This window comes from Schistocerca nitens, chromosome 1 (genome assembly GCF_023898315.1).
Source record: "Schistocerca nitens isolate TAMUIC-IGC-003100 chromosome 1, iqSchNite1.1, whole genome shotgun sequence".
Classification (NCBI taxonomy): Eukaryota; Metazoa; Arthropoda; class Insecta; order Orthoptera; family Acrididae; genus Schistocerca; species Schistocerca nitens.
In genome coordinates, this window is record NC_064614.1 from 1,264,768,019 (window position 1) to 1,264,912,197 (window position 144,179).

At 44.4% G+C, this 144,179-nt stretch overlaps 1 non-coding gene across 1 annotated transcript; it reads right to left on the minus strand.

Moving 5' to 3' along the window:
- Positions 1 to 61,757: 61,757 nt before the first annotated feature.
- Positions 61,758 to 61,832, minus strand: Trnaw-cca (transfer RNA tryptophan (anticodon CCA)). Its single transcript has one exon. It is a non-coding gene; the product is annotated as a tRNA-Trp (tRNA).
- Positions 61,833 to 144,179: the final 82,347 nt, after the last annotated feature.

Consider the following 144,179-nt stretch of genomic DNA (forward strand, 5'->3'; position numbering starts at 1 on the left):
GGTATGAGTGTGTGTGTTGTCCTTAATGTAAGTTAGTTTGAGTTAGATTAAGTAGTGTGTAAGATTAGGGACCGATGACCTCAGCAGTTTGGTCCCATAAGACCTTACCACAAAATTCCAAGTTTCCAAAGCCTGTGTTGCACAAACACACTTAGTTGCGAAACTCGTTTCTTGAAACAACAGTCCCGAACACTCTCATAACATCCAAACGGAGTAGCAGACAGTAAAGCAAAGTCCCTACGCTTGAGGAAGGGGAGGGCGAAAAACTTACAGCTATGCCACCAACGTGGCGGTCATCTTGAAAGCCACCATATTGGATTTAACTCGAAAATTGTTAATGGGAAGGTAGTCCTGTGACAAAGCAGACAGACAGAGAATTTCACCAGAAAAACGATGAGACTGTTGTTTTGAACATAGCTTCATTCATTCCCGAGTTACAACCAGTTACGTGTGGCAGTAGTGATACAGTCGGCAGCGTGAGTGTTACTTACCGAAAAGTCATTAAGGCGACGTTAAACACTCGCAAGAGAACACCAACTGTCACAGGAATGGTTCAATATGCTATCCATTATGTGGAAGTGTTAATGCTATCTTCTGAATCCATTCCTGATGCACTTTGACCACCACATCCGGCTGAATCTGACCACGCGCATCAACAATGAGCTAGTTAAGATGAACCAGATCGCATACTTTCACGGTACAAACCAGTGCTCTGACGTGACCCCACAGATGGAAGTCCAAAGGAGTTAAATCTGGTGCATATGGTGGATACTCCACTGCACCCCTACAACTAATCCACTTTTGAGAAAACTGCACATCCATGTATGCCCACACACAGTGTCCATAATCCAGTGTGGCACCATCGTGTTGGAGGAATTCCAGAAATGCCCCATCTTCCGTTTGCAGCGAAGGAAACACCTTTTCATCCAACAACCTCAGATAAAGATTGGCTGTTAGTGGTTCTTCAATTAAAAAAAAAAACGGTCCCACCACTTGGGTACGCCACACGCTACACCAGACCATCACTTTCGGCGAACCAATCATTTTAGACATCTGTGACTCAATTTGTTCACCTCACCACAGATAAAAAAACTGGCTTCATGACTGAACAGTACCCGGTAGGGAAAACGAGGGTTTATCTGCAGTTGTTGAATCACCCATTCTGCAAATTGTACCTGACGATCTAGGTCATCCTCATACAGGTATTGGAGCAGTTGAATTTTGAATGGGTGCAATTAGTTATCGGAAGAAAATCGCAGAATTGAGGTACGGCTAACCCCACATTTTTGCGACTGAAGGCCAGCGCTCCATTGCGGACTCTTGCTAAATGATACCAGCGCACTAACTGTTCTTACTTGCGGATTGTGGTCTTCCAAATTCCGGTTTTTCTGCGACGCAACCTGTTGCCCGGAATTTTGGCAAAAGTTTGGCTATTGCACTGTGAGAAACGGTTTGTGTGGTCGGGTGGTGACTGTTGTGAACCTCAGCAATGAGCTGTGTGTTTCGTTCTCCTGACATAAAGATTATTTCGATGCATTCTTCTTGTGTTAATGGCATTTTCGTGTCCTATAAATGAGAAAACAACGATAAAACAAGAGCATAAGTAAATATTACTTAACTTTTAAACGCATGTAACATGTTAGGCACGAGATTTGCCCTTTGCACTTTCAAAACATCATTTGATACCTTTTCGGTACGCTCACGGTGCTGAGCGTATCTCTGGCTGCCACACATAATTGGCTATACTCGAGAAAGGGTAAAGCTGTGTTCAAAATTACAACGTCATCGTTTTTCTGGTGAAGTTCTCTGCCTGTCCAATTACAAATTTTCGAGTTGAATCCAAGATGGCAGTTTTCAAGATGGCCGCCATGTTGGTGACATAGCCTATAAGCTTTTTCCCCTCCCCTTTCTCATGTGTAGGGACTTCGTTCTGCTGTTTGCTATTCCACTTGAGTTTTATGAGTGTGTTTCCGGACTTTTGGACCACCCTGTAGTTTCATGAATGATTGCTTCGACGGTGACGTCGGTGTACACGTCAGTTTCGGCATTTTTTTTTTTTTTCAGCGCCGAAGCACGAATTCGTCTGTGAAATGGTTCAAATGGCTCTGAGCACTATGGGACTTAACATCTGTGGTCATCAGTACCCCAGAACTTAGAACTACTTAAACCTAACTAACCTAAGGACATCACACACATCACCAGAATTTTTCAAATGCAGAGTCGGATCTTCATTAACCTTTGATGTATTTTTTCTTACAGAGTGTATCGTCAGTTCTTCAATGCTCATACCATTAATATTTGTCTCATGTGCAGTTTGTTCACATAATGATTAGCATTAACGTCTCACAAGCGTCTAGCGTAACTGGCAAGAAACCAACAACGTTTCCCATTTCCTCTGTGTCGGCTTTATTGAAACGTCACCTAAGCTTAAAACGGAGGCAACCAATAGTTTTAGGTCGTGAATACTGGAACGGCCCGAAACGTTTCACCAACGACTTTCGTCACGGCGGGCCGCGCATGCGCGTTTGTCGGGAGCACAGTTTCGAAATTGTGGAAACTATAGTGGATACAGGCGTAAGAAGTTCGCTGACAGTTCACTGCACCGTTGCCAGCTTTCAACTGTGAAGAGCCAACGGCCGGAGGCGAAATCAGCAGCCACATACAGAGCTGTGACAACACTGAGGTCGTGACTCAGAGACGTTTACAAAACTGTATTACATCCCTGATTGAGGCATGCCTACGACGATGCCGCGCCCAACTCACTGCGACTCTCAAGGATCAACTTACGCCGACTCAGCTATAGGCTATATATAGGACGCGGTGCTCAGAATGCGCAAACTGAACAATCACACTTTAACTGTAACACATGATCTCTCTGGCGAGATCCACTATATGACCGAAATATCCGGACGCCAATCGGTGGACATTAATAAGAAATTCTTCCATCCTTGGCGTTTATCGTGGCTTAATGTCTGCTGGGGGCACTTAACAATAAGGTGTTTGAATGTCTGTGAAGGAATAGCACAGTATTTTTTTTTTTTTTCAAGAGCATAAAAAATCGAAGATAGTGATGTTGGACGCTGGGAAGAGGAAGATTTAGAGTTTAACGTCCTGCCGACAGTGAGGTCAATATAGATGGTTGGGCCGTGGGTCTAATCCAAGTCGACACTCTAACTCATCCCATAGTTATTCCGTTGCGTTCAGGTTGGCACTCCGGGCAGAACAGTCCATTTCAGGAATGTTATTATCTAAAAACCATTGCATTATGATGGGGGTGCATTGTCCTGCTGATACAAACATACAGACTCCGAACTGTTTCTCTACTGTACGCAGTACACAGTGCTGTTGAAAGTACTTGTATCCATCTTCATTCTGCGTTTTATTAGGCGGACTAAGGTTCAAAATGGCTCTGAGCACTATGGGACTTAACATCGATGGTCATCAGTCGCGGACTAAGGGGAGCACACCCAAACCACGAGAAACACACCAACATCGTAACAGCACCTATTCCGTACCTAATTGTTAGTACTACACATGATGGCAGGTAACGTACTCCAGGTATTCGCCAAATCCAAACCCTTTCGTCGGATTACCACAGTGTATAACGTGATTCATCACTCCAAAGCATTCGTTTTCAGTGATCTACTGTCCATCAGCGTTGCTGTTTACATCACTCCACATGTCACTTAGCACTCACTAGCTACGGAATGTATAGGTTACAAGGATCAGCTCCACTACTGTACCACATTATTTTTAACCCCCTCACTGGCATTGCTGGAACTTGACTGTTGGTAGTGGTGGCTCTGAGCCCTATGGGACTTAACATGTGAGGTCATCAGTCCCCTAGAACTTAGAAGTACTTAAACCTAACTAACCTAAGGACATCACACACATCCATGCCCGAGGCAGGATTCGAACCTGCGACCGTAGCGGTCGCGCAGTTCCAGATTGAAGCGCCTAGAACCGCTCGGCCACCAGCGGCCGGGACTGTTCGTAGTACTTTGGAGTTCATAAGTGATGCCTTCCACTGATTTCATGAGGTTATTTACAACCGCCCTCCGCAGTGCTCGTCGGTCCATGTCTGTCTGTACACGAAGTCAGCCTTGTCTTGGTTTACACTCCACAATCACATCAGCAACATTCTAGTTGGACAGCGTTGGAAGGATTGAAAGGTCAACATACACTCGTCAAAAAAGTTTTGCATCACGTCGGTTCCGAGAGTTCCGGAACCTGTACAGAAAATTGGAATAGAGATCAACATAAACATCATTTCCGCTGTTTTTATTGCTCATGAAAACCACACATTGCATGTTGAACCACCATACAGTGAGACCTTCAGAGGTGGTGGTCCAGATGGCTGTATACACCGGTACCTCTAATACCCAGTAGCACGTCCTCTTGCATTGATGCATGCCTTTAGTCGTCGTGGCATCAAGGCACTGTTGGTCCAGATTGTCCCACTCCTCAACGGCGGTTCAAATGGTTCAAATGGCTCTGAGCACTATGGGACTTAACATCTATGGTCATCAGTCCCCTAGAACTTAGAACTACTTAAACCTAACTAACCTAAGGACAGCACACAACACCCAGTCATCACGAGGCAGAGAAAATTCCTGACCCCGCCGGGAATCCAACCCGGGAACCCGGGCGTGGGAAGCGAGAACGCTACCGCACGACCACGAGCTGCGGACAATGTTGGGAAATAACCGTAAAATAGATAACAGATGTAGAACATGTGACGTCACTAGGTGCTGTACCCCGCCGACCATGCAGCGTTTGAACCTATCCGTCTGTCGCACCTGATCACCCCAACCCGAGTCAAGTATTCACGTCGGGTCAGTGGCTCTGGGGCGCACGTGCGCGACTTCAGCGCAGAGAAGTCAGAGTTCGAGTTTTTTTGTCTGGTAGGCAGTATTTTTTCTTATTGCGTTAGACAATTATGTGTTACCGCTGAGATAAGATTTATTACTTTACTTACCGATCTCGCGGCCTCCGCTGGATTATTGCAAGGTACAGTACAATGAAAACTTACAGTGCTGCACCACAAGTAATTGAGTATAGGCTTCCGAATTGCGTCGTTACCAGTAAATGACCTATGTTTTCTTTACTAAATAATTCCTTAAAAAAAAAAGAATGGACGAACCGTACGAAACACAAAATAAGAATAGTTTTTACATGGTTACAGCGAGGACTATTGTTTTGTAACTCCTACGTTTACAAGTGATTACATTTACAAAAGCTGTTCGAAACGTGCACCGTTTGCTCTGATGTAAGTATTGCGTTGTTCAGTCATCCACTCACGCCCAAGGCCAACCGCTGTAGGTGCGACGAGATACACCATCTAGTGTCATCATATGTTAAAAATTTCTCATCCATTTTCGGGGTATTTGCCGACATTTGCGATTCTGTGAGTCTTGTATATTAAATTACTTGTCTCACCGTCATCCACTTCACTTCGGGGGATTTAAACATTGATAAGAGTCACCCTGTATATTAGAAAAATGTCGTATTACTGCCCCGAGGCCGGCCGTTGGCGCCGAGCGGTTCTAGGCACTTCAGTCTGGAACCGCGCGACCACTACGGTCGGAGGTTCGAATCCTGCCTCGGGCATGGATGTGTGTAATGTCCTTAGGTTAGTTAGGTTTAAGTAGTTCTAAGTTCTAGGGGACTGATGACCTCAGATGTTAAGTCCCATAGTGCTCAGCGCCATTTGAACCATTTTTGAACTGCCCTGAGCTGCGGTAAAACTCCTTATTGACACAACCAGTTTCGATCGACGGACCATCATCAAGTTCATAAAAGTATTCACAACTTAATGTTAAGAGGAATATAAAATCACTATCGTGAAATGAAAAAAAAACCATGTGTCAGACACTGTTGCCACATCGTAATATAATTTACATCGTCAGTCTATAAAAACTGTGCAAGGTAATGTACTCATTCATGTTACAAGGATAATCAGCGTGAACTCTGTCTACAGATGAATAAAATCTGGTCGGTTTTCAAGACGCGTCAATTCGAATAAAATTCCCGAGCACGTCAGGAGCAAAACCACAGACTGTCAGGACTGTTTTCTTTATTTTTTTTCTTTTCTTTTTGTGGTAGGTGTAGAGCGAACTAACTGTCGTAGTGTAGGGGTAAAACCATTGCAATGACATCATTGTATTACAAATTGAAGGTGTAGCGGTGGGACCACCATAGTAAGGTGGGAGTTCAAGGTTGCCATTAAGAAGTGACACAACTACGTAGCTAGTTATCATGGTGGCGGCATTAATAATTTCTCATGGTAAGTGTCCGTATCAAATCTGATACATTATTAGTGGCTGTACCAGGGCTACTGTTAGCTGTAGTGCCAATCTGATTCGTGGAGGATGGTGACAGCAACAGGGTGGCGGTGCCAGAACAGGAGTAGTCGTGGTGCCAATGTGTTGCAAACCACCCACCGTGTCGCGCAGGACATCCACCTTGTCGCAGAATCGCCTTGCTTGCTCTCCAATGGACGTATTTAGAGGGACCATGGTTGTCTACTCATGTAGGGTAAAAATCCTCGTGAGTGGAGGGGCATGCAGGCTCCATCGACGCACCTTTCTCTGGATGCGCTGGAGGGTCTGCTTCCAGGAGGCACGAACACAGCCCACACAGTGGAATCATAGGTGAGGAAATGGTGGAAAACCATTTGGTACTGGTGGGGTTGGAGTCTAAGTTCAGGTCCTTGCTGGTGAACAGCGCGCGCGTACATGCTTTTATCAGTTTCAGCCCCTTTCTGGTGACATCGTCCACATGTGGACGGAAAAGCAGTTTGTTATCCACCTGGACTCCTAGGTATTTACTATCCAATAACCCAGGAGCCTGCAATAACGATGTTGTGTTGGAGGATAGTGGGCCGTTTGGTGAAGTAGATCGCCATAGTTTTGGCGGCGTTGAGGGCAATCTTCTTTGAACGACTCGTCCAGCTGCCTCTACCGGTCGGTGTTTCCGCCGGTCGTATAGAGCGCCCTATTTTCAGTGTATTGCACCAGGTGGCAGTGTGTGATGACTGGCAGAGGATGGTAGACAACATAGAGCCTTGGGGTACCCACCGACATGTGATGTATGCTCGAGCATTTTCCTTGCCAAGTAACCAGGAAGGTCCTATCATGGAGAAAATAATCTACGATCTTGATATAGATGTCCGGTATGGTCGTCTGTGTCAGCATTTTGTACACGAGATTTTCCTGTCAAATCCTGTCTTAAGTGCTAGGCAGGTCCAGGAAAACTGCTGGTGATGACAAGGTGGAGTTAAGGTCCTTGCTGACAAGTTCTGTGATCCTAAGAACTTGTAGTTCGGCCGATAGTTGGGAAGTGAAACCGAAATGTTCTGGACGAAATGTCCCAGCTGCCGCCAGAGGCTGGGAAAAACGGTGGAGGATCAAAGATTTCAAGACCTTCGCCATGGTATTCAAAACGCTAATGAGTCTGTTGTTGGTAGGGACCATAAGATCCTTCAAGGTCTTGAGGATTGCAGTCATTTTGGCCTGCATCCCTGTGGTGGGAAAAGGCCCATTGTGGGACAGTAGTTCAGAATGCTGGTGAATAAGAGTAATGGCTTGCATGGAAGCCAACAGAGGTGTTCGTTTAAGATCCATCTGAGTGTGTAACGTCCGCTTAATGTCTTTTCGGTACGTAACTTTCACGCTGCCAAGCGTATCACCTCTGTCACACATATATGGTTATAATTCGGGAATGAATGAATCTATGTTCACAACAACAACGCCATCATTTCTCTGGTGAAATTGTCTGCTGTCTGCTGTGCCACATGACTACCTTCCCATAGGAAATTTTCGAGTTGAGTCTAAGATGGCGACTTTAAAGATGGCCGTCATGTCGGTGACAAAACCTGCAGTTTTTCCCCCTCCCCTTCCTCGAGTGTAGGGACCTCGTTTTACTGTTTGCTAGTCCGTTTAGATTTTATGAGAGTGTTCCGGACTTTTAGGCCACCTGTACTTTCAAGACACGAGTTTAGAAACTCAGTGTCTCCGTGCAAGCTAGGCTTTATTTTGCCTCTTGGCTCATTTCATTTCCTTGGCAAGAGTGTAGTACGCTCCATACTATACCAGAAGGTCTGGAGAGCTGCCGGAAACACGTAGAGGGGCAGGAGTCGAAGTCGCCTCCACAGTCGGGAGAAATCGGCAAACATCGGAGCCTTCGGAAAGATAGCAAATTTGCTTCAGCACTCGCTCCCCCACCATCGAAAGCCTATACTACCATAGCGAAGAAGTTGCAACAAATCGATTGTTGAACATTGGCGAACTGCGCAGACAGCAGGACAGTGAACAGAGGGCGCTGTTGCCAGATGAAGAACGTTAGCGATAGAAATCTCGTTCAATACTAGTACAACTCATCGATAGTTATGTCTGTCTGAGCTCTTATCTAATACTTGGTACAAAATCGTCGGTGAACAATCACAACTGACTCACATTTGGCGAATTCAAGAACACAAAACCACACATCGCTCCGTTCCAAGCTATGATCTGACACTGCAGCTACTTATTGGTCCGCTCCGCACCTAAACCACAGCACGTATTACAAATAGTAAGTTAGAGAGATGCTCTATCGTCCACTGACGTGTGTCATTTTTCTGTATGTCCTGTAATTTTCAGGCAGTATTCTTCTGAATTTCTCCTTACGAAGAAGTCTGTAGAAACGTTTCATTTGAATATACAATGTGAGGGACTGTCGGTCATTCTTGAGTAATCCTCCGCTTAACACTGTTTGATTGTAAGAAAACCATTACTTTGCACCTCATTCCTACAGAGTTTATGTGGTTCAGATATCAGTCCAAACATCTTAACATTCTCGAAAGCTGATTTCTCTCTGCAAGAGAACGCAGCAATAGTTGCAATATCTTTTTACTCTGTGTAACTCATACGCGACTCTGTGCTAACTGACCAGATCAAAAGACTGATTAGTCCATTACTACAAAGCATTAAAATTCTTTGGTAGTGCAGAGCTGTCGTCTTAAGCGCTCTAAGCCACATCGAACACAAGCGAACGTGTAGCAGCGAATGGGAATTCTATCCCCTGAAATCGCTAGGCGAGCGTGAGCAGACTGCTATTCACTTCACAGTCTACTATCTTGTCTGCTGTTGTTGTTGTTGTCAGTATGAATTACGTGAGCGACGGAGTTGTCCGACGAGAATGTAACGTTGCTGACAGAGGAATGCATATACCATATGTACTCCTGAAATCCAAGAGATTCACAGCACAAATGCCGGAGGAAAAGAAACGTGATGGGTAGAAAATTCCAGAAGCACTCAAAGGTCCTACTGGGGATATAAGAAAGATAGTAAATTCTTTAAACGCTTGCATCAAGCAGGAACGGAGTGAACAAGACCAAACTCTGCAACGAAAAGCAAGAGCACAATAAATTCCCTTGAAAGTAAAAAAGTGCGAATATGAAATTATTATGTTGATTAAAACTAAAAATATACGAAAGACTGGAACATTCTCGTTGTTTACGTTAAATAGTATCTTGTAATTACGTGGCTGACAGCAAAGTAAAGTCGTACGGCATGAATGGCTTGGAGATCCCGAAGGCCAGGTTCAGCCACCTAATTGTAGAGGTTTTCCCTATCCTTCGCGCCGGCAGGCACCTTTCCTTCGCGTACTATGAGATCTGTGTGCGTACGTGTATGTATCACTATTATGACAGTGCATTTTGACGATAAATAATAATAATTTACCTCGAATCACGTTGTCTGCCCTCCAACAAACAGTATAGCAGATTTTATCAAGTAGCCCGCGTGACAGGTCGTATGTGTATTTCACATTTCACCACTCAATAAATCTTCCTTGTATATGCTTCGATAAAGTCCTTGAAGTACTACACAAATGCCACTGGAGGCATTAGAAACTATCTAATATACAAGGTGGTCAGAAATTGTCAGAAGTGGTTTAAGGGTTTTGCAGTCTACACTACTGGCCATTAAAATTGCTACATCACGAAGATGACGTGCTACAGACGCGAAATTTAACCGACAGGAAGAAGATGCTGTGATATGCAAATGATTAGCTTTTCAGAGCATTCACACAAGGTTGGCGCCGGTGGCGACACCTACAGCGTGCTGACATGAGGAAAGTTTCCAACCGATTTCTCATACACCAACAGCAGTTGATCGGTGTTGCCTAGTGAAACGTTGTTGTGATGCCTCGTGTAAGGAGGAGATAAACGTACAATCACGTTACCGACTTTGATAAAGGTTGGATCGTAGCCTATCGCGATTGCGGTTTATCGTATCGAGACATTGCTGCTCGCGTTGGTCGAGATCCAATGACTGTTAGCAGAATATGGAATCGGTGTGTTGAGGAGGGTAATACGGAACGCAGTGCTGGATCCCAACGGCCTCGTATCACTAGCAGTCGAGATGATAGGCATCTTATCCGCATGGCTGTAACGGATCGTGCAGCCACGTCTCGATCCTTGGGTTAACAGATGGGGACGTTTGCAAGACAACAACCATCTGCACGAACAGTTCGACGACGTTTGCAGCAGCATGGACTATCAGCTCGGAGACCATGGCTGCGGTTACCCTTGACGCACCATCACAGACAGGAGAGCCTGTGATGGTGTACTCAAAGGGGAACCTGGGTCCACGAATGGCAAAATGTCATTTTTTCGGATGAATCCAGGTTCTGTTTACGGCATCATGATGGTCGCATCCGTGTTTGGCGACATCGCGGTGAACGCACATTGGAAGCGTGTATTCGTCATCGCCATACTGGCGTATCACCGGGCGTGATGGTATGGGGTGCCATTGGTTGCACGTCTCGGTCACCTCTTGTTCGCATTGACAGCACTTTGAACAGTGGAAGCTACATTTCAGATGTGTTACGACCCGTGGCTCTGCCCTTCATTCGATCCCTGCAAAACCCTACATTGCAGCCGGATAATGCACGACCGCATGTTGCAGGTCATGTACGGGCCTTTCTGGATACAGAAAATGTTCGACTGCTGCCCTGGCCAGCACATTCTTCAGATTTCTCACCAATTAAAAACGTCTGGTCAATGGTGGCCGAGCAACTGGCTCGTTACAATACGCTAGTCACTACTCTTGATGAATTGTGGTATCGTGTTGAAGCTGCATAGGCAGCTGAACCTGTACACGCCATCCAAGCTTTGTTTGACTCAATGTCCAGGCGTATCAAGGCTGTTATTACGGCCGGAGGTGGTTGTTCTGAGTACTGATTTCTCAGGATCTATGCACCCAAATTGCGTGAAAATGTATTATATCTCAGTTCTAGTATAATATATTTGTCCAATGAATACCCGTTTATCATATGCATTTCTTCTTGGTGTATTAATGGCCAGTAGTGTAGGTTGTGGTCAGAAATAATATTTATGAAAAAGAATAGATTCTTTGCCCTGTTTCCGAGTTAATTAGCGCTGTAGTTAGCCAATCAGGCCGTTACGCGAGCAAATTCAAGCATCTCGACAGAGACGGTGTTACCATACGTGTTGATCGTTTGGTTTCCCAAAACCAAACAAGAGTGCGATCCAAAGATTGGACGTGGAACGTTAGCAAGAATCGAACCCGAACCATAACCTGAGCAGTCTCGTGCGCTATCATCTATGCTATGAGAACAACTGACACTAATTCTATCCGACGGCCCGCTTTAATGTGCGCAGTAAACGGCCTGATTGGCTAACTTCAATGCTAATTGATTCAAATGGCTCTGAGCACTATGGGACTCAACTTCTGAGGTCATCAGTCCCCTAGAACTACTGAAACCTAACTAACCTATGGACATCACACACACCCATGCCCAAGGCAGGATTCGAACCTGCGACAGTAGCGGTCGCGCGGTTCCAGACTGTAGCGTCTAGAACCGCTCGGCCACTCCGGCCGGCTCAATGCTAATTAACTCGGAAAGGTGCAACGTATCGAATTCTTTTCTAAATAATTATTTCTGCGGAAAACCTACCCTGCAATAACCTTACAAGATTTTCAGACTCTTTTCTAGCCGCCCCATATACGAGGTACTGAAATTCGAAACAATCATTAACGTAAAAACTGGTTGCTAGTAACCGGAGTTTAAATGCTGCTAACTTTCTTCAGATTATTTTCTTCTACTGTAATTAGTATTATGCTTTCAAATTTCTGCCTCAGTTGAATGATAAGCTAGTGAAATGCACCTACCGATATATGTGAAAAGTTTTGAACTGATACTATGGAAAGCGGGAGCTGCAATTCAGTCTTTAAGTGCACTACATCCACGCATTCCACGTTAACGTACAAATTGAGACACATAAATTCTTCCTTTCGCAATTTGTGAAAAACATAGCGTTCGCGACGCAAAATGATCCTACCTGAATACCAAAGTTTTGCATTTTGTTTCTAATTATATACTGTTGTGCCTTGTAGCGGTCCGTGCACGATAGTGCGCGGTAGAAATATGTTCAGAAAAAGTAGTGCGCGAAAATGCTATTTATGGGTGGTCATGTCTCGGACCCCATTGATCACAGAGGTAAGGAGCTAGGTGTTTTGGATACCCCTTGGCCTAGAGACCGTTTGTATACCTGTGGGAAGAATGGGCATACTGCAGCTATTCTATGGTACAGGATCAAAATTTAAACTCTACACACTTCCTCCAGCCTAAGCAATGGGTTGGGTAAAGGGTTAGACTTAAACAGCTTATAAAAGCAATATTTGTTCATGGGCAATTCCTGAAAAAAAATATCCGAAATACCAAGATTTTTGGGTGCGAAAACTGGAGATGGCCATTTTTATACTTTCTTTCACGGTGGATGGTCGGAAACGTTACCATATTTTCTTGAGATGATGTTCTTGGAAAACTTAGAAGCTTTTTTCGATATCATTGCCCGTTACTAAGGTCCAGAGGTTCAATGTTGTAATACTCATGCAGTAAAATATGCACGTAATATCCGGTCTCAGGTACGAGTGTTGTTTTAACTAGCGTTGTGGACACGAGGAAAGGGTTCTGGAGTCATCGCAGGGGTTCAGAGATCACAAAAATATGTTTTTAGTAATCATTTTTACATCATTAAAACCTTATGACGCGCTGTCTCTGTATCATGGGCACTTCACGCTTATACAGGCTGTCTTGACTGTGTAATTATCCGATGGCGCCGCTTGGCGGGGCAAGCACCTTGAAAAAGTTTTGCTAATACGAAATTGTTTGTGCTTGCAAATCAAATATTGGATTGTTATATATAGTGTAGATGTAGCCTAAAAAGTTGTTCATTGTTGTGTAAAGTAGCGTGAAGTGAACTTAATGCTGGATGGGAGACGATTTGGTGTTAACCGTATATTATGCGTACTTATTTGTTGTTGATACGCGTCAAAGTATGTAAATGTGTCGAGGTTATATAAATAAACTGTCAAAACTTTACTGACCTACAGCAGAATGGGTCTTATATAATCAGCAGGGAAAAGTAGGGAACTAGCTGGAAAATGCTCCTGTTGGAGCACAAAAATATTTTGGCTTTCAAACATATTCGAGCGTTTTTGTGCTGAAACAGAGTAGTAGATAGACAGCGACAGTGGAAGAGAGAGGGGACAGTGCCAGTGGGAGAGGAAAAGAGGAAGCAGTGTTGGTGGGAAAGAAAAAGAGGAAGAGAAACAGAGATGGATGAAGACAATTGCAGTGCGAGCCAAAGAGAGAGGAGATAGTGATGGCCAGTGACAGACAGTGGAACTAAAGAGAAAGAAAGAGAAACCGATAGAGATAGAAGCAGTGGGAGCAAAAGAGAGAGCAGACAATGGAAACGAAAAAGAGAGAAGAGTGGAGACCATACATAGCCATGGGGTAGGGGGGGGGGAGGGGAAGTGTCCGGAATCCCTCAGAATTTCAACAAGAAAAAATTAGCCCACTTTCTCCCACCCCCTATGCTAACGTATTTGAGTTTCCCAATATAGGGGCCAAAACCCCGAGTAAACCATCTCCAAGGACATGAGTGGAGAGTGGTTGAACACAAAGACAGCGGACTGTGAACGAGAAAGAAAGAGGCCGTAGCAATGAGAGAGGAAAAGAGTGGGACAAAGGCAATGGAAGTGGGACAGAGAGACAATGAAAGTGGCAGAGAAGGAGACAGTGGTAAGAAAGAGCGAGAAAAAGGAGCAAGACAGTAACAGTGGGAGAAACAGATAGGAGGAAGGGCCAATGGCAGAAAAATGAGACAGTGGGGGAGAGACATATATCGATAGTGGCAGTGGGAGGAAGACGAGCGTGAAGGCCTCACTACAAAGAGAGATTGATAAAACGATTTAGAATGTTCTGTGTTAAAAAAAAAAAGCCCGAATATGTTCGCATACCAAAATTTTTTATGAGTACTGAGGCATTTGGTTCCTCCCTTTCTGTCAGTGTCTTTTAAAGAGGAGCATATTCGCCTGTTTTTTGTGGAGCATTTTCCAAATAGTACCTGTTATTGGCGCAAAAAAAAAAAAACTCAGCGTTCGTAGGTTACGTTCATTATCTCGTGTTGTCTTGCGCTCCATCTAGTGTAAACGCTTGTTCGCAGATACAAGCGAATGGTAGTGAATACTGGCGAATCGTTTGCACATGTGCATTCGTTTGTATTTGCTTTCATTCGCGCTGGTGTAAAGGGGGGCACTTATACTACTAAACAAAACAATTTACGACTGAGAGTATGCGCCGCAAAGAGAACCAGTCGTTGCGGCAGGTCAGGTGCTTCGTTGCGAGTCGTCTGTAGCTGTTATTTGTGGGTGCGCCCCGCTGCGGGTATAATGCTGTTATAGCTTACAGCGAGAGTGCGTCGGAGGCCAGACTTCACAGCGGGCAGTCTTTTGAAGTAGTTTCAGGTTGGGCAAAGCATCCTTCGCGTGTGTGAAGTGCGCCACAGATCCCATTGTTTGGATTGGTTCAAATGCCTCTGAGCACTATGGGACTCAACATCTTAGGTCATAAGTCCCCTAGAACGTAGAACTACTTAAACCTAACTAACCCAAGGACATCACACACACCCATGCCCGAGGCAGGATTCGAACCCGCGACCGTAGCAGTCCCGCGGTTCCGGACTGCAGCGCCAGAACCGCTAGACCACCGCGGCCTGCCATTGTTAGGAAATCGGATCGAGTGCAGCGATCCCGTGAGATATTCGTGCGCACGCTGCCCGGAATAGTGACACAAGTTCACTCAAAACACTGTTATACTGCGAAGGGTGAAAGGAATGTAATTTAATTCGGCACGCGTTATTTAATCCCACTTTAAATGATTTCCAGTAGCCTTAATGCAGTTTATCATTCTTTAAAAACACTCATCGACGATTTTTTTCTGCTGCATCCAGTTGCCTTACATTCCACCAGAAACTACGTCACCTGGCAATCACCATCACACCTATGGAGCCGATACGTGGAAAGAGGCTAAGTTCACACGTTTCGACCTACGTTTGGCAAAATTGTCAACATGGAACGATGTTCGATGCTGATCTTAGAGAGAGAGAGAGAGAGCCTTATAATCACAAAGATTTAGATAAGACATTGTTCTGCGCACTGTTTCTCAGTGACAGTGTTTTGGGAGCAGAGAACAAGACGGTAGAAAATTCCGCTCGCAAAAAGAAAACTATAGGATTAACCTTTTAGGATTCCGTTCCCAACACCTAAAACTGGAACCGTTATAGGATAACTTCGTTGTCTGTCTGTCAGTCCGACTGTTCAAGACTCTTTTTCTTGCAACACATAGGCGTGTCAAGTTGAAATTTATGTCACATAGTAAGATCTACGGTCTTTTGGCGATGTAAAAATGCGTAGCTTATAAGTCAGTGGAATCAAAAGGTACGGACATTTATGTTACTATTTTAATGCCCCTACACTCACTCACTCATAATCCATAGTGTACTTTCCCTTGACGTAGCAAGATGCAAGAAGCGAGTAAAGAAAAAAAAATGGGAATTTGTAATTACACGACACAAAAAATAACTTTTTTCGTTTGTTATCACACTGCCTGTCTGTCCGTACGTCTGTTACGACCCCTTTTTCTCTGGAACGGCTAGACATAAGTTGAAATTTGTGTCACATACTGAGGTCTACGGTGCCTGGAGATCTAATAAACGTTAGCTTCTAAGTCAGTGCAGTCAAAAGATACAGCCAATTGTGTCACATATTTTGATACTCGCAAACTCACACATCAAATCCTATAGGGTACTTTCCGAGATCTACACTATTGGCCACTAAAATTTCTAAACCAGGAAGAAATGCAGATGATAAACGGGTATTCATTGGACAAATATATTACACTAGAACTGACATGTGATTACATTTTCACGCAATTTTGGTGCACACATCCTGAGAAATCAGTACCCAGAACAACCACCTCTGGCCGTAATAACGGCCTTGATACGCCTGGGCATTGAGTCAGACAGAGCTTGGATGACGTGCACAGGTACAGTTGCCCATGCAGCTTCAACACGATGCCACAGTTCATCAAGAGTAGTGACTGGCGTAATGTGACGACCCAGTTGCTCGTTCACCATTGACCAGACGTTTACAGAGCTTGGATGGCGTGTACAGGTACAGCTGCCCATGCAACTTCAACACGATACCACAGTTCATCAAGAGTAGTGACTGGCGTATTGTGACGAGACAGTTGCTCGGTCACCATTGACCAGACGTTTTCAATTGGTGAGAGATCTGGAGCATGTGCTGGCCAGCGCAGCAGTCGAACATTTTCTGTAACCAGAAAGGCCCGTACAGGACCTGCAACATGCGGTCGTGCATTATCCTGCTGCAATGTAGGGTTTTGCAGGGATCGAATGAAGGGTAGAGCCACGGGTCGTCACATCTGAAATGTAATATCCACTGTTCAAAGTGTCGTTAATGCTAACAAGAGGTGACCGAGACGTGTAACCAATGGCACCACATACCATCACGCCCGGTGATACACCAGTATGGCGATGACGAATACACCCTTCCAATGTGCGTTCACCGCGATGACGCCAAACACGAATGCGACTATCATGATGCTGTAAACAGAACCTGGATTCATCCGAAAAAATGACGTTTTGCCATTCGTGCACCCAGGTTCGTCGTTGAGTACACCATCTCAGGCGCTCCTGTCTGTGATGTAGCATCAAGAGTAACCGCAGGCATGGTCTCCGAGCTGATAGTTCATGCTGCTGCAAACGTCGTCGAACTGTTCGTGCAGACGTTTGTTGCCTTGCAAACGTTCCCATCAGCTGACTCAGGGATCGAGACGTGGCTGCACAATCCGTTACAGCCATGCGGATAAGATGCCTGTCATCTTGACTGCTAGTGATACGAGGCCATTGGGATCCAGAATGGCGTTCCATATTACCTTCCTGAACCCTTCGATTCCATATTCTGCTAACCGTCATTGGATCTCAACCAATGCGAGCAGCTATGTCGCGATACGATGAACCGCAATCGCGATAGGCTACAATCCGACCTTTATCAAAGTCGGAAACGTGATGGTACGCATTTCTCCTCCTTACACAAGGCATCACAACAACGTTTCACCAAGGAACGCCGGTCAACTGCTGTTTTGGGTATGAGAAATGGGTTGGAAATTTTTCTCATGTCAGCACGCTGTAGGTGCCGCCACCGGCGCCAACATTGTTTGAATGCTCTGGAAAGCTAATCATTTGTATATCACAGCATCTTCTTCCTGAAGATTAAATTTCGTTAAAGTTAAATTTCGCGTCTGTAGCACTTCATCTTCGTGGTGTAGCAATTTTAATGGCCAGTGGTGTAGAATCGTGAAATATCGTAAGAAAGGCTTCACGGTACAAGTAAAGCAAACGAATCAGAAAATGGTTAATCTGTAATTATATCACAGGAAAAAATTTCTTTTGTCATTTGATAACCGACTTCATACCTGAAACTAAAACATTTTAGAAAGTGTTGGAATCTCTGAGACCGATATCTTTCCAGTATCAACGTCGATTAGAGGCAAAAATCGTCGAATTTCCTGGATTCCCGTAATGTATGAACTGCAGAGTAATATACATTATTAAGTTCGTATGGAACACAAAGTGCGCGAATCCTACTCGCCCCTGGCCAGTTTCTTATTATTGCGATTTTGTACTGCGACAAATTCAATTCTGTCTTCAGAACTCCGCTTAGTTACGCACGAAACACCTGTTCACTTGTTCCAGTGAGCAATCTTCACACCATTCAAGCCATACTGTACTGCTGAAGAATGTTATGAACTCGTGTTGTAGACAAACTCAAGGATTTGGCCATCTGGCAGAATGATACAAATCGGCCTTTCTTCATTTATGATTCTGTCGAACCTTATGGGCAGGAAACAACCAAAATCGGCTGCAAACATTTTACTTCCTTTACATGGCCGCTACTATTGCTGGTCTACCGTCAACGATCATTTGTAAACATTAAGAATGCGAAAATATTTTGTTGACGCCGACGTACATAGGGAGAAACGATCATCGTAATAAAATAAGGAAAATGAGAGCTCTAACGGAAAAATATAGGTGTTTTTCCGTGCGCTGTTCGAGAGTGGAACAGCAGAGAGTTGTTGTGAAGGCGGTTCGATTAACCCTCTGCCAGACAATTAAGTGTGAAATTGTGATTTGCAGGGTAGCCATGCAGATGCAGATCACACACCCACCCACACACACACACACTGGCACACATTAAAGCGCCAAAGAAACTGGTATAGGCATGCGTATTCAAATATAGAGATATTTAAACAGGAAGAATGCGGCGTTGTGGTCGGCAACGCCTATATAGGACAACAAATGTCTGTGCATTTGTTAGATCGGTTACTGCCGCTACAATGGCAGGTTATCAAGATTTAAGTGAGTTTGACCACTGCCTTTCCCGTAGTGGTAACACGGGTTCCCGTCAGATCACGTCAGTTAAGCGCTGTCGGGCTGCGCTAACACTTGGGTGGGTGACCATCCGGTTTGCCAAGCACCGGTGGCAAGTAGGGTGCACTCAGCCTTTGTGAGGCAATCTGAGGAGCTACTTGATTGTGAAGTAGCGGCTCCGGTCTCGTAAGATGACATACGGCGGGGAGTGCGGTGTGCTGACCACATGCTCTCCAAATCCGCATCCAGCGACGCCTGTGGGCGAAGATGACACGGCGGCCGGTCGGTGCCGTTGCGCCTTCCGAGGCCTGTTCGGGTGGAATTTCCTTCTGAACGTGGAGTTATAGTCGGCGCACGAGCGATGGGACACAGCTCGTAGCGATGAAGTGGAGATTTTCCCGTACGATCATATCACGAGTGTATCGTAAATATCAGGAATCCGGTAAAACATCAAATCTCTGACATCGCTGCCGCCGGAAAAAGATCCTACAAGAACGGGACCAACGACGACTGAACGACTGAAGAGAATCGTTCAACGTGACAGAAGTGCAACCCTTCCGCAAACTGCTGCAGATTTCAATACTGGATCGTCAACAAGTGTCAGCGTGCAAAACATTCAACGAAACATCATCGATATGGGTTATCGGAGTGGAAGACCCACTCGTATACCCTTGATGACAGCACGATACCAAGCTTTACGCCTCGCCTGGGCCCATCAACCACGACACTGGACACCTGATGACTGGAAACATGTTGCCTTGTCGGACGAGCCTCGTTTCAAATTGTATCGAGCGTATAGACAACCACATGAACCAATGGATCCTGCATGTTAGCAGCGGAGTGTTCAAGTTGCTAGAGGCGTTGTAATGGTGTGGTGTGTGTGCAGTTGGACTGATATGGGACCACTGATACGTCTAGATACGACTCTGACAGGTGACATGTACGTAAGCATCCTGTTTGATCATCTCCACCCACTCATATCCATTGTGCATTCCGACGGACTAGGACAATTCCAGTAGGACAATGCGACACCCCACAGTCCAGAATTTCTACAGAGTGGCTCCAGGACACTCATCTGAATTTAAACACTTCTGCTGGTCACCAAACTTCCCAGACATGAACATTATTGAACGTATCTGGGATGCCTTGCAACGGTCTGTTCAGAAGAGATCTCCGCCCCTCGTACTCTTAATGATTTACTGATAGTCCTCCAGGAATCTTGGTGTCAGTTCCCTCCAGCACTACTGCAGACATTCGTCGAGTCCATGTCACGTCACATTGTGGCACTTCTGCGTGTTCGCCGGGGCCATCCACGATATTAGGCAGGTGCGCCAGTGTCTTTGGCTCTTCAGTGTATATATAGGGTGTGCTATTTATCTTGCCCACCCTTAATAACTGTTTGTCCAGATGCAAATTACAAAATGTTTCAAGCAAATGTTCTTAAGCCGTCAGGGGGACATCGATAGGCATGTATGCCTTCGTTGTAGCTTTTCTTTTTACTAAGATATGAACAGCGGTATGATTTTTTTAAATGGCACCCTGTATTTTTATTCGGTACTTCATTTCCTCTTCTAAACACCTATTTAAAAATGTATCACAGTGTACCATTCACTGAAACACAACGTTATTAATTACATAATACAACACTGACTTTGAGCTTGGCATCACAAACTCGTCCATTTGCTGGAGTTGTCAGAAAACAAATAAAAACCAAGTAAAAACGTAACATAAAATTGACTTTGACTCTCCTCCATTGCCCAGGAGTAGAACATTCGAAGATGCTCAAAGTGGTGTCCCTGGACACCGATACACTAGTGCATTCACTGAATGACAGAATTATTTACTGCTTCTAGTGTTGCCTGCTGAAGAGAATTACAAGCAAGTACAATTCGTTCCTGCATGTCCTCTGGAGTTGTTGGAATATCGCGAGAGACAACGTCTTTAATGCATCCCCAAAGAAAAAAGTCGAGAGGATTTAAATCACGAGACCTAGCAGGCCAAGCAACTGTTCCTCCTCGCCCGCATCTCGTGGTCGTGCGGTAGCGTTCTCGCTTCCCACACCCGAGTTCCCGGGTTCGATTCCCGGCGGGGTCAGGGATTTTCTCTGCCTCGTGATGGCTGGGTGTTGTGTGATGTCCTTAGGTTAGTTAGGTTGAAGTAGTTCTAAGTTCTAGGGGACTGATGACCATAGCTGTTAAGTCCCATAGTGCTCAGAGCCATTTTTTTTGTTCCTCCTCGACCAATCTATCTGGCAGGATACCTTCGATTCAGAACACGACGTGCACGCAAGGCATTTTGTGCTGGACATGCATCGTGTTGGTACCACATAAGCATTCTGGTTCTTAGCGGCACTTCATCCAGAAGAGGAGGAAGAATTCGTCTGAGAAAGTGGGCGTACGCTGTGCCGTTTAGACTACCATTGATGAAATATGGGCCAATAATTGTAGTACCAAGCATCCCACACCAACGTTAACTCTCCACTGACGCTGGTGTTCCTCCTGTCTAAGGCACAAGTGTGGCCTTGCACGTCGAGCGAGCAGGTTGTCGTTAACTTCCGCCTGTGCCGCAGCGCCGCTTGTGTCGAAGCTGCTCAGTCTTGTTGGTGTATCGGCCGGAGTCACATCGTAGTTGCGTAGCGGAGTTTGTTGTCGTTTTCCTCCTAGCGGCGCTGTTTTCTGCCCGCGCCATGGTGTCTGTCGAGTCTTCTAAATCTGTTCCTCGTCGAGTTACTGTTCGTTTTAGTTTTGACAAGAGTACGTCCTGTTCAACCTGGCTCCTTAGAAATTCACGATTGGTTGGCTGATGTTATCCGTGTTACACCTGATCAGGTAGATGCTGCTTACTTTGATTCTGATTTGTATGCATTCTTTGTGAGGTTCTATGATCCCGTTCAAGTAGAAAGACTTCTCTCCCGGGTTGGTTCTAAAGTGTTGTTTACACTTTGCGATGGTTCTGTTAGTCAAGTCCTCCTTGAAAATGCGGCACTCGAGTATACTGCGGATAGAATTTATAGCCTTCCTCCTGAAGTGGACAAATCATTTCTTAACACAGCGTTGCTTCCGTTTGGAGTAATACGGCATATCCGATGGGAACGCTGGTCAGCACAACATCGCTTCCAGTGTTATTATGGTTTCCGGACTGTGGACATGTGCGTTAAAAAGAATATTCCTTCCAACCTATTTGTGGTTACCGCATCCATGTTACGTATACAGGGCAAGAAGGAACTTGTTTTCTCTGTAACGAAAGCGGTCATCTTAGATCTGACTGCCCGCGCCGTACTACTGTTCTGACGTCGTCTTATCAAAACCGTCTTCCTTTAACGTTAGCAGACATAGTAACTTCGCAGTCAGCTGTCAGTCAGTCTCTAGCTTTAAGCGATGTAGGGGCAACATTACCCCTTACTCCTCACGAATTTCCATCGTTACCGATGCGTACCAGTGCGGCCTCTGTCCACGAGGGGACGACCCCTCCTGCAGCGCACGTCAAACGCCGGCGGGCTGAAGACGGTACAGATTTCGAGGACGCCCCACTCCAGTCTCGTTCTTCTGACACGGCGTTTACAGAGGGCGCACCTTCTGGCGGTAATGCGTTGTCTACTGACGTTAACTGTGATTCCAGTATTACCAGAGAGGATGTAACTGTTTCTGTTGATGTTGAAATGTGCGTTCAATCTGCGTCCCCCCCCCCCCCCCCCAGCCCTATCACCCGTCGACGTGACGGTTCCCGTGGGTTCTGTTGTTCCCGCAGAGACGTCACCTGCTGGCCAGCCTTTACAGTGTTCTAGTGCAGTACCACCCCTCCTCCACGCTGAGACGGTCGAGCAACAGGATTCTACGGGTTCTCTTCCTGATGTTCAGGAGATGCCACCCGACACCGGCAGTACATTACCTGTCACTTCTGTACCTGATGTTGCTGTTGGTCGTTCTGAGTTGTGTTCCCTGATTTCCGATAAGTGCGGTGACGATGGCTCCCCTGTCAAATCGGAGCTTGACGTACCCCCCACCCCTCCACATCAAGAGTGTATATTTTCACGGAGTGGTGTGAAACAGCGTTTTCAGACTGCCCGTGCCGCGGCGCGTCGTAAAAAGAGAAGCGAGGATTCCTCGGCGTCAGGTTGGGAGGACTAGCATTATACCTTCTTTTCCCCGCCTCCGGACGTTGGGGAGAGACGGACGTGATAGTGCTTTTTCCTGAATGTTGTTTTATTGACGTTACCTTTGTTAACGGATGCAGGCGTACACATTGCTAATCCTCAATGGCAATAGGATACGTTCCCAATTGCGGCTTGCTACCTTACGCCAGTTTATTTACGATTCCCAAGCTGATATCGTGTGTTTACTAGAGGTATTATTTGATGTTTTTTGTCTTCCTGGATATTCTATGTTTTTCAATGTCGCGCCTGAAAATTCTACCGGTATGGCTTTGCTTTATCGAGATCGAATCCCACTGACGGACTTCGAAACGCTAAATGATGGTTGCGGTGTAGGCTGTAGTTTTTATGATCTCGCCTTAATTTTTCTTTACGCTCCGTCTGGATCGGGTAGTTCATCTGATCGCGCGCGGTTCTATAAGGAAGAAGTTGTTTATTTACTCCGACGGAACCCGTGCAAGGTTTCGTTAGGGGGCGATTTTAATTGCGCTTTACGCCGTGTTGATCAGACCCCCAATTATAAATTTTGTCGTGAACTTAATGATATGGTGACGTCCTTGCATCTCCAGGATGCTTGGGTTTGCAGATATCCTACATTGGTGCGGTTTAAGTTTTTTACAGCTACTTCAAGTAGCCGACTGGACCGCTTTTATTTATCTGCCCCATATGTAGTCAGCTTCTATCGAGTGATGTAATTCCTGCAAGTTTACTAATCACTGTGCTCTTTCAATGATTTTTAACCACGTCCCGCAGCGGGTCCATCTGTCGCGTCCTTTACGGAAGCTAAACACTCTACATCTCTCGGACCCCTCTCTGGAAGGCATCATCGCAGACGTATGGCGGCGGACAACTCAGTCCCAGACGCGTTATTCCTCACTTCTCGAATGGTGTGTTACCTTTTCTAAACCCCGGATTCGAAATACCCTCAAGCATTTTAGCGCTGAAGAAGCGGCTGAAACAAGCCGCACCGGGGAATTTTATTACGCAGTCCTTCGCCATCTTTAGGGTAATGCTCGTGATGCACCCTTGAGGGTAGTCGACGTCCACCGTGTGAAGGCAAAACTTCTCCAACTCAAACGCAGGGAAATGGATGGGGTCCGACTGCGTTTCCAGCCTCGTTCAATCGTACAGGATGAGTTGACCTCTCTCTATCATCTTCTCCGGCTTCACAAGCGATCTCAAAGGACGTGTCTTTCTACCATTCGTTCTCTAGATGGGCGTGAGTAGTCCTCCCAATCTGATATCATGCGTGAACTTTGCCAGTACTACACTCCTGGATATGGAAAAAAGAACACATTGACACCGGTGTGTCAGACCCACCATACTTGCTCCGGACACTGCGAGAGGGCTGTACAAGCAATGATCACACGCACGGCACAGCGGACACACCAGGAACCGCGGTGTTGGCCGTCGAATGGCGCTAGCTGCGCAGCATTTGTGCACCGCCGCCGTCAGTGTCAGACAGTTTGCCGTGGCATACGGAGCTCCATCGCAGTCTTTAACACTGGTAGCATGCCGCGACAGCGTGGACGTGAACCGTATGTGCAGTTGACGGACTTTGAGCGAGGGCGTATAGTGGGCATGCGGGAGGCCGGGTGGACGTACCGCCGAATTGCTCAACATGTGGGGCGTGAGGTCTCCACAGTACATCGATGTTGTCGCCAGTGGTCGGCGGAAGGTGCACGTGCCCGTCGACCTGGGACCGGACCGCAGCGACGCACGGATGCACGCCAAGACCGTAGGATCCTACGCAGTGCCGTAGGGGACCGCACCGCCACCTCCCAGCAAATTAGGGACACTGTTGCTCCTGGGGTATCGGCGAGGACCATTCGCAACCGTCTCCATGAAGCTGGGCTACGGTCCCGCACACCGTTAGGCCGTCTTCCGCTCACGCCCCAACATCGTGCAGCCCGCCTCCAGTGGTGTCGCGACAGGCGTGAATGGAGGGACGAATGGAGACGTGTCGTCTTCAGCGATGAGAGTCGCTTCTGCCTTGGTGCCAATGATGGTCGTATGCGTGTTTGGCGCGGTGCAGGTGAGCGCCACAATCAGGACTGCATACGACCGAGGCACACAGGGCCAACACCCGGCATCATGGTGTGGGGAGCGATCTCCTACACTGGCCGTACACCACTAGTGATCGTCGAGGGGACACTGAATAGTGCACGGTACATCCAAACCGTCATCGAACCCATCGTTCTACCATTCCTAGACCGGCAAGGGAACTTGCTGTTCCAACAGGACAATGCACGTCCGCATGTATCCCGTGCCACCCAACGTGCTCTAGAAGGTGTAAGTCAACTACCCTGGCCAGCACGATCTCCGGATCTGTCCCCCATTGAGCATGTTTGGGACTGGATGAAGCGTCGTCTCACGCGGTCTGCACGTCCAGCACGAACGCTGGTCCAACTGAGGTGCCAGGTGGAAATGGCATGGCAAGCCGTTCCACAGGACTACATCCAGCATCTCTACGATCGTCTCCATGGGAGAATAGCAGCCTGCATTGCTGCGAAAGGTGGATATACACTGTACTAGTGCCGACATTGTGCATGCTCTGTTGCCTGTGTCTATGTGCCTGTGGTTCTGTCAGTATGATCATGTGATGTATCTGACCCCAGGAATGTGTCAATAAAGTTTCCCCTTCCTGGGACAATGAATTCACGGTGTTCTTATTTCAATTTCCAGGAGTGTATTCCGAGCTTTATGCTGAAGTGGATTCAGACGGTCCACCGTCTGTCGATTTCACATCCCTCCTTGATCGTGTTGTTACACCAGCTCTCCTGGAAGGGTTTTTCTCTGTATTCCATCACGATGATATACTTGACATTGTGGCTCGTTCTAGCTCCCACAAATCACCTGGCCCCGATGGCCTTCCCAAAGAATTTTGTATTCAGTTTTGCCGCTTAGTAGGAAAAACGATAACTTCCATGATGAAAAGTGTTCCAGGGAGGCCTTCTCCCGCCTAGCTTTAAGGTTGCTAAAATAGTCCTGATTCCCAAAAAGCTGGGACGTTTGCGTGTGGATCAGGTCCGCCCGATAACCCCCTTCAACTGTGATTATAAAATAGTGGCGCGAGCGGTCAATAGGCGACTATCTGTATTGTTGACTACCATCATGGCGAGCTATCAAAGTTGTCTTCCGGGTCGTACTCTCCTGACTCCCGTTGCTGAAAGTCGAGATTTAATTTCGATTGCTTCCACCATTCCCGTGCCAAGTGCTTTGCTTTTCATTGATTTTCACCAAGCGTTCGACCGCGTCAATCATGGATTCCTTATGCGAGTATTGACGACTGTTGGTTTTAACGATGCTGCACGACGGCTGTTTAGCTCTCTAATCAGTGGTATACGGGCGTCCATTGACGTACACTCCTGGAAATTGAAATAAGAACACCGTGAATTCATTGTCCCAGGAAGGGGAAACTTTATTGACACATTCCTGGGGTCAGATACATCACATGATCACACTGACAGAACCACAGGCACATAGACACAGGCAACAGAGCATGCACAATGTCGGCACTAGTACAGTGTATATCCACCTTTCGCAGCAATGCAGGCTGCTATTCTCCCATGGAGACGATCGTAGAGATGCTGGATGTAGTCCTGTGGAACGGCTTGCCATGCCATTTCCACCTGGCGCCTCAGTTGTACCAGCGGTCGTGCTGGACGTGCAGACCGCGTGAGACGACGCTTCATCCAGTCCCAAACATGCTCAATGGGGGACAGATCCGGAGATCTTGCTGGCCAGGGTAGTTGACTTACACCTTCTAGAGCACGTTGGGTGGCACGGGATACATGCGGACGTGCATTGTCCTGTTGGAACAGCAAGTTCCCTTGCCGGTCTAGGAATGGTAGAACGATGGGTTCGATGACGGTTTGGATGTACCGTGCACTATTCAGTGTCCCCTCGACGATCACCAGTGGTGTACGGCCAGTGTAGGAGATCGCTCCCCACACCATGATGCCGGGTGTTGGCCCTGTGTGCCTCGGTTGTATGCAGTCCTGATTGTGGCGCTCACCTGCACGGCGCCAAACACGCATACGACCATCATTGGCACCAAGGCAGAAGCGACTCTCATCGCTGAAGACGACACGTCTCCATTCGTCCCTCCATTCACGCCTGTCGCGACACCACTGGAGGCGGGCTGCACGATGTTGGGGCGTGAGCGGAAGACGGCCTAACGGTGTGCGGGACCGTAGCCCAGCTTCATGGAGACGGTTGCGAATGGTCCTCGCCGATACCCCAGGAGCAACAGTGTCCCTAATTTGCTGGGAAGTGGCGGTGCGGTCCCCTACGGCACTGCGTAGGATCCTACGGTCTTGGCGTGCATCCGTGCGTCGCTGCGGTCCGGTCCCAGGTCGACGGGCACGTGCACCTTCCGCCGACCACTGGCGACAACATCGATGTACTGTGGAGACCTCACGCCCCACATGTTGAGCAATTCGGCGGTACGTCCACCCGGCCTCCCGCATGCCCACTATACGCCCTCGCTCAAAGTCCGTCAACTGCACATACGGTTCACGTCCACGCTGTCGCGGCATGCTACCAGTGTTAAAGACTGCGATGGAGCTCCGTATGCCACGGCAAACTGTCTGACACTGACGGCGGCGGTGCACAAATGCTGCGCAGCTAGCGCCATTCGACGGCCAACACCGCGGTTCCTGGTGTGTCCGCTGTGCCGTGCGTGTGATCATTGCTTGTACAGCCCTCTCGCAGTGTCCGGAGCAAGTATGGTGGGTCTGACACACCGGTGTCAATGTGTTCTTTTTTCCATTTCCAGGAGTGTAAATGGCCGTCTTACTTTCCCCATCGAGGTGTGTCAGGGCGTCCTTCAAGGGAGTCCATTATCAATGTCGCTCTACGTGCTGTTTCAGGATCTATTATTGCGAACTATAGCTGCTCGTTTGAGTGGCTGGTCGCTGCTCGGAGAAAGGTTTACCGTTCGTCCATATAATGATGACGTTATGGTTCTTCTCCGTACCCATGATGATGTGCCACTGCTGATGGAAGTTTTGGATGCCTTTTGTCGTCTTACGGGAGCGCGGGTTAATGACCAGATATGTCGTTTACTCAGTTTGCGAGGATTTGACGCTGTTGAAATTCCATGGGCTTCGAAGGTCACCCGACACCAATCGTTGGGTGTTATAATTGACAGCTGTCCGCTAAAGATGGCTACGATAAGCTGGAATCTGTCACGGATAAGATTCAGGGTGCAATCATTGAACACGAGCGTCGCTCCCTCTCACTTCTTCATAAGGTTCGCGCCATGGAAACGTATGTGTGAAGTATGGCTTATTTGATTGGACAAATCTTTCCACTTCCTGCGATGGTGTCCCACAAGTTGCAAAGTTTAACTGGCAGGTTTATCTGGCGCCACTCTGTATTTCGCGTGCGTTACGGGGTCACGGCGCGGCCTCGTTTGTAGGGAGGTTTGGGCCTACCTGACATTCGGGTTAAGGCGTCTGCCTTATTCATCCGTCGCACCGTGTTAACGTGTCAACGCGCCCCCCCAGTCTTTTACAGCTCGCCTTTATGACTGTATCCGACCGGCGAGTTTAACACCTCCAGTAGAGACTGGTAGGATTAGTTATAAATTACGGCACGTCAGAGAATTTTTTTCTTGAGGTCAGTTATTTAGGAGTAAATATCCTTTCCCAAGCGAATCTCTCCCTAAAAATGCTGTTAAGCCGCTGGCCCGTTCCTTATAGTCCTCCCTCTGTGGAAGCCCTGTCGCCAGAAACGAACTGGAAGATTGTTTGATCTAACATCAGCCTCCCGATTTTCCCGATGGATTCGAACCTGCGACCGTAGCAGTCGCGCGGTTCCGGACTGAAGCGCCTAGAACAGCTGGGCCACCGCGGCCGGCCGCGAATTTTTCGTATTCGTCTCAGTGTAACCGATCGCTGCAATCGTTTCCATGAAACTGATACATTATCTCATCCGTTTATTTTCTGCCGTCATGACCATCGGAGATGGCTTCGCCGACAACTGGCTTTTCTCCTCAGGACGTCGGAGGCGGCTATCTCGGGGGAGACACTCGTGCGTCCCGATTCAGCTTTCTTTCCTCGATCGAAGAACAATACCGTCATGTGGCTTGTTGGCCATTATGTCCACTACGTGATGGTGATCCGTGTGCCTTTTCCCACTATATGGCCATCGCACATTGGACGTGGCTCCAGATGCCCCGTTATCGTCAACTTTTTTCTAATATGTTGTGTCTTGTTTTTCATCGCCAAGGCGTTGGATGAGTTGCGATGCCCTCCTTTTTTATTTTTGTGGACTCTTCTATGGATTTAGATGTTCCACAATGTAGAAGTGGCGGAAGAAAGAATATGTGGGAACGTTAAAATTGACGCCCCATTCCTTCCTATACGTTTTTATGATTTCACCCTTTTGTCTCTGTCGAAATGACTTTTTTTGTTTTATTTTAATTGATTGCCTTCAATAAGTGTTTTGGAAAAAACGAGAATATTTTAGTTTTTTGAAGGAATACACTGCCATTTGAGTGTATATTGAGTGTAAAGTGCAATCGGCAGTGTGATAGATTGATAAATTATTGCATTTCATAGTTGCCTGGTTAATAAAAATAATAAAAAAATAAAATAAAAATAAAAATAAAAAACCCTCCCTGGTGCCAATTTTTATTTCTCTTCTCACTTCATTAAAAATTTTGTCTGTGTCGTGGTATACACATTTATAAAAAAAAACAGAGGTAATTGTTGTGCATTCTGAACCTGTAGTCGTGTGTTCGCCTCTAACAATTTTTATTTTTTTCACATTTCGGCTAAAAAACAAAAAAAAGGTGGCTCAGATGGATAGAGCATCTGCTATTCGGGCAATTAAAAAAAAACCGGTGTAATAGCTAGCGCACTAGCCTAGTAATCTAAGACACCTGGTTTCAAGTACTACCCGTACCACAGATTTAATAATAATAAAAAAAGGCATCGTGGGTTGTCGCTGGACCAACAATGCATGTTCCTTGTATTTACCTGTCCTTTGTTAGAGAAGGAACAGTCATCAGTAGATAGAGCATTGGAGAAGAACTTAGGGTTGGCGAGCATTTGCTGCTGTGCGCACTGACAGGAATGAACACGAGTCTGGAAATCATTCCCATGCAATTTTTGTTGTAGATATACATGCTGAGGATGGAACCGGTGACGTGTAAGAATACGAAGTACACTGGTTTTAGGAATGCCAGTCTCGTGTTCAATCTGTCGTGTGCTCACATGTGGATTCATAGCAACGGAAGCGAGAACAGTAACTTCGGCAGCTTCGTCTGTCCGAGTGCTACAACGATTGCGTTATCGTGGGTTGAAACTTCCCGTTTCCTGAAGCGACGCAGCAAGACGAGAAAACATCCGTCGGGAAGGTGGGTTCTTATCAGGATATCGCTCTCTGTACAGTTCCGCTGCCTGCTTAGCATTTCGCCTACCTTCAACAACAACAACAACAACAACAACAACAAAAGAAACGTTGTGTCGATGCAGTTTGTAGGAAGGACAGCCTTTAATGTATGCCCACTCTACACAACAGTATTAAAAGGACTAAACTACTGTACTAAATGTAGCCGTACATAAGAAATGGCTCTGAGCACTATGGGACTCAACATCTTAGGTCATCAGTCCCCTAGAACTTAGAACTACTTAAACCTAACTAACCTAAGGACATCACACACATCCATGCCCGAGGCAGGATTCGAACCTGCGACCGTAGCGGTCACGCGGTTCCAGACTGTAGCGCCTAGAACCCCTCGGCCACTCCGGTCGGCCGTACATAAGAAAACAGTATTGCAATTGCTGTTCTGCTAACTTAACATTCCCCATAGACGAGTAGCATTTCTACCTTCTCCTCGTTGGTGTACATTCTACTCACACAACACTTCAACTGACGATAGTTGACGGAATGACGGGTGTGCATTCTACTTATCTTTACATCTGTCCTCTATCAACGTCAGCACGTGGATGTGTTCCATCACCCAGAGTACCTGCACTAAGCGCTGGGAGCGTCATCATCAATGTTGTGTTACGTAATTAATAACGTTGTGTTTCAGTGAATGGTACACTGTGATACATTTTTGAATAGGTCTTTAAGACAGGAAATGAATTACCGCACAAAAAATACAGGGTGCTATTGAAAAAGTCATACTGCTGTTCATATCTTTGTAAAAAACAAAGCTACGACGAAGATAACCATGCTGATTGATGTCCCCCTGACGGCTAAAGAACATTTGCTTGAAATATTTTGTAATTTGCATCTGTACAAACAGTTATTTAGGGCGGTCAAGATAAATGGGACACCCTGTACATATTTAAGTGTGTATATCTTATTTCAATTTCTCTACGAACTAATTCATATGCTGATAACCGCTCTGTCTCCCACCAAATTGTATTTGCGTTGCCTTGATTGTAGCTTCCTCTGAAGGACTGTGCTGTTCAGTGGCTTCGTTTATATGGTATCACTACCTCCATAATTTCCGTTTCTACACTTTTTAAGACGTTTCTGGTAATTCTGATTGCAATTCTCTCTCTTAAACTTTGACCTCTTGTGAAACACTGGAAACTTTACGCAAAAATATTTTTGTTACTGTCGTAGATCAAAACGCAGTATATCAATGATAATGAATTTGAAATAATTTTAGAGTGTATACTCAACCTCTGAAAATACCAGCTTATAATTAACTAATTGCGTGTGTCGCAATGGGGGAGTGCAAATGCTTCGACTGAACTCCGACGACTTGCGTGTCCCAAATATATCCTGCTCATCGAAAGGGAAGTAGTGGCCCTACAGTTTAATGTGGAATGGGAGCCACGTTTCACTTCTAGCGGCTCTTTACATAGATGAGAGGTAAAGGTAAGATTAAAGGCGGTTTGAAAATTTGCGTCACTCAGCTGGGATTCGACCTGGCGACTTCTCGGTTTTCAGACACGCTCCATACCGTCAGGCCACCAGGTTCGACTAATTCAATCTCGAAGAAAGGTTATTTAGGTCACTACCTATAACATTTTCGTGGAGTATATTAATTTAAAAAGTGCGTAATTTTACGGGCATTTTGATTCATGTATGACGTCATAAGAAGTAATTTTTTTCAAGCGATTGAATTTTCCACATCTGTCTGAAAACTGGTGCACGACAGGTTCTTGTATGTGTTTTAATTATGACTTGTAAGGCTTTTAACCCCAACTACGTCTATTATGCGCGAGTGGTGTGGAGGATATTGGGCCGGCCGCGGTGGTCTAGCGGTTCTTGCGCTGCAGTCCGGAACCGCGGGACTGCTACGGTCGCAGGTTCGAATCCTGCCTCGGGCATGGGTGTGTGTGATGTCCTTAGGTTAGTTAGGTTTAAGTAGTTCTAAGTTCTAGGGGACTTATGACCTAAGATGTTGAGTCCCATAGTGCTCAGAGCCATTTGAACCATTTTTTTGAGGATATTGGGAGGATGTAACCCCTATGTGCGACCTGTTGGTAGTTTCAATAATCTTGTAATACTGAGGGCCTTTTGTGAGGTAAGTAGTAGATGCAAGCGCCAGATTTGATATGATCTGAACGGGAAGATAAAAACAACAGTGATGCTAATCCACTATTGGCCTCACCAAAACAGGGTTTAGTCTGCGATTTCGCTCCTTGTGATACCAGTAAAGACAACCAGAACCCTTAAAGGGTAAAAGGAGACCCTTTACTAGTTCTTTATTAGACATAGCTTTTCAAAATTGATGGCCCGAATAGTCTGTGTCTTTTGATCTGCAACGTTCAACTTTGGAGGATTAGGTGTGTTGAGGTTTCATTACCCGCACCACACAGCATACAAATAGGTCCTTCTTTTTCTTTACACATCGTATGTATGTCTTTCTTAAAGTTCTCATGGCCTGTAATTAGTCCTACCATGAGTTTAGTCAGTCGCCTGTTCAAGCAGGATTACAAAACTCATCTTAAAACATGGCTTTGTCATCATTAGCTTATAATGTTTTTGTTTTTGGATCATAGTCCAATATTCTGCAGCTGCCTTCTGATCCAATTTCGTAGTTTTGATTTAATAATTGCCTCAGTGATGGTTAGGATAGGTTCCGGTCCAGCAGATAGAGTCGTCACACTTGTCCTGGCCAGCCTTTCAGCTTGTTCATTGGCACTGACCTCTGAGTGACCAGGAACCCAAGAGCAGGTTCACCCCGTTGCTTTCCCCTTAGCCTTACAAGGGGTTCATGGCGTCCTGCAACAATCTTTGGTCTTGTTGCGAGATTTCAGAGCTGCCTCGCTGTCTGAATGAATGTAGAGACTACGATCCTTTCCCGTGACCAGCTTCCCTATGAAGCTGTACCCCTACACCCTGGTCCCAGTGCCTCCGTCTGTTTTAGATCCGCCGGCCGAGGTGGCCGAGCGGTTCTAAACGGTACAGTCTGGAACCGCGCGACCGCTACTGTCGCAGGTTCGAATCCTGCCTCGGGCATGGATGTGTGTGATGTCCTTAGGTTAGTTAGGTTTAGGTAGTTCTAAGTTCTAGTGGACTGATGACCTTAGAATTAAAGTGCCATAGTGCTCAGAGCCATGGTTTTCGATCCATCAGTAAACCAGACTGTGTATTCTGCACAGTGTCTTGGTTCGTTCCTCCACTGCTGTCTAATTCCGATTGTTACACTGAATAGTTACTGAAGCAGCTGGAAGTTATTTCCCTGTATTGGTGTGGGATTCAGGATATCCTAAAGGTGTATGAGCCGTGCGTGGCTCGTGCTCCCACCATCATCTATTTTCCACCCTGTTTTTAACGTACTTCCGCCTCACTACGTTAATTTAAGTTACTACTGTCATGGAGTTGCAGCTTTGCCTGACCATTAGCAGCATTAGCAGCGCGTATCGATATTTCCCCTCTCGTAGTATCTTTGCTCGACTGCTATTACTTCCCGGTCTTTGTCTGCCGTAAGGAGTGCGCGTCGCGATATCGGGCGGCCAGTCAGTTGGAACGCATCTGGAGCGCAGTCCGGACCTGCCAGTCGGGAAGCTGCAGTGCGGCACTGGTGCAGTCGGGTTGGAGCAGCAGTGACGCCTGCGTCGACATGGCTCGCCCGACCACTGCCGCCCCGCCACGCATCACTTGAGCCGGACAACGGTCTTGCTGGATCGTCGGTCGGTCGTCCTACTGGACGACGCGTTTTGGCTCGTCGGTCGTTCAAGAGTCGGCTGTGTGTGTGTGTGTGTGTGTGGGTGGGTGGGTGTGTGCGCGTGCGCGCGCATCGACTCCCGATTTGTATTCGTGCGTGCTTAGTTGCTGTTGGGTATCGTTCAGGTCTTCGTGTAAGTGTTTGTCAGGTTGTGTGTGTGGTTGATGTGTTCGGCTTTCTGCGGGCAGTTGGTCGGTTGCTGCGGACCAGGGTAGTTATCAGCGCGCGGTGCAGTCGGCTGGGGCCGCTCGAAGCTCCTGCGCATTGTCGGAGCGTGTGTGGAGCTGTCTGATCGCTACGAGCTTCGTGGTTCACCGACCCAGGACGTCAAAGTTGAGTGGTATTTTAAGTACCCAAGCCATGTCCATTCATGCGGTGCGATTAACTATATTGGTTGACTACTATTCAAATGCACCAGTGGAATTTTCTGCCTTGACGCCGTTCGTGTTCCGGCTACCTGCCCTGGCCACTAACGTAGTTTCAAGCAGCTTTCTTTCCTCACCTGTTGTCGCTATCCAACATGGTGTGTAGTTTTGACAGCTTAACACATATTTCATTGGGGATAATCACGTTCTTAACTTTCTTGTTTGAGCTCTCGTGTACCGATTGGTGGCAAGCAAGTAGTTTTGTCGGTCGGTCCATGGCTATCCCCTGGTTGGGTTCCGACAGATAAAGTGTAGTTGGGCTCACCACCTAAGTGAACGAGGGCACACCGACCTCCCTGGAGGCTTCTGAGTGCCACTTTCTTTATTATCCTTCTCACCGGAGTTTAATTGTTTGTTTATAATCTATCATAGGCAATGATTTTAAAAAAAACCTTGCTTTTACTGGATTTTATGCATTTGGAAAACCAATTGTGGGCCTTCATCCACATAAGACCTTATTCTAAAAAAAAAATCAAAAAAAAAACCGGCTTTCTGCCTTTGAAAGGTTATGGTAATTTACACTCCTGGAAATGGAAAAAAGAACACATTGACACCGGTGTGTCAGACCCACCATACTTGCTCCGGACACTGCGAGAGGGCTGTACAAGCAATGATCACACGCACGGCACAGCGGACACACCAGGAACCGCGGTGTTGGCCGTCGAATGGCGCTAGCTGCGCAGCATTTGTGCACCGCCGCCGTCAGTGTCAGCCAGTTTGCCGTGGCATACGGAGCTCCATCACCGTCTTTAACACTGGTAGCATGCCGCGACAGCGTGGACGTGAACCGTATGTGCAGTTGACGGACTTTGAGGGAGGGCGTATAGTGGGCATGCGGGAGGCCGGGTGGACGTACCGCCGAATTGCTCAACACGTGGGGCGTGAGGTCTCCACAGTACATCGATGTTGTCGCCAGTGGTCGGCGGAAGGTGCACGTGCCCGTCGACCTGGGACCGGACCGCAGCGACGCACGGATGCACGCCAAGACCGTAGGATCCTACGCAGTGCCGTAGGGGACCGCACCGCCACTTCCCAGCAAATTAGGGACACTGTTGCTCCTGGGGTATCGGCGAGGACCATTCGCAACCGTCTCCATGAAGCTGGGCTACGGTCCCGCACACCGTTAGGCCGTCTTCCGCTCACGCCCCAACATCGTGCAGCCCGCCTCCAGTGGTGTCGCGACAGGCGTGAATGGAGGGACGAATGGAGACGTGTCGTCTTCAGCGATGAGAGTCGCTTCTGCCTTGGTGCCAATGATGGTCGTATGCGTGTTTGGCGCCGTGCAGGTGAGCGCCACAATCAGGACTGCATACGACCGAGGCACACAGGGCCAACAACCGGCATCATGGTGTGGGGAGCGATCTCCTACACTGGCCGTACACCACTGGTGATCGTCGAGGGGACACTGAATAGTGCACGGTACATCCAAACCGTCATCGAACCCATCGTTCTACCATTCCTAGACCGGCAAGGGAACTTGCTGTTCCAACAGGACAATGCACGTCCGCATGTATCCCGTGCCACCCAACGTGCTCTAGAAGGTGTAAGTCAACTACCCTGGCCAGCAAGATTTCCGGATCTGTCCCCCATTGAGCATGTTTGGGACTGGATGAAGCGTCGTCTCACGTGGTCTGCACGTCCAGCACGAACGCTGGTCCAACTGAGGCGCCAGGTGGAAATGGCATGGCAAGCCGTTCCACAGGACTACATCCAGCATCTCTACGATCGTCTCCATGGGAGAATAGCAGCCTGCATTGCTGCGAAAGGTGGATATACACTGTACTAGTGCCGACATTGTGCATGCTCTGTTGCCTGTGTCTATGTGCCTGTGGTTCTGTCAGTGTGATCATGTGATGTATCTGACCCCAGGAATGTGTCAATAAAGTTTCCCCTTCCTGCGACAATGAATTCACGGTGTTCTTATTTCAATTTCCAGGAGTGTATTTTAAAATCTGCAAAATTTTACTGTGGTCCATCAACCATTTGTATTGCATTTTGTTTATGTTTGTCTATTCACCCTTGCCTTGAGGCTCTCAGCCTACATATATATATTATTTGCAATTTTAACTGCATGTTTTATCCACTTGAGATTTATCTTGTTGCTTTAAGATTTCTTGTTTGGAGGCCTTCAGCCGTGAAGTAATTGCCTTTTGAAACTCGTAGCTCTAAAGGTTCGGCTATGTGCCGTTTTGGTTTGAAAGTGTCATTAAATTACAATAAATTTCAATTTTAAGGTGAAACTGACCCCAACCTTTCCACAATCCTAATCACCTGTTCTGTCCAGCGGGTTTAGCGGGCGTCTCAGTATACAGTTATTTCCAATTCATAGCCCATATGCTCCTACTGCTGCCTCCATTTTAACCCACGGGTGTAACGGCAACATGTCCAGTAGCAGTTGATTTGTGCTACATCTGCCATGGCATAAAGTGAAGCGCTGACACGCCAGTCGGAAACAAGAGAGCAGAGAGGGCTCTGAGCAGACGTCAGCTAACTGCACAGTGACCGACCCGTCTCTAGGACGACATCGCGACGGCAGCGGCCTGTATGCGTAGAGGACACAAGCGCCGTGCCGACTGGTCGCGGCCCACCTCTACAGAAGAATCAAGATTAGGCACTTCAAGACGAGCGACTTAGGAATTGCTTATACTGAAGGGATTTATTATTTGCATGTCACCCTTTGCCCGCACCACTTCTGTGTTATTGTCAAAGTTAACTATTGTCATTGATTCATTTCGAATAAATCTCTTTAATACGATTTGTTTGAATGTTGTCTAGCGATGCGAGAAAGCAGGTTTCCTAGACACCTCATCTTTGACAACTAGGCAGGATCTAACAACATCGGCCTGTTATGGCTAATGTAGTGGTTAATAAAAAAATAAAAAAAAAAGAAGAGAAGAAAAGAAAAAGAAAAGGTTGAAAATGTGGGAAGAAATGGTGAATAAAAAAGGGGTTTTATAATCGTAAATGACCGTGAAAAAGGGAAAGAATGAAAAGCAAATCGGACTTCGTATTATAGAAAAGCTATCGGACTTCATGATTCGGAAAAGCTATTGTTGGGGTGGTCCTTGTGGCGTTTTTGAGCAAAAGTTAAACCAATTTCCACTACAAAAATTATTGAAAAAGAACAGAGAATAACAAAATGTAACTGACAGGGGGAAATTGCGTAGCTTAGAGTTAATTCTTTACCATGTTAACATGTCTTCTTGTTTCGTGCAGCGTCCAGGTCTTCAAAAATCTCCTACTTCATTTCTGCGTGAAAATTCTGCTCCGAAATCTTGCCATAAGTTTCATTGTCCAGGAATTCCTAATGTATACCAAACCGTCTTGATATTAAATGCAATTTATTTTACGTTGCTTCCCTCCTCCAAATGTCATAACAACATCCACAATATGTCTACACATTAAAATCAGATCAAGACTAGCTAATAAGTTTTTTACGTCAGCATCAGATCACGTCTGCATTAAGCTTCCGCTCTCGAGAGACAATTAAGAAACGAATAGAAAACAAAAAAAGAGTTACAATTTTAGTATTTTCTCTGCCGTCGAGCGCTCATACCGCAGCGACGGGATATTTTTTATCTGAGGGAATGGGTGTAGCGCGGCGAAATTCAAAGTCCCGCTACGCTAACGAGTCTAGTCTCTGAGCCTTACCAAGATCCTTATCAGCCACATTCTTTTCTACTTTGTTCCAGTACACTGTAGCCCCATAAATAATCACAGGTCTTATTAAAATGGCGTATACCCAGTGCTTAGCTTTGGGGTTCAGGCCGCAGTTTCTTCCACAGGCTCCTCTACTGCTCAAAGAGTACCTTTTGCCTTGGAACATGTGTGCTTTACGTGAGGGGTCCATGCAAGTTCCGCATCCATTGTTACCCCTACGTACTTCACTACACCATTCATAGGTATAATTCAATCGGAAAGCTTAAGATTCCCGTACGTGTGCTTGATATGCTTCCTCGTAAGTGGTACTACAACAGTTTTCATTTGGCTGCCCCTCAGATCCTGTTTCCTGCACCAGTCTTGCACATTTTTAACGCACATTGTGCCATTATCCTATCACTACTGCCAAATTTGCCAACTATTACTGTGACTAAGTCGTCTGTGTATCCTTGGTACAACTAGACTCTAGTATTTAGTCCTACAACGAGTCCATTCAGTACTACATTTCAAAGTAGTTGGGACACCCTCTGGCGGTGTTACCCACCATTTTCTTTTATTCAGCATGGTGGCTTCTACCTTTCTTCTACTCAGCATGGTCTTAACCCACCTAAATATGGCGGTCTCAGTGTCATGTTCATCAGTGGTTCTAACCATGGGTTCGAAGGTCCTATTGCTAAAGGTCCCCTCGATATCCAGGAAGATACATAGTACAGTTCCCTGTAAGTGTAGAGCTTTTTCCACATCCCCAACAAAGTGATGTAGTGCTGTTTCACATGATTTGCCTGGTTCATAGGCATGTTGGTTTACATGTTGGGGAACTTAGCCTCCTTTCTCTAACTTGCACATTAATAAGTGTTCCTATTGTCTTCAAAATAAAGAAGCATAACTTGAATGACCTAGATACAATCAGTTCTCCCTGCGTTAGATATGAAAACAACCCTCACTGTCCTTCAAGTATTAACAACGATTCTTACAGTTGGGCTAACCTTAAATAGCCTGCATAGGAGTCTAAATGAGTTCTCTCGTGCTTGTTGCATTAGAGCTAGAAAGATTCCACCCAGGCCTGGTGACTTGGAACTTACTACTACCCACTGGATTTTTTTGAAATCAGTACATTCTCTAGCAGATTCCAAGTTCTCCCTTTGATTACCTGTAAACCAGCGGCTCTCAGTGACTGCATCTTGGTCTGTGATGACTTTAGGAAGACACCCAGCATCTCATTCGCTGTTCTTGTACACTCACCATCCTCCTTTCTTACAGAACCTCCTGGATTGGTTGATATTCTGGTGATAATTTTGTGAAGACTGGTGCAAGTAGCTGTACGTTCTGCTTCCTCACAAAATTCCTTCCAGGATGATAGTTTCGCCTGTTTAATCGCAAGGCTGTATGTGGCAAGTTCCTCCAGATATTTCGACCATTGACTGTTCCTTCTTGCAAGGTTGAACGGTCCTCTTACCTGCCTCCTTTGCAATTACAACTTATTGTTCCATCAACGTACATTGCTGTTTGTGCAGTTTTCTACATACGACATCATAATGGCAGGAATCCTACATTTCGTCGAAACCAGTAGGATTCCTCATCGATGTCATTACAGGTTAATTTGCAGTTACTCAAGGTGAATTGGAAATCAGGGAGATAGGATGTAGTTGTTAAATGGGTTTTGTCGGCGTGGAGTTTGAGGTACCGTAGGATGCAACAAAAGGAGAGTTTATTGAAATGGGTGTGGGGACCATCGGCAGGCTGGGAGGCTTAACTGAAGGGCAACGAAGGCATTGTTGAGCAGATGGAAGGTAGCAGGGCGTACCAGCTGTGTGCAGGAACAAGAACAGTGGGGACAAAACTGGTCCTTGGGACGCTCCTGCGCACGGATGGAAGATCAGGAATCGGGTGTGGTTGAAGCAACATAAAAGGGGGCAATATGTTTTAAAGGAAGCAATATGGTAGACGTAATTAACTAGGAGTATATACGAGGGTTGCCCAGAAAGTAATGCACTGCATTTTTTTTTCTCAGCTGAAAACAATGCTACGAATGCGAAACGTTACGTATGCACTATTTGAAGTCTCCCGAGTGATCGCGCCAAGTTTCCGTCACTTCCGACAGATGGCGTAGCTGTAGGACAGTTTGAAAATGGCGTCTGCAGGTGATGTACGTTACAAACAATGTGCCGTCATTGAATTTCTCATTGCAGAGAAAAAGCTGTGGGGAATATCCACAAACGCTTGTGAAAAGTCTATGGAGCAGGTGCTGTCGACCGAAGTACAGTTAGTCGCTGGGCACGGAGGGTGAGGTCATCAGAAGGCGGTTTGGCGGAGCTCCAAGGTTTACAGAGGTCGCGGAGACCATCCACGGCTGTCACACCTGACATGTTGCAGCGAGCTGATGTTGTTATTCGCCATTAAAATATGCCATTCGTGGCAGACATTTTGAGGACTATGAATAGGTGAGTCACACAGTGAAGCATTGGCTCCGCCACCAGAACAAGGATTGGTATAGACAGGGCATACACGCCTTTGTTTCGCATTGGAGGAAGGGCATAGAATGGGATGGAGATTACGCGGAGAAATAGGGTATGTAGATAAAACATCATTCATTCGTGTGTGTAATTCTCATTATGTTCAATGGAGAATGGTTGAAGAAAAAATGCGGTGCATTACTTTCTGGACAACCCTCGTAATTCCCTCGACCTACAGATATGTGAAAGAACTACCGTACAGACTTGGATGCAGTTTTCACTAATTGGTCGACTGACTGGAGGGGAAAGTTTTTATGCATAATTTGTTACCACCACACCACACAAGTGGTCCGCCTGTAGATACCTAGTGCTACGCCTGCGAAGCTAGTACCGATTGCTAGTTTTAAATATAGAGTGGTGACATGGGTGCTGCGAGTGAAGAAGAAGAGTAGAAGATAATGACCATTCAACTGCGTATAGGTGATTAGTGTATTGGGCCATGTGCATGCGTAGATACTAGTACATCGTCATCTTCAAGACCAAATTCTATATTGGAGGAACAAGAAGTTGTAAAAGGTGTCATTGTTGCTCTGTTTTGTGGAAATAGAATGATTCAGCTTGGAAATAAATGAATTTTAATATAAAGAAGGAATGCATGGCGGTAGCTCAGTATTATGGCTAATTTACCTTCTCATTAAATTAGGTCGCTTTCCCTTATCATTACCTGTTGTAAAGCCATCGTACAGTTGTCTCATGAATTGGTAGTGAGTATGCTATACACCAGTTGTCAAACGTGTGAAATTGCTAGCACAATATGTTTTGGGACTACGTTATCCCGTTATCAAATGCTATAAAACGACGAACCAAATCGATACATAGTAGTTCAGTACGTACTGACAACTATTTAAATATCTACAGTGATAACCCAAAACATTGCGACCACTCCCCACCGCGAGGTTGGATTCCGCCTGGTGGCGTTGCGGCCACGTGATGCGCTATGAAAAGTATGCACGCGCAGCAGAGACGGATGGGAGATCACCTTAGTGGGGATATGGGCTGCGAGCGGGGAAATCCGCTGAGATAAGCGATTTTGTCAAAGGACAGATTATTGTTACTCAAAACCTGTGAACGAGTACCTCGAAAACAGCGAAGCTAGTCGAATGTTCACGTGCTACTGTCGTCAGAACCTATGGAAAGTGGTAGAAGGGTAGTGAAACTACCAACATGCGGTAAATGGTTATACATCCACGATTCTTCACAGAACGAGGGGTTCGGAGGCTTGTATGCTCTGTAAAGAAGTTAGATAGTGATCTGTGGCATTTCAGCCGAAAGAGCACAATGCTGGTGCACGCACAAGTGTTCCGGAGCACATCGTTCATCGTACGTTGTTGAACATGCTCAGCAACAGATCGCACCTACGTGTTCTCCCCACCTACGTGCTGACTGATTGAGCGAACGACATCTTCAGTTACGATTGGAGTGTCAAAGGGACATCGGCAATGAAAACGTGTCGGGTTTTCAATGAATCACATTTTTGCTACACTAGGGCGATGGTCGTCTCTGAAAACTCCTTCATCGAGGTGAAAGACGGCTCAAAACGTGCAGCGCTTCACTGAAGCAGGCTGTTGGGAGCAGTATATGCTACGGGAGACTTTCTCCTGCGCTTGCATGCGAACCTTGGTAGTAATCGCTGACAGTTGGGAACCACCTGCATCCCTTCATGCTTCATGTCTTCCCCGACGGCGATGTCATCATTCAGCGGTGTTACTGTCCGTGTCTCGGAGCCAGAAACTTGCTACAGTGCTTTGAGGAGCATCACAGTGAACTCACGTTGATGTCTGGGCGACCAAATTGGCCTTATGTAAATCCTGTGGAACCCATATGGGTCGCTATCGGGCACCATCACCGCGTACGCAAATAGGCGTCCCCATTATTTACGCGAAATATATGACCTGCGCGTGGACATCTACTGCCACATACCTCCACAGACCTACCAACAAACGGTCGGATCCGTGATACGCAGAGTCACTGACGTATGTCGTTCCAAAGATGGAAAAAACAAGCTATTAAACAGGTGGTCATAATGTTTAAGCTCAGCACTGTACATCGACCTGCAGCACAACATACCTTAAAGCTTCTATGCCATTTGACACCGTTAAAAGTAAAAGCCAACAGCAAACATCGATAGTCAAACATAAAATTTTGCTATAACATATCACATTGGCTCCAGTATATTTAGGCCTATATCATATTGTTCGAGAGGCATTGGATGACATACTGATGAGTCAAACCATTAAGACCAGCTGCTTAATACCGTGATGGTCCACCTTTCGAACGCAGTACATTAGCGATTGTGCGTGGCATGGATTCGACAAGTCCTTCTGGAGGTGTGGCACTTGATGTGTACGCACAGGTCACGCAGTTCCCTAAAATTACAGCCGACGGTTTGTTGACGCGGAACTGGCACCCGATAGCGTCCCAGACGTTTTCCATTGGACACAGACCAGGCGAATATGGTGTCCAAGACTTGAAGGTGAGTTCACAATCGTACGCCTCAAATCACTGTAGCACAATTCTGGTCTTCTGACATGTACAGTTATCTTGCTGGAAGAGGCCATAGCCGTCTGGAAAGAGATGAAGCATACAAAGACGCTGGAGGTCCACAGTAGCGTCCAGGCTGTGCCCAGCCGACATCATCCCTTCCCTTAACATCACAGGTCCCACGGAAGCCCAGGTGAATGTCAGCAATAGCATAATACTGCCTCTACCGGTCTACGTTCGTCGTAAAATGCATGTTTTGAACAGTCGTCCCCTGGGATGGCGGCGCATCCGCACACGACCATCGACCTGCTGTAACAACAAAAAGGACTCATCTATCCACTGTCCGATCTCGATGATCCCGTGCCCTCAGCAATCATAAATGGTGATGTCGCTGCAGCAGTCCCATGTTCGTCAACGTGCGTTGAACGGTGTAATCCGCAACGCGTGTCCCTTCTCCCGCACTGTACTCTGTCGCCGGATCTGCCACAGATCACATATCCTCGTTTACAGGGCAGGCAAGACCTTGACCTCCATGTCTGTGATGAGGTGTTGGCGTCCAATACTTTGTCCTTCACTCGTGGTTTGTTGTGTCCAGAGAGGGAGATGTTAGGACACCTTACAAAAAAAGAGGTTATCTTAGGTCAGTAATGACAACCAAAGAAAGAAAGTAGCGTCTCGACCACAAGCTTAAAGCATTTCAAAGTTCGAAACTCGGCGTAAATCGCAAGGAAGTAGGAGAGAAAGCAAAATCACAATGTATTCGTGGTAATGGAAGTCTACTTCAGGTACTTCTCCAAGGCTAAGCTGCTTCTGTATCTAATTCTGAACTCGCGCCGTTACACTTAGGCTAACTGTTCCTCATAATCTACTTCTTAGCAGTGGCGGCACGCTGAGTCTAATAACTGTTCCAAGTCCTAGGCCGGCGACGAAAGACACAGGCGTAACGTCTTCGTACTACTGCAGACCTGTTCTCTCCTGGGTCCCGGGTGGATCCGTATTGATATTCTTCGCAAAGGTCGCTTTCTTCGACCGTACCATATTAGCAAGCACTCTAGAACACCTTACAAAAAGAGAGGTTGTCTTACGTCAGTCACGACAACCAACGAGAGAAAGTAGCGGCTCGGCCACAAGCTTAAAGTACTTCAAAGTACGAACTAGGCGTAAATCTCAAGAAAGCAGGACAGAAAGCAAAACCACAATATATTGGTGGTAATGGAAGTCTACTCCAGGTATTTCTCCAATGCTAAGCTAGTTCTGTAACTAACGCTGAACTCGCGCCGTTGTAACTCGGCTAACTGTTCCTCACAATCCAACTCGTAGGCAGTGGCTGATTTGATGTCTGTGTATGACTGGCATGGTTGCAGTCACGTAGGCAGTACACGTTCATTTGTGTGTACAATCAGTTCCGCAAGAAAGTATACGCCGTTATCTGTATGAAATAAAGACACTATTATATATATATATATATATATATATATATATATATATATATATATATATGTGTGTGTGTGTGTGTGTGTGTGTGTGTGTGTGTGTTTACATGAAAATACATATTATTACTAATTGCACATTTACCTAATAGCTAATCAAATCGCTACTGTTATTGATTATAGCTTAGCACTTTAGCCCTCTTTCCAGTAAATCATCCTCGCATTCGGAAGGACGACGGTTCAATCCCGCGTCCGGCCATCCTGATTTAGGTTTTCCGTGATTTCCCTAAATCACTCCAGGCAAATGCCGGGATGGTTCCTCTGAAAGGGCACGGCCGACTTCCTTCCCCATCCTTCCCTAATCCGATGAGACCGATGACCAAGCTGTCTGGTCTTCCCCAAACCAACCAACCGACCAACCAGTAAATCATCCACATTTCCAACCTCTATACAGGGTGGTCCATTGATCGTGACCGGTCCAAGTATCTCACGAAATAAGCTTCAAACGAAAAAAACTACAAAGAACGAAACTGGTCTAGCTTGATGGGGGAAACCAGATGGCGCTATGGTTGGCCCGCTAGATGGCGCTGCCATAGGTAAAACGCATATCATCTCCGTTTTTTCTTTAAATAGGAACCCCCATTTTTATTACATATTCGTGTAGTACGTAAAGAAATATGAATGTTTTAGTTGGACCACTTTTTTCGCTTTGTGATAGATGGCGCTGTAATAGTCACAAACATATGGCTCACAATTTTAGACGAACAGTTGGTAACAGGTAGGTTTTTTAATTTAAAATACAGTAAGTAGGTACGTTTGAACATTTTATTTCGGTTGTTCCAGTGTGATACATGTCCCTCTGTGAACTTATCATTTCTCAGAACGCATGCTGTTACAGCGTGATTACCTGTAAATACCACATTAATGCAATAAATGCTCAAAATGATGTCCGTCAAGCTCAATGCATTTGGCAATATGTGTAAAGGCAATCCTCTCAACAGCGAGTAGTTCGCCTTCCGTAATGTTCGCACATGCATTGACAATGCTCTGGCGCATGATGTGAGGCGTTGTCGGTGGATCACGATAGCCAATATCCTTCAACTTTCCTCACAGAAAGAAATCCGGGGACGTCAGATCCGGTGAACGTGCTTCGACGACCGATCCACCTGTCATGAAATATGCTATTCAATACCGCTTCAACCGCACGCGAGCTATGTGCCGGACATCCATCGTGTTGGAAGTACATCGCCATTCTGTGATGCAGTGAAACATCTTTTAGTAACATCGGTAGAACATTACGTAGGAAATCAGCATTGACATCGATAAAATGGGTGCCAATTATCCTTCCTCCCATAATGCCGCACCATACATTAAACTGCCAAGGTCGCTGATGTTCCACTTGTCGCAGGCATCGTGGATTTTCCGTTGCCCAATAGTGCATATTATGCTGGTTTACGTTACCTCTGTTGATGAATGACGCTTCGTCGCTAAATAGAACGCGTGTAAAAAAATCTGTCATCGTCCCGTAATTTCTCTTGTGCCCAGTGGCAGAACTGCACACGACGTTCAAAGTCGTCGCCATGCAATTCCTGGTACATCGAAATATGGTACGGGTGGAATCGATGTTGGTGTTGCATTCTCAACACCTACGTTTTTGACATTCCCGATTCTCGCGCAATTTGTCTGCTACTGATGTGCGGAATAGCCGCGATAGCAGCTAAAACACCTACTTGGGCATCATCATTTGTTGCAGGTCGTGGTTGACGTTTCACATGTGGCTGAACACCTCCTGTTTCCTTAAATATTGTACCTATCCGGCGAACAGTCCGGACACTTGGATGATGTCGTCCAGAATACCGAGCAGCATACATAGCACACGCCCGTTGGCCATTTTGATCACAATATCCATACATCAAGACGATATCGACCTTTTCCGCAACTGGTAAACGGTCCATTTTAACACGGGTAATGTATCACGAAGCAAATACCGTCAGCACTGGTGGAATGTTACGTGATACCACGTACTTATACGTTTATTACTATTACAGCGCCATCTATCACAAAGCGAAAAAAGTGGTCCAACTAAAACATTCATATTTAATTATGTACTACACGAATAAAAATGGGGATTCCTATTGTAAAAAACGCAGTTGATATCCGTTTGACCTATGGCAGCGCCATCTAGCGGGCCAACCATAGCGCCATCTGGTTTCCCCCTTCAAGCTAGACGAGTTTCGTTCTTTGTAGTTTTTTCGTTTGATGTTTATTTCGTGAGATATTTGGTCCGGTCAGTACCAATGGACCACCCTGTATATGTGTTTACATGAAAATACATGTTATTACAAATTGCACAATGACCTAATAGCTAATCCAATCGCTACTGTTATTAATTATAGCTTCGCACTTTAGTCCTGTATCCGGTAAATCATCCATGTTTCCGTCTGAACTATTTCGTAACGAATGTCTTTGAGTTTCTAAGAATTTTACCAGCAGCTCCGTATGAAAGCTTTAGTCCCTTTGTATGATTTACAAGGAACACTGTCTCGTGACGCTTCAGATATTTTGCACACATTTTAAACTGCAACCGACAAAACAAAACATTCATGTCTCACACTGTTTATGTGTATACTGCGCAAAAGCGCTTTGATTGCAGTTTTGAGACCACTATCACAGATGCCGCTGCGGACGTTACATTTAAAATTATGACGTACACTTTCTTGTGGAACTGACTGTTCGAGCCTTGTCTGTCTCTGTGCTCTGTGATGTGAGCATCTTGTTCAAACGACGTCGCAGCACTACGGCTGGTTCTGGATCCCATCTCCTAGCTGCGGCTTTAGAAAAATCACTGAGTTCGATACTTTTTCACCTCTTGCGCGATCGTGGTTGGCGACAGGTTATAAGGTCCTTCAACCATTAGATGTTTACGATAGTAGCACGTGAACAGCCGACGAGTTATACCTTTTCCGAGATGCCTGTTCCCTGGCTCTGGACGATAATCATGTACCCTTTGTCAAACCCGCTTATGTCAGTGGATAACCCATTTGCGGTCCGTACAGTCGCTAGGACGATTCCGCCATTCGTCTCCGCTGCACTTACGTACACTACTGGCCATTAAAATTGCTACACCAAGAAGAAATTCAGATGATAAACGGGTATTCATTGGACAAATATATTACACTAGAATTGACATGTGATTACATTATCACGTAATTTGGGCGCATAGATCCTGAGAAATCGCCGGCCGAAGTGGCCGTGCGGTTAAAGGCGCTGCAGTCTGGAACCGCAAGACCGCTACGGGCGCAGGTTCGAATCCTGCCTCGGGCATGGATGTTTGTGATGTCCTTAGGTTAGTTAGGTTTAACTAGTTCTAAGTTCTAGGGGACTAATGACCTCAGCAGTTCAGTCCCATAGTGCTCAGAGCCATTTGAACCATTTTTTTCCTGAGAAATCAGTACCCAGAACAACCACCTCTGGCCGTAACAACGGCCTTGATACGCCTGGGCATTGAGTCAAACAGAGCTTGGATGGCGTGTACAGGTACTGCTGCCCATGCAGCTTCAACACGATACCAGAGTTCAACAAGATTAGTGACTGGCGTATTGTGACGAGCCAGTTGCTCGGCCACCACTGACCAGACGTTTTTAATTGGTGAGAGATCTGGAGAATGTGCTGGCCAGAGCAGCAGTCGAACATTTTCTTTATCCAGAAAGGCACGTACAGGACCTGCAACATGCGGTCGTGCATTATCCTGCTGAAATGCAGTGTTTCACAAGGTTCGAATGAAGGGTAGAGCCACGGGTCGTTACAAATCTGAAATGATACGTCCACCGTTCAAAGTGCCGTCAATGCGAACAAGAGGTGACCGAGACGTGTAACCAATGGCACCCCATACCATCACGGCGGGTGATACGCCAGTATGGCTATGACGAATACACACTTCCAATGTGCGTTCACCGCGATGTCGCCAAACACGGATGCAACCATCATGATTCTGTAAATAGAACCTGGGTTCATCCGAAAAAATGACGTTTTGCCATTCGTGCAGCCAGGTTTGTCGTTGAGTACACTATCGCAGGCGCTCCTGTCTGTGATGTAGCGTCAAGAGAAACCACAGCCATGGTCTCCGAGCTCATAGTCCATGCTGCTGCAAACGTCATCCAACTGCAGATGGGTGCTGTCTTGCAAACGTCCCCATCTGTTGACTCAGGGATCAAGATGTGGCTGCACGATCCGTTACAGCAATGCGGATAAGATGCCTATCATTTCGACTGCTAGTGGTACGAGGCCGTTGGGATCCAGTCAGGCGTTCCGTATTACCCTCCTGAACCCACCGATTCCATATTCTGCTAACAGTCATTGGATCTCGACCAACGCGAGCAGCTATGTCGCGATACGATGAACCGCAATCTCGATAGGCTACAATCCGACCTTTATCAAAGTCGGAAACCTGATGGTACGCATCTCTCCTCCTGACACGAGGCATCACAACAACGTTTCACCAGGCAACGCCAGTCAACTGCTGTTTGTGTTTGAGAAATCGGTTGGAAACTTTCCGCATGTCAGCACGTTGTAGATGTCGCCACCGGCGCCAGCCTTGTGTGAATGCTCTGAGAAGCTAATAATATGCATATCACAGCATCTGCCTCCTGTCGGTTAAATTTCGTGTCTGTAGCACGTCATCTTCCTGGTGAAGCAAGTTTAATGGCCAGTAGTGTACTTTTGTTACCGCGTTACACATCTGCTAGGCCACCAGGCGGCATTCAGTCTTGCGTTGGGCGGTCGTCGTAACGTTTTGGCTCAGCAACCTATCTGTGCTAACTCAGATTGGAAGGGATGGGCGGGCTAGTTCCGTAGCCTGCAGACTGTACCCTCCATCCGTTTCCTTTCTGTTTTTCTTTTCCTTTTTTCTTATTTTTTTTTTTTTTTTTTTTTTTTTTTTGAAAGTTGGGTAGTGATTCTGGTTGGTTGGGTTAAAGAGAAAAGGGACCAAACTAGGTAGTGATTCTGCTGTTGTGTGCATACACAAACTCTGAGTATGAGATATTATTATCGTGAGTGGTAGCGAGCGAGAAGGCGTGTGACGAGAGGTCGCAGCCTGCCCTGACTCTGCTAGTAGCGCCGGAGGAAATCTTGGTATTAATCGAGAATTTTTGGTAGTTTACCTTTCTGCTGCACGTAGTTGTTGCTTGCTTGTGCACTGGAGGGATTTTATCAGATTTGAGTATGCGTACATTGAAAGTTAATATTCATATCTTTGATGTGTGCAGATACGTGATTATAGATATTGTGGAATAAATAAAATTTTTGCTAACCAAACTGTTTAACGAAAAGAAAGTCTGCGTAAAGTTTGGTGGTGTATGAATCTTCAGTTTTCAGAATATTGTAAGTTAAACATTTTTATTGATTACTTTCATATTTTACATTGCTTATGACAGCTCCTGGTCATTTAGTTTCTATAAAAATGAAGCAAAGGAATAGTTGCGTTAGTATTTGTGAGCATGCATTGCACTCTGCGTGGACTGCAGTATTACTTTTGAACTATTTTAACACATTCCTGCATACAGTGTATATAAGTAGTTGCAACGGCGAGATGAGGTAAGTTGTCTGTTGCGTGCAGGAGCCGTGTAGTATAGTTGTTAGAAGACGTTGGAGAATATTTTTAAAAAATCGCAGTCAGAAGCAAGAGAATTGATTTTTCATGATTTATAGGAAGAGTAATTAATTTATGTTTTTGTTCTTTATAAGGATATTGACAGTCCGGTAGTAGAACTTTCCCGAAAATGTTTGAATACTGATATGTCGAAATAAGGGTTTTTATAATATAATTTGTACGGCTACATATCAGATTTTATGATAACGATAATAAAGGTTTTACTAGATAGCCTTGGAATCTTTCGAGAAAAAGTATAGATAACGGTATAATTGTCAGAGACAGAGATTTGCACATTTCCGTACGTCAGGCTAATGATACGTACAATTCTTGATTGTAACACTTTGTGTTCTTATTCGTAAATACAAATGCCAAAAATCGAAAAGAAATGGTCGTGAAATTAAAAGCAACGGCATGACCGTTAAGAGTGCAATTGTAATTCCACTGATAAGCGCAGATGTGAGGGATGAGGAGTAGAAACATTACAGTGAAGACCATTTGCACAATATCGAAGAGAGCAAGGGCAGATATTTTATTTATTTATTTATTTATTTAACCTCTCTTACATCTAACCAGGCATTCTACTTATTTTACATTCATATGTTTTAGTAGGCATGTTAAACTACATCTACTACAAAACGTGAAATAAACAATTACAAAGGTACACCTGGAAAAATACATACATATAGAGTTTATATTCGTAGATCATAAGTACTGTTATAATTAGACATTATTGAAGAGACAGATTTTATATAGGAGTGCTGGCAGCAGGGAGTATGAGGGAGACTCATGGTGAAGGGAGGAGAAGAATAGAGAGACATGATGAAACATGATTAAGAAAATATAAAGGAAAAGAAGATTGCGTGGCTAATAGAGATAGATGAAGAGGAAGGCATCTCAGGAGCAAGATAGGATGCGCTAGCTTTGCTATTTGACAGATGAGAGGATTGGCCTTGTACATTAACTTTGTGGAGAACTTTATGAGGATGATAGTAGGAAATGTTTCAACTTCTTCTTGAAAGCAGCAGGAGATTGAATTTTGCGCAAGGCCAGGGGCAATTTGTTCCAGAGGCGGACGGCGGCAACTGAGAATGAGTTTGCAAAAGTTTTTGTTTTGTGAGTGGGCACAGTTAGGATACCAAATACGAGTGACTTCGTGTTTCGATTATGATGGCATGACAGGTTTTTAATCTCTGAAGCAAGGTACTGGGGTGCTTGCGCGACGAGGAGTCGGTGAAGTAGACATAGAGTGTGGTAGTCACGCAATTTGTCCGGCCGCAGCCACCCTAGCTCGGAGTATGAAGCACTAACATGATCATATCGGCGAATGTTGCAGGTGTAACGCACACAGGCATTCATGGTTAGCTCTAGCCGTCTTTTGTTTTCACTACTCATGCCTTGTTGAATCACGTCACAATAGTGGAGGTTCGGTAGAACGAGTGCTTGCACGAGCTGGCGTTTCAAGTCCTGTGGAAATATGTTCCGAAACTTTTTGAGAGCATAGAGACAAGCAGACGTCTTTCGGCACACTGCGACTGTTTTCTCCGCCCAGTTGAGATGCTCATCCAAGGTTACACCCAAGTTCTTCACTGTTTTCTGATATGGTATTGGAGTACCGTCGAGCAGAATAGGAGGTAGCCGTTCGCGGAAATCTGAACTTATTAATTTCTGATGGGCTATTAAGATTACTTGCGTATTTTTTGCATTTAGTTTAAGCCCCAGGTTTTTCGCCCATGTCACTACTGAAGACAGATCATCATTCATCTGAGCGATTGCAGTGTTTACATCTTCAGGTCTGACGCTTAGATAGAGCTGGAGGTCGTCGGCATAGAAATGATATTTACAGGAGGACAGAACCGACGAAATATCGTTGACATATAAAGAAAACAAAAGTGGTCCTAAGACTGATCCTTGTGGCACTCCCGAGGAAACATGTTTCCAGGAAGATTTTTCATTTACGCAGACAACACATTGCTGTCTGTCTTTTAAGTAGCTTTCAAACCATCTCATTGCACTATCAGTCCGCAGCTCGTGGTCGTGCGGTAGCGTTCTCGCTTCCCACGCCCGGGTTCCCGGGTTCGATTCCCGGCAGGGTCAGGGATTTTCTCTGCCTCGTGATGACTGGGTGTTGTGTGATGTCCTTAGGTTAGTTAGGTTTAAGTAGTTCTAAGTTCTAGGGGACTGATGACCATAGCTGTTAAGTCCCATAGTGCTCAGAGCCATTGCACTATCAGAGAAATTAAGCTGTTGCATTTTTCTGAGCAATATGTCAAAGTTAACAGTGTCAAAAGCTTTGCTGAAGTCCAGTAGCGTCAATATTGTTGCCTTTCGATTGTCGATGGCATATTTCAGGTCATCAGTTACTTTAATTAGAGCAGTGTTTGTGCTGTGATGTTTAACGGAAACCGGATTGAAATTTGTCATATAGGCTGAATTCATGCAAGTGTTCAGTGATTTGGTCATGAACAATATATTCAAGTGCTTTGGAAACAGCAGGCAGTATGCTAATTGGTCGGTAATCACTAGGCAGTTGCGGGTTTTCGATCTTAGGGATGTGTCGAATTATGCTTCTTTTCCATGCAGTGGGGTATATTCCGTTCACGAGGGAAAAATTAAATATGTCAGTTAAGGCAGGTACTAAGATATCGGCAACATTCTTAATCATGGTTATACCGATACTGTCTTTGCCTATTGCATCAGAAGAGATTCTCATTATTGCTTTTCTTGCCGTATTTGTTGTTACATGTTTTAGATGGAAGGTATCGTTGTTAGTTATCCTGTTTGGGGATTCTTGTGGACGGTAATTATCAGCCATGCGGGTATTCAGAGGTGCAGAGAAGAATTCATTTAATTCGTTAGCTGACACATGAAAAGTAGTTTCCGATTTTGCCTTTCCGACCCCCAAGCTACGGAGATTCTTCCATAGAGTCGTGGGCGTCAGATCGCTGCATACAAGGGAGCGAGCGTGCCTGATTTTAGCATTGCGAATGAATTGTTTCACTCTGTTCCGTACCTTTCTATATTCTTCGAAACGCTCGGATTTCGGATCTGCCTTGAAACGCCTGTGGGCTGCATCCCTAATAGTCATCATTTGACGTAATTCAGCTGTCAGCCATGGAGCAGGAGTTTTTCTTACACGGATTGTGCGCACAGGTGCATGTTTGTCATAGAGGGCAGTGAGTTTATCACCAAGTTCATTAATTTTGCCGTCGATTGTAGGTTTTCTCATAATTTATTGCCATGAGATTTCTGAGCAATCGGCTGTTAGAGTGTCAAGGTCAATACGTTTCATGTTCCTACAAGTTATGTAACGCGATTTGATCCTTGGGGGCTGCACAGAGTAGGCCAGGAATATTACATCATGTGCTGAGAGGCCAGGGGACAATGTTTGACCAACATATCTTACTTTCTCAGTCTGTTTCGTTGCGATTACGTCTATAAGAGTATGAATGTGCGCCGAATGGTGTGTAGGTTGTAATGGAAGTATGTTCATGCTATTGCAACTAAACAGTCTTCTTAGGTTTATTGCGGAGGTGGTGTCTCTTAGCAGGTCTATGTTGAAGTCACCCATTACAATAACATGTTCGTATTGACACTGAAGTGAATGTAATTCCGACTGAAAGGAACTCATTGAACTTATTTTTGGCGGCTTGTACACGACACCAGGCAAGAACTTCCGACTTTGTACATTTATTTCAATGAACATGAATTCAGCCTCATTTTCTTCAGCAGAATTTGACGTACACAAGACTTTCGCTTTGAGATCTGTTCGTATATACGCGCCGACCCCGTCACCTCGCTTTTTTTATCTGTCTACCCTAAGAAATGTGTACCCTGGAGATGAATAGATGCAGAGGATATGTGTGGTTTCAACCACGTTTCGGATAAGAGGATTACGTGGTAGTTTAGTTGGTTGAAGAGGAGGCTAAGTTCTTCGTAATGTGCAGGTAAAGACTGGATGTTGCAGTGAACTGCTAAAAGCTCTGACGCGTTCCGCTGAGCAGCTTGGAGTAGGGTGGCAGACTGGTTTGTCCCTTTGTTAGGCACTACATGCCGCGAGGGGCACTGGCCGCTGCTTCCGCCAGGTGACATAACACAGGGGTGTCCGAGATTTTGCGCGCCCTGTTTGTGACACCGCGAGTGCCGATAGAAAGGCGACTGCAAGAGATTTCCTGAGGTTGCGGGAGTATAGAAAATGGATTAGTGGTATTCGGTGCAAGGAGAATATGACAAAAATAGTGACGGCTGTGTGTCACTGTGTATCCTATGTCGTAAGAGGAGAAATGTAATTAGCGTATTTGAAACAGCTTAGGGTGGAAATAAGGGAAAGGGGAATGATTTAAGAGGCCGATGCTGCCAGCAGAGAGAAGTAAGCTTAATAGTTAATAGATTATCGCAGGAAGCTAGAATTAAATTGATAGGTACGAGAACTATCGCACAGTCAGTTTAACAGCTCAAGTTGCTGACAGGAATAATGTAGAGAAGAGTGAGAAGCAAATTACAGGATCTGTTAGATGACAATTTTGCTTAGGGCAAGCTAAAGGCACCAAAGAGACAGTTCTGACGTGCTTGGTAATAGTAGTAGGACTTAAGGGAAATCAGAACGCGTTCTTTGGATCTGTCAACGTGGAAAAAAGCGATCGACAATGTAAAATGGTGCAACATATTCGAAATTATGACAAACTGGGGAATGAGCTATGGGGAAAGACGTATAATGTATAATATGTGCAATAAGCAAGAAGGAATAATACGAATGGAAGACCAAGAATGAAATGCTCGGATCCAAAACAGTGCAAGGCAGGACAATATACACACCGAAAAAGCGACGACGAAAGTAAGATAAAGTTTCAAGAGTGGGATTAAAATTTAGTCTGAATGGACATCAGCGATAAGATTCGTTGATAACATTACTCTCCCGAGAGAAAATGAAGAAGAATTGTAGTACGTACTGAATGGAGTGAACTGTCTGATGAGAACAGAATATGGATGGAGGGTAAACAGAAGAAAGTGGCAGATGACACTAGCAATAAACTTAACACCAAAGTTGGGGACCAAGTAAGAGAATTCTACTAAACTGGAACAAAATAGCTCGTGACGGTCGATGCAAGTAGGACATAAAAAGCAGAGTAGCACGGGAAAAGATTGTACGAGTATTCCTAGCCAAAAGATGTCTACTTGTATTCATCAGCCTAAATTTGAGCAAGAAATTTCTGATTTGTGGTAATGAGTGTGTTTGAAGCGCAGATTTGTATGGTAGTGAGTAATAGACTATAGGAAACCAGAAAAGAAGAGAACTAAAATGTCACAGATGCCGTGTTACAGAAGGATATTGAAAATTAGGTGGCCTTTTGAGTTAAGTAAAGAGAAGATTCTCCGCAGAATCGGTACATACGGAAAAGACTGACAAGAAGAAGGAAAAGGATTACAGTACTTGTCTTAAAACATCAAGGAGTAATTTCATGGTACTAGAGGAAGCAGTAGCTAGTGTAAATTGTATGGGAAGCCAGAGACTGCAATACATCCAACGAATAATTTAAGACGTAGTGTGCAAGTGCTACTCTGACATAAAGAGGTTGGCACAAGAGAAGAATTCGTTGTGAAGCGTATCGAATTAGTCAGAAGAGCGACGACTCAAAAGTACAGAGACGTCTCATCATCGTGTGATGGATGCCTGGGAAACCATTCGACACCGTCCGAGGGCGTCTGAAACAATGCGACAGTGTATCAGTGTATGCTGTCCGCTGAAACAAGTGGAGGGCATTTGTTATGCATTTATGACATCAGAACATCATAAGATATATTTCCATTGCCACCGTAGACAAGGCTTTTCATTGACTGTTTTTGCATGCGTGTGAGGAATCCACTTCCAATGTTAGTAAAAGTATTTACGTATAATGCACAATATCAGTTTGAAACAGACGAGGGTAATTCCGGAACATATGACATCACTCCTCGTCCTTGAATTAAGTGTAGTCTGATACGTTCGTGAAGAATTCTTGACACAGCGAACGCATCCCATTCTTATCGTTTTTAATTAGTGTATCACGAAGATACTACACGTATGGAACTTTACTTTTGTCGCAGTATCTGTTACAAATACATGTAGTATATAAATATCGTTTCTGTCAAAGAATGTGTATCGTTTCCTTCCGAAACGCCAGTAACTCAGCTCTCACTCTTCAGACATTTTTGATCTTCTTCTCGAACGATAGGCCGCTTGGTTTTTGTTCTCTGCTGCAAAAGACGCAGGTGCTTCGAAGACCAGTTTATTTTTATCCACAGTATGTTGGAAGCGAGGTCGCAGTTGTAACATAACAATTTAAAATAATATTTCAAGTAATTTTCTCTTAAATTTCCTAGAAATACCAGCTTGACATCTACCTCAATAGTTAATTAACATTGCGGCTTTGCTAATTTCGCGAAGTCTTTTTAGCAGTATATGAGAACAGTATACAAACACAACTCGAGGGAATTCCAGCAGTTAGCTCTTTCAACTAGCCAGTAAATACGAACATATGTTAATTAACATATACATTACTAGCCACGAGCATTATCTAACTTGCGCTTCCTCGCTACGCTAGAAGACGCAACAAAATATCAGCAATGGCGGACAGAACGTTAATTCTTAGGGGGAAGGTCCGCAGTTCTTCTCACAATAATTAAATGCTACAGCAGAATCTACTTCAGTCTCACCCAAGTAGCATTCCAGCAATGAAACATCTTTAGCACTAACTTTATTAATGGATCTGAAACCACAATTTCAAATACTGCTTTTACTGGCAGCTTATACGCTGAGTCAGACAAGCAGTTAACTGCCGTCATATGCCACCAAACATGTGCGCCCAACGGAAAATTGCATTCATATAGCAGCCCTTATATTACTGATCGTCCAGGTTCATAAAACGGTTTTTATCGGTTTAATTAACAATTGCAAATTGAATGTTCTTGTTATTGAGTTGAAGTGCCGTTTTAATTAAAAACGGTTGCAATTTACGTGATACAATAAGCCCTGTAAACTGACAATTGAGCCTGGCGCATAGAGTTTGTTCTCTAGCTCAAGCACGTTCGATGTGGTTTCAGTAAATTTCTGTTCATGTCCGTATCGGATGTGTATATTTGTTGGTGTTAATTTGTTTTTTCTAGAGTGTGTTTCGATTATATAAAACACTTTTTTGACTAATTGAGACAGCATCCGACTCCAAACTCATGTCGAGATGCTACAGACTTGGCTGACGCTTCTAATTTTTCACTTTTTTTCTGAAAGTTTTTCGATGTTCGGAAACATTGAACACTGAATCTAAATTTATTCTTTTTTGCAGCAATAGTGTCACACACCCACTAATTCGTGGTTGAAATTATTTTCATACTGCAGCTTAGAAAAAAACTCATCTTTCCGTGATAGTTGCTTCAAGTTAAATATAAAGGAGTAACACTTATAAATTTCACATATGAGCCGTATGCACACTTTCGTTTGTTGGTCAAATATTTGAGGGGAACAGAAACAAGACTGCCTACAAATTACACAATGGGTCCTTGTCCGAATTTTCATAGCCAATCGAAGTGTGAGAAATTGACATATGGCATATCAAATTAATCAGCGTGAGGTATAGTTTTGCAGAAAAAAATAATTAGTTACTAGAAAGTAATCAGGGCAATTAAGAAAAATCTAATTAATGATATGAGGGAAATATAAATATTACGATCATTAACTGCTAGCTATGTAAGTGAAGTGTCAAAAAGTTCATCTCTTCCAGGCATAGTTACACTGAAGCGCCAAAGAAACTGCTTGAGGCATGCGTATTGTTCAAATGGTTCAAATGGCTCTGAGCACTATGCGACTTAACTTCTGAGGTCATCAGTGGCCTAGAATTGAGAAGTAATAAAACCTAACTAACCTAAGGACATCACACACGTCCATGCCCGAGGCAGGATTCGAACCTGCGACCGTAGCGGTCGCTCGGCTCCAGACTGTAGTGCCTAGAACCGCACGGCCACTCCGGTCGGCCATGCGTATTAAAAATACGTAGATATGTACACAGGCAGAATACGGCGCTGCTGTTGGCAACCCCTACATAAGATAGCAAGTGCTTGTCGCAGTTGTTAGATCGGTTACTGCTGCTACAATGGCAGGTTTTCAAGATTTAAGTGAGTTTGAACGTGGTGTTATAGTCGGCACATGAGCGGTGGAACACAGCATCTCCGAGGTAGCGATGAAGTGGGGATTTTCCCGTACGACAATTTCACGCGTATATCGTCAATATCAGGAATCCGGTTAAACATCAAATCTCGGTCGTCTCTGCGGCCGGAAAAAGATCCTGCAAGAACGGGACCAACGACGACTGAAGAGAATCGTTCAACGTGACAGAAGTGCAACCTTTCAACAAATTGCTGCAGATTTCAATGCTCGGCCATCAACAAGTGTCAGTGTGCGAACCATTCAACGAAACATCATCGATATGGGCTTTCGGAGCCCTAGGCCCACTCGTGTACCGCTAATGACTGCACGACACGAAGCTTTACGCCTCGCCTGGGCCCGTCAACACCGACGTTGGACTGTTGGTGACTGGAAACATATAGCCTCCTCGAACTCTTCTCGTTTCTAATTGTATCGAGCGGATGGACGTTTGCGGGTATGGAGACAACCTTATGAATACATGGACCCTGCATGTCAGCAGGGAACTGTTCAAGCTGGTGGAGGCTCTGTAATGGAGTGTGGCTTGTGCAGTTGAAATGATATGGGACCCGTGATACGTCTATATACGACTCTAACAGGTGACACGTAATTAAGCATCCTGTCCCATCACCTCCATCAATTCATCTCCGCCGCCCGCTGTGGCCGAGCGGTTCTTGGTGCTTCAGTCCGGAACCGCGCTGCTTCTACGGTCGCAGGTTTGAATCCTGCCTCGGGCATGGATGTGTGTGATGTCCTTAGGTAAGTTAGGTTTAAGTAGATCTAAGTCTAGCGGAATGATGACCTCAGATGTTAAGTCCCATAGTGCTTAGAGCCATTTGAACCATTTTGAACCATTCATCTCCGTTGTGCATTCCGACGGATTTGGGCAATTCCAGCAGGACAATGCAACACCTCCACATGTCCAGAACTGCTACAGAGTAGCTCCAGGAACACTCTTCTGGCTTTAAGCACTTCCGTTGGCCACCAAACTCCTCACACATGAACATTATTGAGCATGTTTGGGATGCCTTGCAACGTGCTATTCAGAAGAGATCTCCACTCCCTCGTACTCTTACGGCTTTATGGACAGTCCTGCCGGATTCATGGTGTCAGTTCCCTCCAGCACTACTTCAGACATTAGGGGAGTCCATTTCACGTCGTGTTGCGGCAATTCTGCATGCCCACGAAGGCCCTACGCGATACGCAGTTGTACCATGGTGTACCAGTTTCTTTGGCTCTTCAGTGTGTTTTGCGCATAAAAAGTTACACTGGCGTGTTATTTAACTGTCGAAATGTTTTCCTTCAAATAAAGTACTAAAATCAGGACAATTCGAGAACAAGAGACGCTAGGAACGCAGACGAAGTGCCAATAAAATTTTGCTCTCTGAACAAAGTATAAAAATTTTTTTAAAATGTGAAGAAAGTCAGTTATATGTTGTGTGAAATTATTTGTCTGAAAGTAAGGAAAAGCAGATTGGAGAAACATTTGATGCGCCTTTGAATAATGCTCGAAATCACTTACAGCAAATGAGGAGCTTCAAAAATTTGTGTAATCTATTTTATTCTTATTGTTGGACAAATCAGTTCACAAAACATTATACCAGTTTTATTAAAAAAATGTTTTATATAAAAATATTATCATTTCGCTATCGTTATCACAACTTTTAGTAGACTAACTCGTGTTTTGTTAAACTGTGGAATAACTTACAACCACACACGAATTCCTTCTCTACCTTTCCCTGAACTGGAGGTTGCAGATCTTTTTCTTCTGTTGTAGTGCATTCTGTTTGACTATGAAAGGACGTAACGATAGTATATTTTCTTATTTTTTCGTAAACTGAAGGTGAGGGGCTATAATTACGGTTTTAAAAGTTTTCTGTACTGACTGGAAGATCAGTTTCTATTGAAGCTATAGGCATTAAAATGCTTTTGCTAATATCTTTCATCTAATAGGCCTATGTCTGATTCCACCACGAATGGGAACGTAGGAATAACTTCGAACCACATATCCGGGAAAGGCATGCCACTCACACAAGAAAATGATAGCTTGCTCTTTGGTGAGGATAGTGTATACGAACCTAACATGTATTTCGACGTTATTACTTTCGGTATTTTACTTATTGGTTGTAGTTTAACAATTATTTTAATAACTGATCTTTCTAATTCAGATTACAGTCGGTTTCCCTTGTTGCTGTTTGCTGTTAGCGTGACGAAAGAGTATCACGTTTCTGTTACGCACAACTCATTTAAACAAAAATTACTCGAACTTTTGCCAGCACTTGAGAGTCAAACGCTTAATATACCGCAGTGTGGTGAAACGAGTTCGATTCCATTCTCTCTAATAAGCTGATTACTGTTACTAGGTCTGGTTATAGCTTGTATTATGATTGTATCGCATCACACTACAATATACAGAAACCGTTGAAATTGTAATTTTCAAAACATGCACACAAAAGCATGTAAAAATAAGACAGCAAAATGTAAGTTTACTGAAATACATTCACATAAACAGTGAGCACGTGTATTTGTGATGCTGGTCGACAAGGCTGAATCACACATGACACAGAGATATAATGCCACGTATGTAAGTGCAATGTAGTGGCTAAAACGAAATCTTAATTTACGTAACAAACCAACAAGCACAATGCGGCATGGTTGTGATTAGTATATTTAAGCCACCAGTCATGTGAAAAAATATGTACTGAAACTTCCTGGCAATTAAAACTGTGTGCCAGACCGAGACCCGAACTCTGGACCTTTGTCTTTCGCGGGCAGGTGCTCTACCAACTGAGCTACGCAAGCACGACTCACGCCCCGTCCTCACAGCTTCACTTCTGCCAGTACCTCGTCTCCTAACTTCCAAACTTTACAGATGCTCTCCTGCAAACCTTGCAGAACTCCTGAAAGAAAGGGTATTGCAGAGACATGGCTTAGCCACAGCCTGGGGAATGTTTCCAGAATGAGATTTTCACTCTGCAGCGGAGTGTACGCTGATATGAAACTTCCTGGCAGATTAAAACTGTGTGCCCGACAGAGGCTCGAACTCGGGACCTTTGCCTTTGGTGGGCAAGTGCTCTACCAACTGAGCTACCCAGGCACGACTCACGCCCGTCCTCACAGCTTCACTTCTGCCAGTACCTCGTCTCCTACCTTCCAAACTTTACAGAAGCTCTCCTGCGAACCTTGCAGAACTAGCACTCCTGAAAAAAGGATATTGCGGAGACATGGCTTAGCCACAGCCTGGGGAATGTTTCCAGAATGAGATTCTCACTCTGCAGCGGAGTGTGCGATGATATGAAACTTCCTGGCAGATTAAAACTGTGTGCCGGACCGAGGCTCGAACTCGGGACCTTTGCCTTTGGTGGGCAAGTGCTCTACCAACTGAGCTACCCAGGCACGACTCACGCCCGTCCTCACAGCTTCACTTCTGCCATTACCTCGTCTCCTACCTTCCAAACTTTACAGAAGCTCTCCTGCGAACCTTGCAGAACTAGCACTCCTGAAAAAAAGGATATTGCGGAGACATGGCTTAGCCACAGCCTGGGGAATGTTTCCAGAATGAGATTCTCATTCTGCAGCGGAGTGTGCGCTGATATGAAACTTCCTGGCAGATTAAAAGTGTGTGCCGGACTGAGCCACGAACTCGTCGGGACATTTGCCTTTCACGGGCAAGTGATCTACCAACTGAGCTACCCAAGCACGACTCACGCCCCGTCCTCACAGCTTCACTTCTGCCAGTACCTCGTCTCCTACCTTCCAAACTTTACAGAAGCTCTCCTGCAAAGCAGTTTCATATCAGCGCACACTCCGCTGCAGAGTGAAAATCTCATTCTGGAAATATGTACTATCTGATGCTTAAGTTAAGTGCTTTAATTATTAGTAAATAATAGATATTATAATTAAATTTTGCTCGAGGCATTTGAGTCTCGTTTTTATCTACGATAATGATGGAAGCTGAAGACATGAATTAAAACGTGTGCCACAGCCATGACTTGAACCAAGGTCTCCTTGACCATTTTTAAAAACAAAAACTGCATTACAAAAAAAAAAAAAAAATGAGAACTGCACAGTCTCCTTGAAATTCGAACGCGGGTTATCCGCTTCCCAGCCAGTTACTATGGTCGTTGCACTATTGTTTTTCCTTTTTTTTTAGCCCTAGCGCACTTTTTTTCTCGCCCCTGGACAGGATAGAGAAACTAAAAAAAAATCTCTATTTGCCTCCGCCACTTCTGTCCTAACAAAAAAAAAAATAAATTAATAAAATGTACCTCTTCAGGCGTTGGGACCTATCGATACCTATCCCAAAACAGCTAACCTATCATTACAAGGGTGTAGAAAAGGAAGAAAGTAGGGGCAAGAACATAGAGAGTAGCAATGAAAATGAAAGTAGGTGCGTACAGGCTTTTGTTTTTTAGTTTATTTTATTGCATTTTTGTTTCTTGCTTTTTAGTGTATATTTTTAATTTATTTTATTTATGTTTGTGCTTTTTTAATTTTTTATTTTGTATTTTTTATTTATTAATTGTTATTCATTATTTTAGTCTATGTACCAGAATTCCAGGAGTCGCCAGCGCTTTCCGATTGGCGGAACATCCAAACGTGTCTTTTCGAAATTTTAATGGAGATTCCATTTGTAGTGCGTTCAGAACATCATGTCAGCAAAGAAGAAACATGTGTCAACATCTCATGGCTTGGACATTCCAGCTGGAAGGCGGGTCATGAAAGGCGCTTCGTAGAAAATTGGAAAAGAACTGCTTGCATCTGGGGTTGCGAACAAGTGCACAGCGTCGATCATTAAGGTATGTTGAATAAACTAGTTATGATTTCGCATCGGGGCCAAAAAGGTCACGGTCCGTATGACCGCGTATCCAATTCACAGCGTTAGTTTTGCGGTGTAAACGAAACTGGTTGACCTGTTTGCCATTGACGGTGATATACCAGGTGGACTGAACGCTGGTGTCGAGATAACGGGCATGCACCACTTTCGACATACAAAGCCATATAGCCGGCCGGTGTGGCCGAGCGGTTCTGGGCGCTTCAGTCTGGAACCGCGCTGCTGCTACTGTCGCAGGTTCGAATCCTGCCTCGGGCATGGATGTGTGTGCTGTCCTTAGGTTAGTTAGGTTTAAGTAGTTCTAAGTTCTAGGGGACTGATGACCTCACACGTTACGTCCCACATTTCTCAGAGCCATTTTCAGGCTCATCGGGCAGCGAAGCCCCATGAATATTGAACTTTAAATAACATCCCGGAACAGACATAGGATCCCATCGCCATCAACATACGACGCGTGAGGGTAATCGGAACCGGGAAGACTTGTGCCACATGGGGGATGCGTGAGGCGTGGTAAACATTCACGTATTGTGCTCGCTGTACAGTGTCGAGGGATCTATGCCGGTGGGTCACAAGGCCAGCCCTGATAGTTTGGAGGAGACGTCTACTGTTGGTTGCCGCTGAACGACGGAGGTCATTAACAAAATCAATGCCCAAGCAACGGACGCTGGCGGCCACACTTAGAGGTGCGACATAGTATCTCTCAGGAAGACCCTCATCAATGAGCAGAACCTTCGATTTGGAAATGTTAAGAGAACCACCCGATGCCTCCCCATATGTCGCCACCCAAGTCAGAGCCGCGCGAACATCGTCTTCATTGCAGAGTATAGGACTAGATCGTCAGCATAGGCGGTACAACGGAAGCGGTGCCCATGCAATGCCATGTGCGCCAGGCGTTGGCGAAGCCCCTGGAGTAGGGGCTCTAATGCCAAAGCATACAGTACCGTGGAAAGTGGGCAATCCTGTCGGATAGAGCGCTCTATAGCTAGAGGCGCAGTGAGGCGACCCTTACAGAGTATTCCTGAAGTCGCCTCGCTCAAGGGCTGCATTACCACTGTTACTAAACGAGCCAGAAAACCCATGTGTTGGAGGACCGATTTCAGAAAGGTATGGTCGACACGGTCGAATGCCTGACTGAAATCAAGCGATGCTAATGGGCCAGGTAAATGTTGAAATTGCGCGAACGCGATCATGTCCCTGTAACAGCAAAGGCCGTATGGATATTGTTGTCACCGCCCAGCAAAATATGATCAAGGGAGGTGACGTATCTTGCTGCCTTCTTGAGTCTTGAGGCCAACAAATAGGTAAACATTTTCATGTCACTGTTGAATGGAGTGATGGGTCGGTACCCACAGATCCGTGATCGCCCATGTGGCTTATGGACCAGGATGATGACCCCATCAAGGAAGGTGGCTGAGATCGTCGTAGTGGGTGACATCAGTTCACGATTGATGAACGTCCAAGTAGGTACCAAAAGGTAACTAAAACACTTGTAAAATTCGATGGGGAGGCCCTCAAGTGCAGGGGACTTGTTGGCCGCTCCCTCCTTGACAGCATCTAGGACTTCATCGAAGGTCACTTGTTCCTGAAGTTCTTGAGCCACGTCCTCTGGCACGGCGTTGACAGTCAGTGCTGCTACCTCCTCAATTAAGGTCAGAGGATGTGGGACAGCGCCCGCATCTCGTGGTCATGCGGTAGCGTTCTCGCTTCCCACGCCCGGGTTCCCGGGTTCGATTCCCGGCGGGGTCAGGGATTTTCTCTGCCTCGTGATGGCTGGGTGTTGTGTGCTGTCCTTAGGTTAGTTAGGTTTAAGTAGTTCTAAGTTCTAGGGGACTTATAACCACAGCAGTTGAGTCCCATAGTGCTCAGAGCCATTTGAACCATTTTTTTGATGTGGGACAGCAGTGTACAGCCAGCATAAATGAGAATAGAAACCGTGACCAATGACGCATTGCATAGTATATCGTCGTCCTTACGTATTGGTGAGGTCGTGGATGAGAGCTCGTCAACGACGTCGGTGTTGTGTGAGAAGGTACTATTATATCGATGGCGTTTAGTGAGTATGGTCACGGGTGCAGGATCTGACAAGGGTCCCTTCCAAGCATTGTCACATGAGTGAAGTGATCTGCGCTTTAGCATGGTGCACCATAGTCTGACAGATAGGAGAGAATGCCATCGAAGTGCAGTCACAAAGCACCGCATAATGAAAGTCCACGGTGCTCACTTGCCAAGCTTTGAAGTCTTTGCCATATCCCATCAGTGCCGTGCGTAGAGCTGCTTTCGCGCAGGATAGTCACCGGGATAAGGTGGATGTGTATGCGGGGCTACATCGACGACAGAGGGCCCACGCATCCTCAACGATCCATCGGCAATCAGGGACATTCAGATGGGAAACGTTTTATTTCCACGGGCCTTGGAAGCGCCACACCTGTTGGCGGGCGAGGACGACATCGCAGATGTAGGAATTGTGGTCAGAGAAAGCCAGACGCCATACTTCGGCATGTCGAGTGTTGGCTGCAAGGGAATGTGTGAGGTATATAGGGTCGAGGCGACTGGGTGAATGCACTGTAGTATGTGAAACCTGCACGGGTGCCATGTATCAACAAGGTGAAGTCTGTCGATGATGACAGAGAGGGCCTCACATGGGGAATGATGTGGAAGTTGGTCAGCAGGTCCTTGTGTGGAGTTGAAATCGCCACCGAGGACCATTTCATCCAGGGGACCCTCAAAAAGCAACGTTACCTCGCCAGCAATGAAGGTGTGTCGGTCACGACGTCAACTGGAGCCGGACAGCCCATATACATTCAGGATGCGGAAGCCAAACAGCGTGAGAGAAATGCCTCTGACATTAGAAAGGTGCACTATATCTTCAGCAGGGAATCAAGAACGGAGGAGGATGGCGACTCCACTACCATTGTCAGAAGCATGGGAGAGCATGGGAGATGTATGCCGTGTAGCCAGTGGGGGCATAGAAATCAGCGATGATCACATCTTGGAGGAGGGCAATGTCGACATCAGCAGAATAAACGATCTGTCGGAACGCGGCCAGTTTGTGGGAAGCCCAAATGGTGGCCAGATTCATCGTCGCTATGCGGTAGTATAGTGGGCGTGCTCCCACCATTGGTACAGACGTTCTGGCAGAAATGTCCAGCCCGTGTGTAACATCCGACACAGTCACTGTAGCCGCAATCACTTGGTGGAAGGTAGGTCAGGCACCTCCAAAGCGCATTGCCTAACAGGAGTGCCACCATCGCAATCTGCTCCATTGTCGACATCATCAGACCAGGAGACTGGAACACGTGGCAAGCTACTGTCGCGCTCATCGAGGGCTAGTTGTGGTGACGCTGCTGCAGCGGGACCCAGGGACTCTCCCTCCATGGAATCCGTCGTTATTGGGTGGGATCCTTCATCAAATGGGACATCAGGAGCGGCCACTCCTGTCGGCAGGGCGCTCGAAGGTAGATCACTGTCTTGTATACAGTCCACTGCCTGTGATGCCACATTAAGAAGTGTGTCCCAGTTTAGATTCGACACTGCTGTGGCTAAGCCATGTCTCCGCAATATACTTTCTTTCAGGAGTGCTAGTTCTGCAGGGTTCGCAGGATAGCTTCTGTAAAGTTTGGAAGGTAGGAGACGAGGTACTGGCAGAAGTAAAGCTGTGAGGACGGGGCGTGAGTCGTGCTTGGGTAGCTCAGTCGGTAGAGCTCTTGCCCGCGAAAGGCAAAGGTCCCGAGTTCCAGTCTCGGTCGGGCACACAGTTTCAAACTGCCAGGAAGTTTCATAAGATCTATCGATCACCTTCTCCTAAGGTACAGGATTTCCCCATTATGACTAATGCTGGGGTTCTATTCCAATCCTGGAGAATCTCAGCAGTAGTGACGATCTGAGAAGGGGAAAGTAAGTTGGATGTGAACTGAGGTTTGTGTTGAGGGGGGCAATGAACGTCGGTAGTCTGTGCAGCAATGTTAGGTATAGTGCTGTGGTGGTGGAATGGCTAGCATTCTTGCCTGCTAAGCAAGGAGACCTGTCTTCACGAATTTTAATTAATTTCTTCAGCTTACATCATTTTCATAGAGCAATAATGACTCATTAGACAAACACAGTGAGTGCATGTACTATCTGTATGACATACTACACACCCGAAAAGCGAACAGTCGTTTGTTATCAATGACTGCACTGAAAGTCCATCACGTGTATGAACAGCTTCATACAATTACAAAAGCTATCCATCTAATTATTAACATATAGAGTGGCATGTAGGTGTAACACCGTGCATACAGCTGGATAAACAGAAATTTAAAACAAGTACACTGTCTGACAAAGAAGTGAGTCAGCCAAAAAACATGGTCAGATATCACCGTAAGTATGTACACGTACACACCATTCACAGGTATGTAAATGATTAGAGTTACTGTTCTCTCTGTGATGTACCTTTTGCATTTCTTGATTTTATGTTTTCGTTTCCTTCAAAGGCAAAGAGAAAAGGTGAAGCGGTAACCCAGCCTAGAGCCTGCGCCTACCGGCATGTATTTTTAATTTTCAAATGTTAAAAAACATAAGATGTTTTTCCTGTTCCTCGGTAAGAGGAGGGACTCGGTCTCTGTTAATGAACGAAGATAGACGTACGTTATTTCAGAGCGTAATCGACGATAGCCATTTCGGTTGAGAGAACCAGTAAAAAGCCTGTTTTTTTTTTTTTATAGAATATAGCATTATATTACCAGTGAAGCTGTTTGAGTCATTATCTCAAGTAGTACTGTAATATACAAAAATCCAAGAAGCCCACCTGTGTGCTTCGGAGTTATCACGGAGATACGATTAAAATATCATGGACACGGTCAAGATTTTGTAGGCGGATACGACGATCGGACGTAGTATTATTAATTGGTACACATAAATCTACAACAAGAGGAAGACTATTTCGTCTACGTAGAACTAATATGAAAAGATTCTTTATCCATTTACAGGCATAGCCCAGCTTATTGTGCTTATCCGACACACCGAAAAATTAATCTCATTATTTCCATGTATCTAAACATTTATTACATATTTTTTATTATATTATATCTGTGAAAGTGTGAATGGCCACCAGAGTACATTAGCACTGTTAGTGTTTAGTGTTGTATCCATGTCCGTTAGGGTATATAAGGGTCGTGAACAGAATATGATGTTTAGTGATCTCTGTGGAGGACAATGAGCTGCCGCATACTCACGTGAAACAGCTTGGAAGGGGCCTCACTGTAACCTCATAGCAGGTCTCCACCTATACAGGTGTTCGAATCGTGCAATATCCAGATTTATGAGGCATTTGGATGTGGCAGTGACCCGACATTGGACTGCATGGGAACCTGAGTGGAGGCATACTCGTTGTCAAGGTCCGTCCAGCAAGTCTGATCACCAAAGGGGAGGATCGCTGTCCAGTGCACCAGGCACACCATCACGTCAGGACTCCATGCAACGTTATGTGTCAGCCTGCACCATCGACTGGAGACTAACAGCCGCCAGGTTGTGGAATTACCATCCCGTACATAGGCTGCTGTTAAACCTGCAACGCAAACGGCTGTGTTGGGAGTGTGACCGTGACCGGAAAGCATGGACCGTTGGTGAATGGTGTCGTACAGTGTTGAGTGGCGAATCTTACTTCCTCTGTTAATCATCAGTTGTAGATGTGAGTGGTGGCGGGCCACTGGTACTTGCGTTTACAATTTCGGCAAGGTGGTCTAAACCCGCTGGGCAGAACAGGTGATTATGATTGTGGAAAGGGCCAAATAAGGTTGGGGTCAGTTTCATCTTAAAATTCTAATTTATTCTAATTTAATAACACATTTACAACCAAAACGGCACATAGCCGAACCCTTACAACTACGAGATTCAAAATGCAATTCGTTCATGGCTGAAGGCCTCCAGACAAGAAATTTTAAAAATCAACAAGTTCAAAATGCAGTTAAAATAGCAAAATAAAGTAGGTAGACAAACATAAACAAGATGCCATACAAACGGCTGAAGGCCCACAATAAAATTTTCAAGATTTAAAATAAATTACCAAAACTTTTTAAAGGCAGAAGGCCGCAGTGTTTAAGCTTGAAAGGTAGTTTCAAGAATAAGGTTCCAAGCCGCAATGTTTAAGCTTGAAAGGTAATTTTAAGAAATGGTTCAAATGGCTCTGAGCACTATGGGACTAAACATCTGTGGTCATCAGTCCCCTAGAACTTAGAACTACTTGAACCTAACTATCCTAAGGACATCACACTCATCCATGCCCGAGGCAGGATTCGAACCTGCGACCGTAGCAGTCGCGCGGTTCCGGACTGAGGGTAATTTTAAGAATAAGGTTCCAAAGCTGAAGGCCCACAATCAATTTTCCAAAATTTTTAAAAAATATAACCATAAGCCTTAAGTTTTAAGTAGCTGAAACCAGACTAAAAGAAAAGACAACACAATGGCAAAAACCTTTCAGCAAATATCCACATGCCCGAATTCAAACTTACTTACATAAAACACAGTAAAACCAAGAATGTTTTTTTTTATTGGCTATGATAGATTATAAACAGACAATTAAACACCGGTGAGAAAGACAGCAGAGACAACGGCATTCAGAAGCCTCCACGGGATCAGTCTGCTCTGGTTCACTTAGGTGAGACACGTGGTGAGCCCTGCTAAGCTTGATCCGTCGGAACCCAACCAAGGGACAGCCACAGACCAATTAAAACACAAAAAGCTACGTGATTATCCACAATCGAAAATACACTCCTGGAAATTGAAATAAGAACACCGTGAATTCATTGTCCCAGGAAGGGGAAACTTTATTGACACATTCCTGGGGTCAGATACATCACATGATCACACTGACAGAACCACAGGCACATAGACACAGGCAACAGAGCATGCACAATGTCGGCACTAGTACAGTGTATATCCACTTTTCGCAGCAATGCAGGCTGCTATTCTCCCATGGAGACAATCGTAGAGATGCTGGATGTAGTCCTGTGGAACGGCTTGCCATGCCATTTCCACCTGGCGCCTCAGTTGGACCAGCGTTCGTGCTGGACGTGCAGACCGCGTGAGACGACGCTTCATCCAGTCCCAAACATGCTCAATGGGGGACAGATCCGGAGATCTTGCTGGCCAGGGTAGTTGACTTACACCTTCTAGAGCACGTTGGGTGGCACGGGATACATGCGGACGTGCATTGTCCTGTTGGAACAGCAAGTTCCCTTGCCGGTCTAGGAATGGTAGAACGATGGGTTCGATGACGGTTTGGATGTACCGTGCACTATTCAGTGTCCCCTCGACGATCACCAGTGGTGTACGGCCAGTGTAGGAGATCGCTCCCCACACCATGATGCCGGGTGTTGGCCCTGTGTGCCTCGGTCGTATGCAGTCCTGATTGTGGCGCTCACCTGCACGGCGCCAAACACGCATACGACCATCATTGGCACCAAGGCAGAAGCGATTCTCATCGCTGAAGACGACACGTCTCCATTCGTCCCTCCATTCACGCCTGTCGCGACACCACTGGAGGCGGGCTGCACGATGTTGGGGCGTGAGCGGAAGACGGCCTAACGGTGTGCGGGACCGTAGCCCAGCTTCATGGAGACGGTTGCGAATGGTCCTCGCCGATACCCCAGGAGCAACAGTGTCCCTAATTTGCTGGGAAGTGGCGGTGCGGTCCCCTACGGCACTGCGTAGGATCCTACGGTCTTGGCGTGCATCCGTGCGTCGCTGCGGTCCGGTTCCAGGTCGACGGGCACGTGCACCTTCCGCCGACCACTGGCGGCAACATCGATGTACTGTGGAGAACTCACGCCCCACGTGTTGAGCAATTTGGCGGTACGTCCACCCGGCCTCACGCATGCCCACTATACGCCCTCGCTCAAAGTCCGTCAACTGCACATACGGTTCACGTCCACGCTGTCGCGGCATGCTACCAGTGTTAAAGACTGCGATGGAGCTCCGTATGCCACGGCAAACTGGCTGACACTGACGGCGGCGGTGCACAAATGCTGCGCAGCTAGCGCCATTCGACGGCCAACACCGCGGTTCCTGGTGTGTCCGCTGTGCCGTGCGTGTGATCATTGCTTGTACAGCCCTCTCGCAGTGTCCGGAGCAAGTATGGTGGGTCTGACACACCGGTGTCAATGTGTTCTTTTTTCCATTTCCAGGAGTGTATATATGTATTAAGCTGTCACAACTACACACCGTGTGTGACAGCGACAACAGGTGAGGAAAGGACACTGCCTGAAATTACGTTAGTGGCCAGGGCAGGTAACCCGAACACTAATGGCCACAAGGCAGAAAATTACGGTGGTGCACTTGAATTTTAGTCAACCAATATATTTAATTTCACTGCATGGCTACTAAATTTCAGCATTACAAACACTCTGTGTTGCTCACAGGAAAACCTCCCCAACAGCAAACCACCGAAACGAACCGCACAACATGAATGGACGTGGCTTGGGTACTTAAAACACCGCTCAACTTTGACGTCCTGGGTCGGTGAGCCACGAAGCTCGTAGCGATCGGACAGCTCCACACACTCTGCGACACTATGCAGGGACCGCCAGCGGACCCAGCCGACTGCACCGCACGGAGATAACTTGCCTGGTCTGCAGCAACAGTCCGACTGACCGGAGACACCCTAGCCGGAAACTATATGCACAAAACCAAAGATGGTACACGGTGCAAATATTGATACACATCGCTGCTGCGACACGTGTAAGGAAGAAGAACCACGACGTAACCGCAATAAGGCGGGAAACAAAACACAGATAGACAGCCAAGTTCACGAAAACGCATAGTTGGGAGTGAGCACGGCTCAGGGAGCTCTCACCCATTTGGGCCAAGCTCGAGGAACATTTGTAATGAATGAATTGTCACATCCAACTGCAGTCAGAGGCCCAATCAATGTTCAATAATGACTCTCAGATGTACATAGTGTTTGTTTCGTTTTGCGGAAAATAAAAACATAATGCTATGTATGGCGTTCCCTTATTGCTAAAATGCCCGCATCTCGTGGTCGTGCGGTAGTGTTCTCGCTTCCCACGCCTGGGTTCCCGGGCTCGATTCCCGGCGGGGTCAGGGACTTTCTCTGCCTCGTGATGGCTGGGTGTTGTGTGCTGTCCTTAGGTTAGTTAGGTTTAAGTAGTTCTAAGTTCTAGGGAACTGATGACCATAGATGTTAAGTCCCATAGTGCTCAGAGCCATTTGAACCAGCCATTTATTGCTAAAAACAAGGCTAGTAGACGTGACGGAATTCTAGAAAAATTTTTAAAAGTGGTAAAAGGTTTGCATTCAGTTTGTCATTAAATGTAGAAAACTCAGCTATAACCAAAAGGTTGGAAAAGCTAAGTATTCATACCGATTCCAAAGAAAGGAATTTCTAGCGTTTGTTAGAATCATCGAAGAATGGTACATACCTCAATTCCGTCCGTGGTCAGTACATCTGAGTGGTATGCAGCATATCCGGGTTCGATTCCCGGCCAGGTCAGAAATTTTCTCCGCTAGGGGACTGGGTGTTGTGTTGTCTTCATCATAATTTCATCGTCATTGACATGCAAGTCGCCCAGTGTGGCACCAAGACTTTCAACTCGGCGGCCGAAGTTCCCCAGGTGGGGAATTCGGGCCATCAGTGGGATGCGATCATTTTACCTCAGCACTAGCAGTCATGCTAAATATCCTAAGAAATAGATTTCGCCAGTGTACAGATCGAGAGATACCAGAAGAACAAGCTTGATTTCGCAAAGAAAGAGGGACCAGAGATCAAATTGCTGACATCAGATAGATTTGTAGGAGGCAAGAGAGGGCAACATTACAATAACTATTCGGGTATGTGCCATCTTTCCCACGTTTGTAAAGAGGATTTAAAATTCCTCTCGCCACGAGTCAGGAGAGTGACCTGAAGCCCAAATGACATTAAAAAGGCGAGGATGATTTCTTTACTTCGCCCTGACAGGTGCATGTGTCTCGAGTTGCAGACAGTCCAGAATATACACTCCTGGAAATGGAAAAAAGAACACATTGACACCGGTGTGTCAGACCCACCATACTTGCCCCGGACACTGCGAGAGGGCTGTACAAGCAATGATCACACGCACGGCACAGCGGACACACCAGGAACCGCGGTGTTGGCCGTCGAATGGCGCTAGCTGCGCAGCATTTGTGCACCGCCGCCGTCAGTGTCAGCCAGCTTGCCGTGGCATACGGAGCTCCATCGCAGTCTTTAACACTGGTAGCATGCCGCGACAGCGTGGACGTGAACCGTATGTGCAGTTGACGGACTTTGAGCGAGGGCGTGTAGTGGGCATGCGGGAGGCCGGGTGGACGTACCGCTGAATTGCTCAACACGTGGGGCGTGAGGTCTCCACAGTACATCGATGTTGTCGCCAGTGGTCGGCGGAAGGTGCACGTGCCCGTCGACCTGGGACCGGACCGCAGCGACGCACGGATGCACGCCAAGACCGTAGGATCCTACACAGTGCCGTAGGGGACCGCACCGCCACTTCCCAGCAAATTAGGGACACTGTTGCTCCTGGGGTATCGGCGAGGACCATTCGCAACCGTCTCCATGAAGCTGGGCTACGGTCCCGCACACCGTTAGGCCGTCTTCCGCTCACGCCCCAACATCGTGCAGCCCGCCTCCAGTGGTGTCGCGACAGGCGTGAATGGAGGGACGAATGGAGACGTGTCGTCTTCAGCGATGAGAGTCGCTTCTGCCTTGGTGCCAATGATGGTCGTATGCGTGTTTGGCGCCGTGCAGGTGAGCGCCACAATCAGGACTGCATACGACCGAGGCACACAGGGTCAACACCCGGCATCATGGTGTGGGGAGCGATCTCCTACACTGGCCGTACACCACTGGTGATCGTCGAGGGGACACTGAATAGTGCACGGTACATCCAAACCGTCATCGAACCCATCGTTCTACCATTCCTAGACCGGCAAGGGAACTTGCTGTTCCAACAGGACAATGCACGTCCGCATGTATCCCGTGCCACCCAACGTGCTCTAGAAGGTGTAAGTCAACTACCCTGGCCAGCAAGATCTCCGGATCTGTCCCCCATTGAGCATGTTTGGGACTGGATGAAGCGTCGTCTCACGCGGTCTGCACGTCCAGCACGAACGCTGGTCCAACTGAGGCGCCAGGTGGAAATGGCATGGCAAGCCGTTCCACAGGACTACATCCATCATCTCTACGATTGTCTCCATGGGAGAATAGCAGCCTGCATTGCTGCGAAAGGTGGATATACACTGTACTAGTGCCGACATTGTGCATGCTCTGTTGCCTGTGTCTATGTGCCTGTGGTTCTGTCAGTGTTATCATATGATGTATCTGACCCCATGAATGTGTCAATAAAGTTTCCCCTTCCTGGGACAATGAATTCACGGTGTTCTTATTTCAATTTTCCAGGAGTGTAGCTCCACATGGGAAAGGCGCAGTTATATTCTCCATCAGTGATGGAACGTAAGTCCCAGCAGCCACTCTGTGGAGCCAGAAAACTGGGGCCAGATGTGCGGTGGCGGTAACTGTGGCAAAATTGGCCGCCATAGTCTGAGAAATGTGTCATGGAGTGGTTTGGAGACTTCCATTTTCGATGATAGCAACCACTGGGCAACGTCCCCTTTCCCAGAAATCTTCCTTATGGACTCTCATACAACTGTAATTTTAGTGGAACAGTTTATGGTGCAGAAAAACTGTTATCATGCTCCTTTCTTGCTCTCCCTAAAAATTCGGCTACATTTCGCTCTCGTTACCCGAAAGGCTGCGAGGTTCCCTCCAGTTCGCTGGCACTTGAACCAACAAAGAGCTGCCTGCCTGAACTGGATTCCCATGTGGCATTTCCAGCTTCACCGACGAACAGTTTGCCTTTTCAGCAGGCCTGAATACTGCAGAATGGATGTTTCAGCAGCATGGTGAATCATATGGGTAATATGATCCTCCCATTCCTGGACAATGTCCTGGTGTTCAAACACAGCAAGATGGCTGTAAGGCGTCCAGTCTGCCCTATAAAGCATACTCTGTGGCGGGTGCGTTTTTGGCACCACTCTGTGGTGAATCCAAATTGGGCAGTGGTCTCTTCAGTGCATGTCAAGTCATCAACTGCTTCCATTTTGCAGTGTGCGTGAGAACTGGGGTGCGTATCAAGAGATCTATGGCAGTGAACGACCCCGAAGCAGGGCTGAAGTGCGTGTTCTGCCCCATGTTGAACAAACATGGCTATGAGGACAAGAGAACGCTCCCAGTCACTATACCCCTGGGGCAGGTGGTTGCAGAGCCTCAAAGAACATTTCGTGGATTAAAATCGTCACGCAGGATGAAGAGGTGGGGCAGCTGAGTAAGGTCAAGGAGAGCCTGTTTGTTGAACACCTCGTGTGGGGGCAGATAAAGTAAATATATTGTCAACTGATGACGCATGTGGACTGGTTGTGAAGGAGAGAAGCGTCGTTCTTCTTCTGGAGAACGTAACCATGTAGTTTCTAGCGTTAGACGATTTGAAATGTCTCTTGAACACAATGAACACTTGGGTTTACCCTGAGTTAATAGACTTAGTTCCTTCACATGTGTGCTAAAACAATTCAAGTTGCGCTGCAGTATGGAAGCCATGTTAACTGTGAAGTTTACCTCTGTCTTTCCCCTTCTTTTTCCACCATGGTGGCGAGAGTGCAATGGAGGAGCTGGGGGTCACTTGTGGGACTTGCCGGATCCCTCTGGCAAACGTCGACGTTCATACCAGCGATGTATTGCCATCGTCAGGTTCATCAGACAGAACAGGGACTGATGGTCTGATGGTCTGATGGCTTCGGAGCATATCGCTTTCATCATTTGGCCTTAATTTCCAGCTTGGGTTTTGGGGGCGGTGGCAAGACCGATGTAACAGAAATACTCTGCTGGATCTGTTCTGATGTCTGCCACGAGGATTAACTATATAAGCTGACATTATGTTCAGCAACTTTAAATGTTTCCACAATAGGAAGATTCGGCTGCGCGACCAGTGGCGGAGACTGGCTGCTTCATATAGAGCTGCAGGTAAATGTGTGTTGCTCAGTTGTCATAACCTGAGTGCTAACACGGACCTTCTAGATAGCCTGCTTCAACATCGAGGCAAATACTTGACAAAATGTGGTGGCTGAGTGGCCTTAAATTATTTCTTTGCATCAGAGCATGAGACATGTTGGCTGACTAATTTCCTGAATCCTCTTTTCGTCATCGAAGGCAGGAGAGCCCCTGCTCCAAGTCGCATGGGTATGGAAGCAATTAACACACCTGGGTGGGATACCGAATTGAAAATCTTGTTTGTGTGCCACGGCGCCATGTCCTACACATGTAGCCCAACCGTTACAAACGATAGTGGTGTGTCTGAAGCACTGGTACTTGAAGCAGCGCATAGGATTTGGGACGTAAGTTCTGACCTTAAGGCGTAGAAAATCTGCTACAATAACTCAGGCAACTTTAGCAGACTGAATGTCAGAATAGATGACGCTGACTTTTGAAGCTCACCATCAACCTTTTCTTTAAAGTCAGTACTGCGATTAGACTGATTTTTATTTGCAGTGTTAAATTTACACGATCATGATTTCGGCTTCAAAGTGCCATTACCAAGTATTGTCAGTGTTATACAGTGCCTAAGATGGCATACTGTCGTATTTAAAATACACTATTAGACACATTGTCTAAGGGTCGATATTTCTGGTAAAGCCTACTGATTTGTTTCATCGCTGAGTATACCATCAACCCTTTTCATAACGTTGTAGATTTCAGTCGTCCTTGCACATTCCAAATCCTGTTGCAGCTCTTTTGTATCAATATCCATAATGTCTCGGCATGTTACAACTCATTTAATGCTACAGTATTTAACGCAGTCTGCAGTTCACTGTTGATGTGATATTATCCAAGTAGCTTGACATTCAACAGCTTCTATACTTGGGGAGCATTCATAGTCTCCAGCAGGAGAGTACCATTCCACAGCCTCATGATTGATTTGAGTTGCCCTGGAAGTCTCTCGAGTGCTTCATCGATATAGAATGGCGACAACTTTTCAAAAGAACCTTCCACACGTTTCATGACAACAAAAACTTTAGGCCTATCTACCATAGGCTGCGTCCGTTACTTTGATTACTGCCGTTGATAATCAGAGATGACCTAGGTGGACTAGTCACATGATGCCTCTTATGCTTTAGGCAGATGCTGGGATGGTTGCTTTGAAAGGGCACAGTCGATTTCCTTCCCTATCCTTCCCTCATCCTATGGGACCGATGACCTCGCTGTTTGGTCCCATCCCCCAAATCGGTTAACCAACTAACCAGGCCTCTTAGGCTTCTGGGTGTTAATACTGTCCATGGCCAAACAGAACCACTGGGCGTAGAAAGATGTGATTTAGGTTTCATGGTGTTCCCACGAGCAGCTAGAGAAAGAAATCCTCCCAGACAGAGCCCAGTTTCCTGCATGTTCCCCAGAGGCTGCCCGTTAGTGAATTTTCATCCTCAACAGTCATTCACCTCATCAGCATGCAGAACACCTTGAGACTGAGGTTTTGTTTTTTATAGAGGTTTTACCATACTCGCTATCCGGTGTGTGGTAACTACCGAAAGAGTCTTACTTTGCTGCATGAAAAAAATGAATAAAACAAAAAAAAAAATCAGCCGGGACAGTTTCGAACAAATAGTCGACACTATCGTCTGCGGCTGAAAGAGCAGACTACAAATCATCAGACGTAGCTGAAGAAGATAACCACACACGTAAAAAAAAAAAAATCTTGCGTCACCCCAGTTCCCAGCACTCCTGCAGATAGACGTTGCCTGTGGATATTGTATCACAGACATAGTCCCTTTGACTGTTCAGAGATGTCACTAAACCCGTCCAAAGATGTAAATAACCATACATGAGCAGCGTCTATTAGACGGAGGGGAACCGCCAGCCGATCAGTTAAAGTCAGGAAGGAGATTCACGGCTCATGTTTTCTGTAGTTCAACCATGCCTAAACTGTTAATACCGTATTTTCAATACAGTTCCTTATTGTCACATAATATGAAATACGGGAGCTAATGGAACAGGTATCTAGTAAGGGAGAGAAAAGAGGAAAGAGTTACGGTAGGGTACAGGCCCAGAAGTGGGAATGAGGGAGGAGTTCTACAATAAACTTCAGTTGGTAATAGTGAATACACTGTTCAAAAATTGCAAGACGAGGACGTTACCACAAATTCCTCAGTTCTGATTATTAAGGTACCCAGTGAGCTGGAAGTTATTATTCTTATTATTTTTGTGAAAATTATTCTTTTTGTGAAATTCTCGATCTCCGTTTGACGAGCCAAGACTCATTGAGCAAATCGATGTCTCTTTTCATGATCTGCAGGCTTCAACTTCTGTGTACGTTGAATCTTGTACACATACATTTTCAAGTCTTTTGAAGGGATTTTATGCAGTGAACTTGGTGATAAATTCAATTGTTGAGCTCGTCGGCGAACCGATTTTCCGGGGCTTACGGTCACGACAGCAATGTATTTATGCCTAAGGCCTTCCCCCTCCACCCTCCGTTGGTGGAGGGGGAAGGCCATAGGCATAAATACTGGACCAGGTCCACTCGAGGAGCAGTCTCAGGTCGCACCTGATGAACGTTACGAGCTACGTGACCGAAATATCGTGCAAGTACGACGCTGATATACGGCAGAACACCCGACAACCCAAGATGTCATTAGATTGCCGGGAAAGCCTGAAGAGTTAAACCAGAGCATGTTTCTGATGTTCTTCATTCTGGCAATTTTCCACTATCTAAACAGCCTTAAATATCGGGTGATCAAAAAGTCAGTATAAATTTGAAAACTTAATAAACCACGGAATAATGTAGATAGAGAGGTAAAAATTGACACACATGATTGGAATGACATGGGGTTTTATTAGAACCTCCCCATATTGCTAGACGCGTGAAAGATCTCTTGCGCGCGTCGTTTGGTGATGATCGTGTGCTCAGCCGCCACTTTCGTCATTCTTGACCTCCCAGGTCCCCAGACCTCAGTCCGTGCGATTATTGGCTTTGGGGTTACCTCAAGTCGCAAGTGTATCGTGATCGACCGACATCTCTGGGGATGCTGAAAGACAATATCCGACGCCAATGCCTCACCATAACTCCGGATATGCTTTACAGTGCTGTTCACAACATTATTCCTCGACTACAGCTATTGTTGAGGAATGATGGTGGACATATTGAGCATTTCCTGTAAAGAACATGATATTTGCTATGTCTTACTTTGTTATGCTAATTATTGATATTCTGAACAGAAGAAGCGCCATCTGTCGGACATTTTTTGAACTTTTGTATTTTTTTGGTTCTAATAAAACCCTATGTCATTCCAAGCATGTGTGTCAATTTGTACCTCTCTATCTACATTATTCCGTGATTTATTCAGTTTTCAAATGTATACTGACTTTTTGATCGGCTGGTACAATGTGGTATGACTTCACAAACACATTAATAATGGAGTCGTGGCTTACTAATTAAACTGATGAGCCAGAACATCATGACCATTGCCCACCGTGAGGTTGATTGCCGCGTGGTTATGTTGCCGGCACGTGACGCAGTAACTAAAGAAAAAAATGGAAGTGATCGTTTGGCATTGTTGGCCGGGAGGCCCCACGCGGGGAAGTTCGGCCGTCGTATTGCAAGTCCTTTTTAGGTGACGCCACATCGGGAACTTGCGAGTCAATGACGATGAAAGTGATGATAAAGGACACACAACACCCAGTCCCCTGCCGGGAATCGAATACTGGCCCCGTGCGTAGTAGACGGTAACACTACCGCTATGCTACGGAGGCGGACAGTAAGGAAAGAATGTAAGTGGGGTTTCTGACAAAGGGCACATTGTTGTGGTGCTGTGGCTGGAAACGAGATTCTCTGAAATGGCGGAACTGGTCGCCTGTTGTCGTACTCATGTCGTGAGCACCCGTGGAAAGTAGCTGAAGGATGGAGAAATGACGGGTAGGCCGTATGATACTGGATGACCACATCCCATCACGAAACGTAAGGTAGGAGGATCCCCGGCTGTGTAATCCAGGACAGGCAGCGACCTGCGGCAGTTCTAACGATAGAATAGAATGCTGGCGCAGGCGTCGGCCGGTGTGGCCGAGCGGTTGTAGGCGCTTCAGTCCGGAACCGCGCGACCGCTACGGTCGCAGGTTGGAAACCTGTCTCGGGCATGGATGTGTGTGATGTCCTTAGGTTCGTTACGTTTCAGTAGTTCCAAGTTCTAGGGGACTGATGACCTCAGATGTTGAGTCCCATAGTGCTCAGAGCCATTTGAACCATTTTTTTGGCGCAGCCACACGTGTTTGGCCACAGATCGATCAACACGGGTCTCCACATCACACAAGTCGCACGTATTCCTGTGTTGACCCAGCGACATCGTCGGTTACTATTTCAGTGGGCTCAACATCACTGAGTTTTCACTGTGGATCGATAGAAAAATGTCGTCTGTCGAATGAATCACATTTCTTGTTACACCGGGTAGATGTTTGAGTCCTTACGAGCCAACGTACAGGCGAATAGCTGCACGAAACATGCACCACGCCACAGATGCAGGCCGGTGAAGGCAGAATTATACTATTTGGTACACTGAGTTGGGCTTCCATGGGATCTGTGGTGTTAATCGAAGCCATCATGACAGCAGTCAACTAAGTGAACACTACTGTCGACCACCCGCACCACTTTATGCTTGAAGTCTCCCCTTACAGAGATGATATCTTCCATCAGGATTACTGTCCATGTTGCAAGTACAGCTTCGTGCTACAGTGGCTTGGGGGGGGGGGGGGCATTATAATGATCTCATATTGATGTCTTGGCTAGAAAATGTGCCTGATCTGTACCCAATGGAACACATACCAGAGGCCAGCTGTATGCCCACAAACCACCATCCTTTAATTTGCAGGAATTGCTTGACCTATGCATAGACGTCTGGTGCCAAATATTTCTGAAATGCTGTCAAGGACTTACAGAATCCATGCCAAGCAGAATCTCTGTTGTACTGTGTTTGAAAAGTGGTTTATTCAGTTTTCAAATGTATACTGACTTTTTGATCACCCGGTATAAACTTATGTTAGACGAGCACTTTGTGGAGTAATTGGATGTGTAAATGAGCTAATGGATAACGTGGGAAGGTCCATGAAGCTGTGCAGGGACCATGGTGTTGTGTACAGGGAACCACTAAATGGCAGCGAAATGCAGGCGGACCTGGAAGAGCGGCAGATAATTCGCGGTCGGTGTAACGTTTAGCAGTTGAACCTCAAAGTGCATAAATAGGCAGCAAGATCCGCCTCCGTAAGGCTATACAATTGCGGAACAATCACTGGAAGCTGCCACATCCGTTAAATGTCTGGGAGTACGCGCACGGAGCGATTCAAAGTGGAACGACAGCATAAAACTAATCGCATGAAATGCAGATGCCAGACTGATATTCGTCGGACTAATCCCCAGGAAGTGTGGTCCACCCCTGAACGCTGGCGGCTAGGCGAAATGGGGGGGAGGGTGGCGGGTCGCAGGGTGCAGAGCGTAATGAGGACTGCCGTCTCCAGCCGCAGCGACATGCCACGTGCTCGGCATGTGCACGCGGCTCACGTGCTGCCAGTAATAGCGTTATCCCTCCCCCTCCCCCCGGCGCCATCTTACCACCCCGCACCCCCCGTGACGTCAGCAGACCCGCCAGACGCAGAGCCCTTCGCAGGCAGCGTCGCGTCACCTTGATCCCGCCGTGGCCTAGTTGCGCAGCCGCCGCTGCCACCGAGGTCCAATTTCGTTCTGAACGGCCTCCTGAGCTCCGTCGCCCCAGTCGTTTCCTGGAAAGAGGCCCTCTCCACTCTCCAGCAGCGCCGGCAATACTCGCCGAGCACTCGGGAACTCACAGCGCAAGCGAGCAAAGTCAGTTGTTCCGCAGGCGCCTTCAGATCTCACGAAATGCAAGGGAGGGTTACGAGCCAACACTTGTGGTTCTTCATCCTCTTCTCTCTTGATGGAATGTGCGTGTACAGGGCAGTTCAAAATGACTGTAGTGATTACAAACGACTGTAACTATTTAATACTTAGCGATACATCGATAAGAACTTCAGAGAATGAAAAAGAAAGATGAAAATTTCGATCGTTGCGCATGCCATGGCGACGCTGGAAGCCATGGAGGAAGAAGCATTTACTAGGCGTCTCAGTTTTAGCGACGAGGCGAGCTTCCACCTAAGCCTCAACGGTAAGTGGAACAGCATTCGAATATAAGGTACAGAAAAGCCTTCGTGTGCTACAAGGCATCAGCGTGGTTCACCGAAAATTAGTGTCTTGTGTGCGATCTCGGCATAAAAATTGTACGACCCAGTATTCTTCTTTGAGCTAAGTCTTTCAACAAACACTGTAAGCTGCCATTCCTTTTGAAACGGCACACGAGCCCCCAAGCAAGAGCATCAACACAGTTCATGTCCTAAAATATACCACCACTCATAAGGCGATCTGGCTTTTGAATAGTAACAGGAGATGGCAAAGCTTACGTAGAGCGCAGTGAGAGGAAGGGAAGTTAACCGGAAGTAGCGTCACCGAATGCTGCACGTGTTCATGAATTGCAAACCAGCTAGGCAAGATTCGTGCAATGACAAATATTTTGTCGTTTGCTACCTCCATTCTAACGACCTGAAAACATTCAGCTTGTGTGAAGAATGGGATGATTGTCATTACGTCGTCTCAGCGGCAGCACTACGTCATTGTTACATAACCTGAATTGTTGAAAATTCGCATGTGCAGTGTAGCCCATGAGCAAATGTAAAGCACATACGAGAAACCTGTTTCCCCGTGAAACCAACCTTACAGATCCAAACTTGGAGCGATGGGATTAGTAGATCCAGGAAGGAAACGAAAGATAATGAATTTTCGAAGTCGAGATATATGAGAAACTCAATATGATTTACAAGCAGATAACATAGATGACAAATATAATGCTTTCCATAACACATTTATGATGCTCTTTGAGAGTTGCTTTCCATAGGAACGTTCTAAACGGGGTACTAACAATAAAAGGCAGCCTGGGTGGCTGACTAGTGGAATAAAGATATCATGTAGAGCAAAGAGGGAATTATATCTAAATGTTAGAAGTGGTCACCATCAAGCTACAGTAGCCCATTACAAACAGTACTGTAAGGTGCTTAACAGTGTTATTAGGAAGGCAAAGAGTATGTGGTACGCAAATAGAATGGCTAATTCACATGATAAAATTAAAACCATATGATCAGTTGTGAAGGAAGTGTCTGGTCAGCAGCACAAGGTCGGCAACATAAAGTCAGTTCGTAGTAAAAATATTTCTGTTACTGACAAATCAGATATATGTACAGTATGCAACAATAATTTTCTGGGCAATTAAATAAAAATTTAGTTTCTGTACGGAATCATATAACTCTCTTGGCAAATGCCTTTCCGAGAGTGATCTTTGAAATACTTCTCTGTGACACAGACCGAGGGAAGATTGAGTCAATAATTAAATCACTGAAGACTAAGGACTCTCATGGATATGATGGAGTGCCTAGCAGAATATTAAAGTACTGCGCTGCACGTATTAGCCCTGTATTTAGAGATATCTGTAATTTTTCCCTTAGGAATGGTCAGTTTTCTGAATGATTAAAGTACTCAGTAGTGAAGACGCTTTATAGAAAGGGAGGAAGGGATAATGTAGACAATTTTAGACCTATTTCTATACCAGCAGTGTTTGCTAAAGTTATTGAAAAGGCTGCGTATGTAAGGATAAATGATCATTTTCTATTACACACTTTGCTATCGAATGTTAACTTCGGCTTTAGAAATCGTTTAACAACTGAAAATGCTATATTTTCTTTCCTCTGTGAGGTATTGGATAGGTTAAACAAAAGATTTAGAACGCTAGGCATATTTTTTGATTTAACTAAGGCGTTTGATGGTGTTGATCACAAAATATTCCTCCAGAAGTTGGACCACTATAGAATACGGGAAGTAGCTCACAATTGGTTCACCTCTTCCTTTAGCAATAGACAGCAAAAAGTCATTATTGACAGTGTTGAGAATGGCTGTGATGCGGGGTCTGAGTGGCGCACAGTCAAATGGGGGGTGCCTCAGGGATCAGTGTTGTGGCCACTCTGTTCCTTTCTTATATGAATGATATGCCCTGTAGTATTATGGGTAACTCTAAAATATTTCTATTTGATGATGACACTAGCTTGGTAGTAAAGGATGTTGTGTGCAAAATTGGCTCGGTTTCAAATACTGCAGTTCATGACATAAGTTCATGGCTTGTAGAAAATAAACTAACGCTAAATCACCGTAATACTAATTTTTTACAGTTTCTGTCACACAATTCAACAAAACCCGACGTTTCAATTTCACAGAATGGACATATGATTAGTGAAACTGAACAGTTCAAACTTCTATGTGTTCAGATAGATAGTAAACTGTCGTGGAAAGCCCACATTCAGGATCTTGTTCAAATACTTAATTCTGCCATTTTTACTATTCGAACAGTATATGAAGTAAGTGATCGTTTTACACTAAAATTGGTCTACTTTGCTTATTTCCATTCGCTTATGTCGTATGGTGTTATAGTTTGGGGTAACTCTTCCCATTCTAAAAGGATATTTTTGGCTAAGAAACTGGCAGTTCTGGCGATCAGTGGTGTAAGTCCGCGAACTTGTTGTCGACCCCTGTTCACTAGTATGGGTATTTTGAGATTGACCTCTCATCATATATATATATATATATATATATATATATATATATATATATATATATATATATATATATATATATATGGCCTCTCAAAAAAAAATATATATCAGCTTATTCCCAAGAATAAGCAGCTTTCACTCAGTTAATACTCGGCAGAAATGAAACCTGCATTTGGATCGGACATCCTTAACTCTTGTGCAGAAAGGTGTGCAGTATACTACTGCATACATTTTCAGTAAGCTGCCACAACAATTGAAAAATCGAAACTGAAGAGTTTCCTCATGGGTCACTCCTTCTATTCTGCCGAGGAGTTCCTTGAAAAATTAAGCTGATATATTGTACTGTTGATTGCGTTTACTTAAACTTATGGCTTGACTTTGTTTGGGTTCATAAATATTTTGTTTTCATATGTTACTACTTTTATGTTGTAATTTCATGTACTGACACGTTCCATGACCTTGGAGATTTACTCCTCAATTTGGTCCTACGGAACTTGACGTGTAGATAAAAATAAATTAAAAAATATATCAGGTTGATGCTTAAGTTTATAGCGTTTTTGTTTTCCACGTTGGATCTCCGGTTGCTACGAGTTTATTTACTGGTCGTCATTTTTATTTATAGTTCACTGCTGCTATTTGAGTTTACATATTGTCAATTTGTCATTTGGAAATTGGGAGGGAAGCTGTGGATGCTGGGAAATGGAGTGCCAATTGGAGAAATCGGAACTTTTCCCACATATTCTTCTGTCTGAGTTCAAGAGAGGGTTAGAGCAGCGGGTGCAGCCAGAAACATTTGCATCGTGTATGGGGATAATGTCACTGGACAGTGCACGACAGAAGTAGTTTTCTCGTGTACAGAGGATCGTTTTGACATTAGTGACTCTCCACGTTTAGGAGGACCTTTGGGGTTTGATGAAGATCATTTAAACGCATTCATCCACATGGCAGTGTACACGAGAACTGGTAAATGTGTTGAACTGTGATCATTCCACCATCAAGCGACATTTCCATGCAATGCGGAAGGTTCAAAAATCGGGTGTAAGGGTACCGCATACTCTAAACCAAAGTGACAGAAATCAGTGGGTGGCCATATGAGCATCTCCGCTTGCTTGTCATTAACTGACTCGTGAACAAGACGGACCATTCCTGTCCTGTACTGTTACTGGTGACGAGAAGTGGTGTTTTACGCTAATATTAGGAAAAGAAAGGAGTAGTCGAGCCCAAACAGAGGAGCAGCCCCGGCCGGCCGTAGTAGCCGAGTGGTTCTAGGCGCTTCAGTCCGGAACCGCGCGAATGCTGCGGTCGCAGGTTCGAATCCTGCCCCGGGCATGGATGTGTGTGAAGTCCATAGGTTAGTTAGGTTTAAGTAGTTCTAAGTTATAGGAGACTGATGACCACAGATGTTAAGTCCCATAGTGCTCAGAACCATTTGAACCATTGTGAAGGAGCAGCCCCGCTTACAAAGACCTGTGTACATTCACAGAAGATAGTCTTATGCATCTGGTGGAACAGCAACCGTGTGGTGCACTACTAATTGCTTCTCCGAGGTGGAACCATCGCTACTGACGTTTATTGTCAACAACTGAGACGTCTTGCAGACGCAACTCAAGAACAGTGAATGGGAAAACTAAGTAAAGTGGTGCTACTCCACGATAACCCCAGCCGGCATTCAGATAGACTGATAAAAAACACTGTACTGAATTGAATCGGGACGGCATCCGCACCCACTTTATTCACCTAATCTTGCGCTCTGAGATTTTCATCTTTTTGGCTCTCTATCGAACAACCTTTAGGAAACTTCCTTACCGGATAATAATGCGCTCCGAACGTTGCTCGACGACCTCTTCGCCTCAAAACTACATGATTTCTACAGTTGCGGAATCGAAAAGTTATCCCTGCAGACAGTCGTAAATAGTGAAAGAAAATGTATTATTGATGACAAGTCTCGGTTATGTGTATATACTACGATTATAAACGCTACCTGCTGATGCACCGACCTAGTATTTTGAGATTCAATTTATATTCTCTGAAATTAAGCAGTTATAGCCTTTTTAATATCCACTTTGCTATTTTTATTTTGAATTGCCCTGTATGCAGGTCTCCGCCAAGCGCCTTCGACAGTCCAGAAATGGTCAGTGTCTGAGGTACGCGACTCGTCCTACAGTGTCATTGAGCTGCGTTCCATTAACTGCTGCGTTCTTAGACATCCCGTCGCACATTTATGAACACTGCATGAGCAAACACTGCAAAAACGAGGCTTCCGTACGCAAATCCGGATCGGCCGCCCGTCGTCCACATCTAGAATATCTTCTTGTGTCTGTAGGTGGCAGTTCGTTACTAGTGGCTTTTTAATCATTTCTGCAGTGGCGGTGATACTCGATTTAAGAGGGTAGGAAATGCATTGCAGAAAAGGTATTAATTATTGCTTGTTTATTAAAGATAAATGCAAATAATGTAACAGTCGAACAGCTGAGCAGCTACTAACTTCTTTCCTGGAAAGAAGCGAGAAAGACAATTCCTTTAATCTTCACTTTTGAACATAAAAAAACCAGCAACAACAACAGGTAGCATTTTCTGGAGCACCAGATAGTTTCTTGTCACGAACGCGCTTGAACCACAGTCACTTTAAAGAGGACGCTTAGGCGGGATTTGTGACTTTGATTGAGGGGAATGACATGTACCAAAATTATATTAAAAGAGACCGGCCACTGTTCCCAAAAACCTATCATAAGTTAGCACTGCTGATGCGGCAGCATGCAAAACCGTGACCCGCCCAACGTAGTAAGATAATACAACCAACACGTTTGGTTCGCTAGCACAGACATACATTACTAGTCTAGCAGTACCGTATACAGCATCCCCGGTGTCACTGAAGCTGCGGTTTAGAACTGCAATATGGCGGCGAGCGCAAAGGATAAAACAGTCGTAACAAATGGAAATAAACTGATACGACAACGTTACTTTTAGAGTTTTGACATAATGGCCAATCCATGCGTCGTGTTTGGCTGTAATTTTTCGTACAACAGACGGAAGATTCAAGGAAAGGAACGTGTCTCAGTGCAAGCATAACTAGAAACATCTTACGTATTTTCGATTTTGTACTGTTGTTGTTGTACTGTATGGAAGCCTAAATAATTACATTGCAGTTTGTCATATCCAAAATACCGGCAGTTTTTAAATACTTTAGGTACATTTTAAGGGGTTTAATGATGAGTATTAACAGATGTAGCTTAATGATGTGCTCTTAACCAGTTTTGATCAATTTCGACTTTTCTTCGAGTAGTATGCTCGTTATGAAAGTGCTTCTATAAATAAAACGTGCTATTTATCGTTGATAAGAAGTATCTTTATTCATTTGTGTGTTCTTACGAAAACTGTAGGCTCCTTTAAGTGTATATATATATATGTGACTTGATCCCCTTCTCATAACACGATTCTACGAGTACACTGTATGTCTCAAATTCAACTAGTACGCAAATATTTGCTCAACTGCACAGAAACTTTTTTAATCTCCTCGTAAAGCTTACAAGACCATTTCGTTGCAGAAAATCGTGTTAGTATTATACTCAAACTTCTTGACGACGCCATCTTACCTCACCAAACGTCAGGCTTCAGTAAAAGCTTCGTCATTGCCAGTCTAGTAATGTATGTCTGTGTTCGAGCGCCAATAGCAAGCAAAGAGATATCTACTCATATGCTCATTTGTAAGATCAATGTGTAGTATGCGAGGAGGAACTCTTGAACCCCAAATATACTGTGGTAAAAAATATCCGAGAATTGCAGCTCACAATATATGTGTATTTCATCACAAAATGCATACCAATAGTTCATTTTCTAATGTATATCTAAGGGGGTAGGCGCGTTCTTGAATGGACAAATCAGCACATGGAGAAATCTAAATAATGGCCTGCCTCAGGGATCAATTATAGTCCTCATTCTGTTTAACTTGTATGTTTATGACATGTCAGATACGAACTCCATAATAATACAGTATGCAGACTACCTAGCAATAGTCTTCCAGAGTAAAGATAGTGCGCTCTTTCAGAATTTGCAGATGAATGATCTACTGTAACTGAGTGATTACTTTTATAAATTAAGATTTCCGGCTAACTGAAATAAAACTAGGGTAAATGCATTCCATATAAATAATAAAGAAGTCCAAATGAAGCTACATGCTACTTTCGACGCAAAAGAAATACTGCGTAACTACAATCCAATATATGTAGGAATATTGACATCCAAACAACAGTGCATCAAGTTATCTAAGAAACTTGGCTCACGAGTGAATCTACTTCGCAAGACTGCCGGCAACAGTTGCGCTAGAAACGCCAATAGTCTCCGTTCTTCCTTCTTGTGTAGTCTCGTGTGTGAATACTGCTCTCATGTGTAGGAAAACAGTGTTGACAGAACAAAGATTGATGAGTAGCTTAAAGAGCCATGAGAGTTATCACTGGTACTGTTCGATCTACTGCCATCTAGTGGCAACCTGTCCAAGCCAATATTGTGCCAAAAGATCTAAGGAGGAAAGTGGCTGAGATAAATTTGCTCAGCAAGATCAGTTCTCATAAGAACTTGCTATTCCACGATACCCTACAAAATACACCAATAACGCGTCTCAAAACACGCAATCCACCTTCCGTTCATTCAGGAAGTATCAGTTCTTGCAGCGTGACTTCCAAGAGACTACAACGCTGGAACGAACACCGACGCAACAACGCTCACCTCTTCAACATCCAACAAATAATGTTGAGGGATTGCAACTAACGCGCCAAATCTGGTTGAGGTTGAATCCCTTCAGGACCAGTCAAGGGAGTTGTGGTTCAATCACGAAGAAGTGGGGTTTCCGGACATCTGCTGATTCCGACTGCGGAGTGCAGGTACAAAAAATACAACACATTGTTAAGGAGTTCCCACATCGAACATTTGGAACTGATCTGAGGCCTCTGCAGCAACTGACGTTGAGTGCTCTAGACTGGTTGTCAGATTTGGACATTTCAATTTGATTGTAGATTGTTTGTGTACTTGTAAAATCATCCGATAAACGAATAATGGATGAACTTGCGGCACGATGAGCTGCAGAAGACGTTCCAGCTGGGTAAAGACTCTCACTGACAGGGCGATGTACCTGCTGCCAAAGGGTAGAGCCAGAAAACCACAGGAGGCTCAGTAGAGCAAGACAGAAAGGGAAAGACACTCCGATTAGATGAAAAAAGGAAGAATAACATTTCCTGAATGCAGGCGTTAAGGACCGAAAGAAACGACTTTCCTCACATTCACACATTCGCATACGACACAGCCATAGTCTGCAGACCCATATTCACCACTTTTGTGACAACTGGAACGCTGATGACGTGAGTACACACTCTCTGATTTTGTATTGTGTCAATCACGATGTTGTCAAAATTATGTAAAGTCGTTACTATAACATTTTTTAAGTCGGTTGTGTGACACATATACTGGATTGGTGTGTAAGTTAGTCGTGTTTTTCCTAAGTCAAACAAATGCAACAGAGACACAGAACAGAGACTTCAGCCATCCATAATAAATTATTATTCAGTATTTACAAGTCTGTCAACTCTAGGGAAACGTTTCCTAAGTTAAACGAATGCAACAGATACACATAACAGAGACTTTAGCCATCAATAATATATTCTTCTTCACTATTTACAAGTCTATCAGCTCTGGGGAAACGTTTCGATTCGGCAACTGCAGAAATCACGTAGTTTTGAGGCGAAGAATCATTGAGATATATTCGGAGCGCATTTTCATCGGAAAATAAACTCCTTAAAGTTTGTTCGATAGAGAGCGGAAAAGGTGAAAAACTGAGAGCGCAAGATCAGATGAATAAGGTCCGTGCGGAATGATTTCTCAACCCAACTTCTATATAATATTTTTGCGGGCAGGTGTTATCATGGAGTAGCATCACTTCACGCAGTTTTCCCGGTCGTTGATCTTTGCAGTATTTTCCGGGATCTTGCTTTTTTTCTAACGTTAAGAATATGAAAGATTCTAGTGACCGTAAATACTAGAACAATGCAATGAACAACTATAAATCTGTAGAGGGTCTGATTGTTGGGCTGGTGGAGATATAGAACAAATTATAACGCCCTGATATGTAAATGGGACAACGTACATACAGCAGATTTAGACCATTACCTGTTAAAGTTTTCGTATATGCTGTCCTAAGATCGTTCTGCAACTTGTCTACTGCAGAAATAATACTAGCTTTGATGTTGTTCATCATGAAATCATTTCTGGTTATGACTCCTAAAATTAGAATATGTAAGTGGTATATTTTCAGCTAGATGTGTAAATGTCGTGGAACACTATAGTTTATTGGATTATTCGGAAATGGCAGGATGAAGTACCTCGATAACCTTTTTTAAAAAAGAAAGGCAGTCAGGGCGTATAGTGGTTTATAAAACCGTGTGATGTATGAGTATGCTTTTAACAAGGAAATCAGTTACACCATAACATTGATACTGGCAGGTGTTTTCTACCCGATCTAATGGTGGAATTCAAACTTACTCCTCTGGATGATTGAAATCATTTCATCTGCTCCGGTGCTTTCTAGAGAACCAAGACTGGGATACACGCTTTATTATGCACTTGCAGCTATGACTGGCAGAAACAGTTTTTCCAGATGTGTTATGGTTCCATCACGCAAGTGTCAGCATATTTTTGTAAATCAATAACAACGGATAGCCTGCGAATCTATGATTTTTATCACATATAAAACATTTTAGTATTTTCATGGTGTATTATGATAAAATATGGGATTTGATCAACAGTCTGACACAGTTACCAGGTTATATTGATAGATGTGGGCTATAACATTCGCGTGAACCACTTCCATAGAAGCCTATTTTACTGGCAGTCCAGCGCTTGCATATGTGTATTTCTGAACAAATATATTAGACAAAGATTCATTGCGTTTTTTAAATGCTTGTCCAAATTCTAGGTCGCCTATTGCTTACAGAGGGACTTACAAACATGACTTCTGCCTTCCTGACACACACACACACACACACACACACACACACACGCACACGCACACACAACACACACATACATACTACATACACACTCCGTATGGTACAGTGTACCACTCACGAAGATGGTGGTAGAGAGGCTAGATAGGAAGATGTTCCTTTCTCCCCTCCCCCCCTCCCCACACCTTCAGTTTACATAATAATGTGTTGCGATCTGTTTGCCATTATTGCTGCAGGGTGGAGATCCCTCGATCAGAACTTACTTTATATGGCAGCAATGTCTTTTGTGGCAGAAATCAGACTGGAGAGGATTACATCTATTACAATGCAAATTCTCGGTCATTGGTGGTTTTGAGGGGCAGTGTTTGTGGCTACATCAGACACATCAGAGTTGGAGGGGTGGAGTATCCTGCAGGTGACACGTTTTTCGCTGCTGTGGTTGCAGCTCCATCTCAAGGTGCGTATTTTTTGTAGCACTGTGCTCCTCACATGTAGTACCTTTGACTGGAGACATCAGAATGTTACTACGATGTCACACATTCTAGTAAAGTAGTGATGGTTTAAAAGGGGTTTATTTACAATGTGGTGATATTTTTTTATGACTTCACAAACACATTAATAATGGAGTCGTGGCTTAACAATTGAACTGATGAGCCAAAACATAATGACCACAGGCCACCGCGAAGTTGAGTGCCGTCGGTTATGTTGCGGGCGCGTGACGCAGTAAGGAAAGAAAAAATGGAAGTGATGGTATGGTATTGTTGGCCGCGAGGCCCCATGCGGGGCAGTTCGGCCGCCGTATTGCAAGTCCTTTTTAGGTGTCGCCACATCGGCAACTTGCGAGTCAATGATGATGAAAGAGACACACAACACCCAGTCCCCTGCCTGGAATCGAACCCGGGCCCCGTCCGTAGTAGGCGGTACGCTACGGAGGGGGACAGTAAGGAAAGAATGTAAATGGAATAGGACGAGGGGGCAGTCATTATAGCGAAGATACGGGCTGCAAATTGAAACCCACTGATATAAAGGTTTTGACAAAGGGCACATTGTTGTGGCGCTGTGGCTGGAAACGAGAATCTCTGAAATGGCGGAACTGGTCGTCTGTTGTCGTACTAATGTCGTGAGCACCCGCGGACAGTAGTTGAAGGATGGAGAAATGACAGGTAGGCCGTATGGTACTGGATGGCCACGTCTCATCACAAAATATAGGGTAGGAGGGTCCCCCACTGTGTAATCCAGAACAGGAGCGACCTGTGGCAGTTCTGACGACAGAGTACAATGCTGACGCAGGCACAAGCGGTTCGGCACACATCGCTGGACATGGAGCTCCATATCTCACGAGTCCCACGTATTCCTGTGTTGACCCAACGATATCGCCCGCTTCGATTTCAGTGGGCACAACATCACTGAGTTTTCACTGTGGATCGATAGAAGAATGTCGCCTGTCGAATGAGTCATATTTCTTGTTACACCGGTAGATGAGTCCTTATAAGTCGTCATCCAGGCGAACAGCTGCACGAAACATGCACCGCGCCACAGATACAGGCAGCTGAGGCCACAATTATGCTGTAGGGCACATTGAGCTGGGCTTCCATGGAAGCTGTGGTAATAATCGAAGCCATCGTGACAGCAGTGAACTAAGTGAACACTACTGCCGACCACCCGCACCACTTAATTCTTGAAGTCTCCCCTTACGGCGATTACGTCTTCCAGCAGGATAAATATCCATGTCGCAAGTTCAGAATCGTGCTACAGTGGTTTGGGGGGGGGGGGCATTATAATGATCTCATATAGATGTCTTGCCTAGAAAATGGGCCTGATCTGGATTAAATGGAACACATACCAGAGGCCAGGTGTGTGCCCATAAAGCACCGTCCTGTAATTTGCAGGAATTGCTCGACCTCTGCGTAGACGTCTGGTGGCATATATTTCTGAAATGCTGTCAAGAACTTACAGAATCCATGCCAAGCAGAATCGCTGTTGTTGTATGTTTGAAAAGTGGAACAATACGCTATAAGCAGGTGGTCGTAATGTTTTGGCTCATAGGCGTGTATGTAAATCAGGACCACGCTGCATTGTGATTGGCTGAGGGCATCATGAAGTCGGCATAGTGTCGGGAACAGTGTGGCGGGTCTTGCGTACTCGGATAAAAGACGAGAAATGTGGAAAAATACGTATAGCTGCGGAAAACCTGATTAAAATACGAAAATTAGTGAAAAGTCCATAAGATCAAGCAAATTACCAAAAAATTTGGAAAATATGGATAAGTACTTAAATTGTGGAAGAAAGAGAATACTTACACTACTGGTCATTAAAATTGCTACACCACGAAGATGACGTGCTACAGACGCGAAATTTAACCGACAGGAAGAAGATGCTGTCATATGCAGATGATTAACTTTTCAGAGCATTCACACAAGGTTGGCGCCGGTGGCGACACCTTCAACGTGCTGACATGCGGAAAGTTTCCAACCGATTTCTCATACACAAACAGCAGTTGAACGGCGTTGCCTGGTGAAACGTTGTTGTGATGCCTTGTGTAAGGATGAAAAATGCGTACCATCACGTTTCCGACTTTGCTAAAGGTCGGATTGTAGCCTATCGCGATTCCGGTTTATCGTATCGCGACACTGCTGCTCGCGTTGGTCGAGATCCAATAACTGTTAGGAGGATATGGAATCGGTGGGTTCAGGAGGGTAATACGCAACGCCGTGCTGGATCCCAACGGCCTCGTACCACTAGCAGTCGAGATTACAGACATCTAATCCGCATGACTGTAACGGATCGTGCAGCCACGTCTCGATCCCTGAGTCAACAGATGGGGACGCTTGCAAAACGACAACCATCTGCACGAACAGCTCGACGACGTTTGCAGCAGCATGGACTATCAGCTCGGAGACCATGGCTGAGGTTACCCTTGACGCTGCATCACAGACAGCAGCGCCTGCGATGGTGTATTCAACGACGAACCTGGGTGCACGAATGGCAAAACGTCATTTTTTCGGATGAATCCAGGTTCTGTCTACAGCATCATGATGGTCGCATCCGTGTTTGACGACATCGCGGTGAACGTACATTGGAAGCATGTATTCGTCATCGCCATACTGGCGTATCACCCGGCGTGATGGAATGGGGCGCTTTGGTTACACGTCTCGGTCACCTCGTGTTCGGATTGATGGCACTTTGAACAGTGGACGTTACATTTCAGATGTGTTACGACCTGTGGCTCTATCCTTCATTCGATCCCTGCGAAACCCTACATTTCAGCAGGATAATGCACGACCGCATGTCGCAGGTCCTGTAAGGGCCTTTCCGGATACGGAAAATGTTCGACTGCTGCCCTGGCCAGCACATTCTCCAGATCTCTCAGCAATTGAAAACGTGTGGTCAATGGTGGCCGAGCAACTGGCTCGTCACAATACGTCAGTCATTACTCTTGATGAACTGTGGTATCGTGTTGAAGCTGCATGGGCAGCTGTACCTGTACATGCTATCCAAGCTCTGTTTGACTCAATGTCCAGGCGTATCAAGGCCGTTATTACGGCCAGAGGTGGTCGTTCTGGGTAGTGGTTTCTCAGGATCTATGCACCCAAATTGCGTGAAAATGTAATCACATGTCAATTCTAGTATAATATATTTGTCCAATGAATACCCGTTTATCATCTGCATTTCTTCTCGGTGTAGCAATTTTAATGGTCAGTAGTGTATATATCTGGGAGTGTGTGGTCTCTGCTGGTGCCTCGAATGATGCAATATTAAATTGTTATTGATAAATAGCCATAGTCTACAACTGAACTGATGTGACTTAATGTAATTTCTTATAACAAATATACACAGCTGCGAAGCTTGGGGATGAACTCCACACACCAAAGTGTCCCAGTTATAAAAGATGAAGATTGGGAGGACAAGGTGCTTGATCCTCAGGTGCTTGGTCCAGGGGGAGGAGACGGTTTTGCCGCCTATTTTATGTAATGTGACCATTATTGAGTTACATCACGACCTTGGATATAGCTCACACAATTGCCTAAGGTCTCTGGTGTCTCCCCAGGTTGACCTTCGTCAGTTACTGGTGGCTCCCTTGGGGAGGGGAGTGTGGGTGGTGGCAGGGGGGGTGGGCGGGGAGTAACATCGAGGAACTCAGGTGTGTAACCTGATACTGGATGTGTAACTTGACACCACAAGTGATAAGATCGTTATCTGGGCCATAAAACACCCCACTGCTCTACTACTTATTAACTGCAGCATATCGTGTCGCAAGCCTGTATTGATAACACAGCTCGTCCGCTCTCAAAACTCTGCCATCTCTCTCCTCACATCCACCTCTGCTGGCGGCACACCTACAACTGCGCAACGCTATGCGCTGTTCACATCCAACTGCCCAACACTACAATAGCAAATATTCCAACAATGCAAACTAGCCACAGACTGCACACAGCACACTCAGTGATTTTCATACAGAGCGCTACGTGGCGTTACCAACATAAAAATCTAAACAGCCTACTTACAATATCAGTGATTGTCTTCTCTTTATATTGTCATATTACGCCTCTTTAACAGAAAAAAGAACGTGTTATGTTTATTTTATATGTCGCACTCATTTTCCTCATTTTCCTTCTCTCCATTTCTATTCCTCTGTGTTTAACTGCATAAGAGTGAAAACGAGGCGAAAATAGGTAAGCTTAAGACTAACCATAGACAGTGGGAGTAGAATGAGGTTGTACCAACTTAACCTATGTGGGATAATTAAGCAAAGAGAAGTTTAGCTCCAAAGATGAACGAGGTTATCAGGTTTAGAGATGTCAGGTTGGTCACAGCCAATGATGAGCCTACCCCGTCGAGTTTGAACCAGGAACCGTTCTCCCTCTGATCCTGCCATAGTGCAGTTATCCGGCTGTCTGTAAAGGGTGAGCCGATCTTCAGGGCTTCCCACATAATGGTAAAAAGAAAGGTATTGGAATGTGCTGGTTTGTTACAGAAAACGCTAATAATTTGCCTTCCAGCATCGACATGGTCAGATAAATTTTGAGAGATGTGTTAATTGTTACTATTTTTGTGGTTTAAATGATAAAAGGGGGACTTAATCGTGACTGTACAGGCGAATGTGACCGTTCAGTTTACGCTATAATTACATTTGCAGCACGGTTGCGAAGTACTGTAAAATGTGTAAAACCTCCTGTTGTTGTTTGAATAGTATCATTTCGGTTCACGTTTGCTAAAGTGAAAGGTATATCCTTTTATGTGGGGCTTGGAAACATCCTCTTGCCACTAGTGGAGTTCTTCGGTGCTTAACAATATCTAAATTACACATTTGGGTGATTTTCTTTGCGTTGCAAGTATAATTACATGAATATGAACGGGAATATATTAGTTTTGTGGGGGAGTTTTGCTGAATATTTAGTGGTTTCTGTGTAAGAAATGTTCAGTCACATGTTCCCGCCATTCCCTATGCACTTCGTTAACTAAGTCCAAATTACGTTTTCGCGTGGTTTTGCAACGATAAAAGTTGGTCCAAGTGAGTATCATTGAGACAGTAAGAATTTTGTGTATGAAATTTTTGAATTTGTGGTTCGTTGTAAGTAATGTTCAACAATAAGTCTCCATTAATAGTGTGTTCTCGTTCACTCAACCCCCGCCACCCTCCCCCGGGGTTAGTAGTATTGCGCACTCGCCCTTCCATCCTACAATCAGTTGTGTACTTCACTGTTGTGTATTGCTATATAATAGGTAGAACGTCAGTTGAAAATTTAAATCCATTCATGTCTATACTGCCGCTGTGTGTGGGGGTTATCGGAAGGTGTGACCAACGGGCCGACGAAAAAGTTAGTCAATGTTTGTCTTGTCGGTTTGCTACAAGTGCTCAAAGGGGACAACTTTGCTTAACTTGCTCAAGTACCGCACCAGTCCCATGTGAGTGTTAGTGAGATGGCATGCTTATGGTGCTGACAGATATAATTACCAGAGCCCACTGACGAACCTCATCTGACAGTATCCTTCATTCAGCTGCAGGCTAAAATTTAACTTCGCAGAATTCCTTACCACTGATGCTGTGGACTTGAATCGTCCAATCATTCTTCAGTTTAATGTAAATGTATTTTCGTCTGTTAATTCTAAAATAAATGTGTATTCTGTAAAGGAAGACCTCCCTCACTGCAACCACCCCAAACACGTATTAATGAGGAGAGAGTAAATAAACCCGAATTATAATTACTGCTTTAATGAAGAAACCAAAGACTGTTGGAAGATATGACTAATGTCAAGAACATAAAAGGAACAGGTACATGTACGTTCCCTTTACTGTATGTGGTGTTCCTTGGTGGCTTGCGTTACCGTTGCGTTCTTTATTAATTTCAGTATCAGTTTCCATTAGGGTTATATAGACTCTCGTATCAGATAATTTAACGGCCGTTTCCATAAGAGTAAATTCAAGTTGAGCATGGAACGTAGCGATCAGTATGACAGGAGCACGTCTGTCATTGAATAACAGTCAGAATAAGCATGTAAGAAACATACGGTACGTTTTCAAGTGATGGAGCAGCAGTTCCAGTCTTATTACCATCCAAACAGTACAGTACTCAGCATGTGTAACTGAGTCGATTACTAACAGAAAATTCATTACCCTTGCGAACAAAAAATCCGTGTCTTAAATCGGGAATCCGAATAGTTTATTGTCTACCACTGGTTTTGTTTTGTGGTAGCACTTCCCGTGTTGCGCTTAACTGGTAGAACAATCTTGGAAACATTATGTGTGTCGGATGTCTTGTACATTAAGCGTAACATATTTCGTTGTAAATTGTGAGCTGTAGTTATGTATTATACAAACTTTAGCACCAACGCCTTTCCAAAATTCGTTTTCCCTCTTTGCAGTGTGGGTATAGACGTGATTAGTGCAATTGCACTCATTATCTTTTTGACGAACAGTTATTTCATTCTTCGCCATTATTCAGCAGAAAAGTGAATGAGGGCGTTAACACGAGTCAGCGAAGGAGTTAATAGTGAGTTGTGGCCGTAAATCAGGCTACGGTAAAATGATTTTTCCTTCATGAAATTTCCGGAGATTATTCTGTCAAAGTGAGTCTCGGTTGTTTGAGTGGACTTTCGTAAATGCAAGCAGACAGACAGGATAAATGCTGGTAATAGAATGGAATTGTTCGAGAGAGAAGTTACTGGACGAAATGAGAGTGCACGCGAAATGGACAGTCTGACAGGAACCGTTAATTCCAGTGCACTTAGCAGCTGCCCCATGGGACAGAATCGAACCCTGGAACGACGCCAACGCCAGCGGAAGGAAGCAGGAAGCAGACCGATGGCTCATGTCCGGAGAACCATACTGATGCGAAGCCCCTCTCTGTGACTCTAAAAACAGCAGTGGAACCGTCACGCCAACCTTCAATGTTAGCAACAGGAAAAATAAAGAAATAAGATAAAACAAAGACAGATAGGAAAATCCGGGCACAGTACGAATCTGCGGGAACTAAGAATATGTGTAAAAATTAAAGGTGTAATCATAGCGAACATTACCTTTAGAAGTTTGGAACAATAGCTTCATTCACTGCATACGTTACTTAGATACACAATCGACTATTAGGTACCACACATTGTCCTTCTATTTTTGCTTTACAGCTTATGCATCGATGTTACTGACAAGAATAGTGTATAAAGTAATAGAAAAGAAAATTTTGTATCTGTTAGGTGGTGACGAGTTTGGTTTTAAGAAAGCTAACGCCATCAGAGAGGCAGTTCGAACCTTAACGCTTTATGATGGAGGCGAGACTTAAAAAAAGAAGAAGAACAAAAAGGTCACCACACTTTAACTGGATTTATCAACATAGAAAACGCGGACGACCGTATAGAGTAGTACAAAATGTCTGAAATCTTGATAAAGGAGGATTAGAGATTAGATTAGGTTAGATTAGTACTTGTTCCATAGATCATGAATACGTCACTTCGTAATGATGTGGAACGTGTTAGGTTAATAAAAGGTGTCTATACAAGATATTACATTAGACAAAATATTAGATGACACTCAATATTTTTAAATTTTTAAATTTTTTTTTGTGGGCGTTGGGAAATTACCCACTTACTATATCCAAAAATTCATCTAAGGAGTTGAAGGAGTTGCCATTAAGAAATTATTTTAATTTCCTTTTAAATGCTATATTGCTATCTGTCAGACTTTTGATGCTATTAGGTAAGTGACCAAAGACTTTTGTGGCAGCATAATTTACCCCCTTCTGAGCCAAAGTTAGATTTAACCTAGAATAGTGAAGCTCATCCTTTCTCCTAGTGTTGTAGCCATGTACACTGCTATTACTTTTGAATTCGTTCGGATTGTTAATAACTAATTTCATAAGTGAATATATATATATATATATATATATATATATATATATATATATATATATATATATATATATATATATTGTGGGGCTACAGTGAAGATTTCTAGCTCTTGAAATAAGTGTCTGCAGGATGATCTTGGATGAGCTCCAGCAATTATTCTGATTACACGCTTTTGTGCAATGAACACTCTTTTACTCAATGATCATTTACCCCAGAATATGATGCCATACGAAAGCAGAGAATGAAAATACGCGTGGTAAGCTAATTTACTCAGATCTAGAAATTTTGAATATTGTACCTTAGCTACCGATTTCTGATCGAAGCTGTATTTATTAATGGGGTCATTCCATTTACTGTGTGGAACTGTATATACTGTGTTTTGTCAAAGTTTAACGAGAGCCCATTTGCAGAGAGCCACTTAATGATTTTCTGAAAAACATCGTTTACAATTTCACCAGTTAATTCGTGTCTGTCGGGTGTGATAGCTATACTTGTATCATCGGATATGAAATGAAGCCAGAAGGATAATATACAATATAATATGCACAAAGTAAGACATTTTCTTCTTTCGACCGGTATATCGAAGAAGCAAACACAAAAAGTAAAATGAGATTCACAATTGGAATTAAACTTCAAAGTGATAATGAACTGTCGCCTTTTCATTCTTTTATTGCTGGTATGTGTTTACCTTCTTTACTGCAATGATTGGCATTGAAAATTATTCTTTCTGGTGTTAATTTGCAATTTAGATGAATTAATTTTACTATTGTATTATGTTTCACTAATAAGATAAAATTTTGCATTGAGTTGAGAGACCTTCACTAATATTTTCTGAATTAATGAAAACGCTTGTCTTTGTTAAATGAAAACCAATTTCAAAGAACATAGTAAATTTTTCTGTCCCTCAACTTAACTTTATTATTGACCAACGTCCATGGTAGTATCGATATTTCATGCGTATATTATCTGAGACCGTTATTGTAGACAAAATTTAGTTACGAAAGTAGTTTGAATTTTATTGTTGACCTAATACACGGACAGCATCATCTAAGAAAGCAGGCACAATTTGAATTAAAACATATTAAATAATAGAGGCGCAATAACGCTCGATCTTTTCGACATCGGAGAACACGTTACAATTCTGAAAAATCAGAATAATATTGTTATTATATGGTGTGAGTATTCCTGCAAATGATAACAGCTAGATAGTTAGTTCTTTGAAACGCTATCAGTGTAGCACATGTATGTCATAAGAATTACAAATGGCGCGGGGCTGTGCGCCAAAGACTAATGAATTTCAATGACCTCAAAATAACAAACAGAAATGGAAAAATGCAGCACGTTCAGCGCCTATGTAGCAAATCCATAATACAAGTGTTTCATACAGTATGGATATAGATATAGACTGTCACTGAAAAATGTATAAAAATATACGTAAGCCGATGATTTTTCATACAGATATTACATCGCCAGATGCTACGAAAAGATATCAGTGTTACGAGTCGCTAATGACATACTCTGTGCAAGTGAAGAAGAACTACCGGGACCTCTTTACTGGAATAAACATCTAATGACCCCATCTACTGACCACAGAATATATAGTGAGAGAAAACGAAATAAAGGCGAAAGTATTGAGAAGCAGCAGAAAATCAAAATTGTGGACCCCGTAGTAAACGAAACGATGAAATTCAATTGGCTTGAAAACCAAACGGCGCTTGACAGACAAAACAGGACATAGGAAGCAGACTGAGAAAGTTAAAAGAGATCATTTCCTGCAAAGCAAAATCCGTTAAACAAAAACCAACTTTTCAGGATATCCGTCTGGGGCACAACATTAACTGAGGTTAATCATGGATTTTGATAAAACCAGAGAAGAGAGGATCGAAGCGTTTGAGTTGTGATGTAAGAAAAGCTAGTTGGAAAATAAGGGAACTAATAAACAACTACGAGGAAGGAAATATGTGAATACCAGAAATATTTAATTATACGTCGTTGGCGTTTCGACATCACAGATAATGCATAGAATATAGATCACAATATATACAATATAAAACCTTACAAACATCCAAAGTATTTGTGTAATCTGTCGGTTCTGGACTCGCCAATTGGAAGTTTTCTGGTCTATCATCGTATGATCTTGTGGGACGCTTTTCTGTGACGTGTCTGCTGGTCTGTGCTTCACTGCAGTCACATACTGAAATGGTCGATTACTCCATTTCTGTAAAAAAAAATGTCCCCATCTTCTGTCTTAGATTCAAAGTCTGTTTATCAGTGATCAAATCCCGGTGGTTTTTGGGAGCTACACGGCATACTATTACCTTATAGCGCAGTAAATTGTTGATTCCATGCGCTGGTAATGTTAAACTCAAGTTCTTAAACGATTCTTGCCGTTATTGTTGGTGGTCGTCTACAGTGTAATCTGTTATGGTATGCATCATCGTTATCTTGATGGACTGGTAAATTTTACCATCCACGATCTTTTTGTACTCGTTCATGGGAGCAATCTCGCGTTGTTGTTCAGAGTATAGAAAGTGGTTTATTACTGGTAACCACTCCGTAGTTGTTTATTTCATAACACCAGCAATCACTCTCGTGGTGATATTTAAAAGGATGTCTACTTTTTGTGCATGTGGGTTGTTTACACAAACTGTGAGACAATGTTAAGCGCCTGAGTAGACAAGACACACAACAGAAGAACGTAGAGTGGATACCAGGTCCCCGAGGTTGTACCACATAGCTTTTGGATTACAGACATACATTACTAGACTGGCAATACCTTATTCAGTATTAGTGGTATCACTGGTTTTAGAATAGCAGCATGGCGGTATACGCAAAAGAGTGTAAAGAACTGTTTATTTACTGATATAACAGTCATAAGAAATGGGGATAAACTGATATACCTACGTAACCTTTCTTCGTAATGTTAACACATGTGTTGTGTTTGGCTGTCATTTTTCGTAGAGCAGACAGAAGGTACAAGGAAAGCGACACGTCTCGATGCAAGCATTACTAGAAACGTCTTACGTGTTTCTTCTTTGTTCTGTATGTCAGTCTAAATAATTACATTACAGTTTGTCTTATCTGAAGTACCGGCAGTGTTTAAATAGTTTATCTACATTGTAAAGGGTTTAATGAATCGAGCAATTACAGGCGTAGATTAATGATGTGTTTTTAAACAGTTTTGATAAACTTCACCTTTTATTTGAACGGTTTGAGGGTTATGGAAGTGCTCCTATTTGTCGTTGATAACAAGTGTGTTTATTCATTTGATTGTCCTTACCAAGACCACAGTCTGCCTTGAACGTGTGCATTCGTAACTTTATGTTCTTCTTGTAACACAGTTCTACAATTCATGTGTTAAACTAAACTAGTACGTAAATACTTGCCCCTTTTAGGACTTCTTTAGACCGCTTCTTAAAGCTTACAAAGTCATTTCGCCTCAGAAAATCGTAGTAGCATCATACACAAACTTACTGACGCCGCCATATTACTTCACCAAATGTCAGTCTTTGCCAGTCTAGTAATGTACAATATGTCAGTATTCTGGATTATGTTGTTTCTTGTTTTCAGTTTGTCAGCTGTTTTTCTTAGACATTCTCTAAAAGAGTTTAATCAAAGGACTTCCCACGGGCACTTAAAGGTTTTATTGCAAGTGTAGTGTTTTCAAGCTGTATATTGAGTTTCCAGCTAATATATAATTCAAGTAGAAGCAGGGAACCTCCGTTTTAGTGAAGTTTGATTGGAGTCTCCATTTACGAAAGTACTTTCCCACTACATCTAGCCGCGCGGGGGTAACCACGCGGTCACCATGCCTTGCCACGGTTCACGCGGCTACCTCTGTCGGAGGTTCGAGTCCCCCTCGGGCATGGGTGTGTGTGTTGTCCTTAGCGTAAGTTAGTTTAAGTTAGATTAAGTAGTGTTTAAGCATAGGGACCGATGACGTCAACAGTTTGGTCCCATAGGAACTTACCACCACCGCCACCACTACATCTAGGTCCTCCGCTAGGATTTCCTCTGACTGTTCAGTTGAGCTACGCCTTGTTGCAAGTACCCAGTTGTCGGCGTAACCAAACCTCTTTCATTTGGTTTGTGGCACGTCTGCAATGTAGGAGCTGAAGAGAAGTGGAGCAAGGACTGTTGTTCCCCGTGGTAGACCGTCTTTTAACTTTTTTGGGGAGCTGCTGCTGGATATCGTGCATACATGGAACATTCGGTCGTTTAGCATACTGTCGATTAGTCAAGCGGAAGGTTTGCAAGAAATTATATCAAGCAGCTTGTATATCTAAATCTACATCTACATCTACATCCATACTCCTCAAGCCACCTGACGGTGTGTGGCGTGGTCTAGGTAGAAGAAGGGGTAGGTTGATATGACATATATTAAAACATCGAGCGATAACTCCCATGATACAAGAGGGAGACGTTTTGTCTGTTCCGTTTCCTTCGACAGGCTGCAATATATGCAACAAACAGCTGACCACGTTGGGTTCAAGTGCTGCCCCAGTATAGAAACACTGGCACAGGAGTAAAATTCTGGACAAGTCGCTTCAAACCAGTTCGAAGAGTGATAACGCAAAGAATTATAACATTAACATATATGTTTTTCCGTCGTTTCGTACAAACATCCCTTCAGGATTTTTACAGGGGAGAGGAATTAAAAGTAGGATAGCAGCTCTGCAGTTTCACTGGTCACTTTCAGATGTGAAAGTTCATTTGCACTTGTTGTTGTGGTCTTCAGTCCAGAGACTGGTGTGATGCAGCTCTCCATGCTTCTCTATCCTGGGCAAGCTTCTTCGTCTCCCTGTACCTACTGCAACCTACATCCTTCTGAATCTGCTTGTCTATGCATCTCTTGGTCTCCCTCTTCGATTTTTAACCTCCACGCTGCTCTCGAACACTAAATTGGTGATCCCTTGATGCCTCAGAACATGTCCTACCAACCAATCCCTTCTTCCAGTCCAGTTGTGCCACAAATTTCTCTTTTCCCCAATTCTATTCAGTACCTCCTCATTAGTTATGTGATCTATCCATCTAATCCTCAGCATTCTTCTGTAGCACCACATTTCGAAAGCTTCTATTCTCTTTTTGTCCTACCTGTTTATAGTCCATGTTTCACTTCCATACATGGTTACACTCCATACAAATACTTTCAGAAACGACTACCTGACACTTAAATCTACACTCTAAGTTAACAAATTTCTCTTCCTCAGAAACGTTTTCCTTGTCATTGCCAGTCTACATTTTATATCCTCTCTACTTCGACCATCATCAGTTATTTTGCTCCCCAAATAGCAAAACTCATCTACTACTTTAAGTGTGTCATTTCCTAATCTAATTACCTCAGCATCACCTGATTTAATTCGACTACATTCCATTATCCTCGTCTTGCTTTTGTTGATGTTCATCTTATATCCTCCTTTCAAGACACTGTCCATTCCGTTCAGCTGCTCTTCCAGGTCCTTTGCTGTCTCTGACAGAATTACAATGTCATCGGCGAACCTCAAAGTTTTTATTTCTTCTCCATGGATTTTAATTCCTACTCTGAATTTATCTTTTGTTTCATTTACTGCTTGCTCAATATACATATTGAATAACATCGGGGAGAGGCTACAACCCTGTCTCACTCCTTTCCCAACCATTGCTTACCTTTCATGCCCCTCGACGCTTATAGCTGCCATCTGGTTTCTGTACAAATTGTAAATAGCTTTTCACTCATTGTATTTGATCCCTGCAACCTTTAGAATTTGAAAGAGAGTTTTCCAGTCAACATTGTCAAAAGCTTTCTCTAAGTCTACAAATACTAGAAACGTAGGTTTGTCTTTCCTTAATCTAGCTTCTAGGATAAATCTAGGGTAAGCACTGCCTCACGTGTTCCAACATTTCTACGGAATCCAAACTGATCTTCCCCGAGGTCGGCTTCTACCAGTTTTCCATTCGTCTCTAAAGTATTCTTGTTAGTATTTTGCAGCCGTGACTTATTAAACTAATAGTTCGGTAATTTTCACATCTGTCAACAGTTGCTTTCTTTGTGATTGGAATTATTATATTCTTCTTGAAGTCTGAGGGTATTTCGCCTGTCTGATACATCTTGCTTACCTCATGGTAGACTTTTGTCAGGGCTGACTCTCCCAAGGCTACCAGTAGATCAAATGGAATGTTGTCTACTCTCGGGGCTTTGTTTCGACTTAAGTCTTACAGTGCTCTGTCAAACTCTACTCGCAGTATCGTATCTCCCATTTCATCTTCATCTACTACCTCTTCCATTTCCATAAAACTGTCTTCAAGTACATCGACCTTGTATGGAGCCTCTATATTCTCCTTCCACCTTTCTGTTTTCCCTTCTTTGCTTAGAACTGGGTTTCCATCTGAGATCTTGATATTCATACAAGTGGTTCTCTTTTCTCCAAAGGTCTCTAATTTTCCTGTAGGCAGTATCTATCTTACCCATAGTGATATATGCCTCTACATCCTTACATTTGACCTGTACCCGTCCCTGCTTAGTCATTTTGCACTTCCTGTCGATCTCATTTTTGAGATTTTTGTATTCCTTTTTGCCTCCTGCATTTACTGCGTTTTTATATTTTCTCTTTTCATCACTTATATTCAATATTTCTTCTGTTACTGAAGGATTTCTACTAGGCCTCTTCTTTTTACATACTTGATCCTCTGCTGCCTTCACTATTTCATCCCTCAAAGCTACCCATTCTTCTTCTACTCTATTTCTTTCCCCCGTACTTGTCAACGGTTTCCTAACGCTCTCTCTGAAACTCTCTACAACCTCTGGTTCTCTCAGTTTATCCAGGTCCCATCTCCTAAAATTCCCATCTTTTTGCAGTTTCTTCAGTTTTAATCTATAGTTCATAACCAATAGATTGTGGTCAGAGTCCACATCTGCCCCTGTAAATGTCTTACAGTTTCAAACCTGGTTCCAAAATCTCTGTCTTAGCATTATATTATCTATCTGAAACCTTCCAGCGTCTCCAAACCTCTTCCATGTATACATCTTCCTTTCATGATTCTTGAACCAAGTGAGCTATGATTAAGTTTGTGCAAAATTCTACCAAGCGGCTTCCTCTTCCATTCCTTACCACCATTCCATATTCACCTACTACTTTCCCTTCTCTTCCTTTTCCTACTATCGAATTCCAGTCACCCATGAATATTAAATTTTCGTCTCCCTTCACTATCTGAATAATATCTTTTATCTCATCATACATTTCATCAGTCTCTTAGTAATCTGCAGAGCTAGTTGGCATATAAACTTGTACTACTGTGGTAGGCGTGGGCTTCGTGTCTATCTTGCCTCCAATAATGCGTTCACTATGCTGTTTGTAGTACCTTACCCGCACTCCTGTTTTTTTATTCATTATTAAACCTACTCCTCCAGTACCTCTATTTGATTTTGTATTTATAATCCTGTATTCACCTGACCAGAAGTCTTGTTCCTCCTGCCACCGAACTTCACTAATTCCCACTATATCTAACTTTAACCTATCCATTTTCCTTTTTAAATTTTCTAACCTGCCTGTCCGATTAAGGGATCTGACATTCCATGCTCCGATACGTAGAACGCCAGTTTTCTTTCTCCTGATAACGACATCCTCCTGAGTAGTTCCCGCCCGGAGATCCGAATGGGGGACTATTTTACCTACGGAATATTTTACCCAAGAGGACGCCATCATCATTAACCATACAGTAGAGCCGCATGTCCTCGGGAAAAATTACGGCCGTAGTTTCCCCTTACTTTCAGCCGTTCGCAGTACCAGCACAGCAAGGCCGTTTTGGTTAATGTTACAAGGCCAGATCAGTCAGTCATCCAGACTGTTGCCCCTGCAACTACTCAAAAGGCTTCTGCCCCTCTTCAGGAACCACACGTTTGTCTGGCCTCTCAAGAGATACCCCTCCGTTGTGGTTGCACCTACGGTACTGCTATCTGTGTCGCTGAGCCTCGCAAGCCTCCCCACCGACGGCAAGGTCCATGGTTCATGGGGGGAGGGGGGAAGGCATTTACACATACGTTCTATAAAATTACACGTTGACGCAGCTGTGAACAATATTGAATCGTGTACGAGTCTTCATCTTTGAATAACTTCTACAATCTATATCCATTTGGACAAGATTATTGTGTCCAAGACTTGGTCTGCCTTTAAAACTTTAACCGTCACTTTTCTCTCCTGTAACAAATTAACTATTACTTTATGTCTCAGGGTGCATCATATCAAACTACCCTTTCATTTAGTAAAGTGGTACCACAATTTTTTTTTTCGCTTTGATTCGATCCAGTGTCTTTTTATTGGTTCTCCAAAATACCCGTATTACCTTCCGCGTTCTTCGGTAGCATTAAATTTCATAACCTTACAGTCTCTTCCTGTCCATATCGTTTGTCGTTCACGATTGACTTACACTGAAGAAAAGTACTACAGGGAAGAATTCCTAACACTTAAATTAATGTCCTGTATCTGGATATTTCTGCTGATGAGGAAAAATGTTCTTGCCATTGCCAGTTTGCATTTTACATAATCTTTTCTTCTGCCATCGCTAGTTATTTTGTAATGTAAGTAGCAAATCATTTTTATCACTTTTAGCGTCGTTTTTTTTACAATCGTATTGACCAACTAGGATCACGTTAAAAACTTCAGTTCCTCTTCTTCCTTTGTTGTTGTTCCCTATTTTTCCAGTATTCTCTCATTTTCTCTCCATGAAGTCTCTTCCTTTCTTCTATCCATGTCGTTCCCGATTTTTTATTTCTTCTGCTCTGAAAGCCTCAAAAATTTGTTACGTTATTTTTGAAACGGTTTCTTTCTGCTATTTCTGATTTTTTGATGTTGTTTATTTCTAGATCTTTCCTTACTTCTGTAATCCATGCTACTGTCGACTTCTTCTTCCAGAAATATAGGAGTATTTGTTTTCTTAGTCTATTTCCATCCATTCGGTAGACGCATCCGAAAAGGGTTAGTTTTCGTTTGGCCGTTACTTCAGATATTTTCTCTATATTTTTGTAGATCCCCTCATTATTTCTTATTTTCCAACCATCTACAGGTTTTACTGCACCCATTATTTTTCTAATAATCCTTCTCTCCAGTACCTCTACTCTGTACATCTTATAGTTCACCGTTAGGCATTCAGATTCATATAAACATTATGGTCGTACCACTGTGGTGTAGTGTCTTAGTTTTTTTTTCTAGATATACATTTCTTGTTGTAAATATTTTTGGTCCGACCATATGCTCTTTCCATTTTGTTAATTCTTACATTTATTGCAGATTTTTCTAGTCCATTCTGTTGTACAGTCCCTCCAAGATATTTAAATTTATTTACTCGCTCTATTTTACCTATTTGTGTTTCTATGAATTTTGGCGCATTTTTTATATCTGTGTTCTAGGGGACTGATGACCACAGATGTTAAGTCCCATAGTGCTTAGAGCAATTTTTTTTATATTTGTCATGAATTTTGTTTTTTTTTCAGCTGAAATTGTGAGACCAGCTCTGTTTGCTATTTTTTCCAGAAGGTTTATCTGCGTAACTGCCTCTGTCAGGCTTTCTTAAGTATTGCAAAATCATCCGCAAAAGCGAAGCAGTTTACCTTACTTCCATTTGTTTTTCTTCCCAGAGTTATTGGTTCAGTTTTGTGATTTCTTAGCTCCAAATTCCAGATCCTTAAAGATTTTTCTAGAACGCAATTAAACAGTAAAGGTGATAAACCATCACCTTGTCTATCACCAGTTTTTATTTCAAATGGCTCAGATACTTCTGCCATAAATTTGACTGTAGATATTGTACCTGTTAGCGTTTCACGAATTATATATGCTAATTTTGATTTAACACCAAATTCTCTAATGTCCTTAGCTATTGTTTCTCTGTTTATGCAATCAAATGCTTTATTGAAATCAATAAATGACACTGTTATTGGTTTGATGGTTCACATTATATGGAGAATTGTTGACTCTAAGTTAAAAATTTGTTCTGCACAGGGTCTTCCCTTTCGAAAACCACCCTGATATTCTCCCAGTTGATGTCTAAAGTATCTACCACTCTGTTCAGGAGAATTTTTGATAATATTTTGTATGCCATTGGCAGAAGTGACAGTCCTCTGTAATTATTGACATTTTGTTTGTCTCCCTTTTTATGTAGCGGGTGGATTAAAGCTGTTTTCCATTCAACTGGAATCTTTTCAGTTTTCCAAATGTTCTCAAGAAGCAGTTGTAGATTCTTCATGATTTTTGGTTCTGACCATATCAATAATTCTGCTGTAATGGAGTCTTCACCACTTGCTTTATTGTTTTTGAGTGTTTTGATGGCTTCATGAATTTCTGTCTCTTTTGGTGGGAAATATTCCTCTAGATTTTGAGGCGTCACTGGAAATTCAAATTTATCTGTTGTAACTGGACATTTTAACAGCTTTTCAAAACATTTTGCTAAAATTTCATAATTTTCTTTGTTATTTAATCCCATTTTGCCATTTTAATCCTTGTACAAATACTTGGTGCCTGATATCCTTTAAGTATGTGTTTAAAAGTTTGGTAAAAATTTCTATTATTATTTTTGGTGAAATTTTCTTCTATTAAAATAAGCAGATAATTTTCAAAGTTTCTTTTGATTTTCTGGATTATTTTTGATGTTTCTTTTGTGTGTTGTCTGAATTGTTCAAGGTCTTCCTCTTTTCTCGAACATCTCCATTTTCTCCATTTTTGAGCTCTTTGTATTAGTGCTTCCTCCCACTCCTCATTCCACCATGTCTTCTTTTTATTCTTGGCCAATTCTAAAGTTTTCTCTGCTGCTTAAGTTATCTGCATCTTGAGTTCACGCCAATCATCTTCTTTACTTGTCTCAATTTCTTCTCAAAATTTTTCTGTATTTTCTTTTGTAATATTAACTGTAGTGGTGTTGTATGTGATCACTTTCTTGGTCTCCTTTTAGCGTCTTATTTTATAATATAATACCGTACTATTTCCTGACGCAATTCCAATACACTCCATTTCCATTGTTTTATTTTTATTTATCTTCAGCTAAGTTTCTGCTACTATCCATTACGTTCGTTGGTCTTCCAAGTCCCTTGACGTTTCTAACAGAAGTATAACGTCTTCAGCAAATTTTAAGCGTTTTGTTTTTGCTCCCTTAACTTTAATTTCGTATCCAGATTCTTCGCCCGTTTCGATTACTACTAGTTTCGTGTACAGATTTAATAACTTGAGGGGTAGACTGCAATCCTGTCTTTCCTCTCCCCACTGTTTCCCATTCAAATACCTCGACTCCTCTAACTGCAATACGCTTTCTGTGCATTTTATAAATTATATTTGGCACACTGTGTTTTACCTGTTGTTGTCCGTACGGAAGGATGCTGAGATGTACCCTATACGCTGTGTGCTATGTCGGTTTTCGTGTTTTACACCAAAGGATGACTGCTTGTTTACTTCGCTAGGGGCAACTGTGTAAATGTTTAAGGTGCATAGGATGCGACAAGAGAGTGGCAGGACGTTATGGGCACACTGTATCTCCTCTGCTGGGAGCTGCACGTCTTGGAAGGCCCTAGCAGTGACTATGCGGCTGCCGCTGTAGCTCGCGGTGTTCTGGAGGTAAACAAACCCGCAGTACCGACAGTGTTACGATAACGCGACGCCCCTGGTTATGTCTTGCAGTAAAAAAATTACTGAATAATGACGAACATTGGCAAACTATAACGAGATGACCCTCTGCAGGATCATGTTCAACATGCAAACTAACCGTGTGGATGCTCATCCCATACTTTCAGAATCAATGGGAGAAGTGTTGTAACTACTGTGAACCTTTATTACGGGTCCCACGTCTCACCAGACTCCCCCTCAGGCCGTGCTGGCTGTGGTACCACTGTGCCGGAATCCTACCGCTACGCGTGAGCACCTGGGATACTGCTATCTCGGTCTGGGTTATGGCCTATTGGATATACTGGTAGTGAATTGAGGAAACTCAGTGTATTAGTAACACGGTGCATGGTCAGCCACTTCTGCAGCTGTACCATGCTGCACAAAATTTGGTTAAAACAAAATATAGTAGCTTCCTAACTCAGGAAAACATAACTGCATCTATCATGCTCCGTACAGGGACCATAAATTAGTGGACCCGTAGGAAATAGTTTACGGGAACAGGAGGCAGAGCTAGTTTACGGGAACAGGAGGCAGAGCTAATTAATATCAAGTCGGACATCGATGTGGTAAGAGAGGTATGAAGAAAGGAAGAGAATCAGGAGGAATTGCGGCCATGACGTGGAGACAGAGATCAAGGTGGGTACACAGCAGATGATATCATCAACTAATAAAATTATACATCAAATTATTTTTGCTGAAGAAGCATCTGACAGAACAGTAAGAATAGTACTAAAATATAAATAAAATATTCTCACTACAAATAGTGTAGCTACGTCTATATCTGAACAACCTCGCACTTTCATGAACCTTATATATATATGAGAAGTTGTAAAAAATGTTACACGAAAGTAACTCATACTGTAGGTTAATAATTAGCGAATGTAATACAAAGTGGATGCAAAGTCTAAAAATTACTCTTCAATAGGGAACTCCGTATTCTATACCAGGAATGATGGGAGTTTAATTCGCTGGGGAGTAACGAAGGCACAGCCTCTTAGACAAACTTCTCAGAAAATCCCAAGCAAAAAATAAACTTGAAAAGGGTTGATCGAACTTATATATGAGAATGCCTCTGTGCTATAATAAAACAAGGAAATGGTCCAATCCTACATGTCGAGACCTGTCCTGAAATTTTTCTCACATGAAAAATAGACGGAAAGAAATGCACTGCTAGAATTTTAGCTGTTAATGTCCACTTTAAGTATTTTTTTAAAGTTTTAAAGCTACTCAGTTCTGTCGCACAAATAAACGTTTGTAACAGCGGTTTCTACAGCCCCTTCCTGCCTAGCGCGAGACTCAGCGAATATGCAGGCGCAGCCGTGGCAAAAGAACGGAGCGCCATGTAGCGCTAAGTCCAAAGCGCACACACGCGAATTTTAAGTACTTGAACCCTACCAAAAATGTCTCAAGTCATTATTATTTTGAATAACTTGCAGTTCCTGTCGGCAGCTATGCTGTTGCAGATGTAATTGTTACAAAAGTGACTACAAAATCAAGCAATGTATGATGTTACCATACGTTACAGACAATTTCCATCAATCAGAACTTTATTTTGCTGGCAAGATATATTTGGAACAATTCCTGTAGCAAAATTCTTAAGGTAGTTTTTTAATAATAACAATGAAACATTTCGTCGTTTGTTCCCTGAATCTGTCACAAAAATGCCAAGTGCCTACTCGATGACGGAAACAAACATTTTCTTTAGAGCACGTACACCTGATAGAAGAAAAATTAATGCACTCAGGCAATTCATTGTACTTATTAGTGTCATTTAGACAGAATTGTGATGCAATAAGCTAAGGTCCTGGCCGTTATACATATTCTACTGAATACCAGGCATACTTGATCTAATTCGTAAAATGCGGTGATGCAAACTGACAGTGCACAAATTACTGACGTTTAACAATACTATCGGTATTTACATTTATCTGAGAATTTTCTGTGAAACCATTTCTTTATCATGAGGCTGAATCACACTATTAGTTCCAAGTGTAATCCAAAAAATATCAACAGTCTTTTTGTCGTCCTCCTAAGGAGAGAGGTGTCGTTATAGTCAGGCCAAGAGACCAACAAAAGCCAGTGAATTACTTTCTGCAACTGGTATTTAGGCTGTAATAGTGAAAATTATTCCGTGCACAAACAAGTGTCATACGGAAGCATTAAGAACTAAAGAGACGCACTTGAAGTTGTGAAATAACGGTTCCTGGAGATTTACTATGACTGTGAATGTGTAATCAGAAAATGTTTAAAGAAAATTGTATGAAGAAAATTAATATTGTGTAAACCTAACGAACCTGTTTTACTTCCGGAAACTTCAAAAGCACACCTCTATATGAGAAGTTTCCGAATCCTGTTAAAATCCTGATAATAAAATCCTTTGATAATGGAAAACAGTAAAACACTCTGAAGCTAATTTCATAAATAATGAAACAGTGTCCTGTAATTTTGCTTACAAGTAACATTCAAATCCAGTTAAATTTGCGTATAAACATGAATGAGTGGGAATATGACATTAAGTGGCATGCAAACAAAGATCGCGTACTTTAACAACTGTCAGAATCAAAGTTCCCTGCAATACGCTAACTTGAACCAATGGCAAAATAAGCTACTTATTTTTAATTGGTAGGTGTAAATAACTTCAATGACCGATGCCTCAACTTACACGTTTGGCCATATTTTGCAGTGCATCACATAAATTCTCCTGTCTAAATTACTGTATATACACATCGAAGCACACCCCTCCAAAAGACACATACAATGCATGCAACGACTAGTGCAAATTTACTAAAAAGCAAAAACAAATAAACGATGACAATAACTACGGTTAGGTGTGGGGTCAACAATCACTGAAGGTGATCAGTTATTACAATACACTACTTTTATTTACAGGGAGAAACATTAAGAGATAGTCTATTACAAAGCATAAAGCAATTAAACTGGTTACAACTGTGTTTCTAGAAGAGAGAAATGTTTTTGATTCTTATCTCTCCTGGGTCGGCGTGATGTGGTGACGGCAGTAGCAGCAGTTTGAAGTTGCTGATATGAATCCTGTAAGTTCATCCAGTCGTGTCCTTGGCATTAAAATGTCCTCTTTCCTTACATCCTGTTTCGGCTGACGGTGGTAGTAAGTGGCGTGGCATCCATTTGTCGTAGGCTGGAATTAAGTAACTGCTTATGCAGCTCCTGAAGGTCGTATTAGTTCAGCTGCAACTTTTAGGCGCGATAGTTTGGCACAGTCCACATGACGTGTTTAAATGAACACTCCATTTGCTATAACTTGTCAATTGCGAAGTTAGACAGTCCATCTGCTGTTAATATTCATGGTTCATAATAACACTGTTCCCGCGAAAACAGTCACTTACGCAACATCTCAGTTCACAGTTTCCACAATGGCAGTTAGTGTTTTAGCACACGTCACAGATTGTAGTCAAGACAATGATCGATATTAAATTCACAGTTCATGTAATGCAGCTCTAAATCGACGAGAATACTGTCTGTTCACGAGTGCATTGTCACTGCCACAAGCATCGTCCTGCAAAAAGCAACAGCGTTGGCGTAATACAACGTCCGTTTAGATTATCCATCATAAAGTCAAATTTCAAACCGGTCTAACACAAGAAAGTCCGGTATTAATATAGCGTAAACGCACACCATTACTACACGCAGTACTTGCTTCCATACCGCCATGCTTTCGCGCCAACTGCTACTGCCTGCTCACTGTTCGACCCGACAATTATCGATACCCCTCACGCTCCTCAGTTCTTACAACACTTCTGCCTACTGCATTCTGTTTCACACAATACATTTAATAAAACTGTCCGAAAGATCATCAGAAAAAGTCAAAGTCTTTACATAAGGAACTCGTATAGAAAATAGCATAGTAAACATAGTCACGCACACTTCATGTTCTCCACTATACAGGATGAGTAACTAACTATTGCCACCAAGAATAGCTCCGAAAGTATGATAGGAGCTGAAAAGTTTGTGGGACAAAAGTTGCATGGGACGACGGGGGCCATGATTGATTTTTTTGTTGCTAGTTGTGGTCGCTTCAGAGATATGAAGATCACTTTTTTTTTACATGGGATGCTATAGTTTGATACTTATTTTCTGATAGCGGCTATCGAGATGAATCCAATGGTGTGTAACAGTAAGGTCTTTGAACGTCTACGAAGGTCACAAAGGTGGCATGAAGGTCCATTTACAGAGGGTGTTCGAAGTTATGACCATTGGTATCAATGCAGTGCTGCAATCTTCTTATCATGGATTGAGTGGTATTCCATATCACTTCGGCACTTAACGAAGCACATGCTCTGACAATTCTCTCTCCTATATCTTCAGGTGTAGTTGGAATGTCTTTATAAACAATGTTTTTTACGAATCCCCACAAGAAAAATCCAGAGACGTCAATTCTGGCGAACGAGCCGGCCATGACACATCTCCTACGCTTCCTATCCAACGGTATGGGAACTCTCTCAGCAACTCATTTCTAGTCATCAGGGAAAAATGTGGCGGACACCCAACTTGCCGATACCACATTTTGTTAGGTATTTCTTCTAATAACATACCTAATGTTTCTTGCAGGAATGTGGTGTACTCCCTACCATTAAGATTTCCTTCGATGAAATAGGAGCCTATAATTCTGTACTCCAGAATCCCACACCATACATTCACCGAACACGGTTTTTGGTGTGCAACTTTCCGCAGCCAGCATGGATTTTCAGTTGCCTAATAATGCATGTTATGCAAATTAACTTTTCCATGGTTCGTGAATGTAGCCTTGTTAGTAAATATAATCAAATTAATAAAGGTGTCATCCATCTGAATCTGAAGTTGAGCCCATCGGCAGAATTCAATGCGACGCATACAATCCGTACCAGTTAATTCTTGACGGCGGCTGATATGGCAAGGATGATATTTATGGTGATACAGAATACGAACAACACTACTCTGGCTCATGCCAGATTCCCTTGCGATTTGACGCGAACTAACAGAAGGATCTCGAACCACAGTGGCGAGAGTACCAATTTCTGTTTCCTCGCTAGTAACGTTCCTTTGCCGGATATTTTTCTGCTGCGTTAAAGATCCAGTTGTTCTCAATTTATCATACACATATTTAAATGTGCGACGTGTAGGGGTGAGTACGTTAAGGATATCTTTCAGAGTATGTCTGTAGCTCTGACTGAATTTCGTTGGCATTCTCCGTAAATGAGAAGCATATCGACTTGTTCTTCGAAGGAATACATCATTCACATTCGCTTGATTGGACATTACTAGTCCTACCTTTCCTATTAGTGTTATATTGCGATACTGTCGAATGGTATTTACATGTCAATGGAACGTTAGATGGATACGCCGTATTCGGAGAATATTTATTATTTGCACGATATGCGAGAGAGAATTGTCAGAGCATATGCTTCTATAAGTGCCGAAGTGATAAGGAATACCATTCAATCCATGATAAGAAGATTGCAGCACGTCATTGATACCAATGGGCATCACTTCGAACACCTTCTGTAAATGGACGTTCATGCCACCTTTTTGACCTTCGCTGACCTCCAAAGACCGTCCTGTTACACACCATTGGATTGGACTCGATAGCGGCTATCAGAAAATAAGTACCAGACTACAGCATCCTATTTAAAAAACCAAAGTTGGCCTTCATATCTCTGACGCGACCCCCTAGCAACAAAAAGCCAACGACGTATTATGGTCCTTGTTGTCTCAAGCAACATTTGTCCCACAAACTTTTCAGGCCCTGTCATACTTTCTGAGTTGTTCTCGGTGGCAATAGTTAGTGACTCACCCTGTAAAACCAAATGAAAAATATTCTTCGTCATCAGAAGTACGTATATGGAGTACAAGGTAGTAAAAGAAAGGGGAAAGAATTATATCTCGTTATTAGCCATGGCATCACAAACTTTTCCGAGGCTATAGATACTGCGATACTGAATAGCTCAGTGGGCAGTACAGCTGAAGATGAATGGACATCTGTAGAAGGGCAATCACCTAAGTTGGAGAGAAAACCGTAGGACCAAGGAAGGCAACTACAAAGAAATCATGGGTAACAGGATTTAATTGAGCTTATCGACGAAAGAAGGAAGTATAGAAATGTTCAGGGAAATACAGGAATACAGAAATACCAGTCATTTAGGAACGAAATAAATAGGAAGTGCACGAAAGCTACTTGAAAAATCCGAAGAAATAGAAAAAGAAATGATCGTCGGAAGGACACATTCAGCATATAGAAATGTCAAAGCAAGCTTCGGTGAAATGAAAAAAACAAGGGCGGTAACATTAAGGGTGCCATGGAAATTACACTGTTAAGTGCAGAGGAGAGAACGTATAGGTGGAACGAGAACGTTGAAGGCCTTTACGATAGGTAATAATCCTCTGATAACGTGGTAGAAGAAGAAGAAGAAACTGGAGTCTACGGGGACGAGGTAGAGTATCCAGTGTTAGAACCAGTATTTGAAAGAGCTTTGAAAGGCTTAAAATGAAATACGGGGGAATGGATAGATAACATTCCATCTGAGTTCCTAAAATCATTAGGGGAATTGGAAACATAACGTCTGTTCACATTGGTGTGTGGAATGTGTGAGACTGGCGATATACCACCAGACTTTCAGGAAAATATCGTCTACACAATTCCGAAGATAGCAAGGGCCGAGAAGTGCGAGAATTATTGCACAGTCAGCTTAATGGCTCTTGCATTCATGTTGCTCAGAAGAATAATACATAGAAGATTGCAAAAGAAAATTGAGGATCTGTTAGATGATAATCAGTTTGGCTTCAGGAAAGGCAAAGGCATCAGAGAGGCAGTTCTGACGTTGAGGTTAGTGATGGATGCAAGACTGAAGAAAAAATGAAGATACATTCACTGGTTTTGTCCACCTGGAAAAAGCGTTCGACAATGTAAAATTGTGTAAGATGTTCGAAATTCTGAGAAAAATAGGGGTAAGCTATAGGGAAAGCTATAGGGAACAATTCGACTGGAAAAGCAAGAACGTAGTGCTCGGATTAAATCGGGTGTAACGCAAGAATGTAGCCTTTCGCCCATACTGCTCAATGTATACATCGAAAGAGCAGTGATAGACATAAAAGAAAGGTTCAAGAGTAGGATTAAAATTCAGGGTGATAGGATATCAACGATAAGATTCGCTGATGACATTGCTATCCACGGTGATAATGAAGATGAATTAAAGGATGTGTTGGACGTAATGGGTACAGAATATTGACTGAGAGTAAATCGAATAAAGACAAAAGTACTCGGAAGTGGCAGAAACGAGAACAGCGAGAAACTTAACATTAGAATTGGGGATCACGAAGAAAAAGAAGTTAGCGAATTCTGTTACCTAGGCAGCAAGGTAACACATGACGGATGGAGCAAGGTGAACATAAAAAGCAAACCATCACTGGCAGAAAGGGCGTTCCTGGCTAAGAGGAGACTGTTAACATCAAACATAGGTCTTAATCTGAAGAAGAAATTTCTGAGGTTGTACGTTTGGAGCACAGTATTGTCCGGTAGTGAGACACGGAGTGTGAGGAAACCAGAACAAAAGGGAATGAAAGCCTTTGAGGTGCAGTGCTATAGAAAACTGTCGAAAATTAAGTAGGCTGATAAGGTATGTAATGAGTAGGTTTTCCCCAGAATCGACGAGGAAAGGAACACACGGAGATGCTCCAAAAATGGCAATTGTGTCTGGTAAATATAATTAAATTTTCCTTGAGACAGTTTAAGTCGCAAGAAGGAGAAAATAACCTGAAGACGTGAATTGAAGTTTTTGTTAGGGAGCACCTTTAAGTAGGGCAGTCCATGCAACGGTAATACCTATACTGCTGCGGTGGTGTAATGCCTAGCATACCTGCCTAGTATGCAAGGAGACCCGAGTTAAGTTCCAGCCAAGGAGCAAATTTTCAGTCATTTTTTCAGCTCCTATCAGTATCGTTGATAAAAAAGATTATGTCAGCTTCATGATGTTTAGTTTGCAGTAAGTGCATCTGAATACCATTAGTAACTAGGCTGTAGTCCCCAAACGTAATCACAGAAATGGGAATAAAACTTCTTGGATTATGCTTTCGGTATTCCAGCTCTCGGTTGCTGCACCTTTGAGACGCAAGCCGTACTCACTATTCATCCTTATCAAGAAACACAACAGCTGTGGAAACTTGCTTCAGTAAACACAGTGCAATGAAAACCAGCTATCGCAGTGTAAGACATCGAGTATTTATACAGCCGAGCTTAAGACTGAGCACCGCATACGGCCAAGTAGCGGGAAAACATGCAAATGGCGCTCATAACCAATATTCACACCGTAACTAAGATTTATAATAAAAATTCCAAAACTGAGCTGCAGAACCACTATGGATAAATAACAGTAAAGAGATGAGTGTGACAGGATACACATTGAAAATTAAAAAGATTTAAAAGAAACAAATTTGTTTGAAGTACTAGAAAGGCGAGGGTATAGCAGCTTGCGATAGCAAGCAATTAGGCCACAAAAAGCCAAAAGTACAGTAAAATATGAAAGTATCACCGCATAATCATTAATTAAAACGATAGCCTTGTTTGGCACTTAAAATGTAAAACGCAAAAGCGTAAAAAATTTCAGAAAATTAAAAATATGACGTAAGTATATCTATAAGGAGACAAAAGCAGCTATAAAATGATCGACATTTAGAAAAATGTGGTGTACCCAAGGGGAGTGCCAGTTAAATGCACAAAAACAAGTGCTCGTGGTTACATGGTTAACATAAGCATAGGGACCTCCAACATAAAAACTGATAGAAATTCCTTCATCTAAAAACACTTAGAGTAATGTACACGAAAAAAGAAAACGATTTAAACGTAGAATAAGCAAAGCCAAACCTCGGCTAAGTAAATATTTTAAAAAGCGGCATCATAGCGTCAAATTAGTTCTGATTTTTTACTTTCTGCTGTTCGTTAAGCAGTTGTTCATTAATAGCACACGCATACTTGAGAATATGCAGTTCTCCCAGAAGGTCAAGTATCTTGCCTTTTTGGGCATAATGAAAAACCTGGAGATCATCCTGCGAGGGTGGTTCGTACTCCATTGTCTTTATATGCTTGGCAAATGCTGAATGCCCTCGTATCTGGCCTGTTTTGGTTAAAAGGTATTCATTGAATTTTGTCTTAAACTCCATTGCAATCTAGACTATGTAAATTTTTGTCAACATTACTAGAGATAGCATATCTTTCTTTATGAGGCCGTTCATCATGAATATAACTGTGCTGAGTTCTATTTTGGGATGAGAAAGCTATTAGCGCATCAAAATTTTAAAATAATTTACTCAGCTCGTATGAAAATATTCCCAAGAACGGGATTTTAACATATTTCTAATATGGGGACATGTTCATTGTTGTCAAGTTGCTATTGGCTTCTGACGTTTCCTTCCTATACAGCTTATTCACAATCTCTGGACTATATCCATCAGAAGTTGCGGTAAACCTTAAATTTTCCAGTTCTCTGTTAGTAGATAGCGTACTGAGGGGAATATCACAAAGATGGTCGATCATAGATCTAAAGAAGCTAAAGTTCTGTTGATGTAGATGACATGACGGTACATGAATGATCACGTCACTAGTTGTGGGGTTTTGGGGAATGCGAAAGCGGATTATGTTGCTTTCAAGTTGTAATTGCAAGACAAGGTAATTGAGAAGTCGTTACTGACTCTTGCGTCAAAGAAAGATTCGGATGCAAACTGTCAAATTCAACGGTTAACAATGGAATGTCTGTAACGGATCAGTTGAAAACTATAAAGATATAGTCGACAGAAAAAGTGTTTTTCGCGAAATCCAGAATTCCCATTGAAGTATTTTAGTTCCAAGGAATTAACAAAGATGTGTGAAAGACACCTGCCTAAACAATTTAAACAATTTCCTATGCTCAACCACCATTTTGTTTGTAAAACTGATAATTAAAAATGAATAATTATGTGACGTGAGCAGTTTAAATGAAGTAATAAGTTGTACAATCCCGTCTGCCATCAGACGACCATGTCCAAAAAGCTTTTCTTCAGTGATGACAATAATCTCTTCCAACGGAACATTGGTGTAAATATTTTTAATTTCGAGTGATAACAGACAACAAACGGGCGGAAAATTTTTATCTTTAAGTTGTCTAACAAGCTCATTTCTATTTTATATGGAAACTTTTTCCTTAAATACAAATGTTCTGCATAAAAGCTGTAGCAGAAACTTCGATGATGGTCCTCTAGAACTCCCAATACCGACAATTGGACGAATTGAAAGTTCTCTTCTGTGGGGTTTTTGTACTTAAGGCTGACGATTTTGAGTTCATTACACTTAATTTCAGTAAAACGTCAGGACTAATAATACTGCCACAGCATTCAAGGCAGTCAAATGCACTGCAAATATGTTCCTTCAAGTCCTGTAGGTCTCTGACCCCGGTTCTGCACACCAGATCCTTTACAAAATCCCACAGGAAGACGTGTAGTCGTGGGAGATCAAGGGATTGTGGCAACCATCTAATTGGATCATCTCGGCCAATCCACCTATCCTGAAACTTTCCATATAGAAATTGGCGGACATTTGACCCAGTGGGCTGGTATCCGATCGTGCTGGAGCTGACATCAGTTTGCAGGTCTACTACATCTGCATCTACGTGATTACTCCGCTATTCACTGTAAAGTGCCTGGCAGAGGATTCAATGGACCACCTTCATGCTGTCTCTCTGCTGTTCCAATCTCGGACGACACGCGGGAAAAACGAGCACTTAAATTTTTCCGTGCGAGCCCTGATTTCTCTTATTTTATCGTGATGATCATTTCTCCGTATGTAGGTGGGTGCCCAGAGAATCTTTTCGCAATCGGAGGAGAAAACTGGTGATTGAAATTTCATAAGATCCCGTCGCAACGAAAATCGCCTATGTTTTAATGATTGCCACTCCAATTCACGTATCATGTCTGTGACACTATCTCCCTTATTTCGCGATAATACAAAACGAGCTGCCCTTCTTTGTGCCTTCTCGATGTCATCCGTCAGTCCTACCTGATGCGGATCCTACACCGCACAGCAGTACTCTAGAATAGGGAGGACAAGCGTAGTGTAAGCAGTCTCTTTGGTAGACCTGTTGCATCTTCTAAGTGTTCTGCCAATGAATCGCAGTCATTGGTTTGCTCTATCCACAATATTATCTATGTGATCGTTCCAATTTAGGTTATTTGTAATTGTAATCCCTAAGTATTTAGTTGAATTTTCAGCTCTCAGATTTGTGTGACTTATCGCGTAATCGAAATTTAGCCCCCTGCGGGTTCGGGGGTAGGACTAGGCCCGCGGTATTCCTGTCTGTCGTAAGAGGCGACTAAAAGGAGTCTCAAACGTTTCGGCCTATATGTGATGGTCCCCTAAGGGGTTTGACCACTACAATTCAAAATTTTCTGTTAGTGCGTACCATTTGGGGAAGGACGCCTTACGTGGTGCATTATATATCCATCTTGCCCTAAGATCTGGCACATTCGTTATTGTCATCGAGTTGGACTCCCACCGAGCTTCCGGGCACATCGGCTGAAGCGTGTTCCGGGTTGCATACATTACCTCCATTGTGCACTTCCATCTTTGCCCTCGTGATATACATGGATATTCGACACCCGACGTTGGGGCACGGTAGCCAGTCCGTTGTGGTGGGGTCGTCATGTACCCTCTTGGTGGTAGCCCCCTGACTACACAGGGATCGCACTGCTGATGCCTGAGCTGCTACCTCCCCACGTGTGACGAGGAGTAGATGTTTATCCCTCTGGGGCATCAGGACTCCCGGCAAAGGAAATCCTGCCAGGTGGTCTTTGCTGTGGCTGGGTGGCGCCTGTGGGGAGAGCCCCTGGTCGGAGTGGGTGGCATCAGGGCGGATGACCCGCAATGTAGCGTGGTACATCGTCTCTCGCTGGTGAGCTTCCACCAGCAGTCTCTAAGCGATCGAGGTCTAACCTCAACAGCAAGAAATACGATCCAAGATCATTTCCCTCCCTGGCCTCCCAATGGGAGGAACGTGTGGCTAAAGAAGGCAGTGGATATTTTTCAACCCTGGTACCTCGTCTGTACGCGAGTTGATGGTGAATCATTTATGTCGACAAAACCTCAGTATTTTGTGGAGCATATAGAGGACAAGTTCAGGGAGGTGGAGGGCTTGTCCAAAATGCGCTGTTGTTCAGTTCTCATCAAAACAGCATCCTCTCCCCAATCACGGAGGTAGCTCGCTTGTGACAAGTTGGGGGATGTTTCAGTTAGTATCACGGCCCATAAGAATCTAAACATGGTCCAGGGTATTATCTTCCACAGGGATCTTCTTCTGCAGTTGAATGGAATATAAGACCCTGGACCGCCTGACCTACACCGAGGCTAAGTGGAAATATTAGAGGCTACATCCAGTGCCAATGACATCAACCTATGCCGCTGCTGCAACAACGGTTCTATCATCTGTGTCATCACGTGCGGTTAGCTCTATGATCTGTCAAATTTCATCTGCCCCCTTGATTGTGGGTGGCACTTCACTCCCTGTTGCTCCTGCTCCATCTACTTCAGGAGCAACACCCCCCCCCCCCCAACCATCGGGGACATCAGTTCCCACTTCCCAGCCGGAGAAGAGTAAGGCTTCTTCGTCTCCTCTCGCCAGGAAGGGGTCCCTTGGGGACCTCCCTTCGCAAGTTCCGACCAGCGGCAAAGCGGACACCCGCAAGTGGCTGAAACAACCACCGGTCGCTGGTCATAGGGCCTTGCGGTCGTCGTCCGTCCTTGAGACTGACACAGTGAGGCCCTCCCAGCTTGAACCACTGAAGGCACAATGCGAGAAGCAGAAGAAGAAAAAGGTTCCCAAGAATCCCAACATTGCGGTGGCACCCGTCCCACCGCTTCCTACAAGCTCAGCGTCTGAGGATGAGGTCGAGATTCTGGCATCTGCTGAAGACCTGGATCTCCCTGGACCCTCGGACGCAATGGATGTCACTCGCGCAGGTACTGAACTGGCAGGAAGTGACCCAGCGGCGTAATCTGCTTCCCCAATCCCATCACGCCTTTCTCAGCCATGGAAAATGTCATCCTTCAGTGGAATTGCGGTGGTTTCGTCCAACATCTTGCTGAGCTCCGACAACTTCTCAGCATTCGCCCTTTCTCCTGCATTGCTCTTCAAGAAACTTGGTTTCCAGTGATGCGAACACCCGCCCTCCATGGCTGGCGGGGTTATTATAAGAACCGGGCAACTTATGAAAGGGTATCTGGTGGCGTCTGCATCTATGTCCTTCACTCTCTTCGGCGAGTCTGTCCCTCTACAAATACCTTTAGAGGCTGTCGCTGTTCGAGTGTGGACGCCACAGGCTGTTACTGTCTGCAGTCTCTATCTTCCACCAGATGGTGATGTCCTGCAGCATGTCCTGGCTGCGCTGATAGCCCAATTGCCGCCACCTTTCCCGTTACTGGGCGACTTCAACGCCCATAACCCTCTGTGGGGTGGGTCAGTGGCAACAGGTCGAGGCATCACCGTTGAGAATGTATTGGCACAGCTCGACCTCTCTCTTTTAAATGATGGTGCCTTCACACATTTCAGTGTGGCTCATGGCACGTACTCCGCCATCGACCTTTCGATCTGCAGCCCTAGCCTCTTACCGTCTGTCCAATGGAGTGTGCATGACGACCTGCGTGGTAGTGACCACTTTCCGATCTTTCTGTCACTGCCACAGTGTCACTCTTCAGGGCGCCCTTGCAGATGGGCTATGAGTAAGGCTGACTGGGACTTGGTCTCCTCCATTGCCGCTATTGAGCCTCTTCCTAATGAAGCCATTGGTGTGGTGGTTCACTCTGTCACCACCAGCGTCGTTACTGCCGCAGAATCTGCCATTCCCGGTTCTTCTGGGTCCCCTCTGCGGAGGACTGTGCCTTGGTGGTCGTCTGCGATCGCCGAGGTGATTAAAGATCGCAGGCGAGCGCTCCAGCGTCACAAGCGGCATCCATCCTTGGAAAACCTCGTCGCCTTTAAACGGCTCCATGCGCGGGTCCGCCGCATCATTCACCAACACAAGCAGGAGTGCTGGGAACGGTATGTCTCCACCATTGGCCTCCATGTCTCTCCATCGCAGGTCTGGGCCAAGATTAGACGCCTCTATGGCTATCGGTTCCCTGTCAGTATCCCTGCGCTGTCACTGAATGGGGCAATTTGTACTGACTCCGACATAATTGCCAACCGCTTAGCAGACCATTTTGCTCTTAGTTCCTCATCTGTGCATTACCCACTGGCTTTCCGTTCCATTAAAGAGCGGTTGGAACATCGGAGCCGTTCATTTCACACGCGCCAACCTGAATCCTACAATGTCCCATTCACTGAGTGGGAATTCCACAGTTCCCTATCCGCTTGCCCTGATACAGCTCCCAGACCATATCGCATCCACTGTCAGATGCTGAAACACCTCTCAGTGGACTGCCAGCGACGCCTCCTCGACCTTTACAACCGAATCTGGGTCGAGGGTGAGTTTCCATCGCAATGGCGGGAAAGTATTGTTATCCCCGTTTTGAAACCTATCAAGAACCCATTGGAGGTGGACAGCTACCGCCCCATTCGCCTCACCAACGTTCTTTGCAAATTACTCGAACGCATGGTGAGCCGGCAGTTGAGTTGGGTACTGGTGTCTCGGGGCCTTCTAGCTCCATCTCAGGGTGGGTTCCGTAAAAGCCGCTCTGCCGCCGACAATCTGGTGAACCTGGAGTCAACCATCCGTACTGCCTTTGCCCACCGTCAGCACCTCGTTGCTGTCTTTTTTTACATGCAGAAGGCGTATGATACATGGCGCCATCACATCGTCTCTACGCTTCATGTTTGGGGTCTTCAGGGTCCACTGCCGATTTTCCTACGAAATTTTCTGTCACATCGTACCTTCCGCGTGCAAGTCGTGGCCTCCCATAGTTCCTCCAGAGTTCAGGAGAACGGGGTACCACAGGGATCTGTTCTGAGTGTCTGCCTGTTTTTAATTGCAATTAACGGGCTCGCTGCGACGGTGGGAACGTCTGTCTCAGCTTCCTTGTATGCTGACGACTTCTGCCTCTACTATAGCTCCATTGGCATTGCAGCTGCTGAACGTCAGCTGCATGACGCTATCCACAAGGCGCAGTCTTGGGCTGTAGCGCATGGCTTCCAGTTTTCGGCTGCCAAGACCTGCGTTATGCATTTCTGCCGGCGGTCAACAGTTCACCCTGAGCCGCGGCTTTATCTTGCCGGCGAACTTCTTGATATGGTGGAGACACATCGGTTTTTCGGGGTGGTTTTTGATGCCCGGTTGACTTGATTCGCACATATTCGGCAGCTTAAACACATGTGTTGGCGGCATCTTAATGCTCTGCGACGCTTGAGCCACACCAGCTAGGGCGCCTACCGATATAGCCTCTTACGGCTCTAGCAGGCGTTAATCCAGTCCCTTCTGGATTATGGGAGCCTGGCTTATAGTTCAGCATCCCCTTTTGTGTTGCGGGTGCTTGACCCAATCCTTCACAGCAGGATACGAGTTGCCACTGATGCTTTCCGGACCAGCCCTGTGAACAGCTTACTTGTGGAGGCAGGTGACCCTCCACTGCAGTTACGGCGCCAACGTTTACTGGCCGCTTATGCTGCACATGTTTGTAGCTTGCCCGGGCATCCTAATAATCGTCTCCTGTTTCCTCGGTCAGTCGTCCATCTCCCGGACCGTCGGACCTAGTCCGGTTGTACGATCGCGGTCCGCGTCAGACAGCTTCTCTCCGGGCTTGGGGTTTTCCCTCTTCCACCGCCTTTCCGGGCCCCTCTGCATACACCCCCTTGGTGCGTGCCCCGCCCTTGCCTTCAGCTCGAACTGGCACAGGGCCCAAAGGACTCAGTCCCTCCGGAGGCCTTCCGCTGCCACTTTTTTTCCATCCTTGCCACTTATCAGGGCTCTGACGTTGTTTAAACTGACGGTGCGATGGTTGCTGGTCGTGTCGGTTATGCTCTGACTCCAGGGGACCATTACGAACAACATTCATTGCTGGCTGGCTGCAGCGTTTTCACTGCTGAGCTGGTCGCCATCTTTCGTGCCCTAGAGTTGATCCGCTCCTGCTCAGGTGAGTCCTTCGTTATCTGTAGCGACTCCCTGAGCAGTTTAAGAGCTATCTACAAGTGCTTCCCTCGCTCTTGTCTGGTGATGGCTGTCCAGGAGTCCCTCCATACTCCTGCCCTTTGCGGCCGCTCTGTTGTCTTTGTGTGGACACCAGGCCATGTTGGGATACCCTGCAATGAACATGTTGACCGCCTGGCCAAACAGGCCACCAGTAAACCATCTCTGGACATTGGCCTCCCGGAGACTGATTTGCGAGCGATCTTACGCTGGAAAGTTTTCGAACTTTGGGACACTGAATGGCGCAACCTGACCACACCAAACAAACTCCGTCCTATCAAGGAGACGACGGATGTGTGGCGGTCATCCATGTGGGTGTCTCGCAAGGGGTCTGTTGTCCTCTGCCGGCTGCGCATTGGGCACACTCGGCTGACGCACGGCCAGTTACTGCGCCGAGAGGACCCACCTCTGTGTCGCTGCGGCTCCGTTTTGACGGCGGTCAACATTTTGATGGAGTGTCCCCTTTTAGCTGTGCTCAGGCAGACGTTCGCGCTGCATGATACGCTCCCTGCCCTTTTAACAAATCACACTGCCATGGCAGGCTTAGTTTTGCGTTTTATTCGGGCAGTGGGTTTTTATCACTTAATCTGAGTGTTTGTTATGTTTGTTTGTTTTTTTTTTTTTAGTCTGGCCTTTGGCCTACGATTTTAGACTGAGTTTTAGTGTGTTTCTCGGTGGTTGGCTTTTCCTTTTTTGTCTCTATTGTCGGCCAACCACTGTCACAGTCTGTGTGATTTTAATTCGTTTTGTCTGATCTCTGTCTGTGTCTTTCTTGTCCTGTGTCGTCTGTTGTCGTCTCCATTCTTCGATTTTCTTCTGTGTGGGTGTTTGCAGTTCTGGAAAAAGGGACCGATGACCATCGCAGTCTGGTCCCTTCAATCTCACAAACCAACCAACCAATCGAAATTTAGCTGATTTCTTTTAGTACTCATGTGAATAACTTCGCAATTTTCTTTATTCAGGGTCAATTGCCACTTTTCGCACCATACAGATATCTTATCTAAATCATTTTGCAAGTCGTTTTGATCATCTGATGACTTTGCAAGACGGTAAATGATAGCATCATCTGCAAACATCCTAAGACGGCTACTCAGCTTGTCTCCTATGTCGTTAATATATATCAGGAACAATAGAGGGCCTATAACACTTCCCTAGGCAACGCCGGATATTACTTCTGTTTTACTCGATGACTTTCCGTCTATTACTACGAACTGTGACCTTTCTGACAGGAAATCACTACTCCAGTCGCACAACTGAGGCTATACTCCGTAGGCACGCAGTTTGATTAGAAGACGCTTGTGAGGAACGGTGTGGAAAGCCTTCCGGAAATCTAAAAATACGGGATCAATTGACATCCACTGTCGATAGCACTTATTCCTTCATGAGTATAAAGAGCTAGTTGTGTTTCACAAGAACGATATTTTCTGAACCGTGCTGACTATATGTCAATAAATCGTTTTCTTCGAGGTACTTCATGATGTTCGAATACAGTATATGTTCTAAAACCCTACGGCAAATCGACGTTAGTTATATAGGCCTGTAATACAGCGGATTACTCCTACTTCTCCTTTTGGGTATTGGTGTGATTTGAGCAATTTTCCGGTCTTTAGGTACGTATCTTTCTGTGAGCGAGTGGTTGTATATAATTGCTAAATATGGAGCTATTTTATCAGCATACTCTGAGAGGAACTTGACTGGTATACAATCTGGACCGGAGGCCTTGCCTTTATTGATTTAAGCTGCTTTGTTACACAGAGGATATCTACTTCTATGTTTCTCATCTTGGCAGTTGTTCTTGATTGGAATTCAGGAATATTTACTTCGTCTTCTTTGGTGAAGGGGTTTCGGAAAACCGTGTTTAATAACTCTGCTTTAGTGGCACTGTCATCAGTGACTTCACCGTTGTTATCGCGCAGTGAAGGTATTGATTGTGGCTTGCGACTGGTGTGCTGTACGTATGACCAGAATCTCTTTGGGTTTTCTGCCAGATTTCGAGAAAGAATTTCGTTGTGGAAATTATTAAAAGCATCTCGCATTGAAGTACGAGCCATATTTCGAACTTCTGTAAAACTTTGCCTATCTTGGGGATTTTCCGTTCTTTTAAATTTGGTATGCTTTTTTCGTTGCTTCTGCAACAACGATCTGACCCGTTTTGTGTACCATGGGGGATCAGTACCATCACTTATTAATTTATGTGCTATATACCTGTCAATTGCTGTTGATACTATCTCTTTGAAAACATTCCACTACTTTTCTACACTTACGTGATCAGATCGGAAGGAGTGAAGACTGTCTCTTAAAAAGGCGTTAAGAGCATTTTTATCAGCTTTTTTAAATAGATATACTTTGCGTTTCTTTTTGATGGTTGTAGGTTTTACGGTATTCAGCCTAGCTAATCCCTGTATTCGTCACAATACTCACTATTTGTCCAGGATTATTTGTTGCTAAAAGGTCAAGTATGCTTCCGCAACCATTTACGCTTCGAGTGGGCTCATGAACTAATTGTTCAAAATAATTTTTTGAGAAAGCATTCAGTACAATTTCGGATGATGTTTCATGCCTCGCCGCCGGCTTTAAACGTATAATTTTTCCAGCATATCGAGTGTAGATTGAAGTCACCTCCGACTATAACTGTATGAGCGGTGTACTTGTTTGGAAAGAGACTCAAGTTTTCTTTGAACTGTTCAGCAACTATGTCTTCTGAGTCGGGGGCCGGTAAAACGATCCAGTTAATAGTTTAGTCCGATTGTCAGTTATAACCTCTACCCATACTATTTCACATGAACTATCTACTTCGATTTCGCTACAAGGCAAACTACATCCGACAGCAATAAATACTCCACCACCAAATGTATTTAATCTATCCTTTCTGAACACTGTTCGATCGTTTGAAAAAATTTCGGCTGAACTTATTTCCGGCTTGATCCAGCTCTCTGTACCTACAACTATTTGAGCTCGAGTGCTTTCTATTAAGGCTTGGAGCACTGGTTCTTTCCCAACACAGCTACGACAATTTACAACTACAATACCAATCGTTTCTGCAACTACCTCACTGTTTTTTACCTGCCCACTTTCTGACTGACGCCCCTTCTGTGGTTCCCTGAGACCCTCTAACCTAAAAAACCGCCCAGTCCCTTCTACACAGCCCCCGCTACCCGTGTAGCCGCCTCCTGTGTGTAGTGGACTCCTGACCTATTAAGCGGAACCCGGAAATCCACCACCCGATGGCGCAAGTCAAGGAATCTGCAGCCTACACGGTCACAGAACCGCCTGAACCTCTGACTCAGACCCTCCACTCGGCTCTACACCAAAGGACCACAGCAAGACTGGCAGTCTTTATCATTTCCGCTAGTCGCCCGAAACCAGACAGAATCTGCTCCGATCCAAAGCGACACACGTCATTGGTACCGACATGAGCCACCACCTGCAGTTGGCTGCACGCTGTACTCTTCATGGCATCCGGAAGCACCCTTACCACATCCGGAATGACTCCCCCCGGAATGCACACCGTGTGCACACTGGCCTCCTTCCTTAAAATTGTGGCACAGCCAACTCTTGTAACACCTCCTGCTTAACACCATCTTCCATTGCAGTCTCACTGCAAAAGAATGGACAGATGATGCAACTGTGCATCAGTCCTCATCAAATATTGACCTCGTGATGGTCTCTTCCCATTTCAAGTGTAACATGAGGGTTCAGTGAACCCGATATACGAACGTTATGACGGTTCATTCTGCCGGATACATGAAACGCTGCACCATCGGAGACAATAATCTTTTCCAAAAAGACGTTGTTTGCGTCAATTTTGCCTAGCACACCCACCGCAAACTGTTCACGCTGAGTTTTGTCCGTAGGATTTAATGCGTGAAGCAGCCGCACCTTGTGGGTTGTAGAACCGTAGCCTCTTATGCAACGCATTGTGCACTGCTGATCATTCCACCTCTCTAGCCGCCGTACACACCGATTTTGTTGGGCTCCTTGCAAACGCCCGCCATACCTTATCCGTGTTGGCGTCCGAAACAGATGGGCGACCCGCCCTCTTTTTATGGAGAACAGTACCTGTTTCCGTAAATGACGTATCCCAAGCCCGAACAGTTTGTCGGACTGTGGTTGCCTTCGACGGCGTGTTCGAAAGTTTCGTTTAACTTTGGTATCGGGCGTCGTCTGCATGAAGCAAGGCACACACTGTGCTTCCTTCTGTGGTGTCCGCGTTTCATCAGGTCTTCAAGAACAATTTTGCGTCAGAATTGCACCACTTGCAAAGTTAGATATCTTTATCAGTTGTCTTATGATACGTTAAAAACCATTTGTTAATACACTACTGGCCATTAAAATGGCTACACCACTACGATGACGTGCTACAGACGCGAAATTTAACCGACGGGACGAAGATGCAGAGGTATGCAGATGATTAGCTTTTTAGAGCATTCACACAAGGTTGGCACCGGTGGCGACATCTACAATATGCTGACATGAGGAAGGTTTCCAACCGATTTCTCATACACAAACAGCAACTGACCGGCGTTGCCTGGTGAAACGTTGTTGTCATGCCTCGTGTAAGGAGGAGAAATGCGGACCATAACGTTTCACACTTTGATAAAGGTCGGATTGTAGCCTATCGCGATTACGGTTTATCGTATCGCGACATTGCTGCTCGCGTTGATCGAGATTCAATGACTGCAATCGGTGGGTTCAGGAGGGTAATATGGAACGCCGTGCTGGATCCCAACGGCCTCGTATCACTAGCAGTCGAGATGACAGGCATCTTATTCGCATGGCTGTAACGGATCGTGCAGCCACATCTCGATCCCTGAGTCAACAGATGGGGACGTTTGCAAGACAACAACCAACAACAACCATCTGCACGAACAGTTCGACGACGTTTGCAGCAGCTTGGACTATCAGCTCGGAGACTATGCTTACTCTTGACGCTGCATCACAGACAGGAGTGCCTGCGATGGTGTACTCAACGACGAACCTGGGTGCACGAATGGCAAAACGTCATATTTTCGGATAATCCAAGTTCTGTTTACAGCATCATGATGGTCGCATCCGTGTTTGGCGACATCGCGGTGAACGCACATTGGAAGCGTTTATTCGTCACCGCCATACTTCCGTATCACCCGACGTGATTGTATGGGGTACCATTGGTTACACGTCTCGGTCACCTCTTGTTCGCGTTGACGGCACTTTGAACAGTGGACGTTACATTTCAGATGTGTTACGACCCGTGGCTCTAGCCTTCATTCGATCCCTGCGAAACCCTACATTTTAGCAGGATAATGCACGACCGCATGTTGCAGGCCCTGTACGGACCTTTCTGGATACAGGAAATGTTCGACTGCTGCCCTGGCCAGCACATTCTCCAGATCTCTCACCAATTGAAAACGTCTGGTCAATGGTGGCCGAGCAACTGGCTCGTCACAATACGCCAGTCACTACTCTTGATGAACTGTGGTATCGTGTTGAAGCTGAATGTGGAGCTGTACCTGTACACGCCATCCAAGCTCTGTTTGACTCAATGTCAGGCGTATGAAGGCCGTTATTATGGCCAGAGGTGGTTGTTCTGGGTACTTATTCTCAGGATCTGTTGTCGTGGTCTTCAGTCCTGAGACTGGTTTGATGCAGCTCTCCATGCTACTCTATCCTGTGCAAGATTCTTCATCTCCCAGTACCTATTGCAACCTACATCCTTCTGAATCTGCTTAGTGTATTCATCTCTGGGTCTCCCTCTACGATTTTTACCCTCCACACTGCCCTCCAATACTAAATTTGAGATCCCTTGATGCCTCAGATCATGTCCTACCAACCGATCCCTTCTTCTGGTCAAGCTGTGCCACAAACTTCTCTTCTCCCCAATCCTATTCAATACTTCCTCATTAGTTATGTGATCTACCCATCTAATCTTCAGCATTCTTCTGTAGCACCACATTTCGAAAGCTTCTGTTCTCTTCTTGTCCAAACTATTTATCGTCCATGTTTCACTTCCATACATGGCTACACTCCATACAAATACTTTCAGAAATGACTTCCTGACACTTAAATCTATACTCGATGTTAACAAATTTCTTTTCTTCAGAAACTCTTTCCTTGCCATTGCCAGTCTACATTTTATATCCTCTCTACTTCGACCATCATCAGTTATTTCGCTCCCCAAATAGAAAAACTCCTTTACTACTTTAAGTGTCTCATTTCCTAATCTAATTCCCTCAGCATCACCCGACTTAATTCGACTACATTCCATTATCCTCGTTTTGCTTTTGTTGATGTTCATCTTATACCCTCCTTTCAATACACTGACCATTCCGTTCAGCTGCTCTTCTAAGTCCTTTGCTGTCTCTGACAGAATTACAATGTCATCGGCGAACCTCAAAGTTTTTATTTCTTCTCCATGGATTTTAATACCTACTCCGAATTTTTCTTTTGTTTCCTTCACTGCTTGCTCAATATACAGATTGAATAACATCGGGGAGAGGCTACAACCCTGTTTTACTCCCTTCCCAACAACTGCTTCCCTTTCATGTCCCTCGACTCTTATCACTGCCATCTGGTTTCTGTACAAATTGTAAATAACCTTTCGCTCCCTGTATTTTACCCCTGCCGTCTTTAGAATTTGAAAGAGAGTATTCCAGTCACCACTGTCAAAAGCTTTCTCTAAGTCTACAAATGCTAGAAACGTAGGTTTGCCTTTCCTTAATCTTTCTTCTAAGATAAGTCGTAAGGTCAGTATTGCCTCACGTGTTCCAGTATTTCTACGGAATCCAAACTGATCTTCCCCGAGGTCGGCTTCTACCAGTTTTTCCATTCGTCTGTAAAGAATTCGTGTTAGTATTTTGCAGCTGTGGCTTATTAAACTGATTGTTCGGTAATTTTCACATCTGTCAACACCTGCTTTCTTTGGGATTGGAATTATTATATTCTTCTTGAAGTCTGAGGGTATTTCGCCTGTTTCATACATCTTGCTCACCAGATGGTAGATTTTTGGTAGGACTGGCTCCCCCAAGGCCGTCAGTAGTTCCAATGGAATGTTGTCTACTCCGGGGGCCTTGTTTCGACTCAGGTCTTTCAGTGCTCTGTCAAACTCTTCACGCCGTATCGTATCTCCCATTTCATCTTCATCTACATCCTCTTCCATTTCCATAATATTGTCCTCAAGTACATCGCCCTTGTATAGACCCTCTATATACTCCTTCCACCTTTCTGCTTTCCCTTCTTTGCTTAAAACTGGGTTTCCATCTGAGCTCTTGATGTTCATACAAGTGGTTCTGTTATCTCCAAAGGTCTCTTTAATTTTCCTGTAGGCAGTATCTATCTTACCCCTAGTGAGATAATCCTCTACATCTTTACATTTGTCCTCTAGCCAGCCCTGCTTAGCCATTTTGCATTTCCTGTCGATCTCATTTTTGAGACGTTTGTATTCCTTTTTGCCTGCTTCATTTACTGCATTTTTATATTTTCTCCTTTCATCAATTAAATTCAATATTTCTTCTGTTACCCAAGGATTTCTACTAGCCCTCGTCTTTTTACCTACTTGATCCTCTGCTGCCTTCACTATTTCATCCCTCAAAGCTACCCATTCTTCTTCTACTGTATTTCTTTCCCCCAGTCCTGTCAATTGTTCCCTTATGCTCTCCCTGAAACTCTGTACAACCTCTGGTTCTTTCAGTTTATCCAGGTCCCATCTCCTTAAGTTCCCACCTTTTTGCAGTTTCTTCAGTTTTAATCTACAGGTCATAACCAATAGATTGTGGTCAGAGTCCACATCTGCCCCTGGAAATGTCTTACAATGTAAAACTTGGTTCCTAAATCTCTGTCTTACCATTATATAATCTATCTGATACCTTTTAGTATCTCCAGGGTTCTTCCATGTTTACAACCTTCTTTCATGATTCTTAAACCGAGTGTTAGCTATGATTAAGTTGTGCTCTATGCAAAATTCTACCAGGCGGCTTCCTCTTTGATTTCTTAGCCCCAATCCATATTCACCTACTACGTTTCCTTCTCTCCCTTTTCCTACTACCGAATTCCAGTCACCCATGACTATGAAATTTTCATCACCCTTCACTATCTGAATAATTTCTTTTATTTCATCATACATTTCTTCAGTTTCTTCGTCATCTGCAGAGCTAGTTGGCATATAAACTTGTACTACTGTAGTAGGTGTGGGCTTCGTATCTATCTTGGCCACAATAATGCGTTCACTTCTCAGGATCTATGCACCCAAATTGCTTGAAAATGTAATCACATGTCAGTTCTAGTATAATATATTTGTTCAATGAATACCCATTTATCATTTCTTCTTGGTGTAGCAATTTTAATCGCAAGTAGTGTATATAGTACATATGATTTTAAATTTATTAAAGTCTTAAGTTGTAAAGATAATGAATGAAACCCTGTATTTAACCTAAGTGCTTTGTAAATGTAGTTTTGAAGTTGTTAAAGTATTAATTTGTAAAGATTATTTAGGGACAACCTGTATTTAACTTATGTGCTATGTACGAGGGCAGTTCAATAAGTAATGCAACACATTTTTTTTTCTGAAACAGGGGTTGTTTTATTCAGCACTGAAATACACCAGGTTATTCCCCAATCTTTTAGCTACACAACAATATTTTTCATCGTAAGCTCCATTCAATGCTACGGCCTTACGCCACCTTGAAATGAGGGCCTGTATGCCTGCACGGTACCATTCCACTGGTCGATGTCGGAGCCAACGTCGTACTGCATCAATAACTTCTTCATCATCCGCGTAGTGCCTCCCACGGATTGCGTCCTTCATTGGGCCAAACATATGGAAATCCGACGGTGCGAGATCGGGGCTGTAGGGTGCATGAGGAAGAACAGTCCACTGAAGTTTTGTGAGCTCCTCTCGGGTGCGAAGACTTGTGTGAGGTCTTGCGTTGTCATGAAGAAGGAGAAGTTCGTTCTGATTTTTGTGCCTACGAACACGCTGAAGTCGTTTCTTCAATTTCTGAAGAGTAGCACAATACACTTCAGAGTTGATCGTTTGACCATGGGGAAGGACATCGAACAGAATAACCCCTTCAGCGTCCCAGAAGACTGTAACCATGACTTTACCGGCTGAGGGTATGGCTTTAAACTTTTTCTTGGTAGGGGAGTGGGTGTGGCCCCACTCCATTGATTGCCGTTTTGTTTCAGGTTCGAAGTGATGAACCCATGTTTCATCGCCTGTAACAATCTTTGACAAGAAATTGTCACCCTCAGCCACATGACGAGCAAGCAATTCCGCACAGATGGTTCTCCTTTGCTCTTTATGGTGTTCGGTTAGACAACGAGGGACCCAGCGGGAACAAACCTTTGAATATCCCAACTGGTGAACAATTGTGACAGCACTACCAACAGAGATGTCAAGTTGAGCACTGAGTTGTTTGATGGTGATCCGTCGATCATCTCGAACGAGTGTGTTCGCGCGCTCCGCCATTGCAGGAGTCACAGCTGTGCACGGCCGGCCCGCACGCGGGAGATCAGACAGTCTTGCTTGACCTTGCGGCGATGATGACACACGCTTTGCCCAACGACTCACCGTGCTTTTGTCCACTGCCAGATCACCGTAGACATTCTGCAAGCGCCTATGAATATCTGAGATGCCCTGGTTTTCCGCCAAAAGAAACTCGATCACTGCCCGTTGTTTGCAACGCACATCCGTTACAGACGCCATTTTAACAGCTCCGTACAGCGCTGCCACCTGTCGGAAGTCAATGAAACTATACGAGACGAAGCGGGAATGTTTGAAAATATTCCACAAGAAATTTCCGGTTTTTGCAACCAAAATTGGCCGAGAAAAAAATGTGTTGCATTACTTATTGAACTGCCCTCGTACATTGTAAAGTCAACTTGAACGAGAAGTCTCAGGATGCCTGGATGGATATAAAAGTGATTTAGAAGGATTTAGTGTTAACAGGTAAAATAAATACATGAAATAAACTAAATATTATGACATATGTCGTATCAGTTAATCTTATAAACACGAAAATGTTCGAGACAACGTAGAAAATCTAGTGATATCGAGTAAGACCCAGAGGGTACATCTGCAGGGCAGTGTTTTCGCAATGTGCAGCAGCGTGCTAGATATTGAGTTATGCAGGCGGCTGGCTTCAGGACATCGTCCTGAATACTGAATAATCGATGACCATTCCTAGGCGGAATGCTCAGCTCTTTCAAGAATATATTCTCTCTCCGCTTCCCAACACAGTAGATCGAAGCGGGTACATTTTTATTAAATAAAGAGACATAAAGCTTTTCAGAAGCTATTCAAATAATTTTCGGGAATGCGGGCGAGTGACGTCGTCGACGACCACAGATATTTCGACAGGAACATATCCCGCCATTTTGATGGCAAAGCTGCAGCGAGAAAGCACTGCGCAAGCGTATGGAATACCTCGATTTCACAGAAACTCCATAAAGATAAAACACACACACAGACACACATAGAAAACGCTGGTGCCATCACAAACCAAAGATGACCGAGTCAGAAGTTATCGATAGTGAAATTAATAAACGGCCTCTGAGGTAGCATAAACTCTGACTCTCGGTTTTTTGACACGTGACAGAGCTGGATTCAATGCCAGGTTTAAACAAAAAATACTATCTGTATTTACAATGTTACCTGCTAATCATTTCAACAGTTTTCTTAATAACACTATCCCAGTCGCTGGAAGAGCATGCCAGAATCTCCGTGTTCCTAAATTCCATAGGATGACCGGTGCCAAGACAATATTCTGCAATGGAGGATTTGCTAGGCTGTTGTAAGCTTGTGTTTATTGTGCTCAGTACATGGATCCTGCACAGCCCTGAAACTCTGACCAATATATGAAATGTCGCAACTGCAAAGAGTTCGATAGACATCCACCTGACGTAAACCAAGAACATCCTTTACGGAAGTTAAAAGGATACTGGTCTTAGATGTCGGTCGAGAAACACCCTTCACATCTTATTTTTGCTTAATAAGACCTATCCGATTCGAAATGCTACCTGCGTAAGGTAAAAAAAAATCGCTGACTTTGGTGACACCTTGGTATTATCATCACTCATCAGGCGCATAGGTGGTGGATAGCGCAACGCACGCGGAATCTTTCACTGTAACCATTCTGACGAAAGGTGACTCCGAGATGGGCTAACTCAGTTGACAATCTCTCAGGTTCCGAATTGACATGGGCACTGTGAACCAGGGTACGAAGTACCCCTTCGCATAAACAATGCGTCCCAGCTTACCACCCACCTTCCTCCTGACTAACACATCTCCGTGATAAAACAAATATTCCGCTGGATTGGTTCAAATTCTGACTGCCATGAGGCCAAACGACAAAAGTATCATCTACATATAAAAAAAAAAAAAAAAAAAACACGCAGATTTCAAAGCCGTCGACTCGAAGGCATCTGCCTCGAAGTCTTCCATAAAGAAACTGACTGTAGTAGATGACTACTGTCTGTCTGCACGTAATACTGGTCATTGAATAAGACGTAAATGGAAGTCAACACATGTCAAAATAGGTTTGTTAATTCAGCACGAAACCTAACCTCAATCAACCATTACGAATCAGACAGGGGAACATGAATGAAGTGAGAGACCACATCAAAAATTACTAGAATATCAGAGTCACTCAAACGCATTCCCTCTAATCGTAAGAAATCCGTCCATTTTCTTAACGTGGTGCTCACACCGACATACTACATGGCTCAAGAGGGTAGCAACGCGTTATGCTACACGGTATGTCCGAGCACCAGTGTTACTCACAACCGGACGAAGAGGAACCCTCTCCTTGTGGACTTCAGGGAGAGCATATAAACTTTTTTTGTGAAAGGATCCGTTACAGATGTCGACAGTTGGCTTTTGTTTCCAAGGAATTGTTTCTGCTTCATTTAATACGGCTTAAAATATGTCGGCTTTTTCTTGGGACTGGTTGGACAGTGCTTCATGGTCGCACTCTGCTGAGAATTTCATTCTATAACTGCCCGGCATTTGGCAAAGTGTGAGCGCTTCCGTGCCTCGGTGTCTAGTACTATTTGTCGACGCTCTATGACAAATCTCACGGAGAAAGATTTTGACGACGCAGATTTGTCTGTACTAGGGAAAGGTTTAAAGTTTGCACCGATTTCCAATCTTTTTCCAGAGGCTGATTTTATTAGTTATGTTGAACAGAATGTTTTTAGACTACCCCCTGGTGTTACGTTGGAGGGTGCGAGGGAATCATGTCGTGTATTGGCTGGGTTCAAATGGCTCTGAGCACTATGGGACTCAACTGCTGTGGTCATAAGTCCCCTAGAACTTAGAACTACTTAAACCTAACTTACCTAAGGACATCACACACATCCATGCCCCAGGCAGGATTCGAACCTGCGACCGTTGCGGTCGTGTGGTTCCAGACTGAAGCGCCTTTAACCGCGCGGCCACTCCGGCCGGTGTATTGGCTGGGCACGTCCATCCAAGAGTAATATCACATTGGCTGAGAGGGTTTCTTTACGTTCACTTAATGTTGATCCGGATATTGTTATTTTACGTGCGGATAAAGGCAATGTACCATTGCTCTGGACAAGCGGGATTATCTTCAAAAGACGCAGTGTTTACTGTCTCATTCAGCGTATCGCAGGATCGGTGCTGACCCCACAAAAAGTGTTGAGACAAAGACTAGCAGCCCCCTGAGGAAAAGTTCCTCACGGCAGGAAATCATCAACAGTCTCAATTCGTATTGAATATGTCCTCCTTAATGTCCAAATGAAAGGGATTTCTCTTCGTCCTATTGCAACACTAGTGCTCCGACATATCGTGTAGCAAAACACCTTGCTACCCTGCAGAGCCCTATAGTAGGTCGGTAACATATCGACGGATCTCTTACGTCGATTAGAGGGAATGCGTTTGAATGACCTGATATTCGAGTAAGTTTTGATGTGATCTTTCTGTTCACTCGCGTTCACCTGTGTTATCAGTTACGGTTGATTGAGTTTAGGTTTGGTGCAGAATTGACAAAGCTATTTCGAAGTGTATTGACTTCCACTTACTTATTCAATGACCTGTACAACTAGCAGACAAATGGAGTTGCCATGGGAGAACCGTTGTCACCTATTACTCCCAATTTGTTTATGGAAGATTTCGAGGAGCATGGCTTGGAGTCGGCGGTTTTGAAACCTGTGTGTTTTTTCAGATATGTAGACCATACTTTTGTTGTTTGGCCTCGTGGCAGTTAGATTTTGAACGACAGTTTAGAACACCTGAATTCAATCCATCCGAATATTCGTTTTATCATGGAGATGTGTTGATTAGGTGGAAGGTGGATCGTACATTGGTACTTGCTGTTTATAGGAAGCCTACTCATACTAAGTTATATTTGCAGGCAGACAGTTGTCATCGTCCGGCTCAACGTGTAGTGGTACTTCGTACCTTGGTTCGCAGGGCCCATGTAATTTCGGGACCTGAGTGTTTGTCAGCTGAGTAAGTCCATCTCGGAGTCACCTTTCGTCAGAATGGTTATAGTTAACGACAGATTGGGCGTGTGTTGCGCTATCGATCAACCGTGCATCGGGTGAGTGCTGATAATGCCGATGTGTCACGAAGTCATGCGGCCTTTTAGCCTTACGCAGGGAACGTTTCGAACATGATTGGCCGTATTTTGCGGAAATATGATGGAAAGTGTGTTTTTCGGCGGCCATCTAAGATCTTGGTTCTTTTAGGTTCCGTAAATGATGATCTTTGTTTGCGTAAGGCGGATGTCTGCCCTATTCCTTGCAGTTGCGTATCATACATTGGTCTGACTATCATGATTGTGCAGAACAAGTGTACTGAGCAAAAGCGGCACACACGCTTACAGCAGCCGAGCAAATCTACCATTCAGAACATAGATTTGACACCGGTCATCCTATACAATATAACAACGTGGGGATCTGGGATGCACTTCCAGCTACTGGGATACTGTTATTTAGGAATCTGTTGAAATTAAATTAACAAGTAACCTTACACATTGCATCCGCAAAGTCTGTCTGCAGCGTCAAGCTCGGCGTGTCTCGCCTTGTTGGGCTTGTAAGGTTGGCAGCGCATTCATGTCGCTGTATAAGCTAGGGGCCGGGAACCACTGCCAGTGACTGCTGTTATGTTGGGAAATGGGATTAAACATTATTACAGTTAAAACAATGAAATTAATTAATAATATTAATTACAATTAAATACAATGTACCCACAAATATTACAAGTGGTGGTGGAAATGTTGTTCTCTTTATTGAAAGCATGGTTCAACACGTTTACGTTTATTTGCGAACACCTTTACCATTTCTTGACGCGTAATCGCATGCAGATAATCAAATAGATCTGTCTTCAGTTCATCTATTGTCTTTGGATGTTTTGCTACACAAGTGTTTTACACGCTCCTCAAAGAAAATAATCGGGCAGAGACAGATTCGATGAGCGCGTGGGCCAGAGATCTTTCGTAATTACTATGTCTTCAAAGATTTGAACTAAAAGTCGTAGTGACTGCTGTGCCGTATGAGCAGCAGCGTTGTCTTGTTGGTTATGGGAAATAAATGGGTAAATGATCTGGGAACAATAAATATCGGAAGTGTCGGTAGTGTGGGAAAGGATCGGCCCTATAATTCTCTCTCATGTTATGGCAACCCATATTTGTGCAAAGGCATGTGGATTTTCTGATGACCAAATTTGTTAAATTTGGGAATTAATGTCGTCTGATAGGTGAAATCGAGGCTCATCAGTGTAAACAGTTCGATCCAACACACCAACTCCATGTCGGTTAACAAATCGCTGAAACCATTCACAGTGTAGTGTGGACTGAAGAGATCATCCTTGATGACTTATTCTTCTAGGATGGGATGTAAGGATAAAAGGAAAACACTTTATTTATTACACATTCAGTTAGGCTTGGGCACTTAATGGGTCCTTTAGCCTGCTGTCTTTGGTAATGTCTATCTCCCGTGGAGGGTGAAATGTGTCAAGGCTGTTATGTGTGACTGCTACCTCGTGTTATGACAGATTGCCTCTGGAGGGTGCAACGTTATTGACTTCGGTACTCGATGCTTGTGCCGTCTTGCAGGGCTTACCGTTCCTAACGATTCTAATTGTCGAACTTCGTCCCGAAGGGCATCGATTTTGTCAGAAACTCGTAGAGCCTTGTCATGGACCTTCTCTTGTATAGTGGTCTCTGTGGAGTGCGGTGCGGATATCGTTTCTTGTCCACCATGGAGCTCCTGTGATCCATCGATAGCAAATGTTTTGCAGCGCTTGGAGTTTGTTGTAGTTGGGGACGCACGTAGTGGCCCACGAGGTGGAGCCACATAACATTGTGGGTTCCACCGTTGCCTTACTCTTCAGGAACGGAATCAATGACCTGGCCATCTTCTGGGATGCCGTCTTCTTTTCGTCAATATGCTGCGTAAAGAGTAATTTTTTGTCAAGGTAGACACCGAGATACTTCACTCCCGGTGACCATGGGATAAACTGGTCAGCTATTTGAAGTCTGTCGTTGCTCTGCGCCTGAAAACAGTTTTGCAGCTGTTCCACCAGGCGGCCGTAGCAGCCCCACCGGAGGTGGCGGGACAAGTGGGGATGTGCTTGCAAACGCGACTCATGCGATCTAAAACAGTTCCTGGGATACCCTGCCTCGCGGCAGTATTTAGGGCCACGCACTGCCGTGAAGAGACAGTTCACACCGAGCCAGAGCTACAGTTGAATCGGCTCCAGTACGACGCCGCCGACCAGCTGCGTCCTCGCGGACACAGCCTGCTGGTCTCTGCAGCTCCGCCGACGGTCCAGTTTCCGCGGTTGGATGTCGTAACCTGGTTCACAAACTTTGGTAGAACGTTGACTGTATTCTGTTTTTACAGCGATCTATATCACTGTGCACGTACTATAAGTAAACTCTTGTGGAACCTGGTTTCCATGCGCAGCATAAAACTTTTTAAATGTTTCTTTGTGGAAAACTTGAAGAAGTACGAGACTTTTGAGTTGCTGAACGAAGACCGTCGGCCTGTCAGTCATTTTTGCGTTTTGATTGTGTTTGATTTTGTCGGAACAGACGAGCATACTATTTTTTTCCAGTAAACTACACTTGTGGAAAATTACTGCCTTTAGTTCCACGTACGGCGTATTCT